Source organism: Haematobia irritans, chromosome 4 (assembly GCF_050003625.1).
Source record: "Haematobia irritans isolate KBUSLIRL chromosome 4, ASM5000362v1, whole genome shotgun sequence".
NCBI classification, from domain to species: Eukaryota; Metazoa; Arthropoda; class Insecta; order Diptera; family Muscidae; genus Haematobia; species Haematobia irritans.
In genome coordinates, this window is record NC_134400.1 from 187,238,217 (window position 1) to 187,382,395 (window position 144,179).

The 144,179-nt window shown below is 33.2% G+C and overlaps 2 protein-coding genes and 1 long non-coding RNA gene across 5 annotated transcripts; all 3 read left to right on the forward strand.

Moving 5' to 3' along the window:
• The first annotated feature begins 938 nt into the window (after window positions 1-938).
• Window positions 939-23,725, forward strand: mthl9 (methuselah-like 9). Of its 2 annotated transcripts, XM_075305586.1 has the most exons (10): window positions 939-1,412; window positions 1,485-1,579; window positions 7,206-7,775; window positions 12,138-12,282; window positions 12,338-12,529; window positions 12,598-12,831; window positions 17,722-17,878; window positions 17,942-18,145; window positions 18,214-18,293; window positions 23,456-23,725. In XM_075305586.1, the coding sequence occupies exons 3-10, from the start codon at window positions 7,212-7,214 to the stop codon at window positions 23,488-23,490; spliced, it is 1,611 nt and encodes a 536-aa protein (XP_075161701.1). In that variant the 5' UTR covers window positions 939-1,412; window positions 1,485-1,579; window positions 7,206-7,211; the 3' UTR covers window positions 23,491-23,725. The 2 variants fall into 2 exon arrangements, with proteins under 2 accessions (XP_075161701.1, XP_075161702.1); XM_075305587.1 differs by having other exon boundaries at window positions 939-1,579; window positions 7,432-7,775.
• Window positions 23,726-24,734: 1,009 nt separating this feature from the next.
• On the forward strand, window positions 24,735-25,361 carry LOC142237116 (uncharacterized). The gene is made up of 3 exons (XR_012722350.1): window positions 24,735-24,785; window positions 24,880-25,121; window positions 25,189-25,361. It is a non-coding gene; the product is annotated as an uncharacterized LOC142237116 (long non-coding RNA).
• Window positions 25,362-38,098: 12,737 nt separating this feature from the next.
• mthl8 (methuselah-like 8) lies at window positions 38,099-80,112 on the forward strand. 2 transcript variants are annotated; one of them, XM_075306291.1, is made up of 7 exons: window positions 38,099-38,485; window positions 47,109-47,965; window positions 56,257-56,448; window positions 56,529-56,747; window positions 68,309-68,459; window positions 69,373-69,585; window positions 79,949-80,112. In XM_075306291.1, the coding sequence occupies exons 2-7, from the start codon at window positions 47,197-47,199 to the stop codon at window positions 79,998-80,000; spliced, it is 1,596 nt and encodes a 531-aa protein (XP_075162406.1). In that variant the 5' UTR covers window positions 38,099-38,485; window positions 47,109-47,196; the 3' UTR covers window positions 80,001-80,112. The 2 variants fall into 2 exon arrangements, with proteins under 2 accessions (XP_075162406.1, XP_075162407.1); XM_075306292.1 differs by having other exon boundaries at window positions 38,099-38,336.
• Window positions 80,113-144,179: the final 64,067 nt, after the last annotated feature.

The following is a 144,179-nucleotide window of genomic DNA, read 5'->3' on the forward strand; positions in this document are numbered from 1 at the left end:
CGGCCGAACTTACTGCTGTATATACTTGTTTCTATAGAAAATTTTGCCAACATTTTATTTCTATAGAAAATTTTGTCAAAATTTTATTTCTATAGAAAATTTTGTCAAAATTTTATTTCCATAGAAAATTTTGTCGAAATTTTATTGCTAAAAAATTTTTATTTATATAGAAAATGTTGTCAAAATTTTATTTCTATAGAAAATTTTGTCAAAATTTCATTTCTATAGACAATTTTGTCAAAATTTTATGTCTATAGAAAGTTTTGTCAAAATTTTATTTCTATAGAAAATTTTGTCAAAATTTTATTTCTATAAAAAATATTGTCAAAATTTTATATCTAAAGAAAATTTCAACAATATTTTATAGGAAATTTTGTCAAAATTTTATTTCTATAGAAAATTTTGTCAAAATTTTATTTCTATAGGAAATTTTGTCAAAATTTTATTTCTACAGAAAATTTGTCAAAATTTTATTTCTATAGAAAATTTTGTCAAAATTTTATTTCTATAGAAAATTTTGCCAAAATTTTATATTTATAGAAAATTGTGTCAAAATTTTATTTCTATAGAAAATTTTGCCAAAATTTTATATTTATAGAAAATTTTTTAAAAATTTTATTTCTATAGAAAATTTTGTCAAAATTTGATTTCTATAGAAAATTTTGTCAAAATTGGGATAAAATTTGCTAATCTCGAAGGCAGCGCCATCTATCAGCTCGTTTAAAATAAGTACCATAAGGTAGGGATACGTGCTAAGTCCATCTCATGGACTTTGCATAAAAAACCACCAATGGTTTATGACTGTGCTAACGGAGAGACTAAAGCTTAAAGCTGTGAACAAACACACACACATGCAAACAAATCATGTTTGTTGCCATCAAGGTATGAGAGACAACGGTAGGTAATCGACCAAACAGTTTCTATTCACAATTCAACGACATAGCACGAACGGAACGGTTGCGATCGGCATTACGGTTGGTTCATTTCGCTGTACTCCACAGGCAATGGAGAGGAAAAAAGAAAACATATCATCAGATCATTAAGTAAAAATATCTAAATTTAAACAAAAAAAACAAAATAATAATTGAAACAACCACCAGACATAGTCTAAACGCAAATGAGTGGTCAGTGTTAGGAACTCGCATTGCAAAAACCAAAAAACAAAAAATAAGCGATAAATCAAAACCGTCATTTAGTGCAAAAACAAACAAACATATACAGAGAAAGAAGAAAACCATCTTCATAAAAATAATGAAAATCTACATCATCAGATTTATTATAGAGTGAAGTGAAATTATATTAACCAGAATATTAGTAAAAGAAATCATTTAAACATTCATAAATCCCCACAGAGAAATGGTCAAGATCCACGTTCTGGTGGTGTTATAACAACACCAACAACGACAACAACGGTAAAATAGTATTCGTTTTGTTTATTTCGTTTATTTTTTTTATCAAAATTGAGTGTGAAAATTTTGTTAAAGTGAAAGCAACAACAAAGTTGCTGTGAACCGCCGGCCATAAACAATTCCAAAACAAAATTTTGATTGATAGACGAGGCTGCCTTAGGCTAAGCAAGGTAAGATATCTTGAGGTAGTTTAATCATTCTGATGGACATACATACGCACACACGCATCCATGAGATCACACTTTCTCCTTCACTCTCTCTCTCCCACACACACTATGCAGTAAATGCTCTCAATTATCTGCATTGCATACTCAGTCTCATATCATCTAGGGTGACCAGATTGAATTCTAATTGGATTCTGTACAAAGTTCATCCACAATCGAATTATTATAAGTTGGAGTAGTCTAGCGATATTTCTGGAAAATCGAGGGAAATATATATTTAAAAGTTTATCTAACTCTGAACCGATTTGAATGATACTTAACAACATTAACAAAATTTTCTATAGAAAAAAAAAATTAACGAAATTTTCTATAGAAATAAAATGTTGACATTTTTATACCCTCTACCATAGGATGGGGGTATATTAACTTTGTCATTCCATTTGTAACACATCGAAATATTGCTCTAAGACCCCATAAAGTATATATATTCTGGGTCGTGGTGAAATTCAGAGTCGATCTGAGCATGTCCGTCCGTCCGTCCGTCCGTCTGTTGAAATCACGCTATCTTCCGAACGAAACAAGCTATCGACTTGAAACTTGGCACAAGTAGTTGTTATTGATGTAGGTCGGATGGTATTGCAAATGGGCCATATCGGTCCACTTTTACGTATAGCCCCCATATAAACGGACCCCAAAATTTGGCTTGCGATTGCTCTAAGAGAAGCAAATTTTATTCGATGCGGCTGAAATTTGGTACATGGTGTTAGTATATGGTTTTTAACAACCATGCAAAAATTCGTCCATATCGGTCCACTTTTACGTATAGCCCCCATATAAAAGGACCCCAAATTTGGCTTGCGATTGCTCTAAGAGAAGCTAATTTCCTCAGATCCGGCTGAAATTTGGTACATGGTGTTAATATATGGTCTCTAACAACCATGCGAAAATTGGTCTATATCGGTCCACTTTTAAGTATAGCCCCCATATAAACGGACCCCCAAATTCGGCTTGCGATTGCTCTAAGAGAAGCAGATTTCATCCGATCCGGCTGAAATTTGGTACATGGTGTTAATATATGGTCTCTAACAACCATGCGAAAATTGGTCTATATCGGTTCAATTTTACGTATAGCCCCCATATAAACGGAGCCCCAAATTTGGCTTACAATTGCTCTAAGAGAAGCAAATTTCATCCAATCCGGCTGAAATTTGGTACATGGTGTTAGTATATTGTCTCTAACAACCATGCCAAAATTAGTCCACATTGGTCCATAATTACATATAGCCCCCATATAAACCGATCCCCAGATTTGGCTTGCGGAGCCTCAAAGAGAAGCAAATTTCATCCGATACGGCTAAAATTTGGTACATGGTATTAGTATATGGTCTCTAAGAACCATTCAAAAATTGGTCCATATCGGTCCATAATTATATATAGCCCCCATATAAACCGATCCCCAGATTTGAACTCCGGAGCCTCTTAGAGGAGCAAAATTCATCCGATCCGGTTGAAATTTGGTACGTGGTGTTAGTATATGGTCTCTAACAACTATGCAAAAATTGGTCCATATCGGTCTATAGTTATATATAGCCGATCCCCAATCACACAAAAATAGGTCCATATCGGTTCATAATTATGCTTGCCACTCGAGCAAAAATAATCTAGCAAAATATTATTTCTATAGACAATTTTGTTAAAATTTTATTTCTATAGAAAATTTTGTCGAAATTTTATTCCTATAGAAAATTTTTTCAAATTTTATTTCTATAGAAAATGTTGTCAAAATCTTAATTCTATAGAGAATGTTGTCAAAATTTTAAATCTCTTGAAAATTTTGTAAAAATGTTAGTTCTATAGAAAATTTTGTTAAAATCGTATTTCTATAGAAAATTTTGTTCAAATTGTACTTCTATAGAAAATGTTGTCAAAATTTTATTTTGCCAAAATTTTATTTCTATAGAAAATTTTGTCAAACTTAGTTATATACGTATTTAATCGGCCATTTTAAGTTTAATATATACCACGTATGGACTACGTGGTATATATTACGGTATTAGGATGTTTTAAGATACCTTGTCATCGGCAAAAGTTTCCGCAACCCAAGTAATTCGATTGTGGATGACAGTCTTCAGTAGAAGTTTCTACACAATCCATGGTGGAGGGTACATAAGCTTCGGCCTGGCCGAATTTACGGCCGTATATACTTGTTTTCTATAGAAATAAAATTTAAAAAAATCTATAGAAATAAAATTTTAACAAAATTTTATAAAGAAATACAATTTTGACAAAACGGTCCTCTGGTACGAATTTTGGTCTAATTTTTGAAAAATGTTGGGCCAAAATAAAAGTTAATTGTGGCAGCACTGTTGCATACTCAGTTCTATATTATCTAGGGTAACCAGATTGAAATATAATTGGGCAATAAGAACCCTATTGTACATAGGAACGAAATTTAAGACTTTGGATGCTAATCAATTTTCTTTAAAAACAAACCACAATCGTGGCAACTCTTTTAAAAAATGCCGGTTTATTTGCTCCTAAAGAAAATATATTATTTTATTTTTTTTTTTAATAACAAATACTATATTACTTTAACAAAGGCAAATTTCGTTTGTCTATGATTTCGTATTTTTTCGTTGGATGTATGGATTGATCAAACAAACGCAACTTTATACGGCCTAAAATAGTAGTAAAACAAGTAAGGAAAGTCTAAAGTCGGGCGGGGCCGACTATATTATACCCTGCACCACTTTGTAGATCTAAATTTTCGATACCATACCACATCCGTCAAATGTGTGGGGGGGCTATATAAAGGTTTGTCCCAAATACATACATTTAAATATCACTCGATCTGGACAGAATTTGATAGACTTCTACAAAATCTATAGTTTCAAAATATAATTCGGCTAATGCACTAGGATGGAACACAATGTTAGTAAAAAATATGGGAAACATTTAAATCTGAAGCAATTTTAAGGAAACTTCGCAAAAGTTTATTTATGATTTATCGCTCGATAAATATGTATTAGAAGTTTAAGGAAAATTAGAGTGATTTTTATAACTTTTCGACTAAGCAGTGGCGATTTTACAAGGAAAATGTTGGTATTTTGACCATTTTTGTCGAAATCAGAAAAACATATATATGGGAGGTATTTCTAAACTGAACCGATTTCAACCAAATTTGGCACGCATAGCTACAATGCTAATTCTACTCCCAGTGCAAAATTTCACCTAAATCGGAGTTAAAAATTGACCTCTGTGGTAATATGAGTGTAAATCGGGCGAAAGCTATATATGGGAGCTATATCTAAATGTGAACCGATTTCAACCAAATTTGGCACACTTGACTATACTGCTAATTGTACTCCTAGTGCATAATTTCAACCAAATTGGGACAAAACTCTGGCTTTTAGGACCATATTAGTCCATATCGGGCGAAAGATATATATGGGAGCTATCTCTAAATCTGAACCGATTTCAATCAAATTTGGCACACATGACTATACTACTAATTGTACTCCTTGTGCAAAATTTCAAGCTAATCGGGATAAAACTCTGGCTTCTGGGTCCAAATAAGTCCATATCGGGCGAAATATATATATGGGAGCTATATCTAAATCTGAACCGATTTCTTCCAAAATCAATAGGGTTCTATTCTGACCCAAAAAAGGAACACGTGCCAAATTTGATGGCGATTGGACTTATATTGCGACCTAGACTTTGATCACAAAAATGTGTTCACAGACAGACGGACGGACGGACAGACGGACATGGTTATATCGACTCAGGGAACCACCCTGAGCATTATTGCCAAAGACATCATATGTCTTTCTTATTATTATTTCTATAGAAATTTCTATTATTATTTCTATATTATTTCTATAGAAATAATATTTTGACAAATTTTCTATAGAAATAAAATTTTGACAAAATTTTCTATAGAAATAAAATTTTACAATAATTTTCTATAGAAATAAAAATTTTGACAAAATTTTGTATAGAAATAAAATTTGACAAAATTTTCTATAGAAATAAAAATATTGACAAAATTTTCTATAAAAATAAAATTTTGACAAGATTTTCTATAGAAATAAAAATTTGGAAAAATGATCTATAGAAATAATATATTGCAAAAATTTTCTATAACATAGAAATAAAATTTGCAAAATTTGTCTATAGAAAGAAAATTTTGCAACCATTTTCTATAGAAATAAAATTTTGAAAAAAAAAAAATTATACAGAAATAAAAGTTTGTAAACAGTTTCAATAGAAATAAAATTTTCTATAGAAATAAAATTTTGGCAAAATTTTCTATAGAAATATAATTTAATGTTTGAAGATACAAATGTCGACCACCAAATGGTCCATCCGCACTACCGCCGGTGTCTAACCAATAAATTCTTCAATTTTATCTTCCAATGTATTAATAGAAGCTGGTGTGATTGTATAGGCATGAGCTTTAGCATAGCCCCACAACAAAAATAATCTCACGGTAGCCTTCGCCATAGTTTCGGTACGATTCGCATTACCTTTGAAGAAGTTTCGTCCAATAATAATGCCATCAGCCCATAAACCTCACCAAATTTTCTTTCCTCACGATTTTTTCTGCATTGGTTGCTGATCTTCACTCCTAAATCGATAATTCCGATTGTTAAGATTCCCATTGAGCCAAAAATGAGTTTCGTTGATAAAATTCAATTATTGATAATAAAATTCAATTATTTGCAAGCGTTGTGCATTTATAACCAAACCGAAGATATTTAATAGTGATACAAACCACAAAACGAGCTTTTACTATTGTTGCCAAAAAGATAATTGCTAAAAAAATCACCCTTTGTATACAATATAAGCTATACAGACGTTACATGTCAAAATCAAACCAAATCGGATGAAAACTGTGGCCTCAGGAGGCTCCAGAGGTCAAATGTGGGATTCAGAGAATGAAGCCGCCGAGTCGCGCCGCTGATTTTAGCCGCCGCCGACCATTTTTTGCCAGTCGACGACTCCGCCGAATATGTCGACTCATCTCGCCAATTAATCAAAAATATTGATTTAAATCGGGAAAATTTATTAATAACTGTTGTATTTTTGGCTAAAATTCCACCACCCACAATCAATCAGTATCGTGGTGCTATAATAATTTTGCAAAAATTTAGTACAGAAAAGTTTAATGAAATGTATAGTTGATTTAAAGATAGGTTGTACAACTAATCTGATTGCCATTCGGGTAAATTGATTTTATAATGGATAATTGCCCGCCTCCGAATAGACTGATTAATATAGGCTTAGCCATCAAGCCTACACCGACGGAGTCAAAAATTTAGTGCTGGCCGCCGCCAACAAAAATAGGTCGTCTTCATTCTCTGGAGGAAGTCGACACTTTTTCAAACAATTTTTTTATGAAAATATTTTATAACTTAAAACAAAATTTTTTCTCAAATATTTCTGAGATTTTTGCTCCTCTAAAATTTTTGTAATATTATGGAAAATATTTGATATCTGGTAACCCTAAAATCTCTGTCCACCCAAATGAGCATTTTGGAAAACAAGTTTTGTGTTCATCTCTGCTTTAACATTATTTTTGTTTTGTTTTTTTTTTTCTCTCTCTCTCTTTCTGTTTAACCATATAAAGAGAACTATGCAAATCCACCAGCACTCTCACTCACCAACACAACGACACCTTCGTCATCATCATCACCAGCGTATGCGCGGTAAATGTTTGTTGTCATTCTCCCCCATTGTTTTGTTTACATTACTCCTCCATACAACCTGCGCCAAAGAATTTCCTTGCCCCTACTCACAGACCGTTAATATAACCGATGGTCAACGTTTGAAAGATGGATCGTATTCTTTTGAAGGTCTTGTTATACCGGCAAATCTTACAGCAGAATATAAAATTAAGGTGATCGATGGCATTGAATATTCGGCGCCCAAACATTGGAGGGGATGCGCCTGCCTACTCAAACCTTGTGTAACATTTTGTTGTCCCCAGAAGATGCATTTCGATGAGAAACATGGAAATTGTTCAACAAATTTGAATGAGGCTCATTCACAACATACCCACATCGAGGTCACCTACCCCAATGGCAGTGTCAATGCGGTTAGCATTAAGGAGAAGTTCATTGTCCGCTATGAGTTTGGTTGCAAGCATAAGATTGTCGAACGAACTAAGGCCAACTTTTGGAAATGGGATTTATTCGAGGTAAGTTTTGGAAGTTTGTATATTTTGAGGAGTCCAAGTAACTGAGTGAGGACCTAAACAGAAAATGGGATACCTCAACTTTTGATATCAAAATAGGGATGGGATCCTCTCCTAATGCTTAGTACTAAGTTCGTTTATGCGAAACACGAATATCTTCATATATCTCCGTAAATAGGGTCTCAAAACCAGATATTTTAACTTATTTATGCGAAATAATATACCTGGCTATTTTTTCGTGCGAAAAATCCAGGGTTGTATAAATATGTTCTTTAAAATGATCAAAACAATGATTTCGCATTTATTCCGTGCTAACTTTTTTTATATGACAACGTGATCTTAGTACTAGGCTTAAGATCACGATTTTGCACGAAAAACTGTTATACTCTATGTAACTGTTATACACAAGGAATCATTCCGAAATCTTTGTTTTGAGTCTTTTCAGAAACCAATTTACTTGAAATGATTCGGGGATATGGAGGAAAAATCTGAAATAAAAATCGGGTACATAAAATTTGGATCGGGATTATGTAAGTTAGGTTAGGTGGGTGCCCGATGTATCAGGCTTACTTAGACTATTTAGTCCATTGTGATACCACAGTGGTGAACTTCTCTCTTATCACTGAGTGCTGCCCTATTCCATGTTAAGCTCAATCACAAAGGACCTCCTTTTTATAGCCGAGTCCGAACGGCATTTCACATTGCAATGGAACCACTTAGAGAAACTTTGAAACACTCAGAAATGTCACCAGCATTACTGGGGTGGGATAATCAACCGCTGAAAAACTTTTTGGTGTTCGGTCGAAGCAGGAATCGCAGCCACAACCTTGTGTATGAAAGACGGGCGTGCTAACCATTGAACCACGATGGCTGTGGTGGGATAATCCACCGCTGAAAAACTTTTTGGTGTTCGGTCGTAGCAGGAATCTAACCCACGACCTTGTCTATGCAAGACGGACATGCTAAACATTGCACCATGGTGGCTCCCATCGGTGGCATCCCATGGTGGCATCCACCGCTGAAAAACTTTTTGGTGTTCGATCGAAGCAGGAATCTAACCCACGACCTTGTGTATGCAAGACGGACATGCTAACCACTGCACCATGGTGGCTCCCATCGGGATTATGGATGCTAACCACTGCACCATGGTGGCTCCCATCGGTGGCATCCCATGGTGGCATCCACCGCTGAAAAACTTTATGGTGTTCGATCGAAGCAGGAATCTAACCCACGACCTTGTGTATGCAAGACGGACATGCTAACCACTGCACCAAGGTGGCTCCCATCGTTGGCATCCACCGCTGAAAAACTTTATGGTGTTCGATCGAAGCAGGAATCTAACCCACGACCTTGTGTATGCAAGACGGACATGCTAACCACTGCACCATGGTGGCTCCCATCGGGCTCCCATCGGGATTATGGATGCTAACCACTGCACCATGGTGGCTCCCATCGGTGGCATCCCATGGTGGCATCCACCGCTGAAAAACTTTTTGGTGTTTGATCGAAGCAGGAATCTAACCCACGACCTTGTGTATGCAAGACGGACATGCTAACCACTGCACCATGGTGGCTCCCATCGTTGGCATCCACCGCTGAAAGACTTTTTGGTGTTCGATCGAAGCAGGAATCTAACCCACGACCTTGTGTATGCAAGACGGACATGCTAACCACTGCACCATGGTGGCTCCCATCGGTGGCATCCCATGGTGGCATCCACCGCTGAAAAACTTTTTGGTGTTCGATCGAAGCAGGAATCTAACCCACGACCTTGTGTATGCAAGACGGACATGCTAACCACTGCACCATGGTGGCTCCCATCGGGATTATGTAACCCTTAACCCTTAGCTCAAGCTCAGTTATAGTAGCCATGTAGACGTTAAAAAGGAGGGGGACAGATTTACTGATAGGTGCTTGCCTTGTTTGCCCTCCTATGTTGTCTTTCAGAATTTTTTCCAGCATTTTCATAAAAGAAGAAAAAAGTAAACCCCTGTACGAACCCCTCAAGAGTTTCGGTTTTTCAGTTTTCAATACAGGGACAACCTTGAAAGATGAAACAGGGATCTTGCATTGTTTCCAATTGGCTTCAACATTTCCGTAAATAGCCCATTTGGACAAAATTCTATGGAGCTCTTTAGGAATCTTGCGATTCGAGGAACCTTCTCCGGTGGCGTTCTACTATCTGAAGAAAGAGAAGATCCAATTGACATTTTGGCTACCCCAAAAAGTCTGAATTGTTCAAAACCCGAATCGTGTATCACAGGATTTTAGTGCATAGATCAAACCTTACCAGATTCTTACACCAGTTGTCTCGTTTAGGTGTGGTAAGAAACCATTAGATCTCTTTTGAAAGACTTGGGATCGTGGACTCTCATTCACGTAGAGCAACGTTGGTGCTACAGCTCAAGCAAACATCGTTTTGGGTTCCAGTCCAACGCTAGGATTTATGAGATATTTGCCAATTTTTCCAGAATTTTCGTAGGTGTAGGAAAAAAGTAATCACCCCATAGGAGCCTCTTAAATTTCCCGTGTTATCCAGTCCGAAGAAAGGCCATTCTGAGATCGGATTTTTCCAAAGTCTTACACAATTTGTCTCGTTTGGGAGTTGTAACAGCCATTGGTGCTACAATGCGAATAAAATCCATTTCGAGTTTCCATCCAATGGGATGTGGCATTTAAATTTGTTCAAGAGTTTTTGTAACAGAAGAAAACAATGTGATCATCCTGATCACGAATCGCACTCTCTCGGTTTCTCAGTTTTTAATATCGAGACACTATTCCCTTCTTTCCATATGGCAAACATTATAGATAAAGGGTGATACGGTCAAAATTTGGTCAAGGGAAAACGCGTGTAAATCGGTGAAATCGTTTATTTAAAAAATCAAATTAAATTTCTTTTTCAAGTTCAATTAGTATAAAATTCAGGAAAAATATTCAGTTAGGCTTTCGCTTTTCCAAATCCGAATTGCCGGGCCTCACGCTTGACACCTGCCATCAGATTTTGTACAGCCACCTTGTCCACCTTCTTCGCCGCAGAAAGCCAGTTTGCCTTGAACTGCTGCTCGTCCTTAGCAGTTTTTTTGGTCTTCTTAAGGTTCCGCTTGACAATAGCCCAGTATTTCTCAATTGGGCGGAGCTCTGGCGTGTTGGGAGGGTTCTTATCCTTGGGAACCACCTGCACGTTGTTGGCGGCGTACCACTCCATGGCCTTTTTACCGTAATGACAAGATGCCAAATCCGGCCAAAACAGTACGGAACAACCGTGTTTCTTCAGGAAAGGCAGCAGACGTTTATTGAAACACTCTTTCACGTAAATTTCTTGGTTGACAGTCCCGGAAGCTATGAAAATGCTGCTTTTCAAGTCACAGGTACATATGGCTTGCCAAACCAGATATTTCTTTGCGAACATTGACAGTTTTATGTGCTTGAAAATATCTGCTACCTTTCCCCTTCCTTTTGCCGTATAAAACTCCTGTCGCGGAAGCTGCTTGTAGTCGGCTTTGACGTAGGTTTCGTCGTCCATTACCACGCAGTCAAACTTCGTCAGCATCGTCGTGTACAGCCTCCGGGATCGCGCTTTGGCCGTCGTATTTTGTTTATCATCGCGATTTGGAGTCACTACCTTCTTGTAAGTCGATAGTCCGGCTCGTTTTTTGGCTCGATGCACGGTTGTAGACGATACACCCAGCTTATTTGCGGCATCTCGGAGATAGAGGTTAGGGTTTCGCTTGAAACTACCGGCAACTCTCTTTGTCGTCTCAGCGGCTACCGGTTTTCGATTTCCCCCCGATCCAGACTTCCTGGCTGTCGACAAACGTTCCCCAAACACTGTAATTACATTTGTAACGGTTGATTTTAGCGATTTTGCCAATATTTAGCGATTTTGCCAGCTTTGCGTGCGAGTAGCTCGGATTTTCGCGATGCGCGAGCAAAATTTTGATACGCTACTCTTCTTGCTTGGACGGCATTTCGACAACTGAAGAGTGAATTCCAAAATCAAAGTAGGAGCAACATTCTACACACACACACCTTCAAAATAAGGGGTGTTCAGGTTTTTAAATGCAAAATTGAAAGAAATACGTCAAGTTTATATTGACCAAATTTTGACCGTATCACCCTTTATGAGCCGGTATCTCCAATTCCATTTAGCTCTTTAGAGGTCTTATCGTTTTGAATCGAGTTTGGAGAAAGGGAAGTTCATCTTGCCATTCTGTGGTCACAATTCAAAGTCTGGTGTCAGCTTGATGGTAGCCCTTCCTTGCTTTTTCTCAACATGCAATTGAGGCATGTGTTCAAGGATCCAAATTTTTGAATTTTTGCTTAAATCTGTACCACTAGTTTATTGCGAATTTTTCTCACTTACAGAATGGAACGTTGAAACGCGATAACATTTACTTCTCCAACGATCAATATTGCTTCACCCCTTTGGAAAACAAAAAGACCTGGAGTCTTACGCCATTGACATGTGAAAGATATGTAAGAGGTTTTCGAGTATGGATATATGCCATATGTAAGTATTTCGTTATTATTGCAATTTTAAGAGGTTTTAACGCATCTGATTTTAGGTACCAGTTTGGCAATATTGATAAATATTGGCATCATTATCATGTATGTGGCTATAAAAGATGTCCGTAATAGCATCTATGGTGAAGGTCTTATATTTCATCTCTTCTCATTGACTATTGGCTTATGTTTCTTGGTGTATTTACATTTGAAAAATCCTTTGAATTTAACGCATACCGCATGCAGAAATATAGGTAGGAATTTTTGTGATTGGTACAACAAAAACAATACTAATCTTGTAAATTCTTATTTTATTTTGCAGGATTCTTGGCATATTTCTTCATAATAGTATCGTTTCTGATATTGAATATAATCAGTGGTAGTTTTTGGGCCACCTTTGCTTTGAAACCATTCAGGAAATGGTATCTCAAAGTTTTCTATGGCCTTGCCTTTGTTTTGGGCTTAGCAATGAAATATGTGGTGAAAGCAGTACAAGATTCAAATGTGGGACGTCATTTGAAATCGGGAATTGGTGAAGATGTTTGTTGGTTTGATAGTAAGTTTGCAAAAAATTCTATATCATAAGACATGTATTCGTGGGGAGTTAGCTATCGGCTAGATGAATTCGACCTTGTGACCATATTTATTTTGAAGAAAACCTGTATGTTTCCTAATATTTTAAAGGGTTGTGACGACCCACCCTACATGGTCCTATATCCGGAGGCATTGGCTACCTTCTTGTACCAGCCGTGCTCAGCTGGATAATAGTTTTCGGCCCCACGTTGGGCGCCAACCCTACAATGTGGAAGAAGGATCTAGGATTATTAAGAAACCAGTTTACTTGTTGCATTGCGAGTTTCCAGATCAAAACGCCCTCCGTTTTTCTTTTGTATATGAGAACCCGTTCTTCCTCAAATATAGTGCTAAACTTTATCTGACCTGTTACAGTCTCTCGGCACAGTGCTGTATAATTTCCGAGCGTTGAAATAGTTAAAGAGTGATACGGTCAAAATTTGGTCAATATAAACTTGACGTATTTCTTTCAATTTTGCATTTAAAAAACCTGAACATCCCTCATTTTGAAGGTGTGTGTGTGTAAAATGTTGCTCCTATTTTGATTTTGGAATTAACTCTTCAGTTGTCAAAATGCCGTCCAAGCAAGAAGAGCAGCGTATCAAAATTTTGCTCGCGCATCGCGAAAATCCGAGCTACTCGCACGCAAAGCTGGCAGAATCGCTAAAAGTTGCCAAATCAACCGTTACAAATGTAATTAAAGTGTTTGGGGAACGTTTGTCGACAGCCAGGAAGTCTGGATCGAGGGGAAATCGAAAACCGGAAGCCGCTGAGACGACAAAGAGAGTTGCCGGTAGTTTCAAGCGAAACCCTAACCTCTCTCTCCGAGATGCCGCAACTAAGCTGGGTGTATCGTCTACAACCGTGCATCGAGCCAAAAAACGAGGCGGACTATCGACTTACAGGAAGGTAGTGACTCCAAATCGCGATGATAAACAAAATACGACGGCCAAAGCGCAAGAGAAATATCTGGTTTGGCAAGCCATCTGTACCTGTGGCTTGAAAAGCAGCATTTTCATAGCTTCCGGGACTGTCAACCAAGAAATGAAATGAATGAAAGAGTGTTTGAATAAACGTCTGCTGCCTTTCCTGAAGAAACACGGTTGTTCCGTAATGTTTTGGCCAGATTTGGCATCTTGCCATTACGGTAAAAAGGCCATGGAGTGGTACGCCGCCAACAACGTGCATGTGGTTCCCAAGGACAAGAACCCTCCCAACACGCCAGAGCTCCGCCCAATTGAGAAATACTGGGCTATTGTCAAGCGGAACCTAAAGAAGACCAAAAAAACTGCTGAGGACGAGCAGCAGTTCAAGGCCAACTGGCTTTCTGCGGCGAAGAAGATGGACAAGGTGGCTGTACAAAATCTGATGGCAGGTGTCAAGCGTGAGGCCCGGCAATTCGGATTTGGAAAAGCGAAAGCCTAACTGAATATTTTTCCTGAATTTTATACTAATTGAACTTGAAAAAGAAATTTAATTTGATTTTTTAAATAAACGATTTCACCGATTTACACGCGTTTTCCCTTGACCAAATTTTGACCGTGTCACCCTTTACCAGCCGTGCTCAGCCTTGGGGGGTTGTTTTTCTTGGATAAAAGTATTCGGCCCCACGTTGGGCGCCATTTAATTATTTGACGACCAACCCTACAATGTGGAAGAAGGATCTAGGATTATTAAGAAACCAGTTTACTTGTTACATTGGGAGTTTCCAGATCGAAACGCGCACCGTTTTTCTTTTGAATATGAGAACCCGTTCTTCCTCAAATATAGTGCTCAACTTTATCTTACCTGTTACAGTCTCTCGGCACAGTGCTGTATAATTTCCGAGCGTTGAAATAGTTAGATTTTTCAACTGCTTCTTGGATCCATGTTTCGTTGACATGATTGCTCTGGAGCAGTTTAAAATTCTGCTCTGAAAAAAATTTCAGTTTCCCTAGTTTTACGTAGCAAACAATCGCAGCATCGGTTGGGGAGCATATTTTTGGCCAATAAAACATTCGAACTCGGTAATAGTTGGGGACCGGTTTACAAGGATTACAAACTATGGTTAGCATGACCACCATGTATCATGAATTCAATCCCAGTTTAGAACAATCACCACAAATAGCTTTTTATCGGTCCATAACGGTGATGTAATTTCCAAGTTTCTGTCAAAGGTGGTTCGGCCTCCGCTATAAAGGACGTCCTCTTTCAGTTAAACACAGATCCGGACAGCAGAGAGAAACTCGGCATCTGTGGTACCACAATAGCTTTTTATCGGTCCATAACGGTGATGTAATTTCCAAGTTTCTGTCAAAGATGGTTCGGCCTCCGCAATAAAGGACGTCCTCTTTCAGTTAAACATAGATCCAGACAGCAGAGAGAAACTCGGCATCTGTGGTACCACAATGGACAAAATTAGTCTATTACTTTTACATTAGAGGTGTGCGCCCGACTGAAATTTCTCTCACACTCACGCACATTCACGAAGCAAAATATTTATTCACGCACGCTCATATACGATACGTGTGGTAGCCAATCCCACTCACGCACATTCACGAAATGAAACTCAGTACTCACGCACAAACTACTTTTAAAGACTCACGTTCGCACACAATTCACGTGATTCACGACAAATTCAGGAGACTCACGATATTTTCCAAACGGATATCAGCAAAGGTGAATATAGAATACAATTCGAGAGCTAAATTTCAGTTAACATACAAGTGTGAATTAAACCTTAATTATTTTCGTGAGCGTGATTTTGCAGAAATTTTATTCACGCACATTCACGAACCGATTTTAGTTCTCACGCACGCTAACGCACGACATATTTGTTTTAGTCCCATTCACGCACATTCACGAGAGTTTCTTTAGATTTTGTTCACGACTCACGCGTTTCACGAGAATTTCGTGTCACGCGCACACCTATACTACTCATGCATACTACTTTTCTAGTTATTCAACTCTAAACCTGAACCAAATCTGCTATTTGATGGGACTGAAGATCGGAAGAACTCAATGCTGGAAACGTAGATCTGATGAACTCAACGGGGAGACTGTAGTTCAGAAAATCTCAGTAGTAGAACTGTAGATCTTAAAGATAGAACTTCCAATTCTATAAACTTGATGGAGCAATTGAAGATCTTAAGATCTCAATAGTGGAAATGAAGATTCCAAAAGGGAGGCACCGTGGTGCAATAGTTAGCAATCCCACCTTGCATACACAAGGTTGTGGCTGCGATTCCTGCTTCGACCGAATACCAAAAAGTTTTTCAGCTGTGGATTATCCCACCTCAGTAATGCTGGTGACATTTCTGAGGGTTTCAAAGCTTCTCTAAGTGGTTTCACTGCTATGTGGAACGTCCTTCGGACTTGTCTATAAAAAGGAGGTCCCTTGTTATCGAGCTTAACATGGAATCGGGCAGCACTCAATGATAAGAGAGAAGTTCACCAATGTGGTATCGCAATGGACTGAATTGTCTAAGGGAGCTTGATACATCGGGCTGCCACCTAACATAAGATTCTAAAACCCCAATGGTGGAATAGTAGATCCGAAGAAATTAGAGTTTAATCTGCAGATCCGAAAAACTCAGTTGTAATCCGAAGAAGTCAGTGATCGAACTCTAGATCCAAAGAACTCGTTGGAGAAGCTTTAGATCCCACAGGACTTAGTTGTGAAATGGTGCATCCCAAAAACTCAGTGGTGAAACTGTAGGTCCAAGGAACTCAGTTTTGGAATTACAAATCAGAAGACCTCGATGAGGAAACTGTCGACCTAAAATCCAAAGTGATGGAGCTATAGGATCGAATAGTACGATGGGGAATGCCAAGACTTCTATGTGTGTGGAACTTTAGGTCTTATAAAATCAGTGGTGGAATTGCAGATCTCAAGAACTCGGAGGAGGAACTGTAGATCCCAAGAATAAGTGGTAGAAATGCAGATGTCAAGAATTCAAGGGAGTAACTGTAGAACGGAAGAACACGGTGGGAAACTGTAGATCCGAGGAATTCAGTGCTAGATCAGAAGAAGAAATTGGTGGAACCGTGTTGCCAAAAACTTCAGAGGTGAAACCAAAGATCCGTGGTGCATAGGGAGCCACATTGGGGCAATGGTTCGCGTGCCTGCCTTGCATCCAGATGCAAGAACTCGACGGAGAAGCTTTAAATCCCTAGAAGTCAGTCCGAAAAACTCAGGAGTAAAAAAGCTGTAGATCCGAGGAACTCAGTTTTGGTACTACCAGAAGAACTGAAGAAATTGACGATAAAAACACCACAGTGATGAAAGTGTAGGTCCGAAGAACTCTAAGGGGAATCTGTAGCTGCCAAGACTTCAATGGTGGAACTCTAGAGCTGATAAAATCAGTGGTGGAATTGCAGATCCCAAGACCTCAGTGATGGAACTGTAGATCGGAAGAACACAATGGGAAACTGTAGATCAGATGAACAAATTGCTGAAACTGTGCATCCGAAAACATCAGAGAGGAACCTATAGATCCATGGAACTATAGATATGAAAACATTAATCGTGGAATTGCAGATCCCAAGCACTTAGTGGTGGAAGAACTCGATGGAAAACTGTAGATCAGTAGAACAAATGGATGGAACCTTGTTTCCGAAAACACCAGATGGGATACCATGGTGGATTTGCAGATCCCAAGAATCAATGGTGGAATTGCAGGTCCCAAGAACTCGGTGGTGGAATTGTATAACCGAAGACCTCGATGGGAAACTGCAGATCCCAAGACTGTAGTGTTACAACTATAGATCCTAACAAATCAGTTGTGCATCTTTAGATTTAGATGGGGAAACTGTAAAAAATACAAAAATTATTTTATAACAATACATGCCAATTATTTCATACAACTTATTAATATTTCTTTCTACATTTCAGCTCGCCTATGGGGTATATTATTGTACTTTTACATACCCTTATTAGTATCACTGGGTGTAAGCATCTTTTGTGCCGCACGAGCTTATTTCTGCATTTTTGATTTACCCAGTGATACACAGACAGTGGCTGGCAAGGATTTTGTTATCACCAGAAAGCAGTAATTTTTTTACTAATTGTACAGAGTTCTGCCATTTGATTAAATTTGAACAATTTCTTTCAGTTTCAATTCGTACTGCATTTATATGTTGGTTCTTTTCTCCATATGGATGCGTGAAATCATTGTCTACATAACCGCCCGTATAAGAGAACATTTCTTTATCATTGACTATTGGAGTGGTATATGCGTTTTAAGTTTGGCTATTGTGGGTTTCGTTTATTTGCTGTATCGAAATAAATTCGTACAATTATGGTGGGATGAAAATGTGTAAGTAGAGATTTTGGTATGTTCATTTGGAATTTGATTTGAAATTTTCATGGGTATGTATTTTTCAGATCTGGTAATACCAAGGCTACACAATATGATGCTACTCCGGATTATTCATTTCTACGTGTACAAAATGTTAAAAAATCAGGTATTTTCTTATTTTTCTATTATTCATAACTCTATGGAAAATTCGAAGAAACGATCTTTTTCTCGTGCTCTTAATACGAAATGATATTTTTACTTTTACAACCTGCATGTGGGAGTTAGCTTGGATCACCGCAGACCCTCGTTGTTTACATAGGGGAATAGCATATCTTAAGGACATAAGTCCTGCCATCCCATCTGCGGGTATTTGGGAGTTCTACAATTTACCTAAACCTTTTTCATAAAATCTGGAATTTATCCATCTTCCCACGAAGAGCATTCAATGAAAGGCGAATAGGAATACCATAGCTTTAAGACCAATGTCATATTGTTCCCGCTGATAAAAGCTGGAATTGTCCCAATCTCCCTTGAATATGTTGCAATAAAAGACGTAGAGGATTGGTGAAACTCGAGGTCTGAAGGTCAGTCACTTTTGCAAGGTTGTTGGAGGTATTTTACAGTGCTTAACAATTTACCCATAGCTGTTCATAGAATATGCAATTTTCCTCACATTCCTGCGAAGTCCATTGCAAGTCCAGGACTGCTGCCATCTATTTTGTCAGGTTTTGGGAAGATCTTTCGTTTCCTTTAGGCATTCATTAAATCAGCAATTGTCATCATCTTCCCTTGACGCCCGTTGCAATAAATGACTTAGAGAAATTGCATAGCAATTTCATAGTACTCCACAATTTCCTTATAACTGTTTATAAACTCTGCAATAGACGTAGAAGATTAGCATGATATGCGGAGCACTGAAGTACTGTAATCCCTTCTGCAGGGATTTGGAAGGGCCTTTACAGTGCTCCACAATTTACCTAGAGGTGTTCATAAAATCTGCAATGTCGCTTATCTTCCGTCGAAGTCCGTTGTCTAGCTTGAGGACCATCTTTCCTCGAAGTCATTTGGGAGGAAAGACTTAGAGAAATAGGACCAATGTCCTGTCACGCCTTCTGCCGGTTTTTCGGCAGGTCCTTCAACAATTTACCTGTTGCTGTTCATAACATCTGCAATTCTCCTCATTGCCTCGAAGCCCCATGTCGAAGAAAAATATTATAGCCTGAGCACGGAATCTTTGGGGTTTGAGTCCTTCGCATTGCTTCACAAGTTACCTATAGCTGTTCATAAAATCTGCAATTTGGCTTATCTTCTCTCGAAGTCTGTTGCCATGCTAGCGGTAGAGGAAGAGCATACACACAAAAAAAAAATTTCTGGTTCAATCACGAAATTAATTGATCCAATTAATTTTTTAATTGAAATGTCTTCAATCACAGAAATGATAGTATCAATTAAAAAATTAATTGAAGGTCAATTAAAAAATTAATTGATCCAATTAAAAAATTAATTGACACTATTAATTTTTGTGATTGATTTTTGTTTCAATTAAAAAATTTGTTGAATCAATTAAATTTTTAATTGAATATTTTGTAAAACTCAATTAAAATTTTAATTGGAAAAATTTCCGCGAAATTTTTTTCTGTGTAGCGAGAGAATTGAAGTTCTACCTCCATCTCTCCTACAGGGATTTACAGAACTCCACAATTTACCTATAGCAGTTCATACTCTCCAATTTTCATCATCTTTCCTCAAAGTTATTTGGGACGAATGGTATAGCTTTTACTAAAGTACTGTCATGTCTTCTGGCGCTGTTTTGGGAGACCCCTTAGAGTGCTCGACATTTTATCTATAGCTGTTTAATAGTTCTGCCATTTTCCTCGTCTTTCCTCGGAGTCCATTGTAATGAAAGGCATAGAAGAATATCATAGCTAGAGGACTGGTGTTTTGTCTATTCTGCTGGGTTTGAGAGGTCCTTAAAACTGCTCCAAACTTTACCTGTAGCTATTCATAAAGTTTGCAATTCTCTTCATATTCCCTCGAAGTCCTGTGCAATGAAAGGCGTAGAAAAATATCGTAGCAGGAGGGCTGAATCTCTGGGATTTGGTAGGTCCATTACAGTGATCCACCATTTACCAATAGCTGCAATTGTTCTCATCTTTCCTCGAAGTTCGTTGCCATGATGGCCGTAGTGAAATAGCGTAGTTTGAGGACCAAAGTCCATCATGCCTTCCACTGGTTGCTCCAAAATTCATAACATAAAATCTGTATTTTTCCTCATCTTTCCTTGAAGTCATTTGGAATGAAAAATGTGGAGAAAAAGCATAGCTTTTGGCAAAGTCGTGTCACGCCTTCTGCAGCCGTTTGGGAGGTCCTACAGAGTGCTCCACAATTTACGTGTAGCTGTTCATAAAATCTGCAATTCTCCTCACAGTTCCTCGAAGACCGATGCAATAAAAGTCGTAGAAGAACATCGTAAGTGGATGACTGGATCTTCGTTGGTTTGGGAGGGCCTATACAGTGCTCCACAATTCACCTATAGCTGTTCATAAAATAGGCAATTTCGCTTATCTTCACTTGAAGTCCGTTGCAATGATTGCCGTAGAGGAATAACATAGCTTAGGGCAAAATTCCGTCACGCATTCTGCCGGCGTTTGGGAGGTCCTGCAGAGTGGTCCACAACTTACCAGTACCTGTTCATAAAATCTGCAATTCTCCTCATGTTCTCTCGAAGTCCGGTGCAATAAAAGTGGTAGAAGAATATCATAACTGGATGACTTAATCTATGAGGTTTGTGAGGTCCTTAACATTGCTCCACAATTTACCTATATCTGTTCGAAAATCTGCAATTTTGCTTACGCTTCCTCGAAGTCCCTTGCGATTCTAGCCGTAGAGAAATAGCATCGCTTTAGGACCTAAGTCGTGATGCATTCCGCTGGTATTTTAGAAGGTTCTTTAGGATGCTCCACATTCTATCTATAGGTATTCATACACTCTGCAACTTTCCTCGAAGTTATTTGGGATGAAATACGAGGAGGAATAGCATAGCTTGGACCAATGTAGTGTCACGCCATCTGCTGGTGTTCGGGGAGATCCTGTAGAGTTCTCTACAATTTATCTATAGATGTTCATGAAACCTGAAATTTTCCTCAAATTCCCTCAAAGACCGGTGCAATGAAAGTCGTAGAAGAATATCGTAAGTGGATGACTGGATCTTCGTTGGTTTGGGAGGGCCTTTACAGTGCTCCACAATCTACCTATAGCTGTTCATAAAATAGGCAATTTCGCCTATCTTCCCTTGAAGTCTGTTGCCATGATTGCCGTAGAGGAATAACATAGCTTAGGGTAAAATTCCGTCACGCATTCTGCCGGCGTTTGGGAGGTCCTGCAGAGTGGTCCACAACTTACCAGTACCTGTTCATAAAATCTGCAATTCTCCTCATGTTCTCTCGAAGTCCGTTGCATTAAAAGTGGTAGAAGAATATCATAACTGGATGATTTAATCTATGAGGTTTGTGAGGTCCTTAACATTGCGCCACAATTTATCTATATCTGTTCGAAAATCTGCAATTTTGCTTAAGCTTCCTCGAAGTCCGTTGCGATGCTAGCCGTAGAGAAATAGCATCGATTTAGGACCTAAGTCGTGATCCTCTTCGTATTTCATCCCAAATGACTTCGAGGAAAGATGAGGGAAGTTGCAGAGTGTATGAACACCTATAAATAGAATGTGGAGCACCCTAAAGAACCTTCTAGAATACCAGCGGAATGCATCACGACTTAGGTCCATAGCTTGGACCAAAGTACTGTCACGCCTTCTGCTGGTGTTCGGGGAGGTCCTTTAGAGTTTTCCACAATTTACCTATAGCTGTTCATAAAACCTGCAATTTTCCTCAAATTCCTTCAAAGACCGGTGCAATGAAAGTCGTAGAAGAATATCATAGCAAGAGGACTGGATCTCTGGGGTTTGTGAGGTCTTTTACAATCATAAAATCATTTATTCTGCTTATCTTTCTCCTTCGTTGCCATGATAAACGTAGAGGTATGCATAGCTTGAGGACAGAAGTCCTGCCAGGCCGGTGTTTCGGGTGCTCCTTTCGAGTGCTGTACAATTTACCTATAGCTGTTCACAAAATCACCAATTTTGGTAATCTTCGATCGACGTCCATTGCGATGAAAGTAAAGAAGAGCATAGCTTGAGGTTTGAAGTCTTGTCGACCCTTCTGCAAGAGTTTAGGAGGTTCTTTACAGGAGGTCCTTAACATTGATCCACAATTTACCTATATCTGTTCGAAAATCTGCAATATTGCTTAAGCTTCCTCGAAGTCCGTTGCGATACTAGCCGTAGAGAAATAGCATCGCTTTAGGACCTAAGTCGTGATGCATTCCGCTGGTATTTTAGAAGGTTCTTTAGGGTGCTCCACATTCTATCTATAGGTATTCATACACTCTGCAACTTTCCTCATCTTTCCTCGAAGTTATTTGGGATGAAATACGAATAAAACCTAAAATTTTCCTCAAATTCCCTCAAATACCGGTGCAATGAAAGTCGTAGAAGAATATCATAGCTGGAGGACTGGATCTCTGGGGTTTGGGAGGTCTTTTACAATGCTACACAATTTACATAAAATCATTCATTTCGCTTATCTTTCGTCGAAGTCCGTTGCCATGATAAACGTAGAGGTATGCATAGCTTGAGGACAGAAGTCCTGCCAGGCCGGTGTTTCGGGTGCTCCTTTCGAGTGCTGTACAATTTACCTATAGCTGCTCACAAAATCAGCAATTTTGGTAATCTTCGATCGACGTCCGTTGCGATGAAAGTAAAGAAGAGCATAGCTTGAGGTTTGAAGTCTTGTCGACCCTTCTGCAAGAGTTTAGGAGGTTCTTAACAGACACCAACCTATGGAAGTCATATAGAGTGTTCCACAATTTCGCTTATCTTTTCTCGAAGTCTGCGGCAATGATGGACGTAGAAGAATAGCATAGCTTGGTGATTGAAGTCCTGTCTCCTTATGAGAGGTCCTTTAGAGTGCACCACAATCTTCTTATCTTCGATCGAAGTCTATTGCAATGAAGGAATAGAGGAATAGTTTGAGTATTAGAGTCTTGTTGACTCTACGACAAGGGTTTAGGAGGATCTTTACAGATCCCAAACTTTGCGTTCTTAATTTTTCTTTTTTAAGACAAACATTACTTTGAATGGCTCAGTGAGCCTGCAATTTGTAGTTTCTCCTTTTGGCTTATATAAAAACGAGATAAGTTCAATTGATTTTTCCATAGCAAATTTCCTAAAATAATAAACTAATCAACTTCGTTTTTCCATTCTCTTCTTTACAGAAACAGATGAAGCCTCCGAAAATATCCCAAAATAGAGCTTGTCATCGAAGTGGTATAGTGACCATAGAACATAAAACAATCAAAAAGAACTGAAATAAAATAGTGTTCCATCTTAATGCTGCACCTTTGAGCTTCCACCTTGTCAATACATCGCCTTAAGGCGCTATAAAAAGAAACAATGTTATCCCTTTTCACATTTATGTGTTATGAAACAATGTACTTATGTTAATTGAAATTCATGAACAAAAATAAAATTAAGTGTATAGCTGATTGAGACCTAGTCATTGCCATATCTACACACAAAAAATTATCACCAAAATTTTTTCAATTAAACACTTAATTGAATTTGGAAACGGATTCAATTAATATGTTAATTGATTCAATTAATTATTTAATCAAATCCGAATAAAATCCAATTAAAAAAATGATTGATATTTGTTACGTTTCCAATTAAAATATTAATTGATTCAATAAATTTGTTAATCAATTCGGAAATAATTTTCAATTACAAACGTGATTGAATTTTTTTCCGTTTCCAATTACATATGTGATTGATCCAATCACCTTTGTGATTGAAACTGAATAATTTTGAGCAATGGAAAGAGAACAAGAGAATGGGTATTCATTCAACAATTTATGATGGAGAGATCAGTCTGTGGAAGTAACTCGTAACGAACGGTTGGGTTTTTGTTTTTCGCGTAAATTGAAAAACATGATTGGCGACATTCTGTCTGCTGCATTCAAAATGTGTGCATAAATATTTTGAACGCAACAACAAATCATAGCAAAGGGTTGAAATAAATAAAGTGTGCAACAACAAACGGACACGTGGTAAAGGTTTGAACAAAATATATGACAGAACGCATTTGAAATTACCTGTGTTTGTGTTTTGTGGTATTGTAAAAATGGAAAACTATCTACGTTTATTGAAGGTAAGAAATTGTAAAATGTGAATACCGTTTTCCATTGAAGCCTGTTTACATTAAACGGACTAAAATAATATATTTTTTATTCATTTCTTTTAGTTACCAATTTTATTTCGTGAAATTGACCAATCAATCCCATCAACTCCATCTTTTTATCAAATATAGAATAATATGTTTGCAATAAAAAAGTGGGTACCGTATTGATCTTTTAAAATTATAAATTTTTTTCACTTCTAGTTTTCTTAAAACCAAGAGCGGTATGGCTTTGTTGGAAGATTCACCTTAAAGTTGCGAAGTAGCGTTGGCATTAAATTGCATTTTTGTTTTACCTGCCTTTTTCAGTTTGAACTCAAGTAGAGAGCAGTATATCTGGTATATAAACTAATGAGCTGAATTATGTAATGGTAAAAAAGTTCTTTCTTTTGGATTTAAAAATATGAAAAATATCCGATAATAATAAAAATATGTATTTTCCATTTATATTTTTTCTATTTCCAGAATTTGCAAAGTATCATCAATATAATACCAAATATTACATTGCTTTCCAATTATTTTTGTCTTTGATTGGTTCAAATTTTAATAGACGATTTTAATGTGTGGAAATTTTGGAAAGGAATTGTTACTAAAATTAAATTACCGAGCTCCTTAATACACCTTTTTATGCTAAAAGACTACAACTGCAAAAGAAGATTATAAATCTGCAACCTGGAACTAAGAATTGAACTTGATATTCTATGCAGGTAATGTTTTACAAAATTAACTTTTAATTGAACAAAATTAAATTCGAATTATTCTGTTTACTTTCAGAAAAACTAATTTAGCTTACAGGCTGCTGAATTATTGGAAATCTAGGAGCATCTACATATTAGAAGGAACATGCTAACATGGTTATTATTATAAGGAAGATAATGATTTATATAATTTATTTTTTCACCCTATAGTTGTTATTGATAGTAGTTGTATTTGTAAGTTATGTTAGAACAAAACACAAATGACAAGAACCAAATTTATTTGCCTATTGCATAATTCAAAAAATAATAAAATATTAAATATGTTTTATAAGAAACACATATTTTCTTTTATTTCAAAAGAAAAAAACTAAATACGATTTTGGGTTCGCAATATATAAATTTTTTGATCGAAATTTATAGCCAATTTCAATTAATTATTTAATTGAATGAATCAAATAGTTGATTGATTTTTGTCGCGAAATTAATTAAAATTTTAATTGATTCAATTAAAACTGTGATTGAATTTTATGCTAAAAATCAATCACGTTTTTAATTGATTCAATCACACAATTAATTGATTCCGTGACAAAAGTCAATTAAATTTTTAATTAAAAATCGTGTTGGTTTTCAATCAAAATGGGTGATTGATACTATCATTTTCGTGATTGAAGACATTTCAATTAAAAAAATGATTGAATCCGCGATTTTCGTGATTGAAATCAAAAAAATTTTTTTTGTGTGTAGACAACTTTAGCCAGGGGGGGGCTACAGTCCCTCTATCGATACTACTGTTACAATATAAGTTTTCAATTTCGGGGGGGGGGGGGGGCTAAATATACTCTGGAGGGGTCTAAACCTACCTCTCAGAAGCCTTTCAACGTTTATGCACCGATTATATGATACCCTATGCTGGAAAATTTTACACTCGATTGACTTTATATTCGTATTTGGTTCCTTTCCACTAGTAAAAACAATAAACCTCGTAATATTAACCAGGGCTGTGAAATCGACTCCGGAGTCGACTCCAGGTGGTGTACGTAAATCTCATTTTAACAGTATTTCAACTGTAGTTTTAGGGTTTAGTGTACCAAAAATAGACCGATATAAAGGGTGATACGGTCAAAATTTGGTCTAGGGAAAACGCGTGTAAATCGGTGAAATCGCTTATTTAAAAAATCAAATTAAATTTCTATTTCAAGTTCAATTAGTATAACATTCAGGAAAAATATTCAGTTAGGCTTTCGCTTTTCCAAATCCGAATTGCCGGGCCTCACGCTTGACACCTGCTATCAGATTTTGTACAGCCACCTTGTCCACCTTCATCGCCGCAGAAAGCCAGTTTGCCTTGAACTGCTGCTCGCCCTTAGCAGTTTTTTTGGTCTTCTTTAGGTTCCGCTTGACAATAGCCCAGTATTTCTCAATTGGGCGGAGCTCTGGAGTGTTGGGAGGGTTCTTGTCCTTGGGAACCACCTGCACGTTGTTGGCGGCATACCACTCCATGGCCTTTTTACCGTAATGGCAAGATGCCACATCCGGCCAAAACAGTACGGAACAACCGTGTTTCTTCAGGAAAGGCAGCAGACGTTTATTCAAATACTCTTTCACGTAAATTTCTTGGTTGACAGTCCCGGAAGCTATGAAAATGCTGATTTTCAAGCCACAGGTACAGATGGCTTGCCAAACCAGATATTTCTTTACGAACTTTGACAGTTTTATGTGCTTGAACATATCTGCTACCTTTTCCCTTCCTTTTGCCGTATAAAACTCCTGTCCCGGAAGCTGCTTGTAGTCGGCTTTGACGTAGGTTTCGTCGTCCATTACCACGCAGTCAAACTTCGTCAGCATCGTCGTGTACAGCCTCCGGGATCGCGCTTTGGCCGTCGTATTTTGTTTATCATCGCGATTTGGAGTCACTACCTTCTTGTAAGTCGATAGTCCGGCTCGTTTTTTGGCTCGATGCACGGTTGTAGACGATACACCCAGCTTATTTGCGGCATCTCGGAGAGAGAGGTTAGGGTTTCGCTTGAAACTACCGGCAACTCTCTTTGTCGTCTCAGCGGCTTCCGGTTTTCGATTTCCCCCCGATCCAGACTTCCTGGCTGTCGACAAACGTTCCCCAAACACTTCGATTACATTTGTAACGGTTGATTTGGCAACTTTTAGCGATTTTGCCAGCTTTTCGTGCGAGTAGCTCGGATTTTCGCGATACGCGAGCAAAATTTTGATACGCTGCTCTTCTTGCTTGGACGGCATTTTGACAAGTGAAGAGTGAATTCCAAAATCAAAATAGGAGCAACATTCTACACACACACACCTTCAAAATGAGGGGTGTTCAGGTTTTTTAAATGGAAATTTGAAAGAAATACGTCAAGTTTATATTGATCAAATTGTGACCGTATCACCCTTTAAGTATTCTATTTTGCCATATGTGTTTAACAGGTTGGCTGATAAGTCCCCGGTCTGACACATAGATGGCGTCGCTAGTATTAAATGCATATTATTCTTATATAGTACCAACCTTCAAATGATTCGTGCCAAAATTTGACGTCTGTAAGTGAATTAGTTCGTCAGATAGAGCGTCTTTTGTGAAGCAACTTTTGTTATTGTGAATTTCGTGTTTTGATAAAAGACTGTTTTCTGAAGGGAAAAAATACGGTGGAAGCAAACACTTGGCTTGATAATGAGTTTCCGGACTCTGCCCCAGGGAAATCAACAATAATTGATTGGTATGCAAAATTCAAGCGTAGTGAAATGAGCACGGAGGACGATGAACGCAGTGGACGCCCGAAAGAGGTGGTTACCGACGAAAACATCAAAAAAATCCACAAAATAATTTTGAATGACCGTAAAATGAAGTTGATCGAGATAGCAGAGGCCTTAAAGATATCAAAGGAACGTGTTGGTCATATCATTCATCAATATTTGGATATGCGGAAGCTCTGTGCAAAATGGGTGCCGTGCGAGCTCACATTTGACCAAAAACAACGTGTTGATGATTCTGAGCGGTGTTTGAAGCTGTTAACTCGTAATACACCCGAGTTTTTCCGTCGATATGCGACAATGGATGAAACATGGCTCCATCACTACACTCCTGAGTCCAATCGACAGTCGGCTGAGTGGACAGCGACCGGTGAACCGTCTCCGAAGCGTGGAAAGACTCAAAAATCCGCTGGCAAAGTAATGGCCTCTGTTTTTTTTTGGGATGCACATGGAATAATTTTTATTGATTATCTTGAGAAGGGAAAAACCATCAACAGTGACTATTATATGGCGTTATTGGAGCGTTTGAAGGTCGAAATCGCGGCAAAATGGCCCCATATGAAGAAGAAAAAAGTGTTGTTCCACCAAGACAACGATGGCAAAAATTCATGAATTGGGCTTCGAATTGCTTCCCCACCCACCGTATTCCCCAGATCTGGCCCCCAGTGACTTTTTCTTGTTCACAGACCTCAAAAGGATGCTCGCAAGGAAAAAATTTGGCTGCAATGAAGAGGTGATCGCCGAAACTGAGGCCTATTTTGAGGCAAAACCGAAGGAGTACTACCAAAATGGTATCAAAAAATTGGAAGGTCGTTATAATCGTTGTAGCGCTTTTGAAGGGAACTATGTTGAATAATAAAAACTAATTTTGACAAAAAAAAATGTGTTTTTCTTTGTTAGACTGGGGACTTATCAGCCAACCTTTTATATGATATTTAACAACCATGCCAAAAGTGGTCCATATCAGTCCATAATCATATATAGCCCCCATATAAACCGATCCCGAGATTTGGTTTTGGAGCCTCTTTGAGGAGCAAATTTCATCCGAGTCAGTTGAAATTCGGTACATTGTGCTAGTATATGGCCGTTAACAACCTCAGATAAATCGATCCCCAATCACACAAAAATTGGTCCATATCAAGTTCTTAATTGTATATAGCCCCCATATAAGCGACCCCCATATTTAGGTTAGGTTAGAATAGGTGGCAGCCCGATGTATCAGGCTCACTTAGACTATTCAGTCCATTGTGATACCACATTGGTGAACTTCTCTCTTATCACTGAGTGTTGTGAGGACCCCCATATTTCAATTCTGACTCTCTACGTACCGTGCAAAAGTCCATATCGTCCATATACCTTTTTTGTCTAATATACTCGTATACCACGTATGGACTAACTCACAATTTAGAAAACGATGTTAAGAAGTTTTAGGATACCTTGCCATCGGTAAGTATTACCACAACCCAAGTAATTCGATTATGACAGTCTTTCGTAGAAGTTTCTATGTAATCCATGGTGGAGGTATATAAGATTCGGCCTGACCGAACTTACGGCCGTATACACTTGTTTTCAAGTAAGACATTTTAATGACATATTTCCATTTATACAATGAACATGTTATTTTAATTTAAATTATTAATTTTTATGTCTATCTTACAGGCGGCAAGTCATCATCTGTCTTAGCTTTTCCAGGCACATTTTACATTAGGTCTGTTTTCTTATGGCACTAAGTAGCAAAGCAGTCGTCATGACTCCTTTTGAAGTTGTGCCTCTAGAAGAATTTCCCAATCTTACAAATCTAAAACGCTACACAGAAAAAAAAAAACATGGACATTTTTCCAATTAAAATTTTAATTGAGTTTTAAACAAGTATATACGGCCGAAAGTTCGGCCAGGCCGAAGCTTATGTACCCTCCATCATGGATTGCGTAGAAACTTCTTCTAAACACTGCCATCCAGAATCGAATTACTTAAGTTGCGGTAACGCTTGCCGATGGCAAGGTATCTTAAAACCTCCTAACACCATCTTCTAAATTGTATGTAAGTCCATACGTGGAATATATTAAATCAAAAAAGATCGATCCAATACGTATATAATTCAGTTTGACAAAGTAGACATAAAATTTTTACAAAATTTTCAACAGAAATAAAATTTAAAAAAAAATTTTCTATAGAAATAAAATTTTCACAAAATTTTCTATAGAACTAAAAATTTTGACAAAATTTTCTATAGAAAGAAAATTTTGACAAAAAATTCTACAGAAATAAAATTTTAACAAAATTTTCTATAGAAAAAAGCTTTTGACAAAATTTTCTATAGAAATAAAATCTGGGTAGATTATTTTTGGCTCGAGTGGCAACCATGATTATGAACCGAATAAAATTTGAACAAAATTTTCTATAGAAATAAAATTTTGACAAAATTTTCTATAGAAATAAAATTTTGACAATGATGAAAATTTTATTATGAACCGAATAAAATTTTAACAAAATTTTCTCTAGAAATAAAATTTTGGTAGATTATTTTTGGCTCTAGTGGCAACCATGATTATGAACCGATATGGACCAATTTTTGTGTGATTGGACCAATTTTGGTATGGTTGTTAGCGACCATATACTAACACCACGTTCCTAATTTGAACCGGATCGGATGAATTTTGCTCCTCCAAGAGGCTCCGGAGGTCAAATCTGGAGAATGTTTTATATGGGGGCTATATATAATTATGGACCAATATGGACCAATTCTGCCACGGTTGTTAAAGATCATATACTAACACCATGTTCCAAATTACAACCGGATTGGATGAAATTTGCTTTTCTTTGAGGCTCCGCAACCCAAATCTGGGGATCGGTTTATATGGGGGCTATATATAATTATGGACCGATGTGGGTCAATTTTTGCACGGTTGTTAGAGACCATATACCAATACCATGTACCAAATTTCAGCCGGATCGGATGCAATTTGCTTCTCTTTGAGGCTTCGCAAGCCAAATCTGGAGATCGGTTTATATGGGGTCTATATATAATTATGGACCGATGTGGACCAATTTTTGCATGGTTGTTAGAGACCATATACCAACATCATGTACCAAATTTCAGACGGATCGGATGAAATTTGCTTCTCTTTGAGGCTCCGCAAGCCAAATCTCGGGATCGGTTTATATGGGGGCTATATATAATTATGGACCGATGTGGACCAATTTTTGCATGATTGTTAGAGACCATATACCAACACCATGTACCAAATTTCAGCCGGATCGGATGAAATATGCTTCTCTTAGAGGCTCCACAAGCCAAATCTGGGGATCGGTTTATATGGGGGCTATATATAATTAAGGACCGATATGGACCAATTTTTGCATGGTTGTTAGAGACCATATAGCAACATCATGTACCAACTTTTACCCGGATCGGATGAAATTTGCTTCTCTTTGAGGCTCCGCAAGCCAAATCTGGGGATCGGTTTATATGGGGGCTATATATAATTATGGACCGATGTGAACCAATTTTTGCACGGTTGTTAGAGACCATATACCAACATCATGTACCAAATTTCAGCCAGATCGGATGAAATTTGCTTCTCTTTGAGGCTCCGCAAGCCAAATCTGGGGATCGGTTTATATGGGGGCTATATATAATTAAGGACCGATATGGACCAATTTTTGCAAGGTTGTTAGAGACCATATACCAACATCATGTACCAAATTTCAGCCGGATCGGATGAAATTTGCTTCTCTTTTAGGCTCCGCAAGCCAAATCTGGGGATCGGTTTATATGGGGGCTATATAAAATTATGGACCGATGTGGACCAAATTTTGCAAGGTTGTTAAGGACCATATACCAACACCATGTGCTAAATTTCATCTAGATCGGATGAAATTTGCTTCTCTTTGAGGCTCCGCAAGCCAAATCGGGGGATCGGTTTATATGAGGGCTATATATAATTATTGACCGATATGGACCAATTTTTGCATGGTTGTTAGCGACCATATACCAACACCATATACCAAATTTCAGCCGGATCGGATGAAATATGCTTCTGTTAGAGGCTCCACAAGCCAAAGCTGAGGGTCCCTTTATATGGGGGCTATACGTAAAAGTCGACCGATATGGCCCATTTTCAATACCATCCGACCTACATCGATAACAACTACTTGTGCCAAGTTTCAAGTCGATAGCTTGTTTTGTTCGGAAGTTAGCGTGATTTCAACAGACGGACGGACGGACGGACGGACGGACATGCTTAGATCGACTCAGAATTTCACCACGGCCCAGAATATATATATACTTTATGGGGTCTTAGAGCAATATTTCGATGTGTTACAAACGGAATGACAAAGTTAATATACCCCCATCCTATGATGGAGGGTATAAAAATATTCATTTAAATGTTTAATTGATTCAACAATTAATTAAAACAAAAATCAATCATATAAATTAGTTGTATCAATTAATTTTTTAATTGATTTTCGTGATTGATTATCATTTCTGTGATTGAAGACAATAAATATTTTTTCATTCACAATGAAATTCCTATTGTGATTTAAAGATTATTATAATATATCCATCAAAATTTGCCTTAATAGTATATTTTTATTGAACCCCAGTACAATAATGTTCTCACACTTCAGCAAACTTCATAGCCTTTAACACAAAACACACCTATTATTTTCGATTCAATTTAGTTTGAAACACTTAACAATTATCACCCACCCTCACGCTATCGTCCCATGGAATGATGGACACTTGCAAGAATTATGGCACTTTAGTTGCGGAAATTAATAATTAAGGTACTCCGGAGTCCTTTGAGACAAAACGGGTCAAAGGTGACATACATACAAGAAGTCTTGTGTAATGGTATGAGGAGAGCAAAGCATTACGAATGAAATGGTGAAACAACAAGTTGTTGGCTAAATGCAATTGTATTAAGTTCATGGTAAATTGACTTGTTGGTCATAACGAAATGACAGTTTTTACGAGTTTTGTTCTGAGAGCTTTGTGAAAGTCAATGTGTATTAGGGTGGAGTATTACAAATAAAGAAAACAAATGAGGTAGAAAAAGAATATGGAGATGGATTTTGACATATTTAAGAGAGGGTTTCAAAAATTTTCTATGGAAATAAAATTTTGACCAAATTTTCTATAGAAATAAAATTTTGACAACATTTTCTGTAGAAATAAAATTTTGACAAAATTTATATAGAAATAAAATTTTGTCGAAATTTTCTATATAATTAAAATTTTCTCGAAACTTTCTATAGAATTAAAATTTTGTCGAAACTTTCTATAGAATTAAATTTTTGTCGAAATTTTCTATAGAAATAATGTTTTCAAAAAAAAACTTCTGTAGAAACATTGAAGAAATTTTCTATAGAAATAAAATTTTGGCAAATTTTTCTATAGAAATAAAATTTTGACAACATTTTTTATAGAAATAAAATTTTGGCACATTTTCTATAGAAATAAAATTTTGTCGAAATTTTCTATCGAAAAACATTTTTACAGAATTCGACAAATTTTTTTGGAAATAAAATTTTTAGAGAATTTGACAAAATTTTCTATAGACATAAAATTTTGACAAAATTTTATACAGAATTGCAAATAAAATTTCAACAAACTTTTTTAAGAAATACAATTTTGACAAAATTTTTTTTAGAAAATAAAAATTGAACAACACTTTCTATAACAATAAAATTTTGACAAAATTCTTTATAGAAATTTTGGCAACATTTTCTATAGAAATTAAAATTTGCCGAAATTTTCTACAGAAAAAAATTTTGACAAAATTCTCTTTTGAAAGAAAATTTTGACAATACTTTCTATAGAAATACATTTTTACAGAATTTGACATTTTTTTTTTTTTGGAAATAAAATTTTTACAGAATTTGACAAAATTTTCTATAGACATAAAATTTTGACAAAATTTTACAGAATTGCAATTTTGCCCAATTTTTCTATAGAAATAAAATTTTGTCGAAATTTTCTATAGAAATAAAATTTTGACAACATTTTTAAAAGAAATAAAATTTTGACAAAATTTTTAAAAGAAATAAAATTTTGACAAAATTTTTTTTTATAAAAATTGAACAACATTTTCTATAAAAATAAAATTTTGACAAAATTCTTTATAGAAATTTTGGCAACATTTTCTATAGAAATTAAATTTTGCCGAAATTTTCTATAGAAAAAATTTTGACAAAAGTCTCTTTAGAAAGAAAATTTTGACAATACTTTCTATAGAACTAAAATTTTTACAGAATTTGACAAGTTTTTTTTTTTGGAAATAAAATTTTTACAGAGTTTGACAAAATTTTCTATAGACATAAAATTTTGACAAAATTTTATACAGAATTGCAATTTTGGCCAATTTTTCTATGGAAATAAAATTTTGACAACATTTTTAAAAGAAATAAATTTTTGAAAAAATTTTTAAAAGAAATAAAATTTTGACAAAATTTTTAAAAGAAATAAAATTTTGACAAAATTTTTTCAGAAATAAAATTTTGACAAAATTTTCTGTAGAAATAAAATTTTGACAAAATTTATATAGAATTAAAATTTTGTCGAAATTTTGTATAGAATTAAAATTTTCTCGAAATTTTCTATAGAATTAAAATTTTGTCGAAATTTTCTATAGAATTAAAATTTTGTCGAAATTTTCTATAGAAATAAAGTTTTGAAAAAAAACTTCTGTAGAAACATTGAAGAAATTTTCTATAGAAATTAAATTTTGACACAATTTCCTATAGAAATAAAATTTTGACAAAATTTTTAAAAGAAATAAAATTTTTACAAAATTTTTAAAAGAAATAAAATTTTGACAAAATTTTCAAAAGAAATAAAATTTTGACAAACTTTTTTCAGAAATAAAATTTTGACAAAATTTTTTTTAGAAAATAAAAATTGAACAACATTTTCTATAAAAATAAAATTTTGACAAAATTCTTTATAGAAATTTTGGCAACATTTTCTATAGAAATAAAATTTTGTCGAAATTTTCTATAAAAACAATTTGACAAAATTCTCTATAGAAAGACAATACTTTGACAATACTTTCTATAGAAATAAAATTTTGTCGGAATTTTCTATAGAAATAAAATTTTGACAAAATGTTTAAAAGAAATAAAATTTTAATAAAATTTTTAAAAGAAATAAAATTTTGACAAACTTTTTTAAGAAATAAAATTTTGACAAAATTTTTTTAGAAAATAAAAATTGAACAACATTTTCTATAAAAATAAAATGTTGACAAAATTCTTTATAGAAATTTTGGCAACATTTTCAATAGAAATTAAATTTTGCCGAAATTTTCTATAGAAAAAATTGTGACAAAATTCTCTATAGAAATAAAATTTTTACAGAATTTGACAAATTTTTTTTTTTGGAAACAAAATTTTTCAGAATTTGACAAAATTTTATACAGCATTACAATTTTGTCCAATTTTTCTATAGAAATACAATTTTGTCGCAATTTTCTATAGAAATAAAATTTTGACCAAATTTTTAAAAGAAATAAACTTTTGACCAACTTTTTTAAGAAATAAAATTTTGACAAAATTCTTTATAGAAATTTTGGCAACATTCTCTATAGAAATTAAATTTTCCCGAAATTTTCTATAGAAAAAATTGTGACAAAATTCTCTATAGAAATAAAATTTTGACAATACATTCTATAGAAATAAAATTTTTTACCGAATTTGACATTTTTTTTTTTGGAAATAAAATTTTGACAAAATTGTATACAGAATTACAATTTTGGCCAATTTTTCTATACAAATAAAATTTTGTCGAAATTTTCTATAGAAATAAAATTTTGACAAAATTTTTAGTTATTTATTTACAAAATTAGACTTATAGTATAATATAAGAATAATATTACAATAGTAGCATTGGCTACAGAGGACATCAGCTAAGACAAACTTTTTAAAAGAAATAAAATTTTGACAAAATTTTTAAAAGAAATAAAATTTTGACCAACTTTTTTAAGAAATAAAATTTTGACAGTTTAAAAAAAAAAAATAAAAATTTTACAACACTTTCTATAAAAATAAAATTTGGACCAAATTCTTTATAGAAATTTTGGCAACATTTTGCCGAAATTTTCTATAGAAAAAATTTTGACAAAATTCTTTATAGAAATAAAATTTTGACAAAATTTTATACAGAATTACAATTTTGTCCAATTTTTCTATAGAAATACAATTTTGTCGAAATTTTGTATAGAAATAAAATTTTGATAAACTTTTTTAAGAAATAAAATTTTGACAAAATTTTCTATAAAAATAAAAATTGAACAACATTTTCTATAGAAATAAAATTTTGGAATGGTGGAAGAACAAGTTGTTGGCTAAATGCAATATTGGAAAGTCCATAGTAAATTGTCTTGTTGATCATAACGAAATAGCAGTTTTTAATTTTAATATTTTGACCAAATTTTCTATAGAAATAAAATTTTGACAACATTTTCTATAGAAATAAAATTTTGACCAAATTTTCTATGGAAAAAAAATTACAAAATTTTCTATAGAAATAAAATGTTCACAAAATTTATATAGAATTAAAATTTTGTCGAAATTATCTGTAGAAATAAAGTTTTGAAAAAAATTTCTATAGAAATAAAATTTTGAATTAATTTCCTATAGAAACAAAATTTTGAAGAAAGTTTCTGTAGAAATAAAACTTTTTGACCGAATTTTGACCGAATTTTCTATGGAAAAAAATTTGACAAAATTTTCTATGAAATAAAATGTTGACAAAATTTATATAGAATTAAAATTTTGCCGAAATTTTCTGTAGAAATAAAGTTTTGAAGAAAATTTCTATAGAAATAACATTTTGACACAATTTCCTATAGAAACAAAATTTTGAAGAAGGTTTCTGTAGAAATAAAGTTTTGAAGAAAATTTCTATAGAAATAAAATTTTGACACACTTTCCTATAGAAATAAAATTTTGAGAAAATTTTCTATAGAAATAAAATTTTTTAGAAAGTTTCTGTAGAAATAAAACTTAGAAGAAATTTTCTATAGGAATAAAATTATGACACAATTTCCTTAAGAAATAACATTTTGACAAAATTTTCTATAGAAACAAAATTTTGACAAAATTTATATAGAATTAAAATTTTGTCGAAATTTTCTGCAGAAATAAAGTTTTGAAGAAAATTTCTATAGAAATAACATTTTGACACAATTTCCTATATAAATAAAATTTTGACAAAATTTTCTATAGAAATAAAATTTTGACAACATTTTTTATAGAAATAAAATTTTGTCGAAATTTTCTGTAGAAATAAAGTTTTGAAGAAAATTTCTATAGAAATAAAATTTTGACACAATTTCCTATATAAATAAAATTTTGACAACATTTTTTATAGAAATAAAATTTTGACAACATTTTTTATAGAAATAAAATTTTGGCAAATTTTCTATAGAAATACAATTTTGTCGAAATTTTCTATAGAAATAAAATTTTGACAACATTTTCTATAGAAATAAAATTTTTACAAAATTTTCTATAGAAATAAAATTTTTACAAAATTTGACAAATTTTTTTTTGGAAATAATTTTTTTACAGAATTTTACAAAATTTTCTATAGAAATAAAATTTTGACAAAATTTTCTATAGATATAAAATTTTGACAACATTTGCTACAGAACTAAAATTTTGAAAAAGTTTTCTATAGGCATAAAATTTTGACAAAATTTTCTATTGAAATAAAATTGTGACAAATTTGCTATAGAAATAAAAATTTTACAGAATTTTCTATAGAAATAAATTTTTGTCAAAATTTTTTAAGAAATAAAAAAAGTTTACAAAATTTTCTTTAGAAATAAAATTTCTACAAAATTTTCGATAGAAATAAAATTTTCACAAAATTTTCTTTATAAATAAAATTTGATAAAATTTTCTATAGAAATAAAATTTTGACAAAATTTTCTGTAACTATAAAAGTTTGAGAAAATTTTCTATAGAAATAAAAATTTGACTAAATTTCTATAGATGGACTTATTTGTATTTCCTGGACATTTCCCAATCGCCCCCCTTTACACCTCACCTTATCCTCTAATATATCCCATTGCCATGTTTAGAAAACAATTAAAAAACAATTGCCTTCAACGGGCAAAAATATAGTGCAAAACAAATGGTCGAATTGGCTACCAACCGAGTGGTGTTTTGGTTAAACCATGAACACAAAGATCTCCATGAATCAGTTGTAGGTGGATACGCGTCAGGTACGGTTGTTTCACGAAAAAATCGGAAAACTAACAAAATAAAAAGGAATTTACAAAAAAAAATGAATTTGCTATCTCCTTTCGCGATTACCTTACTACGACCATAAACAAAATTTTACATAGCAAACTATGTCAACTATCGACATTGCCATCATTATCCCATCCTTTAAAATAAACAATACAAAGTGGCCATAATTAATCCCCAAGCCCAAGTGAAAGAATTTCGAAGGTAGTTCCATACAATAACGTCATTAAAAGGGTGTGCGATATTTTATGAGAATTTCACCAACGGTTGAATAGACGAAATGGCGAATGCCATAAAGGCTAAAGGAAAGTGAAGGATTAACGCAGTTTTCCCTTTAGTGCAAATATCACTGTGTGAGTGTGTGTGTATGCGGTGGCGAGTGAAATTCAATACAAAAAAATGTTTATATAAAATGTTTAAAAATTACAAAAAAAAAAATAATAATGAATTTCAATTTCAAAGCATGTCGGAAAATTGACTACACAGAAAAAAATTTAAAAATACATTTAAAAATTTACAAAAAAATGAATTAATATTGAGCAGTTCATAGATTTTTTTGCTTAGAGTTTTTAAGTAAAATCAAATTATTCAAGCAAACATTTCAAAAAAATTTAAAAAATTTTAAATTGATAAAAAATTAGAAAATAAAAAATATATATATAATGAATTTCAATTTCAAAACATGTGGGAAAATTGAATACGCAAAAAAATAAATAAATATACATTTAAACATAAACAAAAAATTGAATCAATATTGAATGATTCATAGTTTTTTTTTGCTCCAAGTTTTTAAGTAAAACCAAATTGTTCAACTATTTAAGCATTTCTAAAAATTAAACAAAATTTTAAATTAATGAAAGTTAAAAGAGAATTTCGTCTTAAAGGTAGCCTTAGTGCAATTCTCCGAGTGAATTTAAATATAAAAACATTTATATACTGACTCGCAAAAAAAAATTTCAAAGTACACAAAAATTGGAAAAATTGGATCGCTCATAGAATTTTTTGTCAAAGAGCATCGCGTGCTTCGAGTTTTTCAGCAAAATCAATTGATTGAAGATGGCGAACAGTGTTACCGTTGAGATGTTCTAAAAAGTGGTACGAAAGGTGTCACTCGCAATAAAAATGGCATAATTATATAAAAAAAACTGGTAAATTTACCCATCACACACAGAGAATGAATATGACCACCTCAAACATATATTCAAATAGCAAAATGTTATTTCGGGACGGTGGAAATGGAACATTTTTGACACCAAAATGTAACTTTCTCGGCAAACATATACATGGTTGCCGAAATCGGATAATAATTTCTGAGAAAATAACATGGTTGCGACAAACATATTCCAAGTTCACCGTCCAAAAATAACATTTTGCCTTTAAAACATGTTTGGGGTGATATTCATATTCCTTCTCTGGGTGCAATTTACAGAGTGGCTGATATATAATTCAATCAACTTCAGGTTGTTATAATTTCCACAGAGCTCGTCTGAAAGCCGAAAGATTTATTCCAGTGACAGTTCATTTTATTCTTAACAAGCTTACAAAAGCATTTTGATCTATTACATGGCAACCAGAAACAATCTTATTCGTGATGGAATTCAAGCGTGATAGTGTGTTGGCTTTATAATTCACTAGAAAACCACAAGTGGTTATTATACCTTAACCATTTGAATGGAAACAATTTTTTTTGTTTCTTGTAGCATCGTTACCGTGAGTGATACTGGCAGTTTTGCATCGCGTTCAAAAGGTGAACAAAAAATTGATAAAAACACCAGAACTAATCCGTAAAGCGAAGACCAGTAGAAAACATTCTGAACATATCGCCAGAACGGATGCAACACATATAAACAAATTAGCTTGGTAAAAGGCCATTGAAGTTGCCAAAAGTGCAGGAATTCACCGATGCACAAAATAAGTTCGAAAGGGAAGACCCATTTTCGCCTTAGATTCGCCAGCACTCAAATAACAAAATTTCTACATAAAATTTTGTCACAATTTTATTTCTATAGAAAATTTTGTGAAAATTTTAGTTCTATACAAAATTTTGTCAAAATTTTAGTTCTATAGAAAATTTTGCCAAGATATTAGTTCTATAGAAAATTTTGTCTAACTTTTAGTTCTGTAGAAAATTTTGTCAAAATTTTACTTCTATAGAAAATTTTGTCAAAATTTTAGTTCTATAGAAAATTTTGTCTAATTTTTTTTTGGAAATTTTTGTCTAACTTTTAATTCTGTAGAAAATTTTGTCTAAATTTTAGTTCTGTAGAAGATTTTGTCAATATTTTATTTCTAAAGAAAATTTGTCAAAATTTTATTTCTATAGCAAATTTTGTCAAAATTTTGTTTCTGTAGCAAATTTTGTCAATTTTTTGTTTTTTGGAAAATTTTGTCTAACTTTTAGTTATGTAGAAAATTTTGTCTAAATTTTAGTTCTGTAGAAGATTTTGTCAATATTTTATTTCTATAGAAAATTTGCCAAAATATTAGTTCTATAGAAAATTTGTCAAAATTTTATTTCTATAGCAAATTTTGTCAAAATTTTAGTTTTATAGAAAATTTTGTCAAAATTTTAGTTCGATAGAAAATTTTGTCAAATTTTTTGTTCTATAGAAAATTATGTCAAAATTTTAGTTCTATAGAAAATTTTTTCAAAATTTTAGTTCTATAGAAAATTTTGTCAAAATGTTAGATCTATAGAAAATTTTGTCATAATGTTAGATCTATAGAAAATTTTGTCAATATTTTTTTTTTTGGAAATTTTTGTCTATCTTTTAGTTCTGTAGAAAATTTTGTCTAAATTTTAGTTCTGTAGAAGATTTTGTCAATATTTTATTTCTATAGAAAATTTGTCAAAATTTTATTTTCATAGCAAATTTTGTCAAAATTTTATTTCTATAGTAAATTTTGTCAAAATTTTAGTTCTATAGAAATTTTTATCAAAATTTTAGTTCTATCGAAAATTTTGTCAAAATGTTAGATTTATAGAAAATTTAGTGAAAATTGTTTTTTTTTGGAAATTTTTGTCTAACTTTTAGTTCTGTAGAAAATGTTGTCTAAATTTTAGTTCTGTAGAAGATTTTGTCAATATTTTATTTCTAGAGAAAATTTGTCAAAATTTTATTTTCATAGCAAATTTTGTCAAAATTTTATTTCTATAGCAAATTTTGTCAATTTTTTGTTTTTTGGAAAATTTTGTCTAACTTTTAGTTCTGTCGAAAATTTTGTCTAAATTTTAGTTCTGTAGAAGATTTTGTCAATATTTTATTTCTATAGAAAATTTGTCAAAATATTAGTTCTATAGAAAATTTGTCAAAATTTTATTTCTATAGCAAATTTTGTCAAAATTTTAGTTTTATAGAAAATTTTGTCAAAATTTTAGTTCGATAGAAAATTTTGTCAAATTTTTTGTTCTATAGAAAATTTTGTCAAAATTTTAGTTCTATAGAAAATTTTTTCAAAATTTTAGTTCTATAGAAAATTTTGTCAAAATGTTAGATCTATAGAAAATTTTGTCATAATGTTAGATCTATAGAAAATTTTGTCAATATTTTTTTTTTTGGAAATTTTTGTCTATCTTTTAGTTCTGTAGAAAATTTTGTCTAAATTTTAGTTCTGTAGAAGATTTTGTCAATATTTTATTTCTAGAGAAAATTTGTCAAAATTTTATTTTCATAGCAAATTTTGTCAAAATTTTATTTCTATAGCAAATTTTGTCAATTTTTTGTTTTTTGGAAAATTTTGTCTAACTTTTAGTTCTGTCGAAAATTTTGTCTAAATTTTAGTTCTGTAGAAGATTTTGTCAATATTTTATTTCTATAGAAAATTTGTCAAAATATTAGTTCTACACAAAATTTTGTCAAAATTTTAGTTCTATAGAAAATTTGGTCAAAATTTTAGTTCTATAGAAAATTTTGTCAAAATGTTAGATCTATAGAATTTTTTTTTTTGGTTCTGTAGGAAATTTTGTCTAAATTTTAGTTCTGTAGGAGATTTTGTCAATATTTTATTTCTATAGAAAATTTGGCAAAATTTTATTTGTATAGCAAATTTTGTCAAAATTTTATTTCTATAGCAAATTTTGTCTTACTTTTAGTTCTGTAGAAAATTTTGTCTTACTTTTAGTTCTGTAGAAAATTTTGTCTAAATTTTAGTTCTGTAGAAGATTTTGTCAATATTTTATTTCTATAGAAAATTTGTGAAAATATTAGTTCTACAGAAAATTTTGTCAAAATTTTAGTTCTATAGAAAATTTTGTCAAAATATTAGTTCTATAGAAAATTTTGTCAAAATTTTAGTTCTATAGAAAATTTTGTCAAAATTTTAGTTCTATAGAATATTTTGTCAAAATTTTAGTTCAATAGAAAATTTTGTCAATTTCTTTTTGGAAAAGTTTGTCTAACTTTTAGTTCTGTAGAAGATTTTGTAAATATTTTATTTCTATAGAAAATTTGTCAAAATTTTATTTCTATAGCAAATTTTGTCAAAATTTTAGTTCTATAGAAAATTTTGTTAACATTTTAGTTCTATAGAAAATTTTGTCAAAATGTTAGTTCTATAGAAAATTTTGTCAAAATTTTTGTTCTATAGAATATTTTGTCAAAATTTTAGTTCTATTGAAAATTTTGTCAAAATTTTATTTCTATAGAAAATTTTGTCATTTTTTTTTTGAAAAATTTATCTAACTTTTAGTTCTATAGCTAATTTTGTCAAAATTTTAGTTCTATAGAAAATTTTGTCAAAATGTTAGTTCTATAGAAAATTTTGTCAAAATTTTAGTTCTATAGAAAATTTTGTCAAAATTTTAGTTCTGTAGAAGATTTTGTCAATATTTTATTTCTATAGAAAATTTGTCAAAATTTTATTTCTATAGAAAATGTTGTCAAAATGTTAGTTCTATAGAAAATTTTGTCAAAATTTTAGTTATATAGAATATTTTGTCAAAATTTTATTTCTATAGCTAATTTTGTCAAAATTTTAGTTCTATAGAAAATTTTGTAAATTTTTTTTGGAAAATTTTGTCTAACTTTTAGTTCTATAGAAAATTTTGTCAAAATTTTAGTTCTATACAAAAATTTTAACAATTTTTTTTGGAAAGGTTTGTCTAACTTTTACGTCTGTAAAAAATTTTGTCTAAATTTTAGTTCTGTAGAAGATTTTGTCAATAGTTTATTTCTATAGAAAATTTGTCAAAATTTTATTTCTATAGCTAATTTTGTCAAAATTTTAGTTCTATAGAAAATTTTGACAAAATTTTATTTCTATAGCTAATTTTGTCAAAATTTTATTTCTATTGAAAATTTTGTCACAATTTTAGTTTTATAGAAAATTTTGTCAATTTTTTTTTTTTTTGGAAAATTTTGTCTAACTTTTAGTTCTGTAGAAAATTTGTCAAAATTTTAGTTCTGTAGGAGATTTTGTCAATATTTTATTTCTATAGAAAATTTGTCAAAATCTTATTTCTATAGAAATGTTTGTCAATATTTTAGTTCTATAGAAAATTTTGTCAAATTTTATTCCTATAGAAATTTTTGTCAAAATTTTATTTCTGTAGAAATTTTTGCCAAAATTTTCTTTCTATAAAAAATTTTTTAAAAATTTTATTTCTATAGAAAATTTTGCCAAAATTTTCTCTCTATAAAAAAAATTTATTGCTGTAGAATTTTTTTAGGAAAGTTTTTACAAAATTTTATCTCTATAGAAAGGAAAATTACTACTTCTACAATGGTCTTATATAGTATGATCTTAAACGATAAAAAATTAAAGGAATTGACTTGATATTTTTTATATCAAAATTTAATTTCTATTAAAAATTTGTTTTCTATAGGAAATCAAGATTTTGTTTCAATAGAAAATTTTTTTAAAATTTTACTTCTATAGAAAATTTTGTCAAAATTTTATTTCTATAGAAAATTTTGTCAATTTCTATAGAACATTTTGTCAAAATTTTATTTCTATAGTAAATTTTGTCAAAATTTTAGTTCTATAGAAATTTTTATCAAAATTTTAGTTCTATCGAAAATTTTGTCAAAATGTTAGATTTATAGAAAATTTAGTCAAAATTGTTTTTTTTGGAAATTTTTGTCTAACTTTTAGTTCTGTAGAAAATGTTGTCTAAATTTTAGTTCTGTAGAAGATTTTGTCAATATTTTATTTCTAGAGAAAATTTGTCAAAATTTTATTTTCATAGCAAATTTTGTCAAAATTTTATTTCTATAGCAAATTTTGTCAAAATTTTAGTTCTATAGAAATTTTTATCAAAATTTTAGTTCTATAGAAAATTTTGTTAAAATTTTAGTTCTATAGAAAATTTTGTCAAAATGTTAGTTCTATAGAAAATTTTGTCAAAATTTTTGTTCTATAGAATATTTTGTCAAAATTTTAGTTCTATTGAAAATTTTGTCAAAATTTTATTTCTATAGAAAATTTTGTCATTTTTTTTTGAAAAATTTATCTAACTTTTAGTTCTATAGCTAATTTTGTCAAAATTTTAGTTCTATAGAAAATTTTGTCAAAATGTTAGTTCTATAGAAAATTTTGTCAAAATTTTAGTTCTATAGAAAATTTTGTCAAAATTTTAGTTCTGTAGAAGATTTTGTCAATATTTTATTTCTATAGAAAATTTGTCAAAATTTTATTTCTATAGAAAATGTTGTCAAAATGTTAGTTCTATAGAAAATTTTGTCAAAATTTTAGTTATATAGAATATTTTGTCAAAATTTTATTTCTATAGCTAATTTTGTCAAAATTTTAGTTCTATAGAAAATTTTGTAAATTTTTTTTGGAAAATTTTGTCTAACTTTTAGTTCTATAGAAAATTTTGTCAAAATTTTAGTTCTATACAAAAATTTTAACAATTTTTTTTGGAAAGGTTTGTCTAACTTTTACGTCTGTAAAAAATTTTGTCTAAATTTTAGTTCTGTAGAAGATTTTGTCAATAGTTTATTTCTATAGAAAATTTGTCAAAATTTTATTTCTATAGCTAATTTTGTCAAAATTTTAGTTCTATAGAAAATTTTGACAAAATTTTATTTCTATAGCTAATTTTGTCAAAATTTTATTTCTATTGAAAATTTTGTCACAATTTTAGTTTTATAGAAAATTTTGTCAATTTTTTTTTTTTTTTGGAAAATTTTGTCTAACTTTTAGTTCTGTAGAAAATTTGTCAAAATTTTAGTTCTGTAGGAGATTTTGTCAATATTTTATTTCTATAGAAAATTTGTCAAAATCTTATTTCTATAGAAATGTTTGTCAATATTTTAGTTCTATAGAAAATTTTGTCAAATTTTATTCCTATAGAAATTTTTGTCAAAATTTTATTTCTGTAGAAATTTTTGCCAAAATTTTCTTTCTATAAAAAATTTTTTAAAAATTTTATTTCTATAGAAAATTTTGCCAAAATTTTCTCTCTATAAAAAAAATTTATTGCTGTAGAATTTTTTTAGGAAAGTTTTTACAAAATTTTATCTCTATAGAAAGGAAAATTACTACTTCTACAATGGTCTTATATAGTATGATCTTAAACGATAAAAAATTAAAGGAATTGACTTGATATTTTTTATAGAAAAATTTATCAAAATTTAATTTCTATTAAAAATTTGTTTTCTATAGGAAATCAAGATTTTGTTTCAATAGAAAATTTTTTTAAAATTGTACTTCTATAGAAAATTTTGTCAAAATTTTATTTCTATAGAAAATTTTGTCAATTTCTATAGAAAATTTTGTCAAAATTTTATTTCTATAGAAAATTTTATCAAAATTTTATTTCTATAGAAAATTTTGTCAAAATTTTATTTCTATAGAAATTTTTGTAAAAAATGTATTTCTATAGAAAATTTGTTCAAAATTTTATTTCTATACAAAAATTTTTCAAAATTTTATTTCTATGGAAAATTTTCACAAAATTTTATTTCTATAGAAATTTTTGTAAATATTGTATTTATATAGAAAATTTTGCCAAATTTTACTTCTATGAAAAATCTTGTCAAAATTTTATTACTTTAGACAATTGTGTAAAAATGTTATTTTTATAGATTTTTTTAATTCTTTTTCTATAGAAAATTTTATTTCTTTAGAATACTTTACCAAAATTTTATTTTTTATAGGAAGTTTAGTCAAAATTTTATTGCTATTGAAAATTTGTCAAAGTTGGCTCTAACAAACACCAGGAATGGGACAAAATACCAGAGAGCCAATTTCGTGCAGCGTGTTATCGCTTTTTTTCGCCGTTTTAATGCCATAATCTGTGCCACAGGTAGACAATTCGAAGAAATCCAAATTTGATGTTATTACTGACATTTTTGCATTTGAACAATTAAATTAAAAACAAAAACTAAAGCATTTTACTTTGTTGGATTACATATCAGCCACCCTCTAGATAACAATCAATTTAACCTAACCTAACTATCAATATATGGTATATCCATTTAATTGAAAAGCATACCACGAAAGTTAATTTTAACCTGCTATAGAAAATATTCGCAGCATACTTTTAGGCGGTTCATGTATACACTGAAATTTTTTGAAAGGTAGACAGGGGATTAGCACAATATGATAAAACGGCGACACAAAAGTGTCAAAACTTTCAAAAAACTGTCAAATGCGCCACTAAATTAAAACAACGGTAACACTGCTGTATGTATACACAAAGAACATTTCATTAAAATTGGACTCAATGAATTTGCTTTCCTTAGAAATATGAAAATGTTCATTAATAGTATGAATCGTAATTAAATCTAAAATTCTTTACATTACTGAAAATTGCATTGCATTTACGGCATTGCTTTGTTGGCTCAATTTCTTTATTATTACCAAACTTTTTCTACCAGTGTAAACAATCGTAGAAAATAATTGAAAAATTGCAAAAGTTGAGACCTGCGGCTAGCCAATAGTAAATCAAACCCCAAACAAAATAAACACCAAGCAAATAAAAACATTCGAATTTTATTTCATGTCGAACATTTCGATATTTCATTGTAGGCACAGCACGCATTTAAAAACAAAAATTAAATAAACCAAACAAATTATTGGGTGGGCGAAAAGAGGCCGAAGAAAATCCAAATTTACAATGTTTTCCCCACGAAAATCAATACAAATCAAAATCAAAGGCATCTCCATCAATACCTTGATAATATACGCTCTCGTAAAGCAAATCGTCGAGCCTACGACGATGCTAGCAATGGGCCAATATCCATGCCCTTTCATTGACACGGTCAATATAACCGGAAGCTATCCACATGAGGTTCAAATTGCAGTGAATACAGATAATGAGCCGATTACAAATCACAGCTATATCTATAAATGGATGGTGGTGCCTCCCGATTTGGTAGCCATTTATGATTTTGTTGTGGTCAATGGACAACGTGTACCCAGTCCCAAACATCTAAGGGCCTGTGTTTGTAAACTGAAGCCGTGCATTCGTTTCTGTTGTCCAGCTGGATTCTATTACAATCTTCCAAATAATTCCTGCGTGGGATTGCCCTCGAATAATGATACGACTCTCATAGATCCAGACGATATGCCCGTACATTTTCGTAATGGTTCAGTGTTACAGGTCAATGCATCATCGCATTTTATTGTGAACATTGGAGTCCCCTGTGACACAATGCGTGTTGTCCTCAAGGATAATCGTCAAGTGGAATGGCTTTTGTATGATAATGGTTCCATAATGCATAAACAACATAGCTTTCCACGTCACTATTGCTACACCCCATTGTCATGGCGTAAGGATAAAGAAAAGGACGAGGAAAATTCCATGTGGCATTGGGAACCACTGACATGTGTTGCCACCAGACTGCCTTTCATACTTGGAGTACGCGAATGGACGTATGCCATATGTGAGTATATATTTTATAATGATCAAATAATTTTTTTTTTATTTTATTTTGTATATCATTTGTTGGGGATTTAATATAAAACACATGGCACCCTATCCGCATAGAAATAAAATTTTGACACAACTTTCCATAGAAATAAAATTTTCTATAGAAATAAAATTTTGACAAAATTTTCTATAGAAATGAAAAATTTTTATATAGGAATAAAATTTTGACCAAATTACCTATAAAAATTAAATTTTGACAACATTTTCTATAGAAATAAAAATTTGAGAAAATTTTCTATAGAAATAAAATTTTGACAAAATTTTGACAAAAATTTGACAAAATTTTCTAAAGAAATAAAATTTTGAAAAAATTTCCTATAAAAATAAAATTTTGACAAAATTTTCTATAGAAATATAATTTTGACAAAATTTTCTATAGAAATAAAATTTTGACAAAATTTCTAAAGAAAAAAGATTTTGACAAAGTTTTCCATAGAAATAAAATTTTAAGAAAATTTTCTATAGAAATAAAATTTTGAAAAAATTTTCTATAGAAATAAAATTTTTACAAAATATTCTATAGAAATAAAATTTTGACAAAATTTTCTAAAGAAATAAAATTTTGACAAATTTTTAGAAAATTTTCTATAAAAATAAAATTTTGACAAAATTTTCTATAGAAAGTTCAAGTGTGGTTCATTGTTGGGTTTAATGAACTGCCTGAATTTATTCTGATAATTGGTTGATAGTTTTGCTGCAAGTAGAGGATGCTGAAACGTGCGTCCATCCAACCACCTTGCAGTCTATACGGCTTTGCCCAAATAAATTTGACAAACATTCTTTTTCTTTGTTGGTTAAGCTACACTTGTAGTTTAGTCAATGTATGATTTTAAGCTGCAATAAAAACAACAACAATGCGAAATAAAATGTTTACAAAATGTTTATAGAAATAAAATTTTGACAAAATTTTCTAAAGAAATAATATTTTGAGAAAATTTTCCATACAAATAAAATTCTGACAAAATTTTATTTCTATAGGAATACAATTTGGACAAAATGTTCTATAGAAATAAAATTTTAACAAAATTTTCTATATAAATAAAATGTTGAAAAAAAATCTATATAAATAAAGTCTTGAAAAAATTTGCTATAGAAATAAAATTTTTACAAAATTTTCTATAAGAATAAAATTTTGAAAAAATTTTCTTTAGAAAAAAATTTTGGAAAAATTTTCTATAGAAATATAATGTTGACAAAATTTTCTACAGAAAAAAGATTTTGACAAAATTTTCTATGGAAATAAAATTTTGTCAAAATTTTCTATATAAATAAAATTTTGACAAAATTTTCTATAGAAATAAAATTTTGTCAAAATTTTCTATAGAAATAGAATTTTGACAAAATTTTCTATGGAAATAAAATTTTTAGAAAATGTTCGATAGGAATAAAATTTTGACAAAATTTTCTATAGAAATACAATTTTGATAAAATTTTCTATAGAAATAAAATTTTGACAAAATTTTCTATAGAGATACAATTTTGACAAAATTTTCTAAAAAAATAAAATTTTGACAAAATTTTCTATAGAAATAAAATTTTGAGAACATTTTCTTTAGAGATAAAATTTTCTAAAGAAATAAAATTTTGACAAAATTTTCTATAGAAATAAAATTTTGACAAAATTTTGTAAAGAAATAAAATTTTGAGAAATTTTTCCATAGAAATAAAATTTTGACAAAATTTTCGATAGGATTAAAATTTTGACAACATTTTCGATAGGAATAAAATGTTGACAAAAACAAACAACAACAATGCTTAAAGAACAAAACCAACAATAACAAAACAAAACGAATGGAAAAAGAAGAAGAAGCACGCTCAAAATAAACCCAGCCAACTGAACTCAAATCGATGATTTGACAGTGGCATAGGAAAAGAGATATGTTTGTTTCGAATTTATTTCGGCATAAGCGGGCTATCATACAAAACCTTTTTTCGGAAGGTTCAGGTGTGGTTCATTGTTGGGTTTAATGAACTGCCTGAATTTATTCTGATAATTGGTTGATAGTTTTGCTGCAAGTAGAGGATTTTGACAAAATTTTCTATAGAATTAAATTTACAAAATTTTCTATAGAATTAAAATTGTGAAAAAATGCTCCATAGGAATAAAATTTTGGAAATAGTTTTCTATAGGAATACATTTTTGACAAAATTTTCTATAGAAATAAAATTTTGGAAAATGAAATTAAAAATTTTTTGTAGGAATAAAATTTTGACCAAATTTCCTATAAAAATAAAATTTTGATAAAAATTTCTAAAGAAATAAAATGTTGACAAAATTTTCTATAGAAATAAAATTTTGACAAAATTTTCTATAGAAATAAAATTTTGACAAAATTTTCTATAGAAATGAAATGAAAATTTTTCTATAGAAATAACATTTTGGCAAAATTTTCTAAAGAAATTAGATTTTGACAAAATTTTCTATAGAAATAAGATTTTGACAAAATTTTCTATAGAAACAAAATTTTGACAAAATTTTCTATAGAAATAAAATTTTAAAAAAATTTTCTATAGAAATAAAATTTTGACAAAATTTTCTATAGAAATAGGATTTTAACAAAATTTTCTATAGAAATAAGATTTTGACAGAATTTTCTATAAAAAATTTTTTGATAAAATTTTCTATAGAAATAAGATTTTGACAAAATTTTCTATAAAAAAAAATTTTTGATAAAATTTTCTATAGAAATAAAATGTTGACAAAATTTTCTATAGAAATAAAATTTTGACAAAATTTTCTATAGAAATAAAATTTTGGCAAAATTTTCTATAGAAATAAAATTTTGACAAAATTTTCTATAGAAATAAAATTTTCTATAGAAATAAAATTTTCTATAGAAATAAAATTTTCTATAGAAATAAAATTTTGACAAAATAAAATTTTATAAAATTTTTTGATAGGAATAAATTTTTGACAAAATTTTCTATAGACATAAAATTTTGACAAAACTTCCCAAGGAACTAAAATTTTGACAACATTTTCTATAGAAATAAAATTTTGACAAAATTTTCTATATAAATAAAATTTTGAAAAATCTTCTATAGAAATAAAATATTGACAAAATTTTCTATAGAAATAAAATTTCAATACGGATTTTTAAAGAAATTTTATTTGGTTACAAACATGAACTGCATCCTCGATGGTATAGTGGTTAGTATTCCCGCCGTTAACGCGGGAAACCTGGGTCTTGCGGATTACAGACGAGTTAAACCCATAAATGATTGCATAAATAAATGGCTTTGCGGGTTTCATCACTTCGTTGATAGCATACACCGTCGATTTTCTCTTTTTCTCCTCGATAGTATAGTGGTTGTACCCCCTCCTGTCATGCGGAAGACTGGGCTTCAATTCACCGTTGGGTAGGGGAACCACCGTGGTGCAATGGTTAGCATGTCTTGCAAACAAAGGATCATGGAATCAATCCCAGTTTCGACCAAACACGAACAATATTTTTCAGCGGTGAATTTCCCTATCTCAATAATGCTGGTGAAATTTCTGTGGTTTTATCGAATTCTCTAAGTGGTTTCATCGCAATGTGGAACGCTGTTCAGACTCGGCTATAAAAACGAGGTTCCTTGTCCTTCATCTAAACATGGAATCGGTCAGCACTCAGTGATTAGAGGGAAGTTCACCACAGTGGACTAAAAGTCTACGTGAGCTTGAAATGTCGGGGAGAGAAGAACTATAAAATGTTTTTTTCCAGACTCTGCTGTATAAATAAAACAAGTAAGGAAAGTCTAAAGCCGGGCGGGGCTGACTATATTATACCCTGCACCACTTTGTAGATCTAAATTTTCGATACCATACCACATCCGTCAAATGTCTTGGGGGCTATATATAAAGGTTTGTCCCAAATACATACATTTAAATATCACTCGATGTGGACAGAATTTGATAGACTTCTACAAAATCTATAGACTCAAAATTTAAGTTGGCTAATGCAAAATTTATGGGAAACATTTAAATCTGAAGCTATTTTAAGGAAACTTCGCAAAAGTTTTATGATTTATCTCTCGATATATATGTATTAGAAGTTTAAGAAAATTAGAGTCATTTTTACAACTTTTCGACTAAGCAGTGGCGATTTAACAAGGAAAATGTTGGTATTTTGACCATTTTTGTCGAAATCAGAAAAACATATAAAGGGTGATACGGTCAAAATTTGGTCAATATAAACATGACGTATTTCTTTCAATTTTGCATTTAAAAAACCTGAACACCCCTCATTTTGAAGGTGTGTGTGTGTGTGCGTCGCACGCAAAGCCGGCAAAATCGCTAAAAGTTGCCAAATCAACCGTTACAAATGTAATTAAAGTGTTTGGGGAACGTTTGTCGACAGCCAGGAAGTCTGGATCGGGGGGAAATCGAAAACCGGAAGCCGCTGAGACGACAAAGAGAGTTGCCGGTAGTTTCAAGCGAAACCCTAACCTCTCTCTCCGAGATGCCGCAAATAAGCTGGGTGTATCGTCTACAACCGTGTATCGAGCCAAAAAACGAGCCGGACTATCGACTTACAAGAAGGTAGTGACTCCAAATCGCGATGATAAACAAAATACGACGGCCAAAGCGCGATCCCGGAGGCTGTGCACGACGATGCTGACGAAGTTTGACTGCGTGGTAATGGACGACGAAACCTACGTCAAGGCCGACTACAAGCAGCTTCCGGGACAGGAGTTTTATACGGCAAAAGGAAGGGGAAAGGTAGCAGATATTTTCAAGCACATAAAACTGTCAACGTTCGCAAAGAAATATCTGGTTTGGCAAGCCATCTGTACCTGTGACTTGAAAAGCAGCATTTTCATAGCTTCCGGGACTGTCAACCAAGAAATTTACGTGAAAGAGTTTGAATAAACATCTGCTGCCTTTCCTGAAGAAACACGGTTGTTTCGTACTGTTTTGGCCGGATTTGGCGTCTTGCCATTACGGTAAAAAGGCCATGGAGTGGTACGCCGCCAACAACGTGCAGGTGGTTCCCAAGGACAAGAACCCTCTCAACACGCCAGAGCTCCGCCCAATTGAGAAATACTGGGCTATTGTCGAGCGGAACCTAAAGAAGACCAAAAAAACTGCTAAGGACGAGCAGCAGTTCAAGGCAAACTGGCTTTCTGCGGCGAAGAAGGTGGACAAGGTGGCTGTACAAAATGATGGCAGGTGTCAAGCGTGAGGCCCGGCAATTTGGATTTGGAAAAGCGAAAGCCTAACTGAATATTTTTCCTGAATTTTATACTAATTGAACTTGAAAAAGAAATTTAATTTGATTTTTTAAATAAACGATTTCACCGATTTACACGCGTTTTCCCTTGACCAAATTTTGACCGTATCACCGTTTATATGGGAGCTATATCTAAATCTGAACCGATTTCAATCAAATTTGGCACACATGACTATATTACTAATTCAACCAAATTGGGCCAAAACTCTGGCTTCTGGGGCCATATAAGTCCATATCGGTCGAAAAATATATATAAAAACTATATCTAAATCTGAACCGATTTCAATCAAATTTGGCACACATGACTATACTACCAATTGTACTCCTTGTGCAAAATTTCAAGCTGATCGGGATAAAACTCTGGCTTCTGGGTCCATATAAGTGCATATCGGGCGAAAGATATATATGGGAGCTATATCTAAATCTGATTCGATTTCAACCAAAATTGGCACGCATAGCTACAATGCTAAATCTACTCCCTGTGCAAAACAAATTGGGCCAAAACTCTGGCTTGTAGGACCATATTAGTCCATATCGGGCGAAAGATATATATGAGCGCTATATCTAAATCTGAACCGATTTCAATCAAAGAAGTTTAGGAAAATTAGAGTCATTTTTACAACTTTTCGACTAAGCAGTGGTGATTTAACAAGGAAAATATTGGTATTTTGACCATTTTTTTTTTTTCGAAATCAGAAAAACATATATATGGGAGCTATATCTAAATCTGAACCGATTTCAATCAAATTTAGCACTCTTGACTATACTACTAATTGTACTCCTAGTGCAAAATTTCAAACAAATTCGGCCAAAAATCTGGCTCCTGCGGCCATATAAGTCCATATCGGGCGAATGATATATATGGGAGCTATATCTAAATCTGAACCGATTTCAATCAAATTTTGCACACTTGACTATACTACTAATTGTACTCCTAGTGCAAAATTTCAATCAAATTCGGTCAAAAATCTGGCTTCTGGGGCCATATAAGTCCATATCCGGTGAAAGATATATATGGGAGCTATATCTAAATCTGAACCGATTTCAATCAAGTTTTGCACACTTGACTATACGACTAAGTGTTATGTTTGTACAAATTTTCAAGCAAATCGGTATAAAACTCTGGCTGCTGGGTCCATATTAGTGCATATCGGGCGAAAGATATATATGGGAGCTATATCTAAATTTGAACCGATTTCTTCCAAAATCAATAGGGTTCTATTCTGACCCAAATTAGGAGCATGTGCCTAATTTGAAGACGATTGGACTTAAATTGCGACCTAGACTTTGATCACAAAAATGTGTTCACAGACAGACGGAGGGACGGATGGACGGACAGACGGACAGACGGACATGGTTATATCGACTCAGGGACCCACCCTGAGCATTATTGCCAAAGACACCATGTGTCTATCTCGTCTCCTTCTGGGTTTTACAAACATATGCACTAACTTATAATACCCTGTTCCACAGTGTGGCGCAGGGTATAAATATGGGAAACATTTAAATCTGAAGCAATTTTAAGGAAACTTCGCACAAGTTTATTTATGATTTATCGCTCTATATATATGTATTAGAAGTTTAGGAACATTAGAGACATTTTTACAACTTTTCGACTAAGCAGTGGCGATTTAACAAGAAAAATGTTGGTATTTTGTCGAAATCAGAGAAAAACATATATATGGGAGCTATATCTAAATCTGATTCGATGTCAACCAAATTTGGCACGCATAGCTACAATGTGCAAAATTTCAACGAAATTGGGCCAAAACTCAGGCTTTTAGGACCATATTAGTCCATATCGGGCGAAAGATATATATGGGAGCTATATCTAAATCTGAACCGATTTCTTCCAAAATCAATAGGGTTCTATTCTGACCCAAATTAGGAACATGTGCCAAATTTGAAGATGATTGGACTTAAATTGCGACCTAGACTTTGATCACAAAAATGTGTTCACAGACTGACGGACATGGTTATGTCGACTCAGGGACCCACCCTGAGCATTATTGCCAAAGAAACCATGTGTCTATCTCGTCTCCTTCTGGGTGTTACAAACATATGCACTAACTTATAATACCCTGTTCCACAGTGTGGCGCAGGGTATAAAAAGTAGGTATCTTGAATTGAACAGCACTCGTAGAGAAATGCGCTAAGTCAGCCAGAAAGAACGGGCTACTACCACAATCTTCTGTTGATCCTATATAAGACAGGATAGGTATAGTGGCAGCCTGATATTTCAGGCTCACTTAGACTATTCAGTCCATTGTGATACAACAGTGAAGAATTTCTCTCTTATCACTCTCTTATCTATGTTAAGTTGAATGACAAGGGACCTTCATTTTATAGCCGAGTCCGAAAGGCGTTTCACATTGCAGTAAAACCACTTAGAGAAGTTTGGAAGCACTCAGAAATGTCACCAGCATTACTGAGGTGGAAAAATCTATCACTGAAAAACTTTTTGGTGGTTGGCCACGACGCTGTGTATACAAGACGGGCATGCTAACCATTGCACCAAGGTGGCTCCCTATACCTCGTCCAAGTTGAATAGAAAAATTGCCTTAATCCTCTTCCTCCTTGTTGTGAACGATCTGATATTTCATCACTTCCAGTCCTCTATTTTTAGACGATCCACATCCTTCAGTATGCGTTTTGACGTGACTTCGCCATCCTGTTCCCTTATCCCCAATAGTTTCTGTCACAAATGGTGAGTCTTGACGAAGGTCTCTGGTGCAAGTCCCAGAATGAGAAGTCCCTTTGAAAGTCATAGCTTCTGATATCCACAGTTGGTCGTCCTGTTGGCCAGGATTTGTTTCTTGTCATTCAGTTGCACTATTTTGTTGATAACAGCATAGAAAAGTTTTTCTCCGTAGTGGTACTCTGAAAATGCATGAAATAAACATAGAAAAAAATTTTTAAACATTTTCATTCTATATACAATTTTTCTATCGGTGTATTTGCATAAATTATTAAATGTTGATTTAATTTAATTGTCTTGTATTGTATTGTGTTTTTCTTCTCTCCATTGTAGGTCTCATTATTACCGTGATTTGTATGATAATCATTCTGTTTATTTATCTTTTGTGCTGTGAGTTAAGGAATACCTTCTATGGGGTGGCCATTAAAACCTATTGTTTATGCATCATCATTGGATATTCACTATTGGCTCATCTGACATTAACAAATCCCGCAGACATGTCGAAATATGCCTGTTCCAAAATACGTAAGACGCATATCTTCCCATATGCCTCCCTTGGCTTTAGGAGATTAATGTGAATTTTCGTTTTTTTTCTTTCTTTACAGCTCTCTTTGTCCTGCTCTATTTATTATTGTCCTTTTATATTTTAACATTCATCAGTTTGTACTTTTATTTGAGCTTTTTTGGAATTATTCTAAGTAAACTGATGTTTTGGTTTATGTTCTTTCCCACCGTTGTGATTGCAGCGTGTTGGTCTTTCTTTGTCAGTTTTACCAACTACAACAATAGACCGGTGTTTGGTAATGACATTTGCTGGTTCGATCGTAAGTATTTTAGTCTAAGCCAAAGGTGTGCAGTTGAAGTGTCCATTGTTACATATGAAAATTGTGTGATATCATTGAAAATAGGAACTAGATCTAAGTCTGAACCAAAGTAGCTTGGTTGCAGTTTTAAGGATGGTAGCATGGTATCGATTTTTAAAGAAATCGTTTGAGCGGTATGACCATACGTACATGGGCTAATCTTGCGAAATGTCTAAACTTGATCCGATCGAGCAATACTTTCGATTGCATCCTGGTGCCACGAAACGTATCCGTTACGAATTAGTTCTGCGATGACCGTCTCAGGTGAGGTTCTACGATGCCATGGTAACGGCCCCGGGAGTCGGTTTGTTGATTTTGTTTCATTTACGTAAGCAAGCTAACAACCTTAGTAAATATAGACGTTTCAATCTAGAATAGTTCAGACATCAGTGAAATGCTGAAGCCAACAAGGCATGTGACGGCAAATAGAACTGAAATGTGGTAGCTTCCGAAGATATTGGTATGTTAGAAAGCTAGATGCTGAAGTAATCAGAGCGAAAGCAAGGTAGATAATGACAAATACTACGGAAGCAATCTACACACAAAAAAATTTCACGAAAATTTTTCCAATTAAAATTTTAATTGAGTTTTAAAAAATATTCAATTAAAAATTTAATTGATTCAACACATTTTTTAATTGAAACAAAAATCAATCACAAAAATAATAGTATCAATTATTTTTATACCCTCCACCATAGGATGGGGGTATATTAACTTTGTCATTCCGTTTGTAACACATCGAAATATTGCTCTAAGACCCCATAAAGTATATATATTCTGGGTCGTGGTGAAATTCTGAGTCGATCTAAGCATGTCCGTCCGTCCGTCCGTCTGTCCGGCTGTCCGTCCGTCTGTGGAAATCACGCTAACTTCCGAACGAAACTAGCTATCGACATGAAACTTGGCACAAGTAGTTGTTATTGATGTAGGTCGGATGGTACTGAAAATGGGCCATATCGGCCCACGTTTACGTATAGCCCCCATATAAACCGATCCCCAAATTTGGCTTGCGGAGCCTTCCGGAGCAGCAAAATTCATCCGATCCGGTTGAAATTTGGTACGTGGTCTAAGTATACGGTCTCTAAAAACCATGCAAAAATTGGTCCATATCGGTCCATAATTATATATAGCCCCCATATAAACCGATCCCCAGATTTGACCTCCGGAGCCTCTTGGAGGGGCAAAATTCATCCTACCCGATTGAAATTTGGTACGTGGTGTTAGTATATGGTCTCTAACAACCATGCAAAAACTGGTCCATATCGGTCCATAATTATATATAGCTCCCATATAAACCGATCCCCAGATTTGACCTCCGGAGCCTCTTGGAGGGGCAAAATTCATCCGATCCGTTTGAAATTGGGTACCTGATGTAAGTATACGGTCTCTAACAAGCATGCAAAAATTGGTCCATATCGGTCAATAATTATATATAGCTCCCATATAAACCGATCCCCAGATTTGAACTCTGGAGCCTCTTGGATGAGCAAAATTCATCCGATCCAATTGAAATTTAGTACGTGGTGTTAGTATATGGTCTCTAACAACCATGCAAAAATTGGTCCATATCGGTCCATAATTATATATAGCTCCCATATAAACCGATCCCCAGATTTGACCTCCGGAGCCTCTTGGAGGGGCAAAATTCATCCGATCCGTTTGAAATTGGGTACCTGATGTTAGTATACGGTCTCTAACAAGCATGCAAAAATTGGTCCATATCGGTCCATAATTATATATAGCTCCCATATAAATCGATCCCCAGATTTGACCTCCGGAGCCTCTTGGAGGAGCAAAAGTCATCCGATGCGGTTGAAATTTGGTACATTTCGTTAGTTTATGGCCTCTAACAGCCATGTAAAAATTGTCAAATTTTATTACTATAGAAAGTTTTGTCAAAATTTCAGTTCTATAGAAAGTTTTGTAAAAAGTTTATTTCTATAGCAATGTTTGCCAACATTTTATTTCCATAGAAAATTTTGTCAAAATTTTGTACAAAATTTATTTCTGTAGAAAATTTTGTCAACATTTTATTTCTATAGAACATTTTGTCAACATTTTATTTCTATAGAAAATTTTGTGAACATTTTATTTCTATAGAAAATTTTGTCAAAATTTTATTGCTATAGAAAATTTTGTCAACATTTTACTTCCATAGAAAATTTTGTCAACATTTTATTTCTATAGAAAATTTTGTCAAAATTTTATTTCTATAGAAAATTTTGTCAAACTGAATTATATACGTATTTAATCGGCCTTTTTTTTGTTTAATATATACCCCTTATGGACTAACTTACAATTTAGAAGACAGTGTTAAAAAGTTTTACGATACCTTGCCATCGGCAAGTGTTATCGCAACCCAAGTAATTCGATTGTGGATGACAGCCTTTAGTAGAAGTTCCTACGCAATCCATGGTGGAGGGTACATAAGATTCGGCCTGGCCGAACTTACGGCCGTATATACTTGTTTTAATTGGGTCAATTAACTTTTTAATTGACCTTCAATCAATTTTTTAATTGATACTATCATTTCTGTGATTGAAGACATTTCAATAAAAAATTAATTGGATCAATTAATTTCGTGATTGAATCAGAAAAAAAATTTTTTGTGTGTAAGTGCCGAAGTCATTAGTGCGTCAGAAAATTACGTGCCGGATCCATCAGTGCGGAAGCAAGGTAGATGACGACAAATAATATGAAACTCAACTAGGAGCAAAAACAACTGGTGCATCAGAAAGCTAACAGGTTGGCTGATAAGTCGCCGGTCTAACAAAGAAAAACACATTTTTTTGTCAAAATTCGTTTTTATTATTCAACATAGTTCCCTTCAAGAGCGATACAACGATTATACCGACCTTCCAATTTTTTGATACCATTTTGGTAGTCCTCCTTCGGTTTTGCCTCAAAATAGGCCTCAGTTTCGGCGATCACCTCTTCATTGCAGCCAAATTTTTTCCCTGCGAGCATCCTTTTGAGGTCTGAGAACAAGAACAAGTATATACGGCCACCGTGGTGCAATGGTTAGCATGCCCGCCTTGCATACACAAGGTCGTAGGTTCGATTCCTGCTTCGACCGAACACCAAAAAGTTTTTCAGCGGTGGATTATCCCACCTCAGTAGTGCTGGTGACATTTCTGAGGGTTTCAAAACTTCTCTAAGTGGTTTCACTGCAATGTGGAACGCCGTTCGGACTCGGCTATTAAAAGGAGGTCCCTTGTCATTGAGCTTAACATGGAATCGGGCAGCACTCAGTGATAAGAGAGAAGTTCACCAATGTGGTATCACAATGGACTGAATAGTCTACACGGATGAAAAAGGCTGTTTTTCATATGTTTGGCTATAAACATTATATGTTTGGAACACAAATTTTTAAACACAATATTTTTGAGTGCAAGCATATAATGTTCATAAACTAGCATAACATGTTTGGGACATATATGTTAATATGTTAGAACATATTATGTTTGGGACATAAAATGTTTGTAAATATAATATGCTTGGATGCAAACATATATTAATTTAGAAATAGCCTATAAACATATATGTGTTTAGTAGCTTGGAGCGCTATTTAACAGGGAGCGATATTGAATTAAGTTGGTGGTTGTTGCTTGTTATTACAAAATTAACATTTTATTTTTCCTTGGGCAATTGATCAGCTACTTCTTTGATCCTTACAAACTGTGTGGTCCGCTGTTCGAATCCCCGTCCGGCAAAAGGTAAAATTAAAATAAAAAAAAAAATCATACAATTGAATAATTTCTTCTACAATGTTTGTATTACAGAAAAAGGTGCTAAGAACTAAAAAATCTCGTGGAAGTGAGAAAGATGTGGGGGAATATACAATTGAGCAGAAACAAAATTTTGAGCATTCAGGTCGAAAACCTATGTTGTTAGCACCTATATGACTTTTTTTTTCATAATTCGCTATGATTGTAAATAAATAAATAAATAAAATTTTGAGCACAATATTGTTTGGAAGAATTTTTTTTTAAGCATATAATATTTTTGGGTGCAAAATGCTTCCAAACATATTATATGTTCACATAATAACATATTGTTTTTTGGAAGACAACATTATTGAATTTGGATGCAAAAATACAAAATGTTTGGAACTTAGACTACCCAAACATATATTGTTTAGACTAATATGCTTTCAAACATATCATATATTGGAAGAGATCAAACATATAAATGTTTGGGCAATAGCCAAAAATGTATATGCTTGAAGCAAAATATGTTTGGGAGTATATGTTACAGAAGCGACTTTTTATGAGCGTGTAAGTGAGCCTGATACATCGGGCTGCCACCTAACCTAACCTAAGTATATACGGCCGTAAGTTCGGCCAAGCCGAAGCTTATGTACCCTCCACCATGGATTGCGTAGAAACTTCTACTGAAGTCGATGGCAAGGTATCTTAAAACTTCCTAACAACGTAATATATACTACATAGTCCATACGTGGTATATATTAAACTAAAAAAGGCCGATTAAATACGTATCTAATTAAGTTCAAAGTTTCTATAGAAATAAAATTTTGACCAAATAAAATTTTGTCAAAATTTTCTATAGAAATAAAATTTTGTCAAAATTTTCTATAGAAATAAAATTTTGACAAAATTTTCTATAGAAAAAAATTTTGACAAAATGTGCTATAGAAATAACATTCTGACAATGTTTTCTATAAAAATAAAATTTTGGTAGATTATTTTTGGCTTGAGTGGCAACCATGATTATGAACCGCTATGGACCAATTTTTGTGTGATTGGGGATCGGCTATATATAACTATAGACCGATATGGACCAATTTTGGCATGGTTATTAGCGGCCTTATACTAACACCACGTTGCAAATTTCAACCGGATCGGATGAATTTTGCTCCTCCAAGAGGTTCCGGAGATAAAATCTGGGGAACGGTTTATATGGGGCTATAGACAATTATGGGCCGATATGGACCAATTCTGGCACGGTTGTTAAAGATCATATACTAACACCATGTTCCAAATTACAACCGGATTGGATGAATTTTGCTCCTCCAAGAGGCTCCGGAGGACAAATCTGGGGATCGATTTATATGGTGGCTATAAATAATTATGGACCGATATGGACCAATTTTTACATGGTCATTAGAGAACATATACCAACACCATGTACCAAATTTCAGCCAGATCGGATGAAATTTGCTTCTCTTAGAGGCTCCGCAAGCAAAATCGGGGGATCGGTTTATATGGGGGCTATATATAATTATGGACCGATGTGGACCAATTTTTGCATGGTTGTTAGAGACCATATACTAATACCATGTACCAAATTTCAACCGTATCGGATGAATTTTGCTCCTCTAAGAGGCTCCGGAGGTTAAATCTGGGAATCGGCTTATATGGGGGCTATATATAATTATGGATCGATGTGGACTAATTTTTGCATGGTCATTAGAGAACATATACCAACACCATGCCGGATCGGATATAATTTGCTTCTCTTAGAGCAATCGCAAGCCAAATTTTGGGGTCCGTTTATATGGGGGCTATACGTAAAAGTGGACCGATATGGCCCATTTGCAATACCATCCGACCTACATCAATAACAACTACTTGTGCCAAGTTTCAAGTCGATAGCTTGTTTCGTTCGGAAGTTAGCGTGATTTCAACAGACGGACGGACGGACATGCTCAGATCGACTCAGAATGTCACCACGATCCAGAATATATATACTTTATGGGGTCTTAGAGCAATATTTCGATGTGTTACAAACGGAATGACAAAGTTAATATACCCCCATCCTATGGTGGAGGGTATAAAAAGTGTTGTTCCACCAAGACAACGCACCGTGCCACAAGTCATTGAGAACGATGGCAAAAATTCATGAATTGGGCTTGGAATCGCTTCCCCATCCACCGTATTCTCCAGATCTGGCCCCCAGCGACTTTTTCTTGTTCTATACCTCAAAAGGATGCTCGCAGAAAAAAAATTTGGCTGCAATGAAGAGGTGATCGCCAAAACTGAGGCCTATTTTGAGGCCTATTTTGAGGCAAAACCGAAGGAGTACTACCGAAATGGTATCAAGAAATTGGAAGGTCGTTATAATCGTTGTATCGCTCTTGAATAATAAAAACGAATTTTGACTAAAAAAATGTGTTTTTCGTTGTTAGACCGGGGACTTATCAGCCAACCTGTAAAGTGTCTAAACCAATACTGGCTTTATTAATGGGGAAGCAATGTAGATGGCGAAGTAAATTGAGCGGAAACAAGGAAAATGCCGAAGCACTTAATGCGAATGGAAGGTGAATTTCATAGCTATTGGTATTTAGCTCGCATCCTAAGTGCCGAACATGCTAGTGCGGAAGTGAGCTGAATTCCGAAGCAATGGTGTGGATGTAATTTATTTGTCGAAGTCACAATTTCCATGTCCAGGCAACTACTGCAAAAGTAAGCTCAGGAGGGAAGTAATATAAGTGCCGAAAACTACGGCGGAAAGAATCTATAGGACGAAGCCACAAGTGCGGAAACAAATTAAAGGCCGAAAAAACTAGTGCGGAAGCAATCTAGATGACGAAGATCTTAGAGTGAAAGCGCAAATGTCGAAGCAATTATTGCGAAATTAGGCTAAATGCTAATATTGGGAAATCATGCTAGTTGACGAATCAAAAAGTGTGGAAGTGAGCTAAATTTTGACACACATCATGTAGAAGCAATCTATGAGCTGAGGCCACAAATGCGGAAGCAATCTAGATGCCTATGTAACTACTACGGAAACAAGACTGCACATGTAACCTTAGCGAGGAAGCAATACAAATGACGAAGACACTACGGAAAGAATTTAAAGGGATAAGCCAATAGTGCGGAAGCAAAGTAAGCCCAACACAACTAGTGCGGAAGCAATCTTATTGTTGAAGCATCTAGGTGCGGAGGTAATCTAGTAATATGGAAGCAAGTTAAATGTAGATGGCGCAATAAATAGTGCACCAGAAAATTAAATTCCAACACATTTACCGCAAATATTACGTACGTAAGCTATGCCACAGTAAATTATGCGGAGGCCAGATGACCGACGAAATAAGTTCTGTAACATAAAATTGAAACTATGGCCCATAATTTGAATGGGCCCTGGTGACATTGATGATGAAATTTGATAGTCTAATCCTCTGATAAATGCAGATACACGGAACTCGTTGCTTCAGTTGGGCGAGATATTAGGACAGACTTTATGGCAACTCAGCCTGTATATGAGGGCCAGTTGAAATTGATTGTACCGAGTATAGAGGATTGGAAAGAGGGACGCATACAGTTTTGAGACTTGAATATTTATACGGATGGTTCGAACATGGAGAAAGGCACTGGCCGTGGTACTGCGAAGAATTGGGGATTAGGGATTCATACAAAATGGATGGTGGATGCAGCATCTTTCAGGCTATTCAGATTTACGATTGCGAAAGCTGGGAAACTACTGTTGATGAGGCCGATATTGAGGAGCGATATCAGCTTCTTCATGGACAGTCAAGCAGCAATAAAGGCTTTAGGAAATGCGAACATAAAGTCGAAGGTAGTCAGCCGCTGACGTAGAAATCTTAGATTTCTAACTGAACAGCATAATATCGCTCTGTGTTGGGTACCTGGACATTGTGGAATAATGGGTAATGAGGAGGCGAATGTGGTGGCCAAAGAAGGAGCACTCGGGACAAATCACATCGTTACGGATGTCTTCCCCCCGGAATCAATGGCAAATACAATTGTTTATGGATAGGACTTTGAGCTTCCTCTGCGAACTGCAAGTAAAGCAAACTGATATGGCAAATCAGAAAACTCCGACTTCCCGTAAGAACTCTGATTTTATGATGGCGACAAATAAAGATGATTTGAGACCACTAATAGGCATCATAACTGAAAATAATACCCTTGGAAAACACATGGTAAAGATTGACCACCGTGGTGCAATGGTTAGCATGCCCGCCATGCATACACAAGGTCGTGGGTTCGATTCCTGCTACGACCGAACACCAAAAAGTTTTTCAGCGGTGGATTATCCCACCTCAGTAATGCTGGTGACATTTCTGAGGGTTTCAAAGCTTCTCTAAGTGGTTTCACTGGAATGTGGAACGCCGTTCGGACTCGGCTATAAAAAGGAGGTCCCTTGTCATTGAGCTTAACATGGAATCGGGCAGCACTCAGTGAGATACTGGGCCCGTTATTCCTACAAGATATAATGGATGAACGTAACTGCAATCTGAAGGATATACTTGCCTTCATTAAGGTCTTGGGGTGGAAGACCTAGAAAGCTCTTTTGTTTTGGAACTTGTCTAAAACCGCGAATACGATTGATGAAGAGGAGAGAAAACAAGTATGAGGAAACACAATGGATCAACATGGTCTAAGTGAGAACCAACTCGTTTTAATTAAGGGTTGGCTTTATTCTACCCTATAACCTAACCTCATCCGCTGATAAAACACAGAGAGATTCAATATTAAGAGACATAAAATCCCTAGGATATGGAATAAAGACATAAAGGGTGATACGGTCAAAATTTGGTCAATATAAACTTGACGTATTTCTTTCAATTTTGCATTTAAAAACCTGAACACCCCTCATTTTGAAAGTGTGTGTGTGTGCAGAATGTTGCTCCTATTTTGATTTTCGAATTCACTGTTCAGTTGTCAAAATGTCGTCCAAGCAAGAAGAGCAGCGTATCAAAATTTTTACTCGCGCATCGCGAAAATCCGAGCTACTCGCACGCAAAGCTGTCAAAATCGCTAAAAGTTGCCAAATCAAATGTAATTAAAGTGTTTGGGGAACGTTTGTCGACAGCCAGGAAGTCTGGATCGGGGGGAAATCGAAAACCGGAAGCCGTTGAGACAACAAAGAGAGTTGCCGGTAGTTTCAAGCGAAACCCTAACCTCTCTCTCAGAGATGCCGCAAATAAGCTGGGTGTATCGTCTACAACCGTGCATCGAGCCAAAGAACGAGTCGGACTATCGACTTACAAGAAGGTAGTGACTCCAAATCGCGACGATAAACAAAATACGACGGCCAAAGCGCGATCCCGGAGGCTGTACACGACGATGCTGACGAAGTTTGACTGCGTGGTAATGGACGACGAAACCTACGTCAAAGCCGACTACAAGCAGCTTCCGGGACAGGAGTTTTATACGGCAAAAGGAAGGGGAAAGGTAGCAGATATTTTCAAGCACATAAAACTGTCAACGTTCGCAAAGAAATATTTGGTTTGGCAAGCCATCTGTACCTGTGGCTTAAAAAGCAGCATTTTCATAGCTTCCGGGACTGTCAACAAAGAAATTTACGTGAAAGAGTGTTTGAATAAACGTATGCTGCCTTTCCTGAAGAAACACGGTTGTTCCGTACTGTTTTGGCCGGATTTGGCATCTTGCCATTACGGTAAATAGACCATGGAGTGGTACGCCGCCTACAACGTGCAGGTGGTTCCCAAGGACAAGAACCCTCCCAACACGCCAGAGCTCCGCCCAATTGAGAAATACTGGGCTATTGTCAAACGGAACCTAAAGAAGACCAAACAAGTATATACGGCCGTAAGTTCGGCCAGGCCGAATCTTATGTACCCTCCACCATGGATGGCGTAGAAACTACGAAAGACTGTCATCCACAAATTTCAACTCACTCGGATGAAATTTGCTCCTCCAAGAGACTCCAAAACCAAATCTCGGGATTCTTTTATATGGGGGCCATAAACGATTATGGACTGATATGGACCACTTTTGGCATGGTTGTTAAATATCATATACTACCACCACGTACCAAATTTCAACCAGATCGGATGAATTTTGCTTCTCCAAAAGGCACCGGAGGTCAAATCTGGCGATCGGTTTATATGGGAGCTATATATAATTATGGACTGATAGGAACCAATTCCTGCATGGTTGTTGGATACCATATACTAATATCACGTACCAAATTTCAACCGAACGGGAAGAATTTTGCACTCCCAAGACGCTCCGGAGGTCAAATATGGGGATCGGTTTATATGGGGCCTACATATAATTATGGACCGATTTCGACCAATTTTTGCATGGGTGTTTGAGGACATATATTAACATCACGTACCAAATTTCACCTGAATCAGATGAATTTTGGTCTTCCAAGAGGCTCCGGAGGTCAAATCTGGGGATCGGTTTATATGGGGGCTATATATAATTATGGACCGATATGGACCAATTTTTGCATGGTTATTAGAGACCATATACTAACACCACGTACTAAATTTCAATTGGATCGGATGAATTTTGCTCATCCAAGAGGCTCCAGAGTTCAAATCTGGGGATCGGTTTATATGGGAGCTATATATATTTATGGACCGATATGGACCAATTTTTGCATGGTTGTTAGAGACCGTATACTAACATCAGGTACCCAATTTCAAACGGATCGGATGAATTTTGCCCCTCCAAGAGGCTCCGGAGGTCAAATCTGGGGATCGGTTTATATGGGAGCTATATATATTTATGGACCGATATGGACCAGTTTTTGCATGGTTGTTAGATACCATATACTAACACCACGTACCAAATTTCAATCGGGTAGGATGAAGTTTGCTCCTCCAAGAGGCTCCGGAGGTCAAATCTGGGGATCGGTTTATATGGGGGCTATATATAATTATGGACCGATATGGACCAATTTTTGCATGGTTGGTAGAGACCGTATACTTAGACCACGTACCAAATTTCAACCGGATCGGATGAATTTTGCTGCTCCGGAAGGCTCCGCAAGCCAAATTTGGAGATCGGTTTATATGGGGGCTATACGTAAACGTGGGCCGATATGGCCCATTTTCAATACCATCCGACCTAAATCAATAACAACTACTTGTGCCAAGTTTCAAGTCGATAGCTAGTTTCGTTCGGAAGTTAGCGTGATTTCCACAGACGGACGGACAGCCGGACAGACGGACGGACGGACGGACATGCTTAGATCGACTCAGAATTTCGCCACGACCCAGAATATATATACTTTATGGGGTCTTAGAGCAATATTTCGATGTGTTACAAACGGAATGACAAAGTTAATATACCCCCATCCTATGGTGGAGGGTATAAAGACTGCTAAGGACGAGCAGCAGTTCAAGGCAAACTGGCTTTCTGCGGCGAAGAAGGTGGACAATGTGGCTGTACAAAATCTGATGGCAGGTGTCAAGCGTGAGGCCCGGAAATTCGGATTTGGAAAAGCGAAAGACTAACTGAATATTTTTCCTGAATTTTATACTAATTGAACTTGAAAAAGAAATTTAATTAGATTTTTTAAATAAACGATTTCACCGATTTACACGCGTTTTCCCTTGACCAAATTTTGACCGTATCACCCTTTAAATTTATAGCATTTCCAATTTCAAATGAAACCTTTTGCAAATCAAACTCATGCTCATGCAATTTCCTAAACAGTTTAACGTCATTTGGAAAATATCATAGAACAAAATATTTTACACAATATTTAAACTTTTGCCTGCATAACATGGAAACGTTTATAATTATTTGGTGTTTGCGTTTTTTTTGTAATTTCAGCACGTAATTGTTCGATTGTTGTTTACTTTTACACACCCATCATTGTGGCATGTATATTCAGTGGCATCTTTTACATTTTATCGCTGCTACGTATGAACGAAATGGCCGAAAGGGATTCTGGAAAATTATCCATATTTGTTTCTCGTAATCGGTGAGTATTTTAGTGGCGCAGATAAAACAGATGTGGGAAAAATTGCGTAAACAAAATTGATAAAGTTTATTATGCACTTGTTAACACTTGATTTAATACGATACAACCAATGTAATATCCATAAAAAGCATCTGGACAAAATGATTTACATAACATCCCAAGGCGAGTGGTGGGTCCATACGTCTGGCGGTTGTTTTGCACAACAACTCTCAATGAAATGAACAGAGTGTATCATAAAATTTTAAAACTATCTGAATTCATCATCAATATTGCGGTGGAAGAACGGGCAACGTAACAGGAAGTCGAACTCCCGCTTAAGCTTGGCTACGATCGAAAGTGGCTCTGCGATATTTTGGTCCATTCCCAAGGAAGCTAAACCTAGAGATGATCTACAATTTGGTGCCAATCTTATGCGTTTTACAGACTATCAGTTATTCCGGACGGAATGTTGGCGTTTGTAAAGAATCTTACAGTGTGTCGGATCGATACGACTTGTCGGCGATGACTAAATAATCGATAAATTTGTTATCGATCCCATAAACATGCAGCAGTATAGATTATGCCTTCGGACTTAACTTATAATGTGCACAATATATGGAATATGTTCGACACGAGCACTGTCGTCCGGAATAACTGATAGTCTGTAAAGCGCATTAGTCTGGCTCTCAAATGTCCCAGGCGTAAAAATCAAATGGATTGGGATTCGGAGATTTCGGTGACCGAATGAAGCGAGGAATTTCCATCTTTAGCCATTCTTGGTTGACGCTTGCTGAGTCCTATTGGAATGTCCATGGTCTGAGGCCGAATTTTTTGTCTGTCACATTTTCCCAATAATATTTGACATTTATTTTGACCCCACGGTTGATGAAAAATGATCACTTGCCTAATAATCTATACCAATTTTCCATTTCAGTTTCAAATCATTTTGGATATTCTTTGGCTACACTCTATTTGCATGGATTGTTTGTATCTGCTCATTTGTGATTAACTATTATCGCGGCGAATATACCCATATCAACTATGGCGTTTGTGTATTCATAGCCTTCCATGGTTTTGGTGCAATGTATGCTTTACTGGGGAAAAATCATCAGGTTCAACAATTTTTGCGACGCATCGATGAAGAAGTGTAAGTATTAACTAATTTAGGTGAGAATTTTTCAAAGTTTATTGGGAACATCGACATTAAAGGGTGATGCGGTCAAAATTTGGTCAATATAAACTTGACGTATTTCTTTCAATTTTGCATTTAAAAAACCTGAACACCCCTCATTTTGAAGGTGTGTGTGTAGAATGTTGCTCCTATTATGATTTTGGAATTCACTTTTCAGTTGTCAAAATGCCGTCCAAGCAAGAAGAGCAACGTATCAAAATTTTGCTCGCGCATCGCGAAAATCCGAGCTACTCGCACGAAAAGCTGGCAAAATCGCTAAAAGTTGCCAAATCAACCGTTACAAATGTAATCGAAGTGTTTGGGGAACGTTTGTCGACAGCCAGCAAGTCTGGATCGGGGGGAAATCGAAAACCGGAAGCCGCTGAGACGACAAAGAGAGTTGCCGGTAGTTTCAAGCGAAACCCTAACCTCTCTCTCCGAGATGCCAGCAATAAGCTGGGTGTATCGTCTACAACCGTGCATCGAGCCAAAAAACGAGCCGGACTATCGACTTACAAGAAGGTAGTGATTCCAAATCGCGATGATAAACAAAATTGCCGGTAGTTTCAAGCGAAACCCTAACCTCTCTCTCCGAGATGCCGCAAATAAGCTGGGTGTATCGTCTACAACCGTGCATCGAGCCAAAAAACGAGCCGGACTATCAACTTACAAGAAGGTAGTGATTCCAAATCGCGATGATAAACAAAATACGACGGCCAAAGCGCGATCCCGGAGGTTGTACACGACGATGCTGACGAAGTTTGACTGCGTGGTAATGGACGACGAAACCTACGTCAAAGCGACTACAAGCAGCTTCCGGGACAGGAGTTTTATACGGCAAAAGGAAGGGGAAAGGTAGCAGATATTTTCAAGCACATAAAACTGTCAACGTTCGCAAAGAAATATTTGGTTTGGCAAGCCATCTGTACATGTGGCTTGAAAAGCAGCATTTTCATAGCTTCCGGGACTGTCAACCAAGAAATTTACGTGAAAGAGTGTTTGAATAAACGTCATACCGCCTTTCTTGAAGAAACACGGTTGTTCCGTACTGTTTTGGCCGGATTTGGCATCTTGCCATTACGGTAAAAAGGCCATGGAGTGGTACGCCGCCAACAACGTGCAGGTGGTTCCCAAGGACAAGAACCCTCCCAACACGCCAGAGCTCCGCCCAATTGAGAAATACTGGGCCATTGTCAAGCGGAACCTAAAGAAGACCAAAAAAACTGCTAAGGACGAGCATCAGTTCAAGGCAAACTGGCTTTCTGCGGCGAAGAAGGTGGGCAAGGTGGCTGTAAAAACTCTGATGGCAGGTGTCAAGCGTGAGGCCCGGCAATTCGGATTTGGAAAAGCGAAAGCCTAACTGAATATTTTTTCTGAATTTTATACTAATTGAACTTGAAAAAGAAATTTAATTTGATTTTTTAAATAAACGATTTTCCCTTGACCAAATTTTGACCGTATCACCCTTTAGGCTCGTTTTTGTGGCAAGCATATTCAGTAGCGCAAGAAATCACGGTTGAAGCATCTTCACTATCCGCAGATAAAAGGGCAACGCGATCCAAGGAACCATTAGTGAACTTTTCGTAATTGTCGCGTGAGCATAAATCATCGGCTTCAAAACTGCGGCGTCTTCAAGGGCGCAGTACTTGAGGTCCGTTATTTTGCTCGGTTATTGCTTCAATTTCCTACATTGGCACCATTAACTGTCGGAGTGCTCAAGTTTTCGCAGTTATAATGAGGGTCATCACGCCCTTTTACATCGACGTTCCCGTCATCCCAATGCTCGGTCCCCTATTGAACCTACGAGTTGATTCAGGAATTGTCCGTCCGACTCGCACCAGAAGTTAAGCCGTATAGAGTCTGCTCGTGAGGTATCATGCCACATCTGGCACGTTCTCTCGACGTTCTAGCTGACCCCGGTAGTACTCTTACCGATGTGTCACTAGGCCTACCTTGATTTATTGTCCATTATTGAGGTTGAATTGGCCGAATATGCTGATCCGATGTTGTCTAATTAGGAAAGGGAACTCGACAGCCTGCCGATGGTACTATAGCGGGTTAACATAGCGCAGGAAATTTTGGAGAAACCATCTTCGCCATCTGTACACAGCGCTTGAAGGATGTCGCAAGAAATGTTGGAGAACCCATCTTCGCCATCTGAACACAGCGCTTGAAGGATGTCGCAAGAAATGTTGGAGAACCCATCTTCGCCATCTGAACACAGCGCTTGAAGGATGTCGCAAGAAATGTTGGAGAACCCATCTTCGCCATCTGTACACAGCGCTTGAAGGATGTCGCAAGAAATGTCGGTGGAATCATCTTCGCCATCCACGGTTACGAGGGTGCATGTGCCATTAAAGGCAATATCACACGGGTAGCGAGCGCTTGAAGGCCAAGCTTTCGCAGTTGAAAGATGTGTAAGGAGCCTCACACACCCTTTTGCGCGGATGTTCCGGTGAGTCCAATGCTCGATCACCTATTGAGCCTATGCGTTGGTTCAGGAATCATCAGTCCTATTTTCCCTGACGTTGAATTGCCCGAATATGATGATGTGATGTTGTCTGATGAGGAAATGGAACTCAATGCTCGGTCACCTTTTGAGCCAACGAGTTGGTTCAGGAATCATCATCAGTCAGACTCTCACCAGGTTTCACGCCGCGTCCGGCCCGTTCTATCGACATCCGATCTGACCTGCCGGTGGTACCAGAGCGACTTAAAAAGTCGCAAGAAATAGCGGTGGAATCATCTTTGTCTCCCACGGTTATGTGGACGCATGTGCCATTAAAGGGAATGAAGGCCGTCATTTTACAAGGCTATTGCTCCAATTTCCTACGTATGAACCATTAGTTATCGACATTACCAAGCGTTCAAAATTGTAAAAAATGTAAGGAGCGTTACCACACCCTAGTACGTGGTCATTCCGGTCAAGCCAATGCTCGGTCACCTTTTGAGACTATGAATTGATTGAGGAATCATCAGTCCGAATTTCACCAGTATCCATACAGTATTCTCCTGAAGTTTCACACACTATCCGGTACATTCTTTCGTCGTCTTATCTGACCCCCGCATTTATCGCTAAGTCGCCTACTCTCGTTTGCCTAATTATCGGCTATTTTTTCTATGGTTGGATTGCCCGACTATGATGATGCGATGTTGTCCGATGAGAAAATGGAACTCGGCATCCTGTCGTTGGCGCGTGAGCGGGTTAACATGGCGCAAGAAAAGTTGTTGGAACCGCCTTTGCCATCAGTGACAAAGGCCGTCCTATTGCTCCAAATTAGTTATAGACGTACCCAAGCGTTCCAAGTCGTCAGATTTTTATGGGGCCTCATCACATCCTTTTGCATGGACGTTCCCGTCAGCTGAATGCTCGACCACCTTATGAGACTAGGAGTTGGTTCAGGCATCTCCAGTTCGATTCTCACTGGGTTCCAATATGACCACCGTAGTACACTTACTTGCTAAGTCAGGAGATTATTGCAGGATATCATACCCGTCCGAGCATTGCTGGCTCCGTGTTGTCGAGTCAATCAGGTGTGCGAAACTTTAGTGTCATAACTGGGCTGGCCTATTTCCAGAATAGATAGGAATTTGTACTGTGAATTCACAGTTATGTCCAGTTTTGGCATGCCCGAACCAGTGTTGCCAGTATTATCCAGGCTCTTGTACCCAAAATAGGATGCTTTCATCCCCAAAAATCAGCACTTTAATTTAAAATTCCCCACATTTGGCGGGCGGAGCCGACTATATTATACCCTGCACCACTTTGTAGATCTAAATTTTCGATACCATATCACATTCGTCAAATGTGTTGGGGGCTATATATAAAGGTTTGTCCCAAATACTGTGACGCTGGAAGTCGGTGCCCTCGTTTCCAGCCACAACATATAATAAATAAGAAGTAAACAACCGTTATAAACCAACAACTCAACATGTGACCATCACCTATTACGCATGCTGGGGAAAAGTATAAAAGGCAGGCAGTGTGTGAGATCTGGGTCAGTCGGTTGGCAGCAGTCAAAGAGGTAGCAACATCTAGGTAAGTGATCATCGTAGTAAATAGTTGGAATGGTAGAATATTGGAGAGGGAAACGAAGGTAAAGTAAATAATTAAGCTAGAGGTGTGCGATCACTCTAGTCACGTGTTCATACTTCTCCTACGCTTTCCCTATACCCAGTTCCCGACTAGAGGTGTGTATGATCACTCTAGCCCGCTGTACCTCACCTACTAACACCCCGTAACGCCGCCAACCACGTGGTTCCCCAACCAACAGTCCTTTCCCAGCCAAACCCTCTCAGCCAGCATTCTGCGAGCCGCCTACCCAACACCGAGGACCGACGAGTCTCGGCGCACGCCGCCGATACATCACTGCTTCTACCATACCAAACTAGTATTAAGCTAAACTTCTCTAAACTGCACAATAAAGATAACTCCACTGAAACATAAACCCCGTCTTCTTCTTTCCCCTGTCCAAATATAAATATTTTCTTTGACGTACCCTGGCCACCGCGAGCTTTACCCCAGCCAATAGTAGCAAAATCCGTCGTTACAATACATACATTAAAATATCACTCGATCTGGACAGAATTTGATAGACTTCTACAAAATCTATAGACTCAAAATTTAAGTGGCTAATGCACTAGGGTGGAACACAATGTTAGTAAAAAAACAAGTATATACGGCCGTAAGTTCGGCCAGGCCGAAGCTTATGTACCATCCATCATGGATTGCGTAGAAACTTCTTTTAAACACTGTCATCCACAATCGAATTACTTAAGTTGCGGTAACGCTTGCCGATGCCAAGGTATCTTAAAACCTCCTAACACCACCTTCTAAATTGTATGTAAGTCCATACGTGGTATATATTAAATCAAAAAAGATCGATCCAATACGTATAAAATTCAGTTTGACAAAGTAGACATAACATTTTGACAAAATTTTCTACAGAAATAAAATTTTAACAAAATTTTCTATAGAAATAAAATTTTCACAAAATTTTCTACAGAAATAAAAATTTTGACAAAATTTTCTATAGAAATAAACTTTTGAAAAAAAATATTGTATAGAAATAAAATCTTGGTAGATTATTTTTGGCTCGAGTGGCAACCATGATTATGAACCGAATAAAATTTGAACAAAATTTTCTATAGATATAAAATTTTGAAAATCTTTCTCAAAATTTTGACAAAATTTTCTATAGAAATAAAATTTTGGTTGATTATTTTTGGCTCTAGTGGCAACCATGATTATGAACCGATATGGACCAATTTTTGTGTGATTGGACCAATTTTGGTATGGTTATTAGCGACCATATACTAACACCACGTTCCTAATTTGAACCGGATCGGATGAATTTTGCTCCTCCAAGAGGCTCCGGAGGTCAAATCTGGAGAACGTTTTATATGGGGGCTATATATAATTATGGACCGATATGGACCAATTCTGGCACGGTTGTTAAAGATCATATACTAACACCATGTTCAAAATTACAACCGGATTGGATGAAATTTGCTTCTCTTGGAGACTTCGCAAGCCAAATCTGGGGATCGGCTTATATGGGGCTATATATAATTATGAACCGATGTGGACCAATTTTTGCATGGTTGTTAGATACCATATAACAATATCATGTACCAAATTTCAGGCGGATCGGATGCAATTTGCTTCTCTTTGAAGCTCCGCAACCCAAATCTGGGGATCGGTTTATATGGGCGCTATATATAATTATGCACCGATGTGGACCAATTTTTGCAGGGTTGTTAGAGACCATATACCAATACCATGTACCAAATTTCAGCCGGATCGGGTGCAATTTGCTTCTCTTTGAGGCTCCGCAAGCCAAATCTGGGGATCGGTTTATATGGGGGCTATATATAATTTAGGACCGATGTGGACCAATTTTTGAATGATTGTTAGAGACCATATACCAACACCATGTACCAATTTTCAGCCGGATCGGATGAAATATGCTTCTCTTAGAGGCTCCACAAGCCAAATCTGGGGATCGGTTTATATGGGGGCTATATATAATTAAGGACCGATATGGACCAATTTTTGCATGGTTGTTAGAGACCATATACCAACATCATGTACCAAATTTCAGCCGGATCGGATGAAAATTGCTTCTCTTAGAGGCTCCACAAGCCAAATCTGGGGATCGGTTTATATGGGGGCTATATATAATTATGGACCGATGTGGACCAATTTTTGCATGATTGTTAGAGACCATATACCAACACCATGTACCAAATTTCAGCCGGATCGGATGAAATATGCTTCTCTCAGAGACTCCACAAGCCAAATCTGGGGATCGGTTTATATGGGGGCTATATATAATTATGGACCGATGTGGACCAATTTTTGCGTGATTGTTAGAGACCATATACCAACACCATATACCAAATTTCAGCCGGATCGGATGAAATATGGTTCTGTAAGAGGCTCCACAAGCCAAATCTGAGGGTCCCATTATATGGGGGCTATACGTAAAAGTGGACCGATATGGCCCATTTTCAATACCATCCGACCTACATCGATAGCAACTACTTGTGCCAAGTTTCAAGTCGATAGCTTGTTTCGTTCGGAAGTTAGCGTGATTTCAACAGACGGACGGACGGACGGACGGACATGCTTAGATCGACTCAGAATTTCACCACGACCCAGAATATATATACTTTATGGGGTCTTAGAGCAATATTTCGATGTGTTACAAACGGAATGACAAAGTTAATATACCCCCATCCTATGATGGAGGGTATAAAAATATGGGAAACATTTAAATCTGAAGGAATTTTAAGGAAACTTCGCAAAAGTTTATTTATGATTTATCGCTCGATATATACAGTATGTCAAGAAAGTCTTTTGACATTGCCAACTATTTCAACTTCTAGAAATAATTGAAATAATAAATATTTTATTAAATTTTTAATTCTGTGTACGTATGTATACTTTGCAAAATACATAATAAAATATTTTTTTAAAATTTCATTATATTTAATTTTGGAACAAAACATAACTTTTATCCCATTGTCAAAACACTTTCTTGACAAACTGTATGTATTAGAAGATTAGGAAAATTAGAGTCATTTTTACAACTTTTCGACTAAGCAGTGGCGATTTTACAAAGAAAATGTTGGTATTTTGACCATTTTTGTCGAAATCGGAAAAACATATATATGGGAGCTATATCTAAATCTAAACCGATTTCAACCAAATTTGGCACGCATAGCTACAATGCTAATTCTACTCCCTGTGCAAAATTTCAACTAAATCGGAGTTAAAAATTGGCCTCTGTGGTCATATGAGTGTAAATCGGGCGAAAGCTATATATGGGAGCTATATCTAAATTTGAACCGATATCAACCAAATTTGGCACGCATAGCTACAATGCTAATTCTACTCCCTATGCAAAATTTCAATTAAATCGGAGTAAAAGATTGGCCACTGTGGTCATATGAGTGTAAATCGGGCGAACGATGTATATGGGAGCTATATCTAAATCTGAACCGATTTCAATAAAATTTGGCACACTTGACTACACTACTAATAGTACTCCTAGTGCAAAAGTTCAACCAAATTGGGGTAAAACTCTGGCTTCTGGGACCGGAATAGTCCATATCGGGCGAAAGATATATATGAGAGCTATATCTAAATCTGAACCGATTCAATAAAATTTGGCACACTTGACTATAGTACTAATTGTTCTTCTTGTGGAAAATTTTAAGGAAATTAGGGCTCTGGCTTCTGGGGCCATATAAGTCCATATCGGGCGAAATATATATATGGGAGCTATATCTAAATTTGAACCGATTTCAATAAAATTTGGCACACTTGACTATAGTACTAATTGTTCTTATTGTGGAAAATTTTAAGCAAATTAGGGCTCTGGCTTCTAGGGCCATATAAGACCATATCGGGCGAAATATATATATATATATATGGGAGCTATATCTAACTCTGAACCCATTTCTTCCCAAATCAATAGGGTTCTATTCTGAGCCAAAACACATATTTGTGCCAAATTTGAAGTCGATCGGACGAAAACTGCGACCTAGACTTTGATTACAAAAATGTGTTCACAGACAGACGGACATGGCTATATCGACTCAGGAACCCACCCTGATCATTTTTGCCAAAGGCACCATGTGTCTATCTCGTCTCCTTCTGGGTGTTGCAAACATATGCACTAACTTATAATACCCTGTTCCACAGTGTGGCGCAGGGTATAAAAAGTAAGAGAAATATGCAATTTTTTTATACCAGTTTGCAAGTTGCAATAAAATGAAGATTTCAAAACACAATAGCGGGCATGCTACCCATTGCACTACGGTACCTCCCAAAAATGTTCATTATGTTAGAAGCCTTCTTCACAAAACTCCTTGGAGATTATTCCCCTGGGTGAATATAAAATGGGTCCTAGTGGCTTTCCTACTACCAACCTTGGAGCTTATTCGCGTAGCTCGGACCAGGGGAGGGCTCTACATCTGTGGATTCTCCTGCATTATCTCCTTGGTCTTATTCACTTAGTTCGGATTGTAATACAACTTCACCTAAGAAAAGTTTTTTATACCCTGCGCCACACTGTGGAACAGGGTATTATAAGTTAGTGCATATGTTTGCAACACCCTGAGGGAGACGAGATAGACATATGGTGTCTTTGACAAAAATGCTTAGGGTGGGCTCCTGAGTCGATATAGCCATGTCCGTCTGTCCGTCTGTCCGTGAACACATTTTTGTAACCAAGGGATTAGGTAGTAATTTAATCCCAATCGACTTCGAATTTAGCACAAGTATGTGTTTTGGGTCAAAATAGAACCCTATTGATTTTGGAAGAAATCGGTTCAGATTTAGATATAGCTCCCATATATATCTTTCGCCCGATATGCACTTATACGGCCCTAGAAGCCTGAGTATTACCCAAATTTGGTTGAAATTTTGCACTAGGAGTACAATTGGTAGTATAGTCAAATGTGCATAATTTCATTGAAATCGGTTCAGATTTAGATATAGCTCCCATATATAGTTTTCGGCCGATTTACGCTCATATGACCACAGAGGCCAATTTTTAACTCCGATTTAGTTGAAATTTTGCACAGGGAGTAGAATTAGCATTGTTGCTATGCGTGCTAAATTTGGTTGAAATCGGTTCAGATTTAGATATAGCTCCCATATATAGCTTTCGCCCGATTTACACTCATATGACCACAGAGGCCAATTCTTTCCTCCGATTTAGTTGAAATTTTGCACAGGGAGTAGAATTAGCATTGTAGTTATGCGTGCCAAATTTGGTTGAAATCGGTTCAGATTTAGATATAGCTCCCATATATAGTTTTCGGCCGATTTACGCTCATATGACCACAGAGGCCAATTTTTAACTCCGATTTAGTTGAAATTTTGCACAGGGAGTAGAATTAGCATTGTTCCTATGCGTGCTAAATTTGGTTGAAATCGGTTCAGATTTAGATATAGCTCCCATATATAGCTTTCGCCCGATTTACACTCATATGACCACAAAGGCCAATTTTTAACTCCGATTTTGTTGAAATTTTGCACAGGGAGTAGAATTAGCATTGTTGCTATGCTTTCCAAATTTGGTTGGAATCGGTTCTGATTTAGATATAGTTCCCATATATATGTTTTTCTGATTTCGACAAAAATGGTCAAAATACCAATATTTTCCTTGTAAAATCGCCACTTCTTAGTCGAAAAATGACTCTAATTTTCCTAAACTTCTAATACATATATATCGAGTGATAAATCATAAATAATTTTTTTTTTTCAGATTTAAATGTTTCTCATATTTTTTTTACTAACATTGTGTTCCATCCTAGTGCATTAGCAGACTTAAATTTTGAGTCTATAAATTTTGTAGAAGTCTATCAAATTCTGTCCAGATCGAGTGGTATTTAAATGTATGTATTTGGGACAAACCTTTATATATAGCCCCCAACACATTTGACGGATGTGATATGGTATCGAAAATTTAGATCTACAAAGTGGTGCAGGGTATAATATAGTCGGCCCCGCCCGACTTTAGACTTTCCTTACTTGTTTTTTTATAGAACTCTGTTAGAAGCTTTTTCCCGCTGTACGGATGTGAAGAGAGTGTTCTGGTGAATGTTAGTCGTCTTGCTTCTACTTCAAGTGACTGTTAGTTTGATTGCTGACTTACTTTTTTGCTGTCACCATATATGTTTTTACTAAAATTTAGATTCTAGTCTATGATTTCCGAGGGAATAAAATAACCAAATAACATTTGACTCTCACCTCGAGCTGGATTATTTAAAAGACAATATAAGGTATTAATATATTTCACTTTTTATATTAATTTCCTTTCAGAGACAATGATGACATCGCCGAAATTTCAATGCCAATGACCACTTACTCCTAGATCAGTTTCTGGAACTCTACACAGTTCATTAGAATTAAAATTACTTTAAAATATAATTAGTATATACAACTTAAAATAAAATATATTTATAAAAACGCTATAGAAAACTGTATTTCTTATGCAAAAAATATTAATTAATCTATATTATGCACTAGTACAGATCGGGGTCTACATCAAAAATTTATCCTAAAACTATAAAATACCTCCGGTTTTTGTCGAATTTTTCAAAAGCATTTTTTGTTGGTTTGTGTCGCAGCTTTACGAGTATGGAAATCTTGGAATCACCCATAATGACTAGAAGTCAACATGCTTTCAATTTGAATTTCAACTCGTTTCACACCTATACATTAACACAGCGCTGTTTGGTTTGTGTCACAGCTTTATATGTATAGGAAAATTTGAATCACCCTGTTTGCATGAGTACTCTCTACCTATAAGATAACACATATATATTACAAAGCAAAATTCTCTCTGTTAATCTATTACAACTACAATAGCAATGCCAAAAACCCAAACGCTTTCGTTAAGTTTCTGATATTACAGGCTGGGGATACCTTCATCCATTGGTTGGCTGTAATTTATAGTAGAGGTGTGCGCGTGACACGAAAATGTCGTCACGCGAGTGTTTCACGCGTCAATCACGTGAGTCGTGAATAAAATCTGAAACAACCCTCGTGAATGGGACTAAACTAAATATGTCGTGCCTGAGTAATAAAATCGATTCGTGAATGTGCGTGAATAAAATTTCTGAAAAGTCACGCTCACGAAAAAAATCAAGATTTAATTCTTACTCGTATGTTAAATGAAATTGATTTAGCTGTCGAACAAAATTTTATTTATGAATTTTGTTACCTTTGCTCATTCCCGGTTGGAAAATGTCGTGAGTAAGCTGAATTGTCGAGAATCGTGCGTGAGCGTGAGTCTGTAAAAGTAGTTCGTACATGGCCGTGCGTGAGTACTTCTTTTCATTTCGTAAATGTGCGTGGGTGTGAGTGGCTACGACAGTTATCGTGCGTGAGCGTGCGTGAATAAATATTTGACTTCGTGAATGTACGTGAGTGTGAGTGAAATTTCATTCATGCTCGCACCTCTAATTTATAGGCTATAAATTACAGCCAACCAATGGATGAAGGTATCCCCAAAAACATTAATACAGTATGGATGATATGTATTGGAACCAATTGCAGGTGCTACACTCAAAAAAAATGAACTCTCTATTTCACTAAAGCCAATTTAACTTTATTTTAGTTCATGGAATTATTATGTTTGGAGAAAGTTTTCTTTACTCTGATAATTTTTTGTGTACGTTAGTTAAATTAACTAAACCCGAGGAAAAAAATATACTCAAATGAAGCATAAAGATTAACTAAATTCGTGTCTTCTACAAAATAGTTCAGAATTTCTTTAAATTTGTACATTTTACCAAAAATGCGTCCATCATGAACTTCGTATGTCACTAAAGACATTCTTGCAATTTTGAACTCCAAGTTTTTCCTTCAAACTACAAAATTTTCTTTAATAAGTGAAAAAACATAGTTATGTCTAATAAATTTTCTTGAATTTGTCGAAAAATATTTACTTATTGTTATGACATCGGCGTGATGCCAACGTTTGTAATACTGTTTAGTTAAAATTTTCTACAAATATTCAAAATTTTCTAAAATTAACCGAAAGTTATCTTCCTGGTGGGTTCACTGTTTTTTCAGTGTATCATTTCAAAACTGCTTGTCTGACAGGTGACAGATTTATTCCAGTTACAGTGCATTTTATTGTTTATTCAGACATAAAGGTGATGGCATTCAAGCGTGACAATGTGATTGCTTTATATTTGGCTGGAAAACCACAAAATGTTTATTTCTATACAAATAAAATTTTGACAAAATTTTCGATAGAAATACAATTTTAACAAAATTTTCCATAGAAACAAACTGTTGACAAAATTTTCTTCAGAAATAAAATTTTGACAAAATTTTCTATAGAAATAATAGTTTAACTTAATTTTCTCTAGAAATAAAATTTTGACAAATTTTTCCATAAAAAATAAATTTTTGGCAAAATTTTCTACAGAAATAAAATTTTGACAAATTTTTCCATAAAAAATAAATTTTTGACAAAATTTTCTACAGAAATAAAATTTTAACAAAATTTTCTATAGAAATAAAATTGTGACAAAATTTTCTATAGAAATAAAATTTCGATAAAATTTTCTGTAAAAATAAAATTTTGACAAAATTTTCTATAGAAACTTTTGAACAATTTTTTATAAAAATAAAATGTTGACAAAATTTTCTATAGAAATAAAATTTGGACGAAATTTTCTATAGAAAAAAAATGTTGACAAAATTTTCTATAGAAATAAAATTTTGACAAAATTTTCTATAGAAATAAAATTTCGATAAAATTTTCTGTAAAAATAAAATGTTGACAAAATTTTCTATAGAAACTTTTGAACAATTTTTTATAAAAATAAAATTTTGACAAAATTTTTTTATAGAAATAAAATTTTGACAAAATTGTCTATAGAAATAAAATTTTGACAAAATTGTCTATAGAAATAAAATTTCGATAAAATTTTCTGTAAAAATAAAATTTTGACAAAATTTTCTATAGAAACTTTTGAACAATTTTTTATAAAAATACAATTTTGACAAAATTTTCTATAGAAATAAAATTTGGACGAAATTTTCTATAGAAAAAAAATGTTGACAAAATTTTCTATAGAAATAAAATTTTGAGAACATTTTCTATAGAAATAAAATTTTGACCAAATTTTATATAGAAATGAAATTTTTACAAAATTTTCTATAGAAATAAAATTTTGACAAAATTTTCTATAAAAATAAAATGTTGACAAAATTTTCTATAGAAATAAAATTTTGACAAAATTTTCTATAGAAATAAAATAGTGACAAAATTTTCTATAGAAATAAAATAGTGACAAAATTTTCTACACACAAAGGAAATTTTATTAAAATTGAGCCAACGAACATTTATAATTGGTACAACGAAACATTTTCATTAAGACAACGAAAATATTCGTTAATACTGCTAAACGTTTCGTTGATTAAAAATTTATTCATTATATTAAGGATAAATTTAGTTATATCAATGAATTTGTTTCATTGGCTTAATTTTAATGTCACATTTCGTTAATATAATGAAACTTTTTCTGCCAGTGTATAGAAATAAAATTTTTACAAAATTTTCTATAGAAATAAAATTTTGACAAAATTTTCCATAAAAAATCTAAATTTTTGACAAAATTTTCTATAGAACTAAAATTTTTGACAAATTTTTCCATAGAAATAAAATTTTGACAAAATTTTCTATAGAAATAAAATTTTAACAAAATTTTCTATAGAAATAAAATTTTAACAATATTTTCTATAGAAATAAAATTTTGACAAAATTTTCTATAGAAATAAAATTTTGACAAAATTTTCTATAGAAATAAAATTTTGACAAAATTTTCTATAGGAATAAAATGTTGACAAAATTTTCTATAGAAATAAAATTTTGACAAAATTTTGTAAAATAAGATTATTTTGAGTGCGAGTAGCAACCATGGCCTAATATCTGGTGGTGCACCATTCGGGCTTGGGTACAAATAGAGTGCCATTGAGTTGAAATTAGAATTCCACTTCAAATTTTCTTCTTGTCTCTATTATAGTAGGGAATATTTCGTGGAAAATCTGAAAATGCCCTCATGCCTTTAGATTTTATAGACACAACTTACATAGTCCTACAAGCATACAATTAAAAAGGACTTCTTAGAATGTAGTCATGCGGATCAACAATTAGTTTGCTTACCACAATATCTAAATGATTTTGTTTTGGCAAACACCAAATACTGCATTTGGTAAACCAATTTCATTATCCTGGTTACCCCGTCCTTTCTCCTACACAAAATCAATTTTGACATTGGCTTTTGAAAAATTCTTCGATAGCAAATATTGGTCATTATTCGAAATACTTTTGTTTGATTTAATAGAAAACTCCTAAGGAAAATGTAGCTTCTTAATTTTATGAGAAAGTTCACCTTTAAAAGCTAATGCAAACCTTCCACTACCACCGACCATTTATGCAACCCATTGCTTGAGAATAACCCACACTCTTGCAATATTGTTCTCATAACTTTGTGCAGAAGTATAGTACTACACAAATATTTGCTCAAATTTAAGTACCAAAATAAGGATACTCGTACTACGAGGATACATCGTACATACATACTTACTAACCCATACGAACAAGTGCCCACAACAACATAGCAGCAATAGTAAGAAGACGGAGGTGGTATTGGAGCAACAGGGATAAGGATCATAAACATAAAAAATTATGAGAGAAATTCAAATTACTCATAAGAAGAAAAGTCATTTTGTCTGTCTGCGAAGTCAGTATGTCGCAATCATACGATTATATACCTCTTCGCTCGTTGTATATAAGAGCTGTAGTTATTATATATAATTATACGTGTGTGTGTGTATATAGTGATAGTAGTTGTAGTTTAAGAGAACCAAACCGGATATATGATTCCCATAAATAAAACATAAAAAAACTAAGTCGAAGGGGGCCGACTTCATTGTAGCCTGCTACACTTTATACATTTTATGTGCTTTATACAAACGATTATATTTTAGAAAAATTTTCACTTCTACAAATTTTATTTCTATATACATATTGTCTAAATTTTATTTCGATAGAAAATTTTGTTAAAATTTTATTTCAATAGAAATTTTGTCAAAATTTTATTTGTTCTCGAAAATTTTGTTACAATATTATTTCTATAGAAAATTCTATCTAAATTTCGTCAAAATTTTATATCTATAGAAAATTTTGTCAAAATTGTATTTTTTTTTATAGAAAATTTTGTTACAATATTATTTCTATAGAAAATTCTTTCTAAATTTCGTAAAAAATTGTATATCTATAGAAAATTATGTCAAAATTTCATTTCTGCAAAAAATTGTAAAAATTTTTATTTCTGTAAAAAATCTTGTCAAAATTTCTTTTCTATACAAAATTGTCTAAATGTTATTTCTATGGAAAATTTTGTCAAAACTTTATCTCTATAGAAAATTTTGTTAAAATTTTATTTTTTACAGAAAATTTTGTTAAAATATTATTTCTATAGAAAATTGTTTCTAAATTCCGTCAAAATTTTATTTATATAGAAAATTTTGTCAAAATTTTATTTCTATAGGATTTTTTTTATTGTTATAGAAAATTTTGTCAAAATTTTACTTCTACAGAAAATTTTGTGAAAATGTTTAATTTTTTCATTATTTTATTTCTATAGAGAATTTTATCAAAATTTTATTTTTATTGAAAAAATTGTCACAATTTTATTTCTATAGAAAAATTTGTCAAATTTTATATCTATAGAAAATTTTGTCAAAATTTTATTCCTATAGAAAATTTTGTCAAGATTTTATTTCTATAGAAAATTTTGTCAAGATTTTATTTCTATAGAAAATTTTGTCAAAATGTTATTTCTATAGAAAATTTTGTCAAAATGTTGTTTCTATAGAAAATTTTGTCAAAATTTTATTTCCATAGAAAATTTTGTCAAAATTTTATTTCTATAGAAAATTTTGTCAAAATTTTATTTCTATAGACTATTTTGTCAAATTTTTTTTCTATAGAAAATTTTGTCAAAATTTTATTTTTCTAGAAAATTTTGTCGACATTTTATTTCTATAGAAAATTTTGTCAAAATTTTATTTCTATAGAAAGTTTTGTCAATATTTTATTTCCATAGAAAATTTTGTCAAAGTGTTATTTCTATAGAAAATTTTGTCAAAATCTTATTTCTATAGAAATTTTTGTCAAAATCTTATTTCTATAGACAATTTTGTCCAAATTTTATTTCTATAGACAATTTTGTAAAAATTTTATTTCTATAGACAATTTTGTCAAAATTTTATTTCTATAGACAATTTTGTCACAATTTTATTTCAATAGAAAATTTTGTCAAAATTATGTTTCTATAGAAAATTTTGTCAAGATTTAATTTATATAGAAAATTTTGTCGACATTTTATTTCTATAGAAAATTTTGGCAAAATTTTATTTCTATAGAAAAATTTGTCAAAATTTTATTTCTATAGCCATTTTTTTCCAAATTTTATTTCAATAGAAAATTTTGTCCAAATTTTATTTCTATAGAAAATTTTGTCAAAATTTTATTTCTATAGAAAATTTTACAAGATTTTATTTCTATAGAAAATTTTACAAGATTTTATTTCTATAGAAAATTTTATCAAAATTTTATTCCTATAGAAAATTTTGTCAAAATTTTATATCTATAGAAAATTTTGTCAAAATTTTATTTCTATAGAAAATTTTATCAAAATTCTATTCCTATAGAAAACTTTGTCAACATTTTATTCTTATCGAAAATTTTGTCAAAATCTTATTTCTATAGAAAATAGCGTCAAAATCTTATTTCTATAGAAATTTTTTTCAAATTTTTATTTCAATAGAAAATTTTTTAAAAATTTTATTTCATAAAAATTTTGTGCAAATTTTATTTGTATAGAAAATTTTGTCAAAATTTTATTTCTATAGGCAATTTTGTCAAAATTTTATTTCTATAGACAATTTTGTCAAAATTTTATATCTATAGAAAATTTTGTCAAAATTTTATTTCTATAGAAAATTTTATCAAAATTTTATTCTTATAGAAAACTTTGTCAACATTTTATTCTTATCGAAAATTTTGTCAAAATCTTATTTCTATAGAAAACTTTGTCAAAATCTTATTTCTGTAGAAAATTTTGTCAACATCTTATTTCATAGAAGATTTTGTCAAAATCTTATTTCTATAGAAAATTTTTTCAAAATTTTATTTCAATAGAAAATTTTGTCAAAATTTTATTTCTATAAAAAATTTTTTTTTATTTCTATAGAAATTTTTGTCAAAATCTTATTTCTATAGACAATTTTGTCCAAATTTTATTTCTATAGACAATTTTGTAAAAATTTTATTTCTATAGACAATTTTGTCAAAATTTTATTTCTATAGACAATTTTGTCACAATTTTATTTCTATAGAAAATTTTGTCAAAATTATGTTTCTATAGAAAATTTTGTCAAGATTTAATTTATATAGAAAATTTTGTCGACATTTTATTTCTATAGAAAATTTTGGCAAAATTTTATTTCTATAGAAAAATTTGTCAAAATTTTATTTCTATAGCCATTTTTTTCCAAATTTTATTTCAATAGAAAATTTTGTCCAAATTTTATTTCTATAGAAAATTTTGTCAAAATTTTATTTCTATAGAAAATTTTACAAGATTTTATTTCTATAGAAAATTTTACAAGATTTTATTTCTATAGAAAATTTTATCAAAATTTTATTCCTATAGAAAATTTTGTCAAAATTTTATATCTATAGAAAATTTTGTCAAAATTTTATTTCTATAGAAAATTTTATCAAAATTCTATTCCTATAGAAAACTTTGTCAACATTTTATTCTTATCGAAAATTTTGTCAAAATCTTATTTCTATAGAAAATTGCGTCAAAATCTTATTTCTATAGAAATTTTTTTCAAATTTTTATTTCAATAGAAAATTTTTTAAAAATTTTATTTCATAAAAATTTTGTGCAAATTTTATTTGTATAGAAAATTTTGTCAAAATTTTATTTCTATAGGCAATTTTGTCAAAATTTTATTTCTATAGACAATTTTGTCAAAATTTTATATCTATAGAAAATTTTGTCAAAATTTTATTTCTATAGAAAATTTTATCAAAATTTTATTCTTATAGAAAACTTTGTCAACATTTTATTCTTATCGAAAATTTTGTCAAAATCTTATTTCTATAGAAAACTTTGTCAAAATCTTATTTCTGTAGAAAATTTTGTCAACATCTTATTTCATAGAAGATTTTGTCAAAATCTTATTTCTATAGAAAATTTTTTCAAAATTTTATTTCAATAGAAAATTTTGTCAAAATTTTATTTCTATAAAAATTTTGTCAAAATTTTATTTCTATAGAAATTTTTGTCATATGGACTATATACCTAAATCTGAACAGGTTTTGTGAACCATAGGAAATTGTTGGAAGACAACATTGAAGCATTTATTTGTGAGATATCGACCGAAATGTTGGATGGAATATGCAACATTTAATTGAAATAATGTTCAAACATTAAATTATTTGGACAAGTGTCGTTTCAAATAAAGATTTCATGTATTTCTCGGAATTTTATGTTTTTCTTGACAAATTTTCCTATAGCTCCTAAAACTCACCCTTTACTCTAACATCATGGACCAAACTCGAATAGTTTGAAACTTGTTTTTAAATTGGGAAAAGGTCTGAGAGTCGACACCTTTGAAATTTTTAAAAAAAAAAAAACTCAACATTACAATCCCTAGTATGAAATATCACGTTCCAAAAATAAAAAAAAACTACAAATGATATATATATATATATATATATATATATATATATATATATATATATATATATATATATATATATATATATATATATATATATATATATATATATATATATATATATATATATATATATATATATATATATATATATATATATATATATATATATATATATATATATATATATATATATATATATATATATATATATATATATATATATATATATATATATATATATATATATATATATATATATAAATTATAGGAATGGGGTCATGCATATATATTCAAAAATGAATTTGTTCTCAGGCTTCATTGTAACCTGTACCCGTATTAGTAGTGTAGGGTATGAAAACCTCATACAACTGAGTCTACAGTATGTATACACCGCCGATTTCGCAGGCCAAGAGAAGCATTGTGCTTGTATATGGGAATATGAAATACCTAAAAAAAAACAAAACTGAAAGAGAGTACAGGAGTAACAACAAAGAACATACCACAATGATGACTTGTAAAGTTACGCGCCAAACATGGCCTACCTCGCCTAAAATTCCAGTGAGTCCGTCAGTGACGTCGTCGTTATGCTTAGAGCAAGCACACACACAATCGTATAAAACACATAGCATTTTTATAAATGAGTGTGGATGTGTGTGTTTACTGGCATATATGTAATTGCATCCGAATGCACAAACATAGAGCATGTTTTCTGCATGGTTTACATGCTGCTGCAGATAGTATTACAGTTGTGCTTCAGATTGCAACAAAAAAAAAAACAATAAACATACGCACATCTCCCACCACAATACGGATGATAGTGTTTCATCGACTTGTAATTGGAGAGTATGAGATTGAGTAGTCGTCATTGTTGTATGTAGTGTGAGATGACAATACACGAAGATATCGTACCATATTTTTCGTCGAGGGAATTATATCATTCGTACAAAACATCTTATTGTTGTTATTCTTTCAATTAGAGTTGGCAAAATTTGCTATAAAAATATATTGTTGACAAAATTTTTCTATGGAAATAAAATTTTCTACAGATAAAATTTTCTATAGAAATAACATTTTTACAAAATTTGTTATAGAAATAAATTTTTGACAAAATTTTCTATAGAAATAAATTTTTGACAAAATTTTCGATAGAAATAAAGTTTTGACAAATTTTTCCACAGAAATAAAATAACGGCAAAATTTTCTATAAAAATAAACTTTTGACAACATTTTCTATGAAAATAAAATTTTGACAAAATTTTCTATGAAAATAAAATGTTGACAAAATTTTCTATAGAAATAAAATTTTGACAAAATTTTCTATAGAAACTTTTGAGAAATTTTTCTACAGACATAAAATTTCCACAAAATTTTTATAGAAATTTTAGACAAAATTTTCTATAGAAATTTTGGACAAAATTTTCTATAGAAATAAAATTTTGACAAAATTTTCTATAGAAATAAAATGTTGACAAAATTTTCTATAGAAATAAAATTTTGACAAAATTTTCTACAGAAATAAAATTTTGACAAAATTTGCTATAAAAATAAACTTTTGACAAAATTTTCTATAGAAATAAAATTTTGACAAAATTTTCCACAGAAATACAATTTCGACAAAACTTTCTATAAAAATAAAATGTTGACAACATTTTCTATAGAAATACAATTTTGACAAAACTTTTCTTTAGAAAGAAAATTTTGACAAAATTTTCTACAGAAATAAAATTTCGACAAAATTTTCTATAGAAATTTGGGACAAAATTTTCTACCGAAATAAAATTTCGACAAAATTTTCTATAGAAATTTGGGACAAAATTTTCTATAGAAATTAAATTTTAACAAAATTTTTTTTAAATTCAAACAAAATTTTCTATAAAAATAAAATGTTGACAACATTTTCTATAGAAATACAATTTTGACAAAATTTTCTACAGAAATAAAATTTCAACAAAATTTTCTATAGAAATTTTCGACAAAATTTTCGATAGAAATAAAATGTTGACAAAATGTTCTATAGAAATAAAATTTTCTTCAGAAATAAAATTTTGACAAAATTTGCTATAAAAATAAACTTTTGACAAAAATTTTCTACGCAAATAAAATTTTCTATAGAAATAAAATTTTTACAAAATATTCTATAGAAATAAATTTTTCTATAGAAATAAATTTTTGACAAAATTTTCTATATAAATAAAATTTAGACAGAATTTTCTACAAAAAAAAAAATGTTGATACAATTTTCCATAAAAATAAAATTTTGACAAAATTTTCAATAGAAATAAAATTTTGACAAAATTTTCTATAGAAATAAAATTTTGACAAAATTTTCCACAGAAATAAAATTTCCACAAAATTTTCTATAAAAATAAAATGTTGACAAAATTTTCTATAAAAATACAATTTTGACAAAATTTTTCTATAGAAATACAATTTTGACAAAATTTTTCTATAGAAATAAAATTTTGACAAAATTTTCTGTAGAAATAAAATTTTTATAAAATTTTTTTCTTTGTTTTTTTTTTTTTGGTTGCAATGGATTCCCTTTTTTTATGTAGACATTGTTATCCTGGCATCTGCATCATCGTCATCATATATCTATATGAGTGCTTCAGCTTTACTACGTTTTATTGATTTTTGGTTTTTTTTTTTGTTCCTTTGCTACGTTGATGTTTTACCTCCAACTTTCTGCTTCCAAAGAAAGCCATTAAAACTAATATGTACTCCAATGTTTATTTCATTGTATATATAGAGAGAGAAGGTGCAAGAGAGCTAGCGAGACATTATATAATGTATTATACAACAACAACTACAAAAGTCCCGATACTGACAACTTAGACGATGCTAAACGAGGACAGATTAAAAAAAATCACGACTATTGTCGTCCCAGAAAACTTCCACAGCATGAAAGTTGAAAATAGTTGGCACTTCATTTCAATGATAAAAAAGTGAATAGTTTTTCAGTTAATTGAAGGTGGTGTAGAGAGCTGGGGGAAGAAATGGTAGTCATACACTCACATTTACGCTCTCAAAAAAATATCCCCCTAAATCATATGTTTGGACCTACAAGTGTCGCCGCTATGTATCTTGTAAATGTAGATGTGGAAGTTGGCATAAACCACATTCGATATGATTGAGAAGCACATGGTGTCTCTTTGGGCCATGTCCTAATTAGGACAACATTTTCATTAGAAAATCTCAATCTTTGGTAGACCAGCAAAAATGACAATCCTGAATGACAAAGTTGTGGGATGCAAAGATCCAGAAAATTCAATACGAAAGTGTAGCAATTAGTAAACGGTCCTTAGGAATAGCAGTGGTGAGAGCATAATACACAGAAACAAATTAAATTCAAATCCATCGTAATGAAATGTCAGATAAATAAGATACCTAAATTAAATTATTTATGCGAATTTCCTATAAAACAAGATATACAGTATGTCAAGAAAGTCTTTTGACATTGCCAAATATTTCAAATTCTAGAAATAATTGAAATATTAAATATTTTATTAAATTTTTAATTCTGTGTACGTCTGTATACTTTGCAAAATACATAATAAAATATTTTTTTAAATTTCATTATATTTAATTTTGGAACAAAACATAATTTTTATCCCATTGTCAAAACACTTTGTTGACAAACTGTATGTATGTACATACGTACACAGAATTAAAAATTTAATAAAATATTTAATATTTCAATTATTTCTAGAAGTTGAAATAGTTGGCAATGTCAAAAGACTTTCTTGACATACTGTACATATACTAGACATACATGAAAAGGCGGGGAATAAAATAAAATAAAAATTGGTTTCGGGTGTAATTGAGAGAGAGATAGAGAGAGAGAGCTTTTCGTTCAATTAAATGTAATTTTTTCATATATCGTTATAAACAGGGCTGTATTTTACAATTAATTAATATCCTAAAACTAATAGGATGCCACCCTGAACATCCCTTGTAGAGACAAGTGGAAGACAGGAGACACGTGACGAGAATTCAAATTACATTTCAAAGGACATGCACATACAAATAACAGAATCATTGATTTAATGTGACCCAGAGTGGAGGTACTGGTCAGATTGTGGCCACAAGTACATCGTCCACTGGCGGTTCTCTAGACTCTAGATTTCGTGACACCCTCCTGGAGGAATTATTAGTGCGCCGAGCATCACTGGATCGCCTTTGATGGTGACGGCTGTTTGCTAGTTTTCGCAGTTCTAGTGGCCTTTCTGGCACTGGGGAATATTCGTGTCTGTGTTGAGTGGTTCGCAACAAACCTCAAGAGAAGCATCATGTGGTTCTCACCACAGTACTCCATACACCTTTCGCGACTCCTGCAATCATTCCTTTTGTGGGATTCAGTCAAACAATAGCGACTTTGCGACGTTGCGGAGGGTCCATAGCTCGTAAACGCGGGCAAAGGCGGATTACATGTAGCTGCAGACAAACTTAGCAACTTCCCTCACCACCCTTATTCATCTGTTGGACGATGTTTACTTCCGCCTCAGGGCGTTCCTTGGTGAGACGACGGGATGGACCAGATATGTCTGGAAATACGAAAAGTAAAATACAACAAGTATATACGGCCGTAAGTTAGGCCAGGCCGAATCTTATGTACCCTCCACCATGGATTGCGTAGAAACTTCTACGAAAGACTGTCATCCACAATCGAATTACTTGGATGGTGTTATCTTAAAACTTCTTAACATCGTTTTCTAAATTTTGAGTTAGTCCATATGTGGTATATATTAGACAAAAAAGTTATGTATAGGTAAGTCTACAAATAATTACGAATGGACTTTTTGCACGATACATAGAGAGCCAGAATTGAAATATGGGGGTCGATTATATTGGGGCTATATACAATTATGAACTTGATATGGACCATTTTTTGTGTGATTGGGGATCAATTTATCAGAGGGCTATATATAACTATGTACCAAATTTCAACTCAGTCGGATGAAAATTGCTCCTCCAAGAAGCTCCAAAACTGAATCTCGGGATCGGTTTATATGGAGGCTATATATGATTATGGACTGATATGGACCACTTTTGGCATGGTTGTTAAATATCATATACTAACACCACGTACTATATTTCAACCAGATCGGATGAATTTTGCTTCTCCAAAAGGCACCGGAGGTCAAATCTGGGGATCGGTATATATGGGAGCTATATATAATTATGGACTGATATGAACCAATTCCTGCATGGTTGTTGCATACCATATACTAACATCACATACCAAATTTCAACCGAATCGGATGAATTTTGCTCTTCCAAGGGGCTTCGGCGGTCAAATCTGGGGATCGGTTTATACGGGGCCTATATATAATTATGGACCGATTTCGACCAATTTTTGCATGAGTATTTGAGGCCATATATTAACACCACCTACCAAATTTCAACCGAATCGGATGAATTTTGGTCTTCCAAGAGGCTCCGGAGGTCAAATCTGGTGATCGGTTTATATGGGGGCTATATATAATTAGGGACCGATGTGGTTCAATTTTTGCATGGTTGTTCGAGACCATAAAATAACACCATATACCAAATTTCAGCCGGATCGGATGATATTTGCTTCTCTTAGAGGCTCCGCAAGCCAAATCGGGGGATCGGTTTATATGGGGGCTATATATATTTATGGACCGATGTCGACCAATTTTGCATGGGTATTTGAGACCATATATTAACACCACGTACTAAATTTCAACCAGATCGGATGAATTTTGCTTCTCCAAAAGGCACCGGAGGACAAATCTGGGGATCGGTATATATGGGAGCTATATATAATTATGGACTGATATGAACCAATTCCTGCATGGTTGTTGGATACCATATACAAACATCACATACCAAATTTCAACCGAATCGGATGAATTTTGCTCTTCCAAGGGGCTTCGGCGGTCAAATCTGGTGATCGGTTTATATGAGGGCTATATATAATTATGGACCGATGTGGACCAATTTTTGCATGGTTGTTAGAGACCATATAATAACACCATGTACCAAATTTCAATTGAATCAGATGAATTTTGGTCTTCCAAGAGGCTCCGGAGGTCAAATCTGGGGATCGGTTTATATGGGAGCTATATATAATTATGGACCGATGTGGACCAATTTTTGCATGGTTGTTAAAGACCATATATAGTAACACCATGTACCAAATTTCAGCCGGATCGGATGATATTTGCTTCTCTTAGAGGCTCAGCAAGCCAAATCGGGGGATCGGTTTATATGGCGGCTATATATAATTATGGACCGATGTCGACCCATTTTTGCATGATTGTTAAAGACCATATACCAACATCATGTACCAAATTTCAGCCGGATCGGATGAAATTTGCTTCTCTTTGAGGCTCCACAAGCCAAATCTGGGGGGTCCGTTTATATGGGGGGCTATACGTAAAAGTGACCAGATATGGCCCATTTGCAATACCATCCGACCTAAAGGGTGATACGGTCAAAATTTGGTCAGTATAAACTTGACGTATTTCTTTCAATTTTGCATTTAAAAAACCTGAACACCCCTCATTTTGAAGGTGTGTGTGTGTAGAATGTTGCTCCTATTTTGATTTTGGAATTCACTCTTCAGTTGTCAAAATGCCGTCCAAGCAAGAAGAGCAGCGTATCAAGAGTTTGCTCGCGCATCGCGAAAATCCGAGCTACTCGCACGCAAAGCTGGCAAAATCGCTAAAAGTTACCAAATCAACCGTTACAAATATAATTAAAGTGTTTGGGGAACGTTTGTCGACAGCCAGGAAGTCTGGATCGGGGGGAAATCGAAAACCGGAAGCCGCTGAGACGACAAAGAGAGTTGCCGGTAGTTTCAAGCGAAACCCTAACCTCTCTCTCCGAGATGCCGCAAATAAGCTGGGTGTATCGTCTACAACCGTGCATCGAGCCAAAAAACGAGTCGGACTATCGACTTACAAGAAGGTAGTGACCCCAAATCGCGATGATAAACAAAATACGACAGCCAAAGCGCGATCCCGGAGGCTGTACACGACGATGCTGACGAAGTTTGAGTGCGTGGTAATGGACGACGAAACCTACGTCAAAGCCGACGAAACCTACGTCAGAGCAGCTTCCGGGACAGGAGTTTTATACGACAAAAGGAAGGGGAAAGGTAGCAGATATTTTCAAGCACATAAAACTGTCAAAGTTCGCAAAGAAATATCTGGTTTGGCAAGCCATCTGTACCTAAGGCTTGAAAACCAGCATTTTCATAGCTTCCGGGACTATCAACCAAGAAATTTACGTGAAAGAGTGTTTGAATAAACGTCTGCTGCCTTTCCTGAAGAAACACGGTTGTTCCGTACTGTTTTGGCCGGATTTGGCATCTTGCCATTACGGTAAAAAGGCCATGGAGTGGTACGCAGCCAACAACGTGCAGGTGGTTCCCAAGGACAAGAACCCTCCCAACACGCCAGAGCTCCGCCCAATTGAGTAATACTGGGCTATTGTCAAGCGGAACCTAAAGAAGACCACAAAACTGCTAAGGACGAGCAGCAGTTCAAGGCAAACTGGCTTTCTACGGCGAAGAAGGTGGACAAGGTGGCTGATGGCAGGTGTCAAGCGTGAGGCCCGGCAATTCGGATTTGGAAAAGCGAAAGCCTAACTGAATATTTTTCCTGAATTTTATACTAATTGAACTTGAAAAAGAAATTTAATTTGAGTTTTTAAATAAACGATTTCACCGATTTACAAGCGTTTTCCTTGACCAAATTTTGACCGTATCACCCTTTACATCAATAACAACAACTTGTGCCAAGTTTCAAGTCGATAGCTTGTTTCGTTTGGAAGTTAGCGTGATTTCAACAGACGGGCGGAAGGACGGACATGCTTAGATCGACTCAGAATTTTCCCACGACCCAGAATATATATATACTTTGTGGGGTCGTAGAACAATATTTCGATGTGTTACAAACGGAATGACAAAGTTAATATACCCCCCATCCTATGGTGGAGGGTTTAAAAAGAAATGAATTGAGGGTTTTCACACGTACCCCAGATACCACTGTTAGCATAGGGAAAATACCATAGATTTCAATATTGATCCGGTTTTTCTTAGATATCAGGGGAGATTGCTGATGATACAAGTTTCGGTGGTTATTTCTTTTGAAGAGCCCGGTTGTAGCTTATAGAGAGTCGATGATGATCCTACAGACTGTCCTTTCTTCTATTAGCCCTGGAACTTCTTCATTCTTCTCGTTGGCTTTGTTCTATGCCTATTTAGTCTTCCAGACACCATTCGGACTAGTCTACAAACGGGAGATCCCTTCCCTGTCATTTTGGGTGATTTGGAAAAATTACGCTTGCGAAACTATTCGCCAAATATATAACCTTCGAGTGGTTTTAATTAAAGTAAAATATTTGTCTTATGGTACCATTGAATGATATCTTCTCTTTATTTATGTTCACTAAGAATTTAAGCAATAACTTGTAGGCATGCATGGCTTTCTACCCATTCACTATGAGGCCTTAGCATTTGCACAATCAGAAGGAATCTACAAATAACTCAATGACTTCAAAAACACGCATCGATACATGCCCATCATCAAGATGAGTTTATTAAAATAAAACATTCCAGTTTTTTTTTGCTGTTATTCCTTTTGAATAACTGAGGCACTAACTAAAAGTTCATTCACTGTTTCTGATCAATACTCTCGGAATGGCTATGATGCGGCATTCCACTATAACGATAGTTTCGCACCATTTAATGGAGGAAAAATAAATACTACTCGAGGGGTTTTCCAATACTACCAAAAAAAAGAAGAAAGGGAAGACCCCGCTATCTTCAACCATACCCATTGGCGGACACACCCCAACTCTATAAGGCAAGTGTGAGTTGAGGGAGTGAAAGTTCCTGTCATTCGCAAATGCAAATGTCGACATAAAGATGATGTCGACAAGTTGTAGTTTTCATAAAACATCAATAAAACCATTGAGGCTTCTTTTGCTTGCCACCCACACCACCACGAAACACAGAGAGAGAGAGGGAGTGAGAGTGAGAGAGATATGACCCAAAAGCACAATGGCTATTGTTCGATTCAGGGCTGCCAATTTTGCCGATTTATCGGCATTTTGAAAATTTTTTACTCAAACAAGTATATACAGCAGTAAGTTCGGCCGGGCCGAATCTTAAATATCCATCACCATGAATCAAATATTAGGATTTCCTTTGAAATGTCAGGGGGGTTTGAGGACAGATCAAGCAGAGCAGTTCAACCAGTACACTTCACGAAGATAAATTTAAAGATTTCATCTATGAGGACTACATCAGATTCTGGATTTATAAGAAACATTTTTTGTTTGATTTTTAGAGGAATCATTAACATCTCTTGTTAGTGAGCAAGAAAATTATAAAATAATGTCTTGATGTGAAATCTTAAATCTGTAGATTTTCACCCGAGAAGTAACATCTGGAAATTTTACATTGAGTTTCAAGCAATTTTCATGATCTGTGCGCCTTCTGTACCATCAAGAAGTGAAGTCGGTCTATATGGAGGCATTACCAAATGGGCCGATAAAAACTTAATCCGATACACATTTTTTGTGAGCCTTAAATACCAGAATATTTACAATTTCAGGCAAATACACACAGAGAATAGATTAGTTGGAATTCGGTTGAATTTACGAATATTCTGTATTTAGAAATAAATAAAAGTTGATTATACCAATTTTCTGTACTTACACGCATTTGGTCATACCTGTAACCATTAGTTGAGATTTTTAACAGATTTTCTGTCGTGCTACAAGATAATTGGTTGTGGCAACCGAACCTACCTCATTTGATTAATTTTGATTCAAATTGGTTGATACGACCAACCGTAAGGAAAATTCTCAACTATCATTCAGCAGTTACCACTTTCATATAGTATTCACAACCGAATAACATTTCGAATTTTTTAAATATCATTTGTATTAATGAAAATAAGTTGAAGAATTTTTTGTATTATTTGAAACTTTAAAACAAACAAAAAATGGCAAAAATATCGATATTTTCTGTTATTTGTGATCGTAACAGAGCAAGAATGGTCTGTGAAGAGGATGTGGGCAAGAAATTAAAAACAATGGTTTGTATTGGAAATATTTTTTACAGAACTCAACTCATTGTGCCGCACTTCTAGCATGTATAAAACATAAATTCGGAGGTTGAGGTTCAGCTTGGATCCAGAACTTTGTAAGAGGTAAAATCTACTCTTCCAAGCAGATCGGTTTTACTTCTAGTCCCGTGCAATTTGGGTGATCAGTGCTCCTTCTTGTCCCTGAAGAAGATAATTCGAGAGACCGGTGTATATGAGAACAATAACCTATACCAATATAAACCAAATTCTTCCAATTTTAGGAAAAAACAAATTAACTCTAGTTTTCCAATTTCAACAAAATCTGATAAAAATGTCGGTTTCGAGAAACACAAGAAGTCAGAGCGGGAAATTGGGCTATACCAAAAACTGAACCGATGCACTCCAAATTCCATACACATATTCCCGGGACCCAAAATATCTAAGATTCAATTTGCTCGAATAGAAATTGCGATGTCTCGATGCTAAAGAACCCAACTCAGATCCTCACTTTATATGGTGCTATATTAAAACCATCTTCAAATTTGACCTGCATGCAGACAAAAGACGAGTTTGTGTAAAATTTCAGCACGGTAAATTCATTATTGAAAGCTATAGCGTCATTACAACAGACACACAGCCCGAAATAAAGAAGGATATCGTCTTAGAATTTCTCCCTGATCAAGAACAAATATAGGTATAGGTCGATATTTCGTTTGCGTTACAAGCGGAATGATAAATTTATTGCAATGGAATGATGGTGAGTATTCAAGTAAGGCAAGTCTAAAGTCGGGCGGGTGGGTTATATTATACCCTGCACCATTCTGCAGATGTAAAGGGTGATTCTTTTGAGGTTAGGATTTTCATGCATTAGTATTTGACAGATCACGTGGGATTTCAGACATGGTGTCAAAGAGAAAGATGCTCAGTATGCTTTGACATTTCATCATGAATAGACTTACTAACGAGCCACAACGTCGAATTTTCAGTGAATGGGCCCTAGAAAAGTTGGCAGAAAATCCGCTTTTTTATCGACAAATTTTGTTCAGCGATGAGGCTCATTTCTGGTTGAATGGCTACGTAAATAAGCAAAATTGCCGCATTTGGAGTGAAGAGCAACCAGAAGCCGTTCAAGAACTGCCCATGCATCCCGAAAAATGCACTGTTTGGTGTGGTTTGTACGCTGGTGGAATCATTGGACCGTATTTTTTCAAAGATGCTGTTGGACGCAACGTTACGGTGAATGGCGATCGCTATCGTTCGATGCTAACAAACTTTTTGTTGCCAAAAATGGAAGAACTGAACTTGGTTGACATGTGGTTTCAACAAGATGGCGCTACATGCCACACAGCTCGCGATTCTATGGCCATTTTGAGGGAAAACTTCGGAGAACAATTCATCTCAAGAAATGGACCGGTAAGTTGGCCACCAAGATCATGCGATTTGACGCCTTTAGACTATTTTTTGTGGGGCTACGTCAAGTCTAAAGTCTACAGAAATAAGCCAGCAACTATTCCAGCTTTGGAAGACAACATTTCCGAAGAAATTCGGGCTATTCCGGCCGAAATGCTCGAAAAAGTTGCCCAAAATTGGACTTTCCGAATGGACCACCTAAGACGCAGCCGCGGTCAACATTTAAATGAAATTATCTTCAAAAAGTAAATGTCATGGACCAATCTAACGTTTCAAATAAAGAACCGATGAGATTTTGCAAATTTTATGCGTTTTTTTTTTTAAAAAGTTATCAAGCTCTTAACAAATCACCCTTTACATATTCGATACCATCTATGTACAAAATTTCCGAAGCGACACTATGACATCCGTCGTCATTGGGCGAAAGATATGTATTAAATCTGAATCTGATCCAATTTCGACCAAATTTAGCGTAACTAGCTATAAACCGGAGTAAAAGTTTGCCGTCAGTATTTATACACACAGAAAACAGTTTGGTTGGAATTCCTGACAGTAACCGACTCGAACGGATCAGTCCCCTTTATAAGTCCTGCATGGTGTAGGGTACTTAGAATTCGGCTAGGCCGATCTTTCAGTCGTTTTTATTTGTACAAATCAATTTATTAAACGATGGTTTTTTGTTTTTTTTTTAGCAAAGATTTTTTGCCGGTTTGGATGATTTGATCAATTTATAACGAAGGATATATAAGCTGATTTACAACCAACTTAATTGCAAACAAAATTCAATTTTCATCTTTTGTTATGAAATATATATATCTTGTAGTTAGAACAGTTTGTACCACTATAAACATATTTAAATATAATAAAATATTTAACTGGAAAGGAATTGCTTTTTAATTCGGTCATGACTATTATCAAGGTTGGGCAACACAACCGAATTATGAAGGTAATCACAACCAATGTCGTCGGCAGACCCAACCAACACCATAGGTGATATTAGTTGTATCGACCGAATCATTCGGGTGACACAACTGCCAACTGATAGTAGCTGCAACTGCCAAAAGGAGGTTGGCAATAAATTCGGTTATCACAACCAATCCGTATTCTCTGTGTAGGAAAAAAACTACGGTTTCTACAAATCTAAGGAGTTAAGTTGGGAGATCGTTTTTATGGGGCCTATACTAAAATATGGACCCATACTCACCGTTTTCGGCACACCTCTTTATGGCCCAAAAATACCTCTAGATTTTCAATTTCAGGCAAATTGAATAAAAACTACTTTTTCTATAAGCCCAAGACCCCAAATCGGGAGGTCAAATTATACGGGGATCATACCAAAACATGGACCGATGCTCAACATTTTCGGCACACCCCTTTATGGTCCCAAAATACCTCTAGATTTCCAATTTCAGGCAAATTGGATAAAAACTACCATTTCTATAAGCCCAAGAAGTAAAATCGGGAGATCGGTCTATATAGGGGCTATACCAAAACATGGACCGATTACCACTATTTTTGGCACACCTCTTTATGATCCTAAAATACCTCTAGATTTCCAATTTCAGGCAAATTGGATAAAAACTACGGTTTCTATAAGCCCAAGACCCCAAATCGGGAAGTCGTTTTATATGGGGACCATACCAAAACATGGACCGATACTCACAATTTTTGGCACACGTATTTGTGGTCCTACAATACTTCTAGATTTCCAATTTCAGGTGAATTGAATAAAAACTGCGGTTTCTATAAGCCCAAGAAGTAAAATCGGGAAATCGGTCTATATGGGGCTATACCAAAAAATGGGCCGATACTCACAATTTTTGGCACACGTATTTGTGATCCTACAATACTTCTAGATTTCCAATTTCAGGTAAATTTAATAAAAACTGCGGTTTCTATAAGCCCAAGAAATAAAATCGGAAGGTCGGTCTATATAGGGGCTATACCAAAACATAGACCGATTCTCACTATTTTTGGCACACCTCTTTATGGTCATCAAATTCCTCTAGATTTCAAATTTCAGGCAAATTGGATAAAAACTACGGTTTCTATAAGCCCAAAAATAAAATCGGGAGGTCGATTTATATGGGGACTATATCAAAACCTGGACCGATATAGCCCATCTTCGAACTTGACCTGCCTGCAGACAAAAGACGAGTTTGTGCAAAATTTCAACACGATTGCTTCATTATTGAAGACTGTAGCGTGATTACAACAGACAGACAGACAGACGGACAGACTTACATCGTTAGAAATTCTCCCTGATCAAGAATATATATACTTTATATAGTCGGAAATCGATATTTCGATGTGTTATAAACGGAATGACAAACTTATTATATCCCCGTCACCATACTATGGTGGTGGGTATAACAATATTTTGAACAACTTCAAAATATTTATACCCTGCGCCACACTGTGGAACAGGGTATTATAAGTTAGTGCATATGTTTGCAACACCCAGAAGGAGGCGAGATAGAAACATGGTGTCTTTGGCAAAAATGCTCAGGGTGGGCTCCTGAGTCGATATAACCATGTCCGTCTGTCCGTGAACACATTTTTGTAATCAAAGTATAGGTCGCAGTTTTACTCCAATCGATTTCAAATTTGGCACAAGTATGTGTTTTGGCTCAGAATAGAACCCTATTGATTTTGGAAGAAATCGATTCAGATTTAGATATAGCTCCCATATATATATATATTTCGCCCGATATGGACTTATATGGTCCCAGAAGCCAGAGTTTTACCCTAATTTGCTTAAAATTTTGCACAAAAAGAAAAATTAGTACTATAGTCAAGTGTGCCAAATTTGATTGAAGTCGGTTCAGATTTAGATATAGCTCCCATATATATCTTTCGCCCGATATGGACTAATATGGTCCTAAAAGCCAGAGTTTTGGCCCAATTTGGTTGAAATTTTGCACTAGGAGTACAATTAGTAATATAGTCATGTGTGCCAAATTTGATTGACATCGGTTCAGATTTAGATATAGCTCCCATGTATATGTTTTCGACAAAAATGGTCAAAATACCAAAATTTTCCTTGTTAAATCGCCACTGCTTAGTCGAAAAGTTGTAAAAATGACTCTAATTTTCCTAAACTTCTAATACATATATATCGAGCGATAAATCATAAATAAACTTTTGCGAAGTTTCCTTAAAATTGCTTCAGATTTAAATGTTTCCCATATTTATACCCTTCACCACTACTGTGGTACAGGGTATAATAAGTTTGTGCATTTGTATGTAACGCCAAGAAATAGTGGTCATAGATCCATCTTTTAGTATACCGATCGGCTTAGATTTAAGTTCTGAGTCGATTTAGCGATGTCCGTATGTCTGTCCGTCTGTCTGTCTGTCTGTCTGTTGATGTATTTTTGTGTGCAAAGTACAGCTCGCAATTTAAGTCCGATCGTCTTCAAATTTGGCATAGGGCCGTTTCTTGCTACAGAGACAATCGCTATTGGTTTTGGAAAAAATCGGTTCAGATTTAGATATAGCTGCCATATATATTTATCCCCGATTTGGTCATAGTTAGCGTGTTTATCAACCGATTTTCTTGAAATAACGTACATCCAAATATTTTATGCATCTCTAAAATCTTGCATAATATCAGCGAAATCTGTTCAGATTTAGATATAGCTCCCATTTATATCTTTCGTCCGATTTAGACTGATATGACCACAAAAGCCAGAGTTTTGCCGTGATTAGCTTCAAATTTTTCACAAGGTGTACGTTTAATAGTATCATTAAGTGTGTCAAATTTTGTTAAAATCGGTTCAGATTTAGATATAGCTCACATATATATCTTTCGCCCGATTTGGACTCATATGGTCTCAAGAGCCACAGTTTTGCCCTGACTTACTTCAAATTTTGCACAAGCGGTACCTTTAACGATGCTATTGTATGTGCCAAATATGGTCAAAATCGATTCTGATTTAGATATAGCTCCCATATATCTCTTTCGTCCGATTTGAACTTATATGGCCTTAAAATCCAGGGTTTTGCCGTGATTTGCTTCAAATTTCGCACTAGGAGTACGTTTAGTAGTATCGGTAATTATGCCAAATTTGCTTGAAATCGATTATATATAGCTCCCATATATACGTACACCAGAGTTGGGGAAATATGGTAGACTGTTACACATTTTAGACCCATTTTCAGTGGAAGTTTCTAACTACACTGAACAAAAAGCATGCCAAGTTCCACAGATTTTGTCTTTACTTTAAAAATGTTGGTATTGATTCCGAGCCAAAGAAGCGGAGAATACAAGTAAGGATACTTTTAAGACACAATTCATTGAAACATGAAATCTTTGACTTCACGACAATATTTTTTTTCAGTGTAGATAGCGTTAGCCGATTTAAATTTAAAGTCAAGAGATTTTGTAGAAGTAAAAAAATGTCTCCTTTATATAGCTTCCAGCAAATGTGAAGTAGTTGAGATGGTAACACAAATGTTGGCCTACATGGTGGTGAAGGGTATAATATAGTCGGCCCCGCCCGACTTTAGACTATACTTACTTGTTTTGTTTCAAATGGGTTAAAAATAGAGTAAGAATTCATAAAATGGTACAAACCATTTAAATTTTGTCGACAAAAATGCTAAATCCAATCTGAAAAATTGTGAATTTTTGAAAATATTTGACGTCAAACGTTTCCGACAAGCGTTAGAATCCAGTAAAAATTATAAAAAAATTATAAAAATTATTTATTTGACAAAATATCACAGAATTTTTTAATTTACATCCAAAACATTGAATTGGGATCACACCTAAAGAAGTGATGCAAATCCAGTGCAACGGCTGTTGAAATGGAGGACTTCCGTCCTATGACAAGCCCATGTTAAATTCATCGCTTCTGCGTCAATTTTGCACCACTTCCGGATCCAAAAGGAACATTTTCATTACTTTTTTGGCGACGCTTTTTTTGCTGGGTATGTATGTTAATTTTCTTTTTTTTTTATATGAAATAAATACTTTTGTTTTTAACCAAAAACAAGTATATACGGCCGTAAGTTCGGCCAGGCCGAAGCTTATGTACCCTCCATCATGGATTGCGTAGAAACTTCTTCTAAACACTGCCATCCACAATCGAATTACTCAAGTTGCGTAACGCTTGCCGATGGCAAGGTATCTTAAAACCAAGGTATCAAAAAAGATCGATCCAATACGTATATAATTCAGTTTGACAAAGTAGACATAAAATTTTGACAAAATTTTCTACAGAAATAAAATTTTAACAAAATTTTCTATAGAAATAAAATTTTCACAAAATTTTCTATAAAAATAAAAATTTTGACAAAATATTCAATAAAAAGAAAATTTTGACAAAAATTTCTACAGAAATAAAATTTTAACAAAATTTTCTATAGAAATAAACTTTTAACAAAATTTTCTATAGAAATAAAATCTTGGTAGGTTATTTGTGGCTCGAGTGGCAACCATGATTATGAACCGAATAAAATTTGAACAAAATTTTCTATAGAAATAAAATTTTGACAAAATTTTCTATAGAAATAAAATTTTCACAATGGTGAAAATTTTATTATGAACCGAATAAAATTTTAACAAAATTTTCTCTAGAAATAAAATTTTTACAAAATTTTCTATAGAAATAAAATTTTGGTAGATTATTTTTGGCTCTAGTGGCAACCATGATTATGAACCAATATGGACCAATTTTTGTGTGATTGGACCAATTTTGGTATGGTTGTTAGCGACCATATACTAACACCATGTTCCTAATTTGAACCGGATCGGATGAATTTTGCTCCTCCAAGAGGCTCCGGAGGTCAAATCTGGAGAACGTTTTATATGGGGGCTATATATAATTATGGACCGATATGGACCAATTCTGGCACGGTTGTTAAAGATCATATACTAACACCATGTTCCAAATTACAACCGGCTTGGATGAAATTTGCTTCTCTTGGAGACTTCGCAAGCCAAATCTGGGGATCGGTTTATATGGGGGCTATATATAATTATGAACCGATGTGGACCAATTTTTGCATGGTTGTTAGAGACCATATACCAACATCATGTACCAAATTTCAGCCGGATCGGATGAAATTTGCTTCTCTTTGAGGCTCCGGAACCCAAATCTGGGGATCGGTTTATATGGGGGCTATATATAATTATGGACCGATGTGGACCAATTTTTGCATGGTTGTTAGAGACCATATACCAACACCATGTACCAAATTTCAGCCGGATCGGATGAAATTTGCTTCTCTTTTAGGCTCCGCAAGCCAAATCTGGGGATCGGTTTATATGATGGCTATATATAATTATGGACCGATGTGGACCAATTTTTGCATGGTTGTTAGAGACCATATACCAACACCATGTACCAAAATTCAGCCGGATCGGATGAAATTTGCTTCAGTTTTAGGCTCCGCAAGCCAAATCTGGGGATCGGTTTATATGGGGGCTATATATAATTATGGACCGATGTGGACCAATTTTTGCATGGTTGTTAGAGACCATATACTAACACCATGTACCAAATTTCAGCCGGATCGGATGAAATATGCTTCTGTTAGAGGCTCCACAAGCCAAATCTGAGGGTCCCTTTATATGGGGGCTATACGTAAAAGTGGACCGATATGGCCCATTTTCAATACCATCCGACCTACATCGATAACAACTACTTGTGCCAAGTTTCAAGTCGATAGCTTGTTTCGTTCGGAAGTTAGCGTGATTTCAACAGACGGACGGACATGCTTAGATCGACTCAGAATTTCACCACGACCCAGAATATATATACTTTATGGGGTCTTAGAGCAATATTTCGATGTGTTACAAACGTAATGACAAAGTTAATATACCCCCATCCTATGATGGAGGGTATAAAAAAATTAGTTGGGTTTTAATATAATTCACATTGCAGATTTTTTGACCATTTTTGAAATGGAAGTGACAATTATGACGACTTCTTCGGAAAAAAGTGACGATTTTTCTTGAAATTTTATTGGCAGCCCTGGTTCGATTACATTTAACCAAGTTTGTTTTATTGTTTGTATTCTCATTTCATTTCCATGGTGTTTCTCTCTTGGTGCAATGTGTATAAAGGCGTCGGCGAAGGCGGAAATTGTCGATAACAAAGAGAGTCTGGCGTGCAAAAATTCAATACTACACCAGCACTTGTTCCATTTCGTAATTTAGGTTACCCTCGGAATTTTTCAAATTGTCTGAGGTCAACAGGGAATGGGGTGGTGAGCGAGGATCTAACAAGATAAACAATAACATACACACACACACACACACACGACATCGGTGTTCTTGTTTGCATAACTGCAATGCAAAAACAAAATCCCGATTACGAGTCAATGGAAAGGAGAGTCAATTTGAGAGTATGTACTTGTTTATGTGGAGTGAAAATCTTGCCTCATTTTAACGAAGCCTCAAAAACGAATGTTCGACTACGGTCGCCTGCATACTGCATTAATTGACACTCACACACACACCCCCATATGTAAATGGTGAGTTGATGCTGAGATGAGGATGACGCGTCGTCGCCTACCATACAAAACTTGTGGATTTACCACAGAGTCGATGGCATAATTGTCTGTTATTTGGAATGTTTCCAAGTTGTAGGCCTGTGTGTGTGTGTGTTCTCAATAATGGTACTCTCCGCCATACTCCATGTACTGTACATGCTACATAAACCTCAAGAATATGGAAGCATTTTTTGCAAGCGCGCGCATTCTTCAAATTCCATTGCAATCACATTGAAATAATGCTGGATGCTGCCTGTTCTTAGTCTGTACCCCCATAAATGAGCAGTTATGTACCTACAGCCACAGACACGCATACTATTAGATTGCATGCGAAATTACCGCATTTTATTATTATCTCTTCCCGCAAACCACACCATGGTACGCTACTAGGCCAACTTTCCTTGTTACCGCCTTCGTCTTGTGAATTACGGTCATAGGGTTGCCCAATTGCCAAAAACAAAAAAATATCTATATAAAAAGGCCTCAACAAGTCTATGTTTTATTTGCTGTATGGTTTCGCCTTAATTAATAGAAAGGATACCTGGAAATTTTTGATCTAAATCAATTTGTCAAAATTTTATTCCTATAGAAAATTTTGTCAAAATTTTATTCCTATAGAAAATTTTGTCAAAATTTTATTTCTATAGAAAATTTTGTCAAAATTTTATTTCTATAGACAATTTTGACAAAATTTTATTTCTATAGATAATTTTGTCAAAATTTTATTTCTATAGAAAATGTTTTGAAAATTTTATTTCAATAGAAAATTTTGTCAAAAATTTATTTCTATAGATAATTTTGTCAAAATTTTATTCCTATAGAAAATTTTGTCAAAATTTTATTCCTGTAGAAAATTTTGTCAAAAATTTATTTCCATAGCAAAATTTTGTCCAAATTTTATTTCAATAGAAAATTTTGTCCAAATTTTATTTCAATAGAAAATTTTGTCAAAATTTTATTTCCATAGAAAATTTTGTCAAAATTTTATTTCTATAGAAAATTTTGTCAACATTTTATTTCTAGAGAAAATTTTGTCAAAATTTTATTCCTATAGAAAATTTTGTAAAAATTTTATTTCTATAGAAATTTTTGTCAAAATGTTGTTTCCATAGAAAATTTTGTCAAAATTTTATTTCTATAGAAAATTTTGTCAAAATTTTATTTCCATAGAAAATTTTGTGAAAATTTTATTTCTATAGAAAATTTTGTCAAAAAATTATTTTTAATTATCTACAGAAAATTTATGAATTTATAAATTTATAACAACACTACGGTAGTCAATAAAACTAAAAAAGTATTGAAAATCAAGGAGTTGACAAACAATCAAGATGCGAATGTCGCCTTGTAATAATTCCTGTTTTTGTCATGGTTACCTGTAGTCCATGTGAGTCCAGCCAGGCTTTCGTTCGTATCATCGTTTGCGTTGGGACTCTTCTGGGTTTCTAGCTCTTATTACCGCAGCTATATCATCTGCGTATCCCACTAGGAATGTATCGTCTAACATATCTATCCTGAAGATCTCGTCGTACGTTGCGTTCCAAAGGTCTGGTCCTATGATTGATCCCTGTGCGGCACCTGAGGTGATTTAAGTAATCTCTTAGGATTGTCATTAGGTATTTCGGTATACGGAATATACTTTCCAGAGTGTGTATAACATCAGACCATCACAGGCTCTTGAATGCGTTTTTCAGAGTCCCCAGTAGGATGATATGCCTCGATGATTGTACGGTATCTATTACATCCTTTAGTGTTCCTAGTGTCGATCTTCCGTCATAGACGAAAAATTGTATAGACGTCTTTTGATTTTGCTTATTTGCAGTGCGCAGTCATTTCACTCAATTGCGCCGTCAAGTGACTCAAGTTCTTTTTGAAAAACCAGAATTACCGTACAAATCAGTCAATTTGTACAATACATTAAATACATCAAATTACAAAATCACTCATTTGCAGATGAAAAAAAAAGCCATCTACGGTGTGCAGACGAACTACAGCGCTGTGAATGGATCAAAATGATGAAAAATCGTCAGAGTTGGCACCACTGGCCCCAGGGATTTTTGTCAATTTCAAGTCTGATCTGTTCCCATTTATGTTTTTTGCTCCTGCCTATGCTGTGTTCCGCGTCTACGCTGCTCCTTTATCTCGCCCTGATGTATTTTCTCCTAGCCTTTACACAATTACGCTTACCTTCATCGATCGTGGTGTTCCACCAGTAACCGGCTTTGCGTTGATCTTCTCTATTGCACACAAAATTTTTGTTCTGAAAACTACTTGGTCCAATATTTTTATACCCTCCACCATAGGATGGGGGGTATATTAACTTTGTCATTCCGTTTGTAACACATCGAAATATTGCTATAAGACCCCATAATGTATATATATTCTGGGTCGTGGTGAAATTCTGAGTCGATCTGAGCATATCCGTCCGTCTGTTGAAATCACGCTAACTTCCGAACGAAACAAGCTATCGACTTAAAACTTTGCACAAGTAGTTGTTATTGATGTAGGTCGGATGGTATTGCAAATGGGCCATATCGGTCCACTTTCACGTATAGCCCCCATATAAACGGGCGAAATAAAAAGAAAACTTATTTGAAACTATTAAAGAGGCTTTGCAGTATATGCTGAATTTTACGGTATAATTTTTTCTTGCTTAGTTCTCTTGCTTTTTTGTCGTTAACATTGAAAATTTAATCAGCTGGCGAAAAATTGGGGCATTAGAGCGTTAATATATTGTCTCTAATGACCATGCAAAAATTGGTCCACATCGGTCCATAATTATATATAGCCCCGATATAAACCGAACACCAGATTTGACCTCCGGAGCCTCTTGGAAGAGCAAAATTCATCCTATTCGGTTGAAATTTGGTACCTGAAGTTAGTATATGGTATCCAACAACAATGCAGGAATTGGTTCACATAAGTCCATAATTATATATAGCCCCCGTATAAACCGATCCCCAGATTTGACCTCCGGTGCCTTTTGGAGAAGCAAATTTCATCCGATCTGGTTGAAATTTGGTACGTGGTAGCAGTATATGAACTATGCCAAAAGTGGTCCATATCAGTCCATAATCATATATAGCCCCCATATAAACCGATCCCGAGATTTGGTTTTGGAGCCTCTTGGAGGAGCAAATTTCATACTAGTCAGTTGAAATTTGGTACATTGTGCTAGTATATGGCCGTTAACAACCATGTCTAACTAGGTCCATATCGGTCTATAGTTATATATAGCCATCAGATAAATCGATCCCCTATCACACAAAAATTGCCATCCATATAAGCGACCCCCATATTTCAATTCTGGCTCTCTACGTACCGTGCAAAAGTCCATATCGATTCGTAATTATTTGTAGACTTACCTATACATACCTTTTTTGTCTAATACATACCACGTATGGATTAACTCATAATTTAGAAAACGACGTTAAGAATTTTTAAGATACCACAACCCAAGTAATTCGATTGTGGATGACAGTCTTTCGTAGAAGTTTCTACGCAATCCATGGTGGAGGGTACATAAGATTCGGCCTGGCCGAACTTACGGCCGTATATACTTGTTTTAATTGAAATGTCTTCAATCACCGAAATGACAGTACCAATTAAAAAGTTAATTGAAGGTCAATAAAAAAATTCATTGGTACCATTAATTTTTGTGATTAATTTTTGTTTCAATTAAACAATTTTTTTTGAATCAATTAAATTTTTAATTGAATATTTTTTTAAAACTCAATTAAATTTTTAATTGGAAAAAAAAAATTCGTGAAAGTTTTTTCAGTGTGGCATAGCCTTGTGACGCAGAGCGTTCTCCAAGGCCTGCCAGGGGTTTAACGGAACGGGGACAGTTGTGACATTAGACTGAAAGTCATTTCCCTGGGATTTCACCCCTAGATAACAGAATGCCACAACTGTGCTTCTATTCCGTTTCATAGTTCCAAATCAAAGTCCATATTCGTGATTCCATTTCAATACCATTCTATATTTCCCTTGTGTGATTAGGGAGTCCACGGGGACATCACACCCCTTACTGTACCTATATATAGTGGCAGAATCATCCTCCATCTTGTCTGAAAATTTCAAACATATCGGAGAATTTAACTTGAATTTGTAATCCCTTTACACCATATACTCTAAGTTTACATATTGTATTAGATATTTCTCAGTAATGGCAACCCATTCAAGCATATACTTAAATTGAAAGCGAGTCACTGACTTGTTCCGTTTTACATTAAAATTCATGCTCTTTTTCTCCAATGCGTCAAAACATCTCTCTGAATGCATTTCAATAGAAAAGTACTCAGTACTTGTGCACACACCATAGACAAGCAATATAATTTGGTCATTACTCATTATTTCTCTGTTACGTTATGGTGCATAGTGTGAACTGATTATAGCTATATATCCCAGACTGGCTCTCACTGGCACTCTCTCTTACGATGTCTCTCTCTCTCTCTCTATCTCGGAGGAAAATTTAGTGTACTCTGTGATTGTAAAGAATCGTACGATGACCTCTGATGTCAATTGCTGCAGTATGTCGTCGTTGTCGTAGTTGTGTTGTTGCTGTCATTCAATTGTCGATATGTACGATTATCGTATGTTCTCGTGTCCAGCATCCATACATATAGTCCTTTAACTATAGCAGTGATGCTGACGTTGTGGTAATGCAGCTGAATTCTGTGTTGTTGTTGCTGCTGCTGCTGACGATGATGATGATGATGATGATGATGCTACTGCATTGTTGGCAGAATTTTGTCTGTGTGATTCTTACGCTACTATTGAAGAAAATTTGTGAATGGAGTGAGCTTTTTGTTGTATATATACGATATATATTGCATAGTATTATATACTAGATAGAAATGTAGACATATTTACACAAACATATATAAGCATAGCCTGTATGCAATATAGTATATATTTTGTATATATATAGACGAGTAAATGCGCCAATATTACACTAGGTTTTGTTGATATTGTGCACACTTTTCCCTATAGCTTTATCACACAAACACATACACACTCATTTAACCAAACAACGCCTATTTACACAGGCGAATTCTTTCTTTACAACTGCAGTGTAAGAGTAAAAACAATAACAACAACGCAAAATTTTAAGCGCGCAAACTTTATTCAGTGATGCTTTTTTATGTTTTATGCTAGTATTTTTGATATTTTTTTCTCATTTTGCAACTGAAATAAAAGCGGGAATATTTTCTTCGTCGTTGCATTGTCCTCGTATTTCAGTTTTCTGGCCCTTAGATAAGGGCCAGTTTTTTTTTGTCATTTCCCTTTTGTAATTCAATCTGAAAGAGGATTTTTCGCCAAAAGAATTGAAACCCAAATGGGTGTGTCGCCCCATAAGGAAAAGTTGTTGGCTGCACTTTGGCAAAAGTTTATTCCTTATGGATGTATTTTTTGGGTAGCGTGGGACTATAGCATGGACCTTTTGTACTTTCCATTGTTGGTCGGTGTATGTGTGATCTGTAAGCCTCATCTAATAGTGGAAGTGATTGTTCTGTTTTTTTTTTTGTTAAGTTTTGTTGGCTCACAATAGAATGCATCATTGATGGTACAGTCATCCGGTGTCTAGTAGTGTAATATGTTTACAAAGTGGGACAATTTAATGAGAATTCTAGATAACATTTCGAATAGAAATAAAATAAAATATTGACAAAATTTTCTATAGAAATAAAATTTTGACAAAACTTTCTATAGAAATAAAATTTTGACAAAATTTTCTATAAAAATAAAATTTTGATAAAATTTCTTGTAGAAATAAAACTCTGACAAAATTTTTTATAGAAGTAAAATCTTGACAAAATTTTTATAGAGGTAAATTTTTGAAAAAAAAAATCTATAGAAATAAAATTTTGACAAAATTTTCTATAGAAGTGAATTTTTAACACAATATTCTATAGAAGTGAAATTTTGACAAAATTTTCTTTAGAAATAAAATTTTAACAACATTTTCTATAGAAATAAAATTTTAACAAAATTTTATATAGAAATAAAACATTGACAAAATTTTCTACAGAAATAAAATTTTGACAAAATTTTCTATAAAAATAAAATTTTGACAAAATTTTCTATAGATATAAAATTTTGATAAAATTTTTTGTAGAAATAAAATTTTGACCAAAATTTTTATAGAAGTCAATTTTTGATAAAATTATCTATAGAAATAAAATTTTGAAAAAAATTATCTATAGAAATAAAATTTTGACAAAATTTTCTATAGAAATAAAATTTTGACAAAATTTTCTATAGAAATAAAATTTTGACAAAATTTTCTATAGAAATAAAATTTTGACAAAATTTTCTATAGAAATAAAATTTTGACAAAAATTTTTATAGAAGTAAATTTTTGATAAAATCATCTATAGAAATAAAATTTTGAATATAATTTTGATAAAATTTTCTATGGAAATAAAATTTTGACAAAATTGTCTACAGAAATAGAATTTTGACAACATTTCCTATAGAAATAAACTTTTGACAAAATTTTCTATAGACATAAGATAAAATTTTTTATAGAAATAAAACTTTGACAAAATTTTCTATGGAAATAAAATTTAGACAACAATTTTTATAGAAGTAAATTTTTGACAAAATTATCTATACAAATAGAATTTTGAAAAAAATTTCTATAGAAATAAAATTTTGACAAAATTTTCTATAGAAATAAAATTTTAACAAAATTTTCTATAGAAATAAAATTTTGACAAAATTTTCTATAGAAGTAAATTTTTGACAAATTGTCTATAGAAATATAGCTTTGATAAAATTTTCTATATTTTCTATGGAAATAAAATTTTGACAAAATTGTCTACAGAAATAGAATTTTGAGAAAATTTTCTATAGAAATAAAATTTTGACAAAATTTTCTATAGAAATAAAATTTTGACAACATTTTCTATAGAAATAAACTTTTGACAAAATTTTATATAGAAATAAAATTTTGAGAAAAATTTCTATAGAAATAAAATTTTGACAAAATTTTTAATAGAAGTAAATTTTTGAAAAAATTTTCTATAGAAATAAAATTTTGACAAAATTTGCTATAAAAATAAGATAACATTTTTCGTAGTAAAATTTTGATAAAATTATTTATAGAAATAAAATTTTGACAAAATTTCTATAGAAATAAAATTTTGACAAAATTTCTATAGAAATAAAAGTTTGACAAAAATTTTTATAGAAGTAAATTTTTGATAAAATTATCTATAGAAATAAAATTTTGACAAAATTTTCTAAAGAAGTGAATTTTTGGAACAATTCTCTAAGAAGTAAAATTTTGACAGAATTGTCTATAGAAATATAATTTTGATAAAATTTTCTATATTTTCTATGGAAATAAAATTTTGACAAAATTGTCTACAGAAATAGAATTTTGACAAAATTTTCTATAGAAATAAAATTTTGACAAAATTTTCTATAGAAATAAAATTTTGACAAAATTTTCTATGGAAATAAAATTTTGACAAAAATTTTTATAGAAGTAAATTTTTGAAAAAAATTTTCTATAGAAGTAAAATTTTGACAAAATTGTCTATAGAAATATAATTTTGATAATATTTTCTATATTTTCTATGGAAATAAAATTTTGACAAAATTGTCTATAGAAATATAATTTTGATAAAATTTTCTATATTTTCTATGGAAATAAAATTTTGACAAAATTTTCTATAGAAATAAAATTTTGACAAAATTTTCTATAGAAATAAAATTTTGACAAAATTTTCTATAGAAATAAAATTTTGACAAAATTTTCTATGGAAATAAAATTTTAATAAAGTTTTTTATAGAAGTAAATTTTTGAAAAAATTTTCTATAGAAATAAAATTTTTCAAAATTTTCTATAGAAATAAAATTTTGACAAAATTTTCTATGGAAATACAATTTTGACAAAATTTTTTATAGAAGTAAATTTTTGAAAAAAATTTCTATAGAAGTAAAATTTTCTAAAAAAATTAGATAAAATTTTTTGTAGAATAAAACTTTCACAAAATTTTCTATAGAAATAATATTTTGACAACAATTTTTATTGAAGTAAATTTTTGATAAAATTATCTATAGAAATAAAAGTTTGAAAAAATTTTCTATAGAAATAAAATTTTGACAAAATTTTCTATAGAAATAAAATTTTGACAAAATTTTCTATAGAAATAAAATTTTGACAAAATTTTCTATAGAAATAAAATTTTGACAAAAGTTTCTATAGAAATAAAATTTTGACAAAATTTTCTATAGAAATAATATTTTGACAACAATTTTTATTGGAGTAAATTTTTGACAAAATTTTATATAGAAATAAAATTTTGACAAAATTTTTAATAGAAGTAAATTTTTGAAAAAATTTTCTATAGAAATAAAATTTTGACAAAATTTGCTATAAAAATAAGATAAAATTTTTTGTAGAAATAAAACTTTGACAAAATTTTTTTATAGAAATAACATTTTAACTATAATTTTTATAGAAGTAAATTTTTGATAAAATTATCTATATAAATAAAATTTCGACAAAATTTTCTATAGAAATAATATTTTGACAAAATTTTCTATAGAAGTCAATTTTTGACAAAATTGTCTATAGAAATATAATTTTGATAAAATTTTCTATATTTTGTATGGAAATAAAATTTTAACAAAATTGTCTACAGAAATAAAATTTTGACAAAATTTTCTACAGAAATAAAATTTTGACTAAATTTTCAATAGAAATAAAATTTTGACTAAATTTTCTACAGAAATAGAATTTTGACAAAATTTTCTATAGAAATAAAATTTTGACAAAAATTTCTATAGAAATAAAATTTTGACAAAATTTTTAATAGAAGTAAATTTTTGAAAAAAATTTTCTATAGAAATAAAATTTTGACAAAATTTGCTATAAAAATAAGAAAACATTTTTTGTAGAAATAAAACTTTGACAAAATTTTTTATAGAAATAACATTTTAACAAAAATTTTGTATAGAAGTAAATTTTTGATAAAATAAATAAATAAAATTTTGACAAAAATTTCTATAGAAATAAAATTTTGACAAAATTTTTAATAGAAGTAAATTTTTGAAAAAAAATTTCTATAGAAATAATATTTTGACAAAATTTTCTATAGAAGTGAATTTTTGACAAAATTGTCTATAGAAATATAATTTTGATAAAATTTTCTATATTTTCTATGGAAATAAAATTTTGACAAAATTGTCTACAGAAATAAAATTTCGACAAAATTTTCTAAAGAAGTGAATTTTTGGAACAATTTTCTAAGAAGTAAAATTTTTACAGAATTGTCTATAGAAATATAATTTTGATAAAATTTTCTATATTTTCTATGGAAATAAAATTTTGACAAAATTGTCTACAGAAATTGAATTTTGACAAAATTTTCTATAGAAATAAAATTTTGACAAAAATTTTTATAGAAGTAAATTTTTGAAAAAAATTTTCTATAGAAATAAAATTTTGACAAAATTGTCTATAGAAATATATTTTGATAAAATTTTCTATATTTTCTATGGAAATAAAATTTTGACAAAATTTTCTATAGAAATAAAATTTTGACAAAATTTTCTATGGAAATAAAATTTTAATAAAATTTTTTATAGAAGTAAATTTTTCAAAAAAATTTTCTACAGAAATAAAATTTTTCAAAATTTTCTATAGAAATACAATTTTGACAACATTTTCTATGGAAATACAATTTTGAAAAAAAATTTTATAGAAGTAAATTTTTGAAAAAAATTTCTATAGAAGTAAAATTTTGACAAAATTTTCTAAAAAAATAAGATAAAATTTTTGGTAGAAATAAAACTTTCACAAAATTTTCTATAGAAATAAAAGTTTGACAAAAATTTTTATTGAAGTAAATTTTTGATAAAATTATCTATAGAAATAAAATTTTGAAAAAATTTTCTATAGGAATAAAATTTTAACAAAATTTTCTATAGAAATAAAATTTTGACAAAATTTTCTATAGAAATAAAATTTTGAAAAAAATTTCGATGGGGTATAAAATTTTGAAAAAAATGTTTATAGAAGTAAATTTTTGAAAAAAATTTCTATAGAAATAAAATTTTGACAAAAATTTTCTATAAAAATAAGATAAACATTTTTGTAGAAATAAAACTTTGAGGAAATTTTCTATAGAAATAAAATTTTGACAAAATTTTTTATAGAAATAAAATTTTTTACAAAATTTTCTATAGAAATAAAATTTTGACAAAATTTTCTATAGAAATAAAATTTTGACAAAATTTTCTATAGAAATAAATAAAAAACGAATTTTGGTCCAATTTTGGAAAAATGTTGGTCCAAAATAAAAATTCATTGTAGCAACTCTGCTCACAAACCCTAAATTTATCTCATCCAAATTAATCAACCATCAGCAATGGCTCGTAAACAAATCAAACATAATTTCTTTGCAGACATAAGCATGCACCAATGCGCCAAAATGAAGCCCTAAAAACAAAGCCCCCAAGAAGGCGTTTTTTGCATTGGCATGCGATGATTAAAGAGGCGAGAGGATATCTTACAGGTTTTATTTTATGACAAAGTCATGTCATTTATGTCTTCACGACTCTCCTCGTTCCAGTTTGCTTTTGTTTCGAAAATGTAGCCGCCATTCGTTGTTTCCTCTTTAGATTGAAGTGAGCCGTCTTAATGAGCACGTTTAACAAATAAATATTATTTGTGATGATAATGTGTTTATAGCAATTATAGCAACATTGTTGCATACGTTGGGATATGTTTCATTATAAAAATGGTCGAAGACTCTCTTCGGTTGGTCTTGAACAGAGGTTTACGACCACGCTTTACGATTGAAATATTTTACGCCTTTTTTTAATATTCCAAATGTCAAAAAAAAAAAAAACGACGAAAAGTGTCCATAATCTACAGATGTTTATGCTCTCTAAGCACTTCACAAGCAGATGTGAGGCTCTGCCATTAAGCCATTCAAGCATTCCGGGGGTAATGGGAAACATGCAAATAATGTTTTGGGAATAAAATTTAATTTTAAATTTAATATTAAAAATTCGGATTAAAATAAAAATCATAATTATTATTAACACTAATATTAATTGGTAATTAAACATTAAATTTGAATTTAAATTTAATATTAAATTAAAAAAAAAAATACAATAACAATTAAAGTTAAAATTAAAATCAAAATTAAATTCAAATTTAAAATTAATATTAAATTTAAAATTCCATTTAAAAGTAAAATAACAATTTAAATACAATTAAGCCATTCAGGCATTTTGGGGGCAATGGGTATTCGTAAATAATGTATTTGGATTAAAATATAATTAACATTAATATTAACTAAAATTTAAATAAAAGTTAAAGTTAAAAAATTATAGTTAATATTAAAATTATTTAGTATTAATTTTAACATTTATGTAACAACATTTATATAACAACATTTATATAACAATTTGAAATTTTCTAAAATAAAAAAAATAAGTAAATTAACCTACGTTTACAAATACAATAACAATTCAAATTCAAATCAAAATTAAATCAAAATATTAAATTAAATTGTAAATAAATATTATATATAATAAAAAAAATTAAATTAAAATTTAAATATAATTTTTAAAATTAAAAACAAAATTAATACAATGTATAAATGAATATTACAATTTGTGACTAAAATCCAAAATTATAATTAAAATTTACCCTAAAATAAAACTGTTAAATAAATTTAAAATCAAATTAAACAATTTTAAATAAAAAAATAAATTGAAATAAATGTTCAATTACAATAACTATTGAAATTCAAAAAATCAAAGTTGCTATTAAAATAAATATTAAAATTAATGTATAAATACACATTAAAAAATTTTACTAAAATTCAAAATTATAATTAAAATTAAAATTAATGCTAAAAATAAACTGATATTTTAATTTAACATTAAAATTATTTTATAACTAAAATTGAAAATAAATTTAAAAAAAATTGAATATTAATTACAAAAAAAAAACTAAAATTAAAATGAAATTAAAAATAAAACTAGAGCTAAAATTAACATTAATGTGTTAGTAAAATTCAAATTAAAACTTAAGCTAAAATTATTGAATTTTAAATTTAAATTCAAAATTATAAAATTAAATTGATAATTAAAGGTAAATTTAATATTAATTTGATAAATAAAATGTATATTAAATTTAAAAATAAATTTAAATTAATATTGAATTTTAAATTCAATTAAAATTGAAATTATATTCAATATTTAAATTTAAATCAATATTAAAATGCAAAATTAAAATAAGCAAAAAAACCAAAATGCGAATTTTTAAAATATTCGGTTTAAATAATTTAAATTTCATTATTCCGTTGTTCCTTTTTGCAATGCTAAAAGTTACTATTAAAATAAAAATTAAAATTAATGTATAAATACACATTAAAAAATTTTGCTAAAATTCAAAATTATAATTCAAATTAATGCTAAAATTAAACTGATATTTTAATTTTAAATCAAAATTATTTTATAATTAAAATTGAAACTAAATTTAAATAAAATTGAATATTAATTAAAAAAAAAACTAAAATTAAAATTAAAACTAGTGCTAAAATTAACATTAATGTATAAATAAAATTCAAATTAAAACTTGAGCTAAAATTATTGAAATTGATATTATATTGAATTTTAAATTTAAATTCAAAATTATATAATAAAAAATTATAAAATTAAATTGATAATTAAAGGTAAATTTAATATTAATTTGATAATTAAAATGCATATTAAATTTAAAAATAAATTTAAATTTAAATTCAATTTTAAATTCAATTAAAATTGAAATTATATTCACTATTTAAATTTAAATCAATATTAAAATGCAAAATTTATATAAGCAAAAAAACCAAAGTGCGAATTGAAAATTTTAAAATATTTGGTTTAAATTAATTAAATTTCATTATTCCGTTGTTCATTTTTGCAATGCTAAACACCATTGCAAAACTTCCTCTTCGATATGCAATTAATTGACAAGTTTATTAACCTCTTCCTTGACTGAACTAACATGAAAAAAAAAATAATCACAAATGAATGTAAATCGGACAGATTTTAGCTACGCTTATTTTTTTATGGTATATTTCACAAAGTTCAGCGGACAATCGACCAACCCATGTTGCATGAAATTTCAACTTCATGCCATATCATTTTGATGGGAACAAAAAAAAAAAACAAATGGGACAGTCAGCAGTGACAAAGTTCTCACACATTACCCAAAATTTTAAAACGTAGTCGTTGTTTGTTTCCCTCGCGTCTCCCTCCCCCAATTGGCGTCTCGAGCTTTGAATAACAAAATTTTAAACTTAACACACTCGCTGACAACAAAGAACTTCCTTTAATTGTCGAAATTAAGCCAAAGAATTTGCATTTTTTCCATTTCATTGGCGCTATTCACAAGTTCACTTTGACGCAGTATTCTCACAAAAAAATATCCAAAATTTAAGGCCAATGACTTTCGTATTTCGATGTGGTTGCCTATGCATATATTTGCCCTTGGGATACTGCACTATGCTGATGGAATGGTCAAAGAGCAAAGCCGAAGGCTACGCTGTCTGAATATGTATTTTAAAGAAAACTTTGTCAAAGATTTATTTCTATAGAAACTTTTTGTCAAAATTTTATTTCTATAGAAAATTTTGTCAACATTTTATTTCTATAGAAAATTTTGTCAAAATTTTATTTCTATAGAAAATTTGTCAACATTTTATTTCTATTGAAAATTTTGTCAAAATTTTATTTCTATAGAAAATTTTGTCAAAATTTTATTTCTATATAGCAAATTTTGTCAAAATTTTATTTCTATATAGAAAATTTTGTCAAAATTTTATTTCTATATAGAAAATTTTGTCAAAATTTTATTTCTATAGAAAATTTTGGTCAAAGAGCAAAGCCGAAGTCTACGCTGTCTGAATATGTATTTTAAAGAAAACTTTGTCAAAGATTTATTTCTATAGAAAATTTTTGTCAAAATTTTATTTCTATAGAAAATTTTGTCAAAATTTTATTTCTATAGAAATTTTTGTCAACATTTTATTTCTGTAGAAAATTTTGTCAAAATTCTATTTCTATAGAAAATTTGTCAACATTTTATTTCTATAGAAAATTTTGACAAAATTTTATTTCTATAGAAAATTTGTCAACATTTTATTTCTATTGAAAATTTTGTCAAAATTTTATTTCTATAGAAAATTTTGTCAAAATTTTATTTCTATATAGAAAATTTTGTCAAAATTTTATTTCTATATAGAAAATTTTGTCAAAATTTTATTTCTATAGAAAATTTTGGTCAAAGAGCAAAGCCGAAGGCTACGCTGTCTGAATATGTATTTTAAAGAAAACTTTGTCAAAGATTTATTTCTATAGAAAATTTTTGTCAAAATTCTATTTCTATAGAAAATTTGTCAACATTTTATTTCTATAGAAAATTTTGTCAAAATTTTATTTCTATAGAAAATTTGTCAACATTTTATTCCTATTGAAAATTTTGTCAAAATTTTATTTCTTTAGAAAATTTTTTCAAAATTTTATTTCTATAGAAAATTTGTCAACATTTTATTTCTATTGAAAATTTTGTCAAAATTTTATTTCTATAGAAAATTTTGTCAAAATTTTATTTCTATATAGAAAATTTTGTCAAAATTTTATTTCTATAGAAAATTTTGGTCAACGAGCAAAGCCGAAGGCTACGCTGTCTGAATATGTATTTTAAAGAAAACTTTGTCAAAGATTTATTTCTATAGAAAATTTTTGTCAAAATTTTATTTCTATAGAAAATTTTGCCAAAATTTTATTTCTATAGAAAATTTTGTCAACATTTTATTTCTATAGAAAATTTGTCAACATTTTATTTCTATAGAAAATTTGTCAACATTTTATTTCAATAGAAAATTTTGACAAAATTTTATTTCTATAGAAAATTTGTCAACATTTTATTTCTATTGAAAATTTTGTTAAAAATTTTATTTCTATAGAAAATTTTGTCAAAATTTTATTTCTATATAGAAAATTTTGTCAAAATTTTATTTCTATATAGAAAATTTTGTCAAAATTTTATTTTTATAGAAAATTTTGTCAAAATTTTATTTCTCTAGTAAATTTTGACAAAATTTTATTTCTATAGAAAATTTTGTCAAAATTTTATTTCGTTTTGTTTGTTATTGTTGGCTTCTCTTCAATCGTTGTTGTTGTTTTTTTTGTTTTTTTGATCTCAGCTTAAAGCCATGCATTGACTAAACTACAAGTGTAGCTTAACCAACAGAGGAAAAGTATGCCAAATACATACAAATCGATGATTTGAGTTTGGCAAAGGAAAAGAGATATGCTGGCAAATTTGTTTAGGCAGTAGCCGACTATCAAACCCTTTTTCGGGAGGTTCAAGTGTAGTTCACGTTGGGTTGAGTGAACTACCCGAATTTATTCTGATAATTGGTTGATAGTTTTGCTGCAAGTAGAGGATGCTGATGAGGAATGTGGTAATTCCGAAACAGCTGTACATCCAACCATCTTGCAGTCTATAGGGCTTTGCCCAAATAAATTTGACAAGCATACTTTTCCTCTGTTGGTTAAGCTACACTTGTAGTTTAGTCAATGCATGGCTTTAAGCTGAGATCAAAAAACAAAAAAAAACAAAAATTTTATTTCTATAGAAAATTTTGTCAAAATTTTATTTCTATAGAAAATTTTGTCAAAATTTTATTATTTTTATTTCTATAGAAAATTTTGTCAAAATTTTATTTTTATATAGAAAAGTTTTATTTCTGTATAGAAAATTTTGTCAAAATTTTATTTCTATAGAAAACTTTGTCAATTTCAACATTTTATTTCCATAGAAAATCTTGTCAACATTTTATTTCTATTGAAAATGTTTTCAAAATTTTATTTCTATATAGAAAATTTTGTTAAAGTTGTATTTCTATATAGAAAATTTTGTCAAAATTTTATTTCTACAGTAAATTTTGTTAAAATTTTATTTCTATAAAAAATTTTGACAAAATTTTATTTCTATATAGAAATTTTTGTCAAAATTTTATTTCTATAGAAAATTTTGTCAAAATTGTATTATTTTTATTTCTATAGAAAATTTTGTCAAAATTGAATTTCTATATAGAAAAGTTTTATTTCTGTATAGAAAATTTTGTCAAAATTTTATTTCTATAGAAAACTTTGTCAATTTCAACATTTTATTTCTATAGAAAATTTTGTCAACATTTTATTTCTATAGAAAATCTTGTCAACATTTTATTTCTATTGAAAATGTTGTCAAAATTTTATTTCTATATAGAAAATTTTGTCAAAATTTTATTTCTATAGAAAATTATGTCAAAATTTTATTATTTTTATTTCTATAGAAAATTTTGTCAAAATTTTATTTTTATATAGAAAAGTTTTATTTCTGTATAGAAAATTTTGTCAAAATTTTATTTCTATAGAAAATTTTGTAAAAGTTTTATTTCTATAAATAATTTTGTAAAAATTTTATTTCTATAAAAATTTTTGCCAATATTTTATTTCTATAGAAAATTTTGTCGATTTTTTATTTTTCTAGAAAAGTTGGTCAAAATGTTATTTCTGTGGAAAATTTCGTCAAAAGTGTATGTCCCTAGACATTTTTGTAAAAATTTAATTTTCATAGAAAATTTTGTCACAATTTTATTTCGATAGAAAATTGTGTCAAAATTTTATTTCTATAGAAAACTTCGCCAAATTTTTATTTCCACCTTTGTTGTTAGCAGAATCTGACATAGTCCTCATAGGTGAAATCTTTTAAATTTATCTTCGGGAAGTGTCCTCAAGTCATCAAGCCCTCCTGAAATTGCAAAGGAAACCCTAATATTTGGTTCATGGTGGTGGGTATTTAAGATTCGGCCCGGTCGAACTTAGTGCTGTATGTACTTGTTATACCCTGCGCCACACTGTGGAACAGGGTATTATAAGTTAGTGCATATGTTTGTAACACCCAGAAGAAGACGAGATAGACACATGGTGTCTTTGGCAATAATGCTCAGGGTGGGTCCCTGAGTCGATATAACCATGTCCGTCCGTCCATCCGTCCGTCTGTCTGTGAACACATTTTTGTGATCAAAGTCTAGGTCGCAATTTAAGTCCAATCGCCTTCAAATTTGGCACATGTTCCCAATTTGGGTCAGAATAGAACCCTATTGATTTTGGAAGAAATCGATTCAGATTTAGATATAGCTCCCATATATATCTTTCGCCCGATATGGACTTATATGGCACCAGAAGCCAGATTTTTGGCCGAAGTTGGTTGAAATTTTGCTCTGGGAGTACAATTAGTAGTATAGTCAAGTGTGCAAAATTTGATTGAAATCGGTTCAGTTTTAGATATAGCACCCATATATATCTTTCGCCAGATGTGGACTAATATGGTCCTAAAAGCCAGAGTTTTGGCCCAATTTGGTTGAAATTTTGCACAGGGAGTAGATTTAGCATTGTAGCTATGCGTGCCAAATTTGGTTGAAATCGATTCAGATTTAGATATAGCTCCCATATATATCTTTCGCCCGATGAGCACTTATATGGACCCAGAAGCCAGAGCACTTATATGGACCCAGAAGCCGATGTATCAGGCTCACTTAGACTATTGAGTCCATTGTGATACCACATTGGTTACCGATTACCGATTCCATGTTAAGCTCAATGACAATGGACCTCCTTTTTATAGCCGAGTCCTAACGGCGTTCTACATTGCAGTGAAACCACTTAGAGAAGCTTCGAAACCCTCAGAAATGTCAACATCATTACTGAGGTAGGATAATCCACCGCTGAAAAACTTTTTGGTGTTCGGTCGAAGCAGGAATCGAACCCACGTCCTTGTGTATGCAAGGCGGGCATGCTAACCATTGTACCACGGTGGCTCCCGATTAGCATGAAATTTTGCACAAGGAGTACAATTGGTAGTATAGTCATGTGTGCCAAATTTTATTGAAATCGGTGCATTAGCCAACTTAACTAGCCAACTAGTGCATTAGCCAACTTAAATTTTGAGTCTATAGATTTTGTAGATATTTAAATGTATGTATTTGGGACAAACCTTTATATATAGCACCCAACACATTTGACGGATGTGATATGGTATCGAAAAATTAGATCTACAAAGTGGTGCAGGGTATAATATAGTCGGCCCCGCCCGACTTTAGACTTTCCTTACTTGTTATATTTATTTTCATAATTTATTATGATTGTAAATCTTGCAGTAAATAAATATCACAATGGACTGAATAGTCTAAGTGAGCCTGATACATCGGGCTGTGGCAGCTAATCTGTAGTAAATAAATAATTTTATTTCTATGGGATATTTTGTCAAAATTTTACTTCTATGGAAATTTTTGACAAAATTTTATTTCTATAGAAAATTTTATTTCTAACATATAGAAAATTTTGTTAAAAGTTTATTTCTATAGAACATCATTTAAAACTTTTCTAAATTCTTTGTTTTACTAGAATTTTGCAAAATCATTTTTTTTTTGTTTGTTTCTCATTGAACTTTTAATGAGCAATAGATCCCACTACTCTGGCTACACCAGACATTTTTCTTCGAATATGATTTTTAGGTAGAACAGCCTCTCAGAAGTTTAGTCACCCAGACAATCAAATCGTAACAAATAAATATGGAGAAAGGTTATAAATTCACTCTCACCTCACTCGCCCTTCTAAGTCTGCAATGTTTGCTACAATATCCCTAGATATCCATTCAGTATTTGGTTTTGCTATGTTTTTATGGTGACAAGGGGGAGGAGGGGGAAGAGAATGTCTTGTGCAAGGAGTTCAATGAATTGTCGAAAAATTTCGACTTAAGTCCCAAGGACAACATCGTTCATTTACGTCTCTTCAATATGCGCTTCGCATAATGTTTCACTTTATGTTGTTGTTGCTGTTTTTATTTATTTTTTCTCAGTCTTTAGTCATTGATTTTGTTGTTGTTGTTGTTATTGTCTACTATGGGGCTATGGTGGTGAATTGCTTTTGCAATCGGTGGCTATGCTGATGTTGGTGGCTATGCTTTCAATTTTGTTTAGTTTTTTTTTGCATTGTGATATTTATTTATTTAATTTTGTTGATGTTTACGCATGGTGTTGTTGTTGGTGTTTTTTTAATGTGGTTTGTTTTTTTTTTGTTCTTCTTGAAATGGCCTTTGGTTTCACTTTTATGTGGTTGTTATTGTGAAATTAAGTCTAAAATTAACCTTAAATGCTCATAAGCGAATTATAAGAGAAGCTCACCAGCATTCATACACACACATAGGCACTCACACGCCTCAGTCACAACATTATAATGGCTCGCAGGAGTGATGTTTAGAATGATGAATGAAGTCATGGCTTAACTTTGGAAGATTTTATGTCCTCCCCAAAGCCACACTCAATATATCATTCATGAGGTTTCTTGTTTTCTTATGAATAAAGAGAACAAACGAAGATCCTCCAACGACTGGAGAAGTGACAATTGATGACAATTTTGAAGAAATTCTGAAACAATAAAAATATGCTTCATATTTGATCTCAAACCAAATCTTCCAAGTCAACCCTAAAACAAAGCTGAACAAACACACTTGTCTGAAACTTTTGAACACCAAACAAATTGATCATGCTGTGGAAATAGGACATTCGTCCTAAAGCGACAAGAAGATACATCAGTGATCACGCTCAAAATTTGTATGAAAATCCTTAAAAAGATCTGAAATTTTAGATGAAAACCTTAGCTAAGGTATAGTGGCAACCTGATATTTCCGGCTCACTTAGACCATTGACTCGATTGTGGTGAAATTCTCTGTTATCATTGAATGCTTCCCGATTCTATGTTTAGCTCAACGACAAGGCATCTCCTTTTTATAGCCGAGTCCGAATGACTTTCCACATTGGGATGTGACCACTTAAAGAATCTTTGAAACACTCAGAAATGTCATCAGAATTACTGAGAGAGGATAATTCGCCGCAGAAAAATTTTGTGGTGTTTGATCGAAACTGTATTCTCGGTATATTCTCTTAGAAGATATAAATTTTAATCGGAAAATGTTATTTTCATTCGGGCATATTGTGAACAATTATACCAAATACGACTCTGTTATTATCTTCTCCCAATCAATGCTCTTCCAATGACTCTCAAACTGTTAACACTATGCCAACATAAATAACCAAGGTGAAATACATACGACAACAACAAGAACTAACCAAACAATAGTCACTCAAACCAGGACAGTAACTAAAACAATGTCGATAGTTTGCAAATTTCTAACTTAAAATCGGCTAATACTAAAATTTCGCCTAAAAGTACATCAAATAAAAGCGATTCGAAATATCTACTACAGACAATTTCATTTCAATTGAAAATAGAAAGGGGGAATATTTGCATCAAGGACGGATGAAAACTTTTTCAACATTATATCCATATGTTAAGGACTGGAATAAACCTTGTACAAGAATTTAGTTGCCATAGAGAAAATTCAAAGAGAAAAGATGAGATTTCAAAAGTTGGAAACAGCGAACCCATAATAAAGTACGACAGGTACTAGCATGGTTGCCACAAAAAAAAATCGTAAAGATTCATTTCTATAGAAAATATTGTAAAAATTTCATTTCTATAGAAAATATTGTAAAAATTTCATTTCTATAGTAAATTTTTATCAAAATTTTATTTCTATAGAAAATGTTGTCAAAATTTTATTTCTATAGAAGATTTTGTCAAAATGTTATTTCTATAGAAAATTTTGTTAAACATTTTTTTTCTAAAGAAAATTTTGTTAGAATTTTATTTCTTGAACAAATTTTGTTAACATTTTATTTCTACGGAAAAATTTTGTCAAAATTGTATGTCTATAGATTTTTTTTTAAATAAGAAATTTTGTCAAAATTTTATGTCTATAGAAAAATTTTGTCAAAATTTTATGTATATAGAAATTAATTGTCAAAATTTTATTATACCCTCCACCGTTTGTAACACATCGAAATATTGCTCTAAGACCCCATAAAGTATATATTCTGGGTCGTGGTGAAATTCAGAGTCGATCTGAGCATGTCCGTCCGTCCGTCTGTTGAAATCACGCTAACTTCCGAACGAAACAAGCTATCGACTTGAAACTTGGCAGAAGTAGTTGTTATTGATGTAGGTCGGATGGTATTGCAAATGGGCCATATCGGTCTACTTTTACGTATAGCCCCCATATAAACGGACCCCCAAATATGGCTTGCAGACCCTCTAAGAGAAGCAAATTTCATCCGATCCGGCTGAAATGTGGTACATGGTGTTAGTATATGGTTTCTAACAACAATGCAAAAATTGGCCCACATCGGTCCATAATTATACATAGCCCCCATATAAACCGATCCCCCGATTTGGCTTTCGGAACCTCTAACAGAAGCAAATTTCATTCGCTCTGGCTGAAATTTGGTACATGGTGTTAGTATATGGTCTCTAACAACCATGCAAAAATTGGCCCACATCGGTCCATAATTATATATAGCTCCCATATAAACCGATCACCAGATTTGGCTTGCGGGGCCTCTAAGAGAAGAAAATTTCATCCTATCCGGCTGAAATTTGGTACATGGTGTTAGTATATGGTATCTAACAACTGTGCAACAATTGGTCCACATCGGTCAATAATTATATATAGCCCCCATATAAACCGATCCCCAGATTTGGCTTTCGGAGCCTCTAAGAGAAGAAAATTTCATCCGATCCGGCTGAAATTTGGTACATGGTGTTAGTATATGGTCTCTAACAACTGTGCAAAAATTGGTCTACATCGATCAATAATTATATATAGCCCCCATATAAACCGATCCCCAGATTTGGCTTGCGGAGCTTCTAAGAGAAGAAAATTTCATCCGATCCGGCTCAAATTTGGTACATGGTGTTAGTATATGGTCTCTAATGACCATGCAAAAATTGGTCCACATCGGTCCATAATTATATATAGTCCCCATATAAACCGATCCCCCGATTTGGCTTGCGGAGCCTCTAAGAGAAGCAAATTTCATCCGATCCGGCTGAAATTTGGTACATGGTGTTAGTCTATGGTCTCTAATGACCACGCAAAAATTGGCCCACATCGGTTCATAATTATATATAGCCCCCATATAAATCGATCACCAGATTTGACCTCCGGAGCCTCTTGGAAGAGCAAAATTCTTCCCATTCGGTTGAAATTTGGTACGTGATGTTAGTATATGGTATCCAACAACCATGCATGAATTGGTTCATATCAGTCCATAATTATATATAGCCCTCATATAAACCGATCCCCAGATTTGACCTCCGGTGCCTTTTGGAGAAACAAAATTCGTCCGATCTGATTAACATTTTGTACGTGGTTTTCCTATATGATATTTAACAACCATTCCAAAAGTGGTCCATATCAGTCCATAATCATAAAGGGTGATACGGTCAAAATTTGGTCAAGGGAAAACGCGTGTAAATCGGTGAAATCGTTTATTTAAAAAATCAAATTAAATTTCTTTTTCAAGTTCAATTAGTATAAAATTCAGGAAAAATATTCAGTTAGGCTTTCGCTTTTCCAAATCCGAATTGCCGAGCCTCACGCTTGACACCTGCCATCAGATTTTGTACAGCCACCTTGTCCACCTTCTTTGCCTTGAACTGCTGCTCGTCCTTAGCAGTTTTTTGGTCTTCTTTAGGTTCCGCTTGATAATAGCCCAGTATTTCTCAATTGGGCGGAGCTCTGGCGTGTTGGGAGGGTTCTTGTCCTTGGGAACCACCTGCACGTTGTTGGCGGCGTACCACTCCATGGCCTTTTTACCGTAATGGCAAGATGCCAAATCCGGCCAAAACAGTACGGAACAACCGTGTTTCTTCAGGAAAGGCAGCAGACGTTTATTCAAATACTCTTTCTTGGTTGACAGTCCCGGAAGCTATGAAAATGCTGCTTTTCAAGCCACAGGTACAGAAGGCTTGCCAAACCAGATATTTCTTTGCGAACTTTGACCGTTTTATGTGCTTCAAAATATCTGCTACCTTTCCCCTTCCTTTTGCCGTATAAAACTCCTGCCCCGGAAGCTGCTTGTAGTCGGCTTTGACCTAGGTTTCGTCGTCCATTACCACGCAGTCAAACTTCGTCAGCATCGTCGTGTACAGCCTCCGGGATCGCGCTTTGGCAGTCGTATTTTGTTTATCAACGCGATTTGGAGTCACTACCTTCTTGTAAGTCGATAGTCCGGCTCGTTTTTTGGCTCGATGCACGGTTGTAGACGAAACCTACACCTCTCTCGGAGATAGAGGTTAGGGTTTCGCTTGAAACTACCGGCAACTCTCTTTGTCGTCTCAGCGGCTTCCGGTTTTCGATTTTCCCCCCGATCCAGACTTCTTGGCTGTGGACAAACGTTCCCCAAACACTTTAATTACATTTGTAACGGTTGATTTTGCAACTTTTAGCGATTTTGCCAGCTTTGCGTGCGAGTAGCTCGGATTTTCGCGATGCGCGAGCAAAATTTTGATACGCTGCTCTTCTTGCTTGGACGGCATTTTGACAACTGAAGAGTGAATTCCAAAATCAAAATAGGAGCAACATTCTACACACACACACCTTCAAAATGAGGGGTGTTCAGGTTTTTTAAATGCAAAATTGAAAGAAATACGTCAAGTTTATATTGACCAAATTTTGACCCTATCACCCTTTAGCCCCCATATAAACCGATCCCGACATTTGGTTTTGGAGCCACTTGGAGGAGCAAATTTCATCCGAGTCAGTTGAAATTTGGTACATTGTGCTAGTATATGGCCGTTAGCAACCATGCCTAACTAGGTCCATATCGGTCTATAGTTATATATAGCCCTCAGATAAATCGATCCCAATTACACAAAAATTGGTTCATATCGAGTTCATAATTGTATATAGCCTCCATATAAGCGACCCCCATATTTCAATTCTGGCTCCCTACGTACCGTGCAAAAGTCCATATCGAATCGTAATTATTTGTAGACTTACCTATACATACCTTTTTTGTCTAATATATATACGTATGGACCAACTCATAATTTAGAAAACGATTTAAGATACTACAACCCAAGTAATTCGATTGTGGATGACTGACTTTCGTAGAAGTTTCTACGCAATCCATGGTGGAGGGTACATAAGATTCGGCCTGGCCAAACTTACGGCCATATACTTGTTTATATATAAAATTTTGTCCAAAATTTCATTTCTATATAAAATTTTTTCAAAATTTTATCTCTATAGAAAAATTTGTTAAAATTTTAATTCTAAAGAAAATTTTGACAAAATTTTATTTCTATAGAAAATTTATGACGTACCTCTTGTACGATTTGGAAAGGAATATTTTGCAAAATCTACCAAAATATCAAGAATTCTACCAATCTACCAAGTAAAAAATCTACCAATTTTGATAGAATTCTATCAACTGTGGCAACTTGGGTACTACACAAAATCAAAGATAATTGAGAAGAAGATGCAGTCTTGTCATAGCAAAACTGAAGCACCAGAGGACTCTGTCAACAAAATATCATAAAGTTTGCGTCGACGTGTCTCTCAAATGTACTGCCGTTTGCGTCGAAAAATATCAAAACATTTGTGTTTTTCATAAATTTCTGAATAAAAATCCACAAAAGCAATACCAAAACGAGTGTAGAAAATTAAAATAAAACGTATGTGTATTTTAAAGCAAATATTCATTATGGTTTTATATGAATATTTCCGTTTAAATTTATTCCTGGGCAGAGCTGCTTTGGAAAAAATTGACAAATAAAACAATTTTTTCTCATTTGTTTTCTCTTTATAAGAGCACAATGCTAAATCTTGTTATACTCAATTATCTTTGACAAAATCTTTTATGAATAGTTTTTAAAAATCCATTTGATAGAAAACAATAATTTCCATATACCAAAAAAAAATCCAGAAAACTTTAAGCTAATATTTACCATAGAAATTCCTTCGATACACTGTCAATAAATTGTTTTGCATATGGCCATAAATACGAGAGAAGTTTGGAAACTTCTTAGCCTAGCACAAAAAGCGCGGTATAAACAGAAAAAAGTCAAGTATTTTGGAAACTGCCATCTCTGTTATGAACACATGTTAAATTTTGTTTTGATCTGGCAACTCCTTCATATAGAAACAGGTTTTCAAAAAAGACGCATCCGCAATTTTTTTTACAATGGAAAAATTAGAAAGTACGTGCTGTCATTAAATATTTACATAAAAAAGGTTTATCGGGACAAGAAATTCATAATGATAGGGTGAATGTGTTAGGTGAAAGTGCTCCTTGCAACAGTAAAACATTGGGTTGCTGAATTTAAACGTGGTCGTACAAGCATTGAAGATGAACCACGTAGTGGACGTCCAAAAACAGCAACAACTATAGAAATTGTAGCCAAAGTGCATGATATGGTATTAAATGATCGACGAATAAAACTGCGTGAAATTGCTAATATCATGGGCATCTCAAATGAGTCGAGTCCATTTAATTTTGCATGAAGAACTACAGATGAAAAAGTCTGCAATATGGGTGCCGCATTTGTTAACAGTCGATCAAAAACGCATAAGAATTAACATTTTTCAAGCTTGTTTGGATCGTTTTAAGCGAAATAAATTGGATTTTAAGCGTCGTTTCATAACTGTTGATGAGACATGGATCCACCACTATACTGCAGAGACAAAAGAACAATCCAAACAATGGACTGAAGCTGCAGGAAATGCCCCCAAAGAAGGCAAAAACAATTCAATCGGCTGATAAGGTTATGGCAACGGTTTTTTGGGACTTCAAAGGTATTTTATTGATTGGCTATCTGCAAAAGGGTAAAACAATAAATTCAGAATACTATTGCAACCTTTTGGATCAATTACAACACAAGAAGTTTCCGAATCGCCCTCGTATATTGCTAAAAACCATTTTCCCTTTACTTACATCTCGAGCAACAGTCTTTTGTTAGGAAATTTTTAAATATGCAATCCCTAATGAAGAATTCGGACTTATTGAATACTTAATTTTTTATTTATCCTAATTGTCTATTAATGATGATATTTAAATAAAATACAGTTTTAACAACCCAAAACAACAAAATATCCGATATTCAAATTTAGAAATTAAAAGCCCCAATTACAATAAAATGTTCTCATTAAATACAAATCACATCACCCATGACTTATGAGTACATTTCAAAGCAAAGCACACACACTTGCTCAATACAGCCAAATATCCATGAGAATAACAGCAAAATATCCATACATTTAAAGAAACCAAAAAAAAAAAAAAAACAAATTGCAAAAATACTTTGATCGCCAAAAATGGCGCTACAAACCGAGGGACATACAATACAAAAAAGACAGCAACAACAACAACACCGTATGCCGAAACCAAAACAGATTGCTCTCTGTGTACACGAGTTTGTTCGGATGTTGTTATTGGACGATGATTGTTTAGGACGAGAGTGCATTGACTGTTGGCTGATTGTCCGAACTGCGACCGACAATAACACACCATTGTACTATGGCCGAAAGAACATCATCAGCAGCAGCAGCAGCAGGAACAGCACCAGCAAGAGCAACAATCTACTATAATAACAAAGACGACGACAACAAAAAACGTGTGTTATTCACACACAAAATACACCACACAATTTGAGACAAGCAACACCATACTGTAGCCTACTAATAACATTTCGCTTGTTATCCAGGTTTCTATGAGAGGCGTTTGAGTTTTTGAGGCCTTGTGTTTGAAAAAGCATCCGTATATTTGAGAATTTTAAAGCCTAAAACATACAACACTCAACCATACTCCCCTTAATCACATGTAAAATACAGCTCCATTATTGTAATTGCTGTAACTCTCTCTCTCTCTTCTCTCTTTGATAATTTTAAGCCCAAAAAAAATTCAACACTCCATCATACTCTCCTCCATCTCGGATGCATTTAAATGCAGTCCTATTATTGTCATTGCTTTAACTCACTCTCTTCACCCTATTAATGCTTTCCCAATGACTTTGAAACTATCATTCCATACCTGCATAACTAAAGCCAAACACATAAAATAACCAGTAAGGAAAGTCTAAAGTCGGGCGGGGCCGACTATATTATACCCTGCACCACTTTGTAGATCTAAATTTTCGATACCATATCACATCCGTCAAATGTGTTTGGGGCTATATATAAAGGTTTGTCCCAAATACATACATTTACATATTACTCGATCTGGAAGAATTTGATAGACTTCTACAAAATCTATAGACTCAAAATTTAAGTCGGCTAATGCACTAGGGTGGAACACAATGTTAAGGCCGGTACTCTGTTCGGTTTTCGCGTTGAAACTCCATACAAAACCAAAAAATGCGAAAAATTTGCGAAATTTTTTACATTTGTGATACTTTGTTTTTTCGTGTTGAAAAACTGACGTTTATAGCACGGCGCCATTTGCAATGTGAATTAAGAAATAATTTATTTATTAAAAACTATTTGTGCAGGTTTATAAATCAAACACGGTCCATATTTTTGTTCCGAAACTATACAAAGGATCAAAGGAATAGCAGATCAATTGCCCAAGGAAAAATAAAATGTTATTTTGTAAAAACAAGCAACAATCACCAACTTAATCCAATATCGCTCCCTGTAAAATAGCGCTCCAAGCTACCTAAAAAAACGCCGCTTTCTATGTGCGAAATAATGGTTTCCATAAACATTTTTCGCAAGAATGAACATAGTACCGGCCTTTAGTAAAAAAAAATATGGGAAACATTTAAATCTAAAGCAATTTTAAGGAAACTTTGCAAAAGTTTATTTATGATTTATCGCTCGATATATATGTATTAGAAGTTTAGGAAAATTAGAGTCATTTTACAACTTTGCGACTAAGCAATGGCGATTTTACAGGAAATTGTTGGTATTTTGACCATTTTTGTCGAAATCAGAAAAACATATATATGGGAGCTATATCTAAATCTGAACCGATTTCAACCAAATTTGGCACGCATAGCAACAATGCTTATTCTACTCTCTGTGCAAAATTTCAACTAAATCGGAGTTAAAAATTGGCCTCTGTGGTCATATGAGTGTAAATCGGGCGAAAGCTATATATGGGAGATATATCTAAATCTGAACCGATTTCAACCAAATTTGGCACGCATAGCTACAATGCTAATTCTACTCCCTGTGCAAAATTTCAACTAAATCGGAGCAAAGAATTGGCCTCTGTGGTCATATGAGTGTAAATCGGGCGAAAGCTATATATGGGAGATATATCCAAATCTGAACCGATTTCAACCAAATTTGGCACGCATAGTTACAATGCTAATTCTACTCCCTGTGCAAAATTTCAACCAAATCGGAGTTAAAAATTCGCCTCTTTGGGCAAATGAGTGTAAATCGGGCGAAAGCTATATATGACAGCTATATCTAAATCTGAACCGATTCAGCTGGTATTTTGCAAGTTTTTCGAGACCCATAAAATATTCGGATGTACGGAATTTGAGGAAGATCGGTTGATATACACGCCAATTATGACCAGATCGGCGAAAAATATATATGGCAGCTATATCTAAATCTGAACCGATTTTTTCCAAAATCAATAGGGATCGTCTTTGAGCCGAAACAGGACCCAATACCAAATTTTAGGACAATCGGACTAAAACTGCGAGCTGTACTTTGCACACAAAAATACATCAACAGACAGACAGACAGACAGACAGACGGACAGACAGACGGACAGACAGACGGACAGACAGACAGACGGACATCGCTAAATCGACTCAGAATTTAATTCTAAGCCGATCCGTATACTAAAAGGTTGGTCTATGATTACTCCTTCTTGGCGTTACATACAAATGCACAAACTTATTATACCCTGTACCACAGTAGTGGTGAAGGGTATAACAACTAAACAGCAGACAATCAAAATAAAGCAATAAATTCAACAAAGTCAAAATTTTTAGAAAAATTTTAAAATGCTCTTCTCATTCTTAAAGAATTTCCATAAGCTCAATACCAAATTTAACTCCTTTAAACGCGTCGGTGAAACACAATGGGTAGCCCAAAAATGTGAGCGTATTATATTAACGAAGTTGTTTCGTTGGCTCAATTACAACAACAAATTTCTAGTAACATTTACGCAGAGAGGGAGAATATATTCATCTCAAACTTGTTTCGAGACCACAATATTATTTTGGACCTGAAATATTACATATTGCCTATCCAAATAATAATATTAGGCTGTGACTAGAGGTGTGCAAGTGAGTAATATTTTACTCAAGCTCACCACAATCGCGACGGAAAAATCTTACTCATGCACGCTCACGATATTGTTTGGTAGGTCTCACGCTCACGCACGAAAATGTCGTGACTCACGAAATATATCGTGACTCACGAATAATTTTATGAGTAATTTACCTGAGGGACGTGTCTGAAAGCATGAGCATGATTAAAATCGAGAGCGTTATTAAACTCTTAACATTCTAGGTGCCACTAAAATTGCAAATTAATTTAACTTTTAAGCGTTTTATGTTGGAGAACGAGATTATTTTCGTGAGCGTAATTCGTTACTCACGCACACTTACGAAGATATTGTTTTCGTGACTCACGCTCACGCACGACATTTTGGTTTGTTAATCACGCTCACGCAAACTCACGCCGTTGACATGAGAGTGACTCACGACTCATCCGTGAGTCACGACAATTTCGTGTCAGGTGCACACCTCTACTTGAGACATGTTTGAGGTTATCAAATTCCTTCTCTGGGTGTTACGAAACTTTTTTCTGCAAGTGTATACTGCTGTTCGTAATTCTTAGATTAATTGACGATAAATTTTTAAAAGGCCCTTCATAAGGCCCCTCAAACCATGCCTTTTGGATACTTTGACTATAATACGAAAATGCCCTCAAGCAATAGCAACAAAAACAACAACACACACACACACATACCACTCACTGATCCGTATCAAAAGTCTGGACTGATTTTATTGAACCCAATTTCCAATGAAATGCATACAAAAATCAAAATCAAAAAATTAAAGCCGACATTGCTGTCGTTGTTTTTGTCTTGTAGTCATTGTTGTTGTTATTGTCGTTCATGTTATTATTTTTGGCGGGCTTTTTTTCCAGCCGACTTTAGAACATAACATTGCATACCGGTATACAAATAACAAGAACACTGAGAGGAGATAGGTGGTATATATACAAATTGAAATATATTGTATTGAGTTAATAAGAAGCGGTATGAATGGTCAACAGACAGGATGCTAGTTTCATGGTTTCTAGCATGTTTGACAAAAAGAAACTTCAGACCTACAACTAAAGAAAATATTCTTTTCTCCGGAACAACATTTTAGACAATAGAATTTTCCCTTTAAGTTAAATTATTTTCGGAAAGAGCATTTCGGAAAGAGCAAACCAGAAACAAAAATTTTCTATGAAAAAAAATATTGACAAAATTTTCTATGAAAAAAAAAATTGACAAAATTTTCTATAGAAATAAAATTTGGACAAAATTTTCTATAGAAATAAAATTTTGATGAAATTTTCCATAGAAATACAATTTTAAAAAAATTTTCTATTGAAATAAAATGTTGCCATAATTTTGTACAGAAATAAACTTAAAAAAAAAATTGTTTAGATACAAAATTATGCAAAAGCTTTGCAAACATTTTGTATAGAAATAAAAGTTTGCGATAACTTTCTATAGAAATAAATGTTCGACAAAAAATTCTATAGAAAAAAAAATGTTGGTTAAATTTTCTGTAGAAATAAAATTTTGCAATAACTTTCTATAGAAATAAAATATTTACAAAATTTTCTATAGAAATAAAATTTTGGCAAAATTTTCTATAGAAAAACAAGTAAGGAAAGTCTAAAGTCGGGCACCACTTTGTAGATCTAAATTTTCGACACCATATCACATCCGTCAAATGTGTTGGGGGCTATATATAAAGGTTTGTCCCAAATACATACATTTAAATATCACTCCATCAGGACAGAATTTGATAGACTTCTACAAAATCTATAGACTTAAAATTTAAGTCGGCTAATGCACTAGGGTGGAACACAATGTTAGTAAAAAGAAGTATATACAGCAGTAAATTCGGCCGGGCCGAATTTTAAATACCCACCACCATGAATGAAATATGATAGTTTACTTTGAAAACTCTTCGTCGTAGTGGGTTACTTGATAATATATAGAATTGTAGGGGGTTTAATGACAAATCTTCTCCCAAGGCAGTCAGCTCCCGAAGACAAACTTTTTCTTTATTTATGAGAACCAATTTTGTTTGAGTTTTAGAGAAATTATAAACATTAAATTACGCCTTGATTTGAAATCTTAAATCTGTAGATTTTTTCCGTCATTATTTAAATAAATACGATGAGTAAAATCTGGAAATTTTACTTTCAGTTTGAAGCAATTTTCATGATCAGTGCGCCTGCTATTTTAGAGAATTTTAGAGTTGAATAAACGAAAATACTTTATAAGAAAAGGAAATTTCGTTTGTCTAAAATTTCATTATAGATTACTAATTTCTAGCAAATCGGGTAAAAACTTCGGATTCTAGAAGCCCAAGAAATAAAGCCGGGAGATCGCTGTGTATGGGGGCTATACCAAAACATGGACCGATAGGCATCATTTGCTACTCACATATTTGTGATCTTAAAATACCTCCAGAATTTCAAACAAATCGGCTAGAAAACATAGTCTCTAGACGCTCAATAAGTAAAAATCGAGAGATCAGTCTATATGGGGGTTATACCAAAAAATAGACCGATATACCTCAATTTCGGCACACTTATTTGTGGTCTAAAAATACCTCTAGATTTCGAATTTCAGGCAAATCGGGTAATAAATACACTTTATAGAAGGTCAAGAATTTCAGGCAAAGCGGATGGTAAATATAGTTCTAGAAGCCCAAGAAGCAAAATCGGGAGATCGGTCTATATGGGGGCTATACCAAAAAATGGACCGATAGGCACCATTTTCGGCACACCTTTTTATGGTCCCAAAATAACTCTAGATTTTCAATTTCAGGAAAATCGAATAGAAAATATAGTTTCTAGACGCCCAAGAAGCAAAATCGGGAGATCAGTCTCTATGGGGCCTATATCAAAACATGGACCGATGAGCACCATTTTCGGCACACCTTTTTTTGGCCCTCAAATACCTCTAGATTTCCAATTTCAGGCAAATTGGATAAAAACTACGGTTTTTACAGGCCCAAGACTCCAAATCGGGAGGTTGGTTTATATGGGGGCTATATCAAAACATGGACCGATACGGACCATTTTTGACTCACCTCTTTATGGTCCCAAATACCTCTAGATTTTCAATTTCATACAAATCGGATAGAAAATACTGTTTCTAGACGCGCAAGAAGCAAAATCGAGAGATCGGTCTATATGAGGGCTATACCAAAATATGGACCGTTATTGACCATTTTCGACACACCTCTTTATAGTCCCACAATACCTCCAGATTTCCAATTTCAGGCAAATCGGAGGGTAAATATAGTTTCTAGACGCCCAAGAAGCAAAATCGAGAAATCGGTCTATAAGGGGGCTATATCAAAACATGGACCGATACGAACGATTTTCGACACAACTCCTTATAGGCCGGTACTCTGTTCGGTTTTCGCGTTGAAACTCCATACAAAACCAAAAAATGCGAAAAATTTGCGAAATTTTTTCCATTTGTGATACTTTGTTTTTTCGTGTTGAAAAACTGACGTTTATAGCACGGCGCCATTTGCAATGTGAATTAAGAAATTATTTATTTATTAAAAACTACTTGTGCGGGTTTATAAATCAAACACGGACCATATTTTTGTTCCGAAACTATACAAAAGATCAAAGGAATAGCAGATCAATTGCCCAAGGAAAAATAAAATGTTATTTTGTAAAAACAAGCAACGCCGCTTTCTATGTGCGAAATAATGGTTTCCATAAAAATTTTTCGCAAGAATGAACATAGTACCGGCCTTATGGTCCTAAAATACCTCTAGATTTTCAATTTCAGACAAATCGGATAGAAAATACTGTTTCTAGACGCCTAAGAAGCAAAATCGGGAGATCGGTCTATATGGGGGCTATACTAAAACATGGACCGATACGGACCATTTTCGACACACCTCTTCATGGTCCCACAATACCTCTAGATGTCCAATTTCAGGCAAATCTGATAAAAACTACGGTTTTTATAGGCCCAAGACGTACAGACGGACATGCTTATATCGTCTTAGAATTTCTCCCTGATCAAGAATATATATACTTTATATAGTCGGAAATCGATATTTCGATGTGTTACAAACGGAATGACAAACTTATTATACCCCCGTCACCATTTATGGTGGTGGGTATAAAAAGGCCGATTAAATACGTATATAATTAAGTTTAAAGTTTCTGTAGAAATAAAATTTTGACAACATTTTCTATAGAAGTAAAATTTGGAAAAAATTCTCTATAGAAATAAAATTTGGAAAAAATTTCTATAGAAAAAAAATTTGACAAAATTGTCTATAGAAATAAAATTTTGACAAAATTTTCTTTAGAAATAAAATTTTGACAAAATTTTCTATAGAAATAAAATTTTGACAAAATTTTCTATAGAAATAACATTTTGACAATGTTTTCTATAAAAATAAAATTTTGGTAGATTATTTTTGGCTCGAGTGGCAACCATGAATATGAACCGATACGGACCAATTTCTGTGTGATTGGTTATCGGCTATATATAACTATAGACCGATATGGACCAATTTTGGCATGGATATTAGCGGCCTTATACTAACACCACGTTGCAAATTTCAATCGGATCGGATGAATTTTGCTCCTCCAAGAGGCTCCGGAGATTAAATCTAGGGAACGGTTTATATGGGGGCTATATATAATTATGGACCGATATGGACCAATTTTTGCATAGTCATTAGAGAACATATACCAATACCAAATTTCAGCCGGATCGGATGCAATTTGCTTCCCTTTGAGGCTCCACAAGCCAAATCTGGGGATCGGTTTATATGGGGGCTATATGTAATTAAGGACCGATGTGGATCAATTTGTGCACGATTGTTAGAGACCATATACCAACACCACGTACCAAATTCCAGCCGGATCGGATGAAATATGCTTCTCTTAGAGGCTCCACAAGCCAAATCTGGGGATCGGTTTATATGGGGGCTATATATAATTAAGGACCGATATGGACCAATTTTTGCATGGTTGTTAGAGACCATATACCAACGTCATGTACCAAATTTCAGCCAGATGGGATGAAATTTTCTTCTCTTTGAGGCTCCGCAAGCCAAATCTGGGGATCGGTTTATATGGGGGCTATATATAATTATGGACCGATGTGGATCAATTTGTGCACGATTGTTAGAGACCATATACCAACACCACGTACCAAATTTCAGCCGGATCGGATGAAATTTTCTTCTCTTTGAGGCTCCGCAAGCCAAATCTGGGGATCGGTTTATATGGGGGCTATATATAATTATGGGCCGATGTGGATCAATTTGTGCACGATTGTTAGAGACCATATACCAACACCATGTACCAAATTTCAGCCGCATCGGATGAAATATGCTTCTCTTAGAGGCTCCACAAGCCAAATCTGGGGATCGGTTTATATGGGGGCTATATATAATTAAGGACCGATATGGACCAATTTTTGCATGGTTGTTAGAGACCATATACCAACGTCATGTACCAAATTTCAGCCGGATCGGATGAAATTTTCTTCTCTTTGAGGCTCCACAAGTCAAATCTGGGGATCGGTTTATATGGGGGCTATATATAATTAAGGACCGATATGGACCAATTTTTGCATGGTTGTTAGAGACCATATACCAACATCATGTACCAAATTTCAGCCGGATCGGATGAAATTTTCTTCTCTTTGAGGCTCCGCAAGCCAAATCTGGGGATCGGTTTATATGGGGGCTATATATAATTATGGACCGATGTGGATCAATTTTTGCACGATTGTTAGAGACCATATACTAACACCATGTACCAAATTTCAGCCGGATCGGATCAAATTTTCTTCTCTTAGAGGCTCCGAAAGCCAAATCTGGGGATCGGTTTATATGGGGGCTATATATAATTATTGACCGATGTGGACCAATTGTTGCACAGTTGTTAGATACCATATACTAACACCATGTACCAAATTTCAGCCGGATCGGATCAAATTTTCTTCTCTTAGAGGCTCCGAAAGCCAAATCTGGGGATCGGTTTATATGGGGGCTATATGTAATTAAGGACCGATGTGGATCAATTTGTGCACGATTGTTAGAGACCATATACCAACACCACGTACCAAATTCCAGCCGGATCGGATGAAATATGCTTCTCTTAGAGGCTCCACAAGCCAAATCTGGGGATCGGTTTATATGGGGGCTATATATAATTAAGGACCGATATGGACCAATTTTTGCATGGTTGTTAGAGACCATATACCAACGTCATGTACCAAATTTCAGCCAGATGGGATGAAATTTTCTTCTCTTTGAGGCTCCGCAAGCCAAATCTGGGGATCGGTTTATATGGGGGCTATATATAATTATGGACCGATGTGGATCAATTTGTGCACGATTGTTAGAGACCATATACCAACACCACGTACCAAATTTCAGCCGGATCGGATGAAATTTTCTTCTCTTTGAGGCTCCGCAAGCCAAATCTGGGGATCGGTTTATATGGGGGCTATATATAATTATGGGCCGATGTGGATCAATTTGTGCACGATTGTTAGAGACCATATACCAACACCATGTACCAAATTTCAGCCGCATCGGATGAAATATGCTTCTCTTAGAGGCTCCACAAGCCAAATCTGGGGATCGGTTTATATGGGGGCTATATATAATTAAGGACCGATATGGACCAATTTTTGCATGGTTGTTAGAGACCATATACCAACGTCATGTACCAAATTTCAGCCGGATCGGATGAAATTTTCTTCTCTTTGAGGCTCCACAAGTCAAATCTGGGGATCGGTTTATATGGGGGCTATATATAATTAAGGACCGATATGGACCAATTTTTGCATGGTTGTTAGAGACCATATACCAACATCATGTACCAAATTTCAGCCGGATCGGATGAAATTTTCTTCTCTTTGAGGCTCCGCAAGCCAAATCTGGGGATCGGTTTATATGGGGGCTATATATAATTATGGACCGATGTGGATCAATTTTTGCACGATTGTTAGAGACCATATACCAACACCATGTATCAAATTTCAGCCGGATCGGATGAAATATGCTTCTCTTAGAGGCTCCACAAGCCAAATCTGAGGGTCCCTTTATATGGGGGCTATACATAAAAGTGGACCGATATGGCCCATTTTCAATACCATCCGACCTACATCGATAGCAACTACTTGTGCCAAGTTTCAAGTCGATAGCTTGTTTCGTTCGGAAGTTAGCGTGATTTCAACAGACGGACGGACGGACGGACATGCTTAGATCGACTCAGAATTTCACCACGACCCAAAATATATATACTCTATGGGGTCTTAGAGCAATATTTCGATGTGTTACAAACGGAATGACAAAGTTAATATACCCCCATCCTATGATGGAGGGTATAATATAGTTTCTAGACGCCCAAGAAGCAAAATCGGGAGATCAGTCTCTATGGGGACTATATCAAAACATGGACCGATGAGCACCATTTTCGGCACACCTTTTTTGGGCCCTCAAATACCTCTAGATTTCGAATTTCAGGCAAAGCGTATTGTAAATATAGTTTCTAGAAGCCCTAGAAGCAAAATCGATGGGCACCATTTTCGGCACATCTTTTTATGGTCCTCAAA

What these genes read in the sequence shown, in the direction of transcription:
- mthl9 (XM_075305586.1), top strand. Translation starts at nt 7,212, where the DNA reads ATGCAAATCCACCAGCACTCTCACTCACCAACACAACGACACCTTCGT. An exon ending in AGATGTTTGTTGGTTTGATA is followed by an intron (nt 12,832 to 17,721) that starts GTAAGTTTGCAA and finishes TCTACATTTCAG; the next exon opens with CTCGCCTATGGGGTATATTA. An exon ending in TTTGTTATCACCAGAAAGCA is followed by an intron (nt 17,879 to 17,941) that starts GTAATTTTTTTA and finishes AATTTCTTTCAG; the next exon opens with TTTCAATTCGTACTGCATTT.
- mthl8 (XM_075306291.1), top strand. Translation starts at nt 47,197, where the DNA reads ATGTTTTCCCCACGAAAATCAATACAAATCAAAATCAAAGGCATCTCC. An exon ending in CGAATGGACGTATGCCATAT is followed by an intron (nt 47,966 to 56,256) that starts GTGAGTATATAT and finishes TCTCCATTGTAG; the next exon opens with GTCTCATTATTACCGTGATT. An exon ending in ATATTTGTTTCTCGTAATCG is followed by an intron (nt 68,460 to 69,372) that starts GTGAGTATTTTA and finishes TTTCCATTTCAG; the next exon opens with TTTCAAATCATTTTGGATAT.